Source organism: Anthonomus grandis, chromosome 2 (assembly GCF_022605725.1).
Source record: "Anthonomus grandis grandis chromosome 2, icAntGran1.3, whole genome shotgun sequence".
Taxonomy (NCBI): Eukaryota; Metazoa; Arthropoda; class Insecta; order Coleoptera; family Curculionidae; genus Anthonomus; species Anthonomus grandis.
Genome location: NC_065547.1, coordinates 17,140,155 through 17,280,754, shown reverse-complemented (window position 1 = coordinate 17,280,754; position 140,600 = coordinate 17,140,155). Strand labels below are relative to the sequence as shown.

At 33.6% G+C, this 140,600-nt stretch overlaps 3 protein-coding genes and 1 long non-coding RNA gene across 7 annotated transcripts in view; 2 read left to right on the top strand and 2 right to left on the bottom strand.

The window, feature by feature from the left end:
• Positions 1-19,480: 19,480 nt before the first annotated feature.
• Positions 19,481-110,516, bottom strand: LOC126750100 (uncharacterized). The gene is made up of 18 exons (XM_050459604.1): positions 110,187-110,516; positions 87,344-87,937; positions 81,300-81,591; positions 81,125-81,243; positions 80,589-80,836; positions 80,331-80,531; positions 56,584-57,307; positions 52,069-52,406; positions 28,502-28,721; positions 26,803-26,913; positions 26,597-26,741; positions 24,966-25,107; positions 24,708-24,908; positions 24,403-24,646; positions 24,196-24,345; positions 24,024-24,142; positions 23,004-23,132; positions 19,481-20,073 (listed from the first exon to the last, which is right to left on the bottom strand). The coding sequence occupies exons 1-18, from the start codon at positions 110,371-110,373 to the stop codon at positions 19,816-19,818; spliced, it is 4,422 nt and encodes a 1,473-aa protein (XP_050315561.1). The 5' UTR covers positions 110,374-110,516; the 3' UTR covers positions 19,481-19,815.
• Positions 73,044-75,185, top strand: LOC126733624 (piggyBac transposable element-derived protein 3-like). The gene is made up of 2 exons (XM_050437013.1): positions 73,044-73,224; positions 73,302-75,185. The coding sequence occupies exon 2, from the start codon at positions 73,379-73,381 to the stop codon at positions 74,636-74,638; it is 1,260 nt and encodes a 419-aa protein (XP_050292970.1). The 5' UTR covers positions 73,044-73,224; positions 73,302-73,378; the 3' UTR covers positions 74,639-75,185.
• LOC126733633 (uncharacterized) lies at positions 77,355-78,400 on the top strand. The gene is made up of 2 exons (XR_007659797.1): positions 77,355-77,410; positions 77,470-78,400. It is a non-coding gene; the product is annotated as an uncharacterized LOC126733633 (long non-coding RNA).
• A 16,177-nt stretch (positions 110,517-126,693) lies between the features above and the next one.
• LOC126733619 (scavenger receptor class B member 1) overlaps positions 126,694-140,600 on the bottom strand; it is a 154,179-nt gene continuing 140,272 nt past the window's right edge. For all 4 annotated transcript variants that reach the window (XM_050437002.1, XM_050437001.1, XM_050437000.1 and 1 more), the window contains 7 exons: positions 135,636-135,777; positions 135,341-135,547; positions 132,047-132,273; positions 131,822-131,988; positions 127,832-127,953; positions 127,556-127,681; positions 126,694-127,502 (listed from right to left, as the gene is read on the bottom strand). In XM_050437002.1, the coding sequence (XP_050292959.1) occupies positions 127,260-127,502; positions 127,556-127,681; positions 127,832-127,953; positions 131,822-131,988; positions 132,047-132,273; positions 135,341-135,547; positions 135,636-135,777 (1,234 nt within the window). In that variant the 3' untranslated portion in view covers positions 126,694-127,259. The remainder of the gene's footprint in view (positions 127,503-127,555; positions 127,682-127,831; positions 127,954-131,821; positions 131,989-132,046; positions 132,274-135,340; positions 135,548-135,635; positions 135,778-140,600) is intronic.

The following is a 140,600-nucleotide window of genomic DNA, read 5'->3' as shown; positions in this document are numbered from 1 at the left end:
GAGAGTGAATGTGTCGATCAGGAGACACTAAAGGTGTTAGTACAGAGTGGCTGGTAGATGGTCTTTCGAATGAAGATGAGGAGGATGGATTGAATGTAGGTTGAACATCTTGCGATTTTATTTCATTAACAAGAATCATCAGTTTGATTTTAAATTTCCTTTGTTGTTCTTCTGTCATACTTTCCAGGTCAGGTAGCATGCTTAGTAAGACGTGATGCATGTGGCTGATTTTTTCTTTATTTTCAGAGTTCTCCACATCTTGAACCTTTCTTGTTTTTGCTTTTAAGTAGTTGACAAATGTTTGCTCACCTTCTGTATTGTAACGTTTACGACATCAATCAATCAATCAATTAATGCTTTATTATCATAAAATTTAAAATTTTGTCGACAAAGCTATTATTTAAATAAATCATACAAACAAAATATACACAAAGACAAAACAAAAAATACAAATATATGAAAATAAAAAATACAACAAAACATACAAAAAACTTAACAATTTTATAAATTGTTTGAGGTCACAATTCCTTAAAATCTATAAAATATATATACATTCACTTGTATACAAAGTCGGCAAAAAAAACAGTTGTTTACAAAAACATAGCAAACTACTAATTTGTTTACATAATATACGAATATTATTTATGTACATTATCATAACAACATAAACAAATTTACCAGTGTTTAGGAAGCGTGCTTGAAATTACATAACATTAATTATTAAAAAAAGTCGTTCACTGTGTATAAGGCTCTCTCCAGCAAGTATGATTTCAGAGCTTTCCGAAATTTGGAAAAAGTTGTTATTGATTTGATTTCAAATGGGAGATGATTGTGCATTTTTTTTGCATTGTAAAGAATAGATCGTTTAACTAGTTCTGATCGTGGGGTTGGTAGATAAAGATCGTACTCTGCGTTTCTAAGAGGATAATTGTGAGATGGCCTTTCTGACATAACTGATAAGTGCTTGCGGATTAGGCAGATGGATTCAAATATAAATAAGGAAGGAAGAGTTAGTATTTTAAATTTTTAAAATATTCCTGGCAGTGAGTTCTGTAATTTAGTCTTAATGAATAGCGTATAGCTCTCTTTTGTAGCTTAAATATGCGTTCAAGTTGAGTCGCACCACACGTACCCCAAAACCGAAGGGCATATCGGAGGTGCGACTCAAACAGGGCATAATAAACTGTTATAGTCGTTGCCAAACATAGCTCCGTGGATACTGATCTCAGAGCAAAACATGCAGAACTTAATTTTTTGGATAAGTAATCGATGTGGATATCCCATTTTAAAGAGTTGTCTACCATCAGTCCCAAGAACTTTACGGAATCAACGACCTCCATTCTGTTGTTATTAATTACAAAAGGTTGCAACGCACCGCTAAATGATAATACTCTAGTTTTTGAGACGTTTAGGTACAAGAGATTTGAATCGCACCACGATTTATTGGTGACTAGGTCACGAGATATGGTTCTACGAAGAGCCACCATATTTAAGTTGCTCCAAGAAAAACTAGTATCGTCCGCAAAGAGACTAATTTTACCATTTATGTCCAGATTAGCAATATCATTTATAAATAGAAGAAACAAAATAGGGCCTAGAACTGAGCCCTGAGGTACCCCGCATTCTATTGGCTTGCACGAAGACGTCATCGAATCAACCCCAACAAACTGATTCCTGTTGTTCAATTGGAGAAGTGCAATTGGGCGGTAGTTCGAACATTGATCCTTCTCGCCCCCTTTATGTAAAGGAATAATAATTGCCGTCTTAAGGCAGCTTGGAAAGAAATTTGAAGATTGATTTGTTTTCCAATTTGAAGAGACATATTAATCAAGTTGGTAAGATGGTTTAAACTGATATCCGGGAGACTTGAAAACATTTTGAGCGTTAGACCATCAGCCCCAGATGAAGATTTGTTTTTAATGTCTTTTATTATGCTGCGTAGTTCTTCTAATGCTATGGGTGTAAGAAAGAAATTATGTAAATTCTCATTAGCGAGATATGAGAGAGGATCGTGGGAAGAAGTTACGGTATTCATGAGATTTTTGGCTACATTTATAAAGTAGTTGCTTAAGTTATCCGGTGAAGTGGGGATTGTGATAGATGGAGAAGCCTTATCGAACGGTACTCATTGAGGTAGATGCTGGCGTCGCTGATAAATGTTGTATTGTTTTCTGTTTTGCTAATGATGCAGGTCGATTTGTTTCTTCTGTTAAATTAAAGTCGTCATTCCGAGAATTTTTATTAAAATTTTCATTTGAAGGTGAGTCTTCTGTTGCTAGATTTTCACAACTACGGTCTTCATCAGGAATAGGTTCTGGGACATTGCCATTATTTTCGGAAGTATTTACTGCTTTTACATAAGTATAAATTGCAAATAATCCTTGAGGTAATACGGTTTTTTTGGTTTAGAACCACTTGGAGAGGTCTTCATACTTCGAAGAAATGAAGATCTGATGTTGCGCCATTTTTCCTTACACTCTTGAACTGAAATAAAATAAAAACAAATCAATTTGTAGAAATACAAAAGTTATATGTTTGATTATTTCTTATTAATTCTAGGTATCTTGCCACGGGATGCACTTATTCTGCTCTGGCCTTATATTTTGCAAGAGGAGTTACGACAGTATCGTATATAGTAAACGAAACAACATTAGCTATTTGGAACACTTTTCACAATGTTTATATGAAAATTCCCTCTAACGATAAGTGGAAGGAAATAGCAAATCGCTTTTACGAATTATGGAACTTACCTAACTGCTTAGGAGCAATTGATGGCAAGCACATTAGAATACAAAGAATTCCCAACTCTGGATCAACAAATTACAACTACAAACACTACCATTCAATTGTTTTACTTGCGGTTTGTGATGCAGATGGCTTATTCACAATGATAGAAACCGGCAGCAGGCAGAAATAATGATGGAGGAATTTTTCGTGCATCAAATTTAGGTCAGTGGTTGGAAAGAAATGGTCTAAATCTACCCGCTAGTGCTTGTTTGCCACATGATGAGAGCCAGGAAAAAGTACCATATTTCTTCGTAGGAGATAACGCGTTTCCCTTAAAACGATATTTAATGAGACCATTCCCTATGCAAACACTGGATAATAAGAAACGTATATTTAACTATAGGTTGAGCAGGGGACGAAAAACCATAGAATGTAGTTTTGGCATGGTAACTCAAAAATTTCAAGTGTTGCTAACCTCCATAAGGTGTACAGAAATCTCTAATATTATAAATATAATAAAATGTGTTTGTGTTTTACATAATTTTATACGAATTAAAGACGGGACGTGGTATTCGACACCAACATCCGAACATCGACTAAATATCGCAGTTCAAAACTATAATTTGCTAGAAGAGATTATTCGCATAAACCCTGCATCTTCTGGTGCTACTGTTCGTAATTATTTAGCAAATTATTTTATCAAGCCAAATGGTAGCATCCCATGGCAGTATAACTATTGTGTTTATAAGACTAATATAAAAAATGTTTATTACCTGAGAGGTTTGTTTTTTTTGTCACTCTTTCCCATGCTTTATCCGTAATATTTTTCCGCGAATATTCTGCGATTTTGTAGTTATAGAGGAACTCATATTTGTTATTTCTTGTACTAAATTTATCTCGTTCGACATTTTCAACTTCCAAACACAAACGTAAACAATCAAACATACATGTGGTATAAACCATTTACCGCCTAAAAACTTGCAGATAAGCAGCATGTAGAAAGCATGTCGTGCCGAAATCTTGTTGCGTCGACTCGTGTGAAGTCAAACATTTGGTTATATAGAAGCGACATTTGCTCTGCATACCGAACGTCTACCGCACGGCTGTTGTACCGCTGCCATACCGACCCGTCTGAAAGCGGCCTCAGACTTGCAAAAACACTAGTGATTTTGTGTCAGGAACTAAGCACGAGAGACATTCAAAGCTTCCACATAAAACAATATTAAAATGTTGACAAGGTGAAACAAGACAATTTTGTGAGAGTTCAAAACCCAGAAAATCATTAAATAATCATTATGGACTTTTCATAAAATATTTTGTTGCAACAATAACTAAGGAAAAATGTAGGGTTTGTAAAAAAAATTTTCTCGGAATAACCCAGTTTTACTGGAGATGGGTCGGAAAGAAATAGAAGAAATTATTTGCTTTCTAATGCGTTGTTGTAGAAATTTTAGAACTTATGGATGAAAGAAGACAAAACAAGAACAAACATTGATGAATATACTAAACTAAACTCAAAATTAAAATCAAATATGTAAAAGAAGAGTGGTTCAGAAGAAACTGTAAGTTATATAAAAAGAGGTATGATAGTTTCAACATGCATAAGAAAATCAAAGAAAAGACAGGTCTAAAAAAGCATAAATTGTCCATTGTACTCAAAAATAGACCGGAGTAATGTTAGCAACGGCACTTGCCGGCCCACGAAGACGCGCGCAACGTCGGAGCGATGCTTATGAAAATTGATAGTTTACTCAACACATAGTAAAAATTTAAGTGCATTATAACCTGTATTAGATGCATTTTCTCAACGCAAGAAATTCCTTTTTACTGATTGTTATGTCGGCACAATTAAAAAAATTATGTAAAATTTAATCAGATTTAATTCAGTTTAATCACCCTCGAATTGTCGAATATACCGAATTTGGTCTTTCCTTCTAACATAGTAAAAAAATTATAGTTTTTTGAAATACGTCGGTTTTTTCAAAAGACATATACAGTAAGTATCTACAGACATTGTAGTATCATCCTTTAAAAAATCTTAATTTTTCACCCCTAGCAACGGTGTTTTTTACCCTCCAATTGTCGAATATACCGAATTTGGTCTTTTCTTCTAACACAGTAAAATAATTATAGTTTTTTAAAATTCGTCGGCTTTCTTAGACGGTATATCCAATAAGTTTAGTAGAGATATTGAGTTATCATCAATGAAAAAGATCTTCAAATTTCGACCATAAGAACGGTGTTTTTTTTGCCTTTTAAACATTAAACTTCTTATATCGATTTTAAAGTAATTTTTTTTCCAATTAAATCTTACATAATTTTTTTAATTCTGCCGACATAACAAAATCAGTAAAAAGGAATTTCTTGCGTTGAGAAGATGCATCTACTGCAAGTCATAATGCACTTAAATTTTTGCATGTGTCGAGTAAACTATCAATTTTTCCTAAGCGCCGCTTCGACATCGCGCGCGTCCTCGTGAGCCGCCTGGTTTTTGCTGGTATTCCGTGGCAAACATTACTCCGGTCAAAAATAGAGAAAGGAAGCTCTTAACAGATGTCAACGAACAACCTGAGGAATGAACCTATTACATCATAACCCTTTTTAACGATACTAGAGCAGAATTAAGTCTTGAATTTGTAGAAATCAGAACAGGAATCCTCAAAGAAGACGCGATTTATGCCATTTAACGGACCAAAAGTGGAAAAGCAAGTGGTTCATTGGACAAATGGAAATAAAACAATGTTTTTCTTTAATACATTTATAATTTAATTTTCCTGAAAAAAAATTACTTAAAATGATATACATAATATACAATAATTTATTATAACAGACATTATATAAATTAGAATTAATCTAAAAATGTTTAAAAGTATTTTGTTAGCACTGAACTACCCTAATTTTAAACAGGTTAGAAAAGGTTGTCAAAATTTTTGTGCTATTTTCTCATCATACATCTAAAGGCATTCTTATTAGGTTAATAATTTCCTCATTTTATTAACACATAGATTCAATAGAGGATGAATTATTATTCTTATTTAATATGTACTTGTATCTGTTTCCTAAAAAAAAATTAAACAGATTTTAAAATGATTTAAATTATAATTTAAATATTAATTTTTAAAATTAATAAAAAAATCTATAGCAGAGTATTATGGAAAGAAACAATATATCCATCTATATAACAAAATAAACTCTTTGAACTTTTTAGTATAAACATATTATATCACTTACATAGTATATATTTGTTGGTCTCTTATAACACTAACAACATATCTTGGAACTAATAATATTAATAAAAACTTAATTCAAGGACAGATGTTACATAAAATAAAAAGAAACTCTTAAAAAAACACATGTTGTAAGAAAAACATTAAGGCGTCGTAGTCCTGCTCATTTGCCGCTTTTCCGACATCTAATCCGCTCTCGTGATTGGTCACTTTTAGCATCTTAGAAAAGTACTTAAAAAAAAAACCTCACATCAGAATGAGTTGAAAATTGGTCAAAGTGTTTCTTATTCGATTCCGCACAGATCCACTATTTTGTTTTGTAATATTCGATCTGGTTATCTTAAAATTTAATAAACTGTAAATAAAATACCATCGGTAAAACTGGCAACGACGTGAAAACGCCCGAAAAGATGCAAGCCAAGATGCAAGCCAGCCTGAACAGCTGACGAGGGAAGCCAATAATAGCAAATCACAAAATGTAAATTGTAACGGATCGCCAAACAAAATAGTGAATCTGAGCGGAATCGAATAAGAAACACTTTGACCAATTTTCAACTCATTCTGATGTGAGGTTTTTTTTTTAAGTACTTTTCTAAGATGCTAAAAGTGACCAATCACGAGAGCGGATTAGACGTCGGAAAAGCGGCAAATGAGCAGGACTAGGCCGCTTTAATTCTGATCCATTCCGGGTGCTCAGGTCTCTATACATATGTCTCGTCTCAAGTAGGGTACAGACCAAGCTTGTGTATACGCAACATTTTCCGAGCTTGGTGTATACGCGTGTTCGCGAACAGCTCTAGAGCAGCTCGGCAGTTCGTTCAGAGTTCCGAGTCAAGTCGGTACTTCAAAGGGTTTGTTTGCGAACAGGTGGCGAGCTCAGTATGTGTATGGACGTTTACTGTTCGTCATTTAAGTATATTATTTAGTTTTAAAGAAGTACGCTCCGTTTTTATATATCAGTTTCTTATCATAATATTATGGTAGTTTTTTAAATAAAAATGGACTGGTCAGAGGATGAAATTGTGTGGTTGATAGAAGAATATCGCCGGCATGAGAATTGTGGAACATTGTGGAATCCCAGGCACAAAGACTATAAAAAAAGAAATTTAAAAAAAGACGCATACGAAGACATGGCGTAATTTTGTCGAAATCAAAAGATGAAGTAGAAAGGAAAATTAGTGTTATTTTAGCACAATACCGAAGAGCTCGTCAGAAGGTCGAAAAAATGAAAAAATCAGGAATGGGCACAGAAGAGTTTAATAAAAAAGTGTGGTTTAGATACAAACATATGGTGTTTTTGAGTGACAGATATATGCCAAATGAAACACGCGAAACGGTGAGTATTTTTTATTTTATGTAGAATTGGTAGATTTTTTACAGTGTGAATCAGCCAACTGAAATAAGTTCGATAATAAAAAACGTTCAACAAAAAATGAGCAATTAAAAATACAAATCGATCGTTCTTTCGAATACGTCCCATTTGTTATCGAATTTATTCCATTTGGCTGATCCACACTGTATACAGCTTTTTTCATTCAAAATCACTTTGCCATGGAACTCTTCCAACCGTAGAAAAATATTCTGCGAAGTTATCTCGAATTTGACGTAACTTTACAGTAGATTTTCTTGGAATATTTCTAAAGCTCTGAAAGGAGTTCATTTCATAGATCTCTTCTCCAGGAGCCAGGAATTATTTCCATCGTCTCGTAATCTTCACGATCAAAGGCATCTTCAGGAGCATACACTTTTGTAGATTGTTTGCTTTGAATTAAAAAAATGTGCAGATAGAGGAATGCAAGTACTACAGTGGTAGCCTTTTTCGGTTCCAATAAAAGTGGCTTACGCGAAACACGGATGATACTATCCCAAATGAATTTTCAACTATTCGTCGAGCTCTATATAATCTATAATTAAATGCTCGTTGAGCGCTTCCTTTCAAATGCATTCCTGGGTACGGCTTCATTATGTTTTCCTGGAGAGGAAATGCATCGTCAGCAACAAAAACGAAAGGTGTATGTTGTTCCTGCCCTAACAATACTGTTGCTGCTGGAGAGATAAGGTTCTATTTTGTAGCTTTGTAGCCAGATCAGTGTTTTTAAGAACCCCTCCATCGGAAATTCTTCCCTGACATCCTACATTGGCAAATAAAAATGAGTAATCTGCCTTAACTGCTGCCATAAGAACAATGCTGAAATACCCCTTATGATTAAAATATTCGCTTCCGCTATTAAATGGCGCTTGGAGTATGATATGTTTACCGTCGATAGCACCTAAAAAGTTCTACCTATTATTATGTTCTTCGGCAACCGCGAGCCATTCTTCAGATGAATCCAGAATCTGAAAATAAAACACAAATAAATTTCATTTGCTTAAACCATTGTTAAAATTAAAATCAAATAAAAAATTCTAGAATAAATTTTGTTTTAGGAGGCTCATCAGGATGCATCTGCCAATGTCGAAAATGTTGAAAAAAATGCGGAAACAAATGACGTCGATGTCGATGAAGGGAATAGTTCACGTGACAAAGAATTACATGTAAATGGCTCACCACGAAATGCAACAGAAAATTTGAAGGAAATAGAGAAAAAAAGAAAAAGTGTATTTACAAATGACAAACACGTGTCAAAACTCACAAAAATAATAGAAAATAATAACCAAGCTGCAGAAGCTTTCGGTATGTATATAATTTATAGAACTTAAATTAATGTACATAATATTATTTTGTATGTTAAAATAGATAAATAAAAATGTAGAATAAAATTGCTTTGTATTTTTGCTTTGCTATTTTTATTAGGTTACTCAGAGCTCTAATTAAAGCTTCACATACGTCTGGTACAATTGCAGAAATATTTTGCTTGGAAATTTTGAATAAGTACATGAGACTTGTATAGGAATCTCCTGTTGCCAAAAATCGTAAAGTTAAAGTCAATCTTTCTCTGGATGAGATACACTTTCGATAATTTGTATCTTGTTTTGATATCATTGGTTCTACTAGAACCAAGAGTTTTTCAAAATCTGGTACGGACATACGGCTAAAATTTCGAAATAAAATTTGGTCCTCCATTTGTAAATCTCTAAGCAAAGGAACTCCACCATATTTTAGGCGATTTTTAAATAAACTTCTTTGCCACCAGCGTCTGGTCTTGATTTTCTTTTTTTTTAAATCAATACTTTGTTTTACTAAAAAATAGGCTGCACAAGCAATTATTAGATCACTTTCTTTATCGCTTTCCAGAGATGACATTTTTCTTTTATGTAAATTTCTAATGGGAGGGGGACAAAAAGGGAGATTCTAGATTTAAATATTTTTTTTTATTATTTCGAACACTCAACGAACTCGGCCGAACTGAACACAGGTACACAGATGCGCTCGCGAGCTGCTCGAGTTCAATTCGGGAGCTGCTCTGGAACAGCTCGCGAACTCTTTATTTCGGTCTGTACCCACCGTCAGTAAACACAGGAAGTGGTATGATACGAGCATGAAATAAACTAAAAAAATAGGCACTGCAAACCTCATAAATCAATTTACTAAATGATTCATGTGAAAAAAAGACAAAATAAATGTTTAAATAAATATGTATTGTAGTGTAACGCCAGCAGTATCAGCATTATTAAAATTTGTGGAGAGAACTGATCAGAACAAATTCTATAGCTCAAAGACTTAATAACATTTACATTGCATATCGCTCTCCATGTTTTTCTTGTAATGGGAACTGAAGGAAATTAAAAAAATCTTTTATTACTATGTTTCTCAGAACCATTTAAAATATATATACTCTTACATCAAGGAAATTTTCGGGAAAATTTTAAATAAATTTTTAATTGTTGAATAGAGAACGAGAGGCCAGACATTTTGTCAGACAAATAATATGTATTTATAATAATCAAGTTAAAAATGAAATACTTGAAAAGTAAAGCTTCTTCATTGAAATCAACTAAATTTGACACGAACTTATAAATATACCTGGACTGCCAATTCAATGAAAAGTACATTTACTACCACTATCACATTACCCCTACTAGGGGGCCGCCATTTTGCGTGATTGTGTCCTTTTGATGTTGGTCACTCTGACAAATTTTAGTTGTGCCAACTGCAGGGAAACAAAACAATTTAAGTTTTTGAGAGGTTATGTTTGCAAAAATACAAAATAGAAAGTTACTTATTGGTAAGAATTTAAGATAGTTGATTTAGATTTGTGATTTTGCTGGTACTCTTTTAAGAATTTCGTGAAAATTTATGAAAGAAAGTAGTCCGCCCCTAAAATGAGACAAAGTTTCGATTAACTTGGAATAGATGCATGCACTTTAAAATATTTGTTTTATTATTCTGATAATCTTGAATCTTATAAGTCTAAAATTAAATCTGAATCTTATAAATCCTAATACCATGAAAATGATGATCTTCATTTAACTTTTTGCTTGTATTTACTTAACAAATTCAGTTAAAACACTTTTATTTTCTTTCTATTTTTACTATTACGACTTTTACTTTCCTTCTGTCTACAGTGTTTCCACATTATTAGGTACAACCATCTATAAAAATCAAAATATAGATGATTTTATAAAGGTTTGTAATTAGCAAGGGTTTGTATAGTAAAAATAAACAACTCTAATTAACATTTATTATTCTATCATAAACATAGACAGACAATTAACAATAATTCGGTTTTGAGAAACAGTGAACCAAATACTTTTAAATAAGGATGGTGATACATTATCCATGTATTAAATAAGGAGGAAACTATATCGCCTGTTGCAGACGATATACCCAAACGTCGTTCACAAATCGCCAAAAACTAGGCAATCCGCTATACTCACACGTCAAACGTCAGCGTCGTCAACTTCATTACCGTTATTTAATATATTTTTTGTTGGCAACACTGAAAATGTTCAGAGTGACCAACATCAAAAGGATACAACCACTATAAAAATGGCGGCCACCAGGCAGTGGTCATTTTTGGGTATCGTGGCCATATACATTAGCAGTCCAGGTATATTTATTAAGTTCGTTGTATTTGATGACTAAATATTGACAATAAAAAAACATAATAGTAATAAATAAAATCAGATTTTCTTACCAGAAGCCTGAAATTGCTTGCTGCAAATCAATTAAAATATCAGTCCCAATATTGAAAGAGAACTTTTTAGAAAAAAAGTCATGAATTTAAAATAACATCCTTAAAACAAATAGCAAACTCAACCCACGCTTGCATTCATTGAAATCATAGAGAAATTAAAAGTATTTAATATTCATTTCTCTATGATTGAAATGAAAAACAAACTCAAATGGTATGACAATGACAAATGACGTTCTATTAGTCAATGTCAACAGCAGTCTGAATGGCCGACATACGATTCCGATTTTCACTATACAAGCTTCATACATGTGATCAAACTGCTGAAGTTAATTGATAATGACTCTATCAACATAATTGTTGATCTCTTAAACGCGCCGCTGTATAGGTCGACGAAGTTATCTGAAGCTTAGGGCTATAGGTGAGACGAGAGGTAAATATGGCCGCTGCAAATTTCATAAAGTCTCATAAACACATATAGCACAAAACAAATAATAAATATGCCTACGCCTTTGTTTGTCGTAGAGGACCTTTTCCTAAAAAACTTGACGATGACGTAAGGCCGGCATATTGGCGGTTGCGGCAGCGGTTGCAACCGCGCGGTTATAACCGCGATAGCGTTCACATTTTCCGCAAATTTCGCGACAGTCAGTAGTATGGAGTTGACAGAAACAGTTGCCATAATCGTTTGGGGTTGAGGGAATATCCCGAAAAGTTTTTTAATTATTACAGAATGAGCGTTACGTCTTTTGATGAATTAGTGACGTTGATGAGACCTCATTTGCAAAAGTCAAATAGTTACTTTAGAGATTGCATCACTGTGGAAGAAAGATTAACAGTCACTATAAGGTAAGATAATTATATTTTATTCTTAGTTATGGAACAAAGTTAAACAAAATCTACAATACCGTTTACAAAAAGAAAAGAAGAAATTAAATCAAAGTAAAATTTCACTGTAGTCGGACGATTGGGAATCTGTGGGTGAAAGTATAGGTTGTAATGAACGAAAGGTACACGGGCAGCTGTCATACAAAGCAGAGAGGTTTGATGGTGATGGGTGAACGAAGAATGATGTGGAAGGAATGGTTTGATGAAAAATTTGCTGAGAAATTGGCGGAATGTCGCTGATTGGAACTGATTATGATAAGAGGGCTGAGGATTTAAAACTCTTTGGAGAACTTGCAGTATTTCTACTCTCAAATTGATTTTCTGTTGCGGGTTCAAGGTTTTAACCATTGGTAACGACGATTTAAAGAAATTTAAATCTTCGTCATCTTCCAAAGGCTGTGGAGGCTGCCTGTTTTCTAGAAGTGTCAACAATTTGTCTTCAAACGATGTTTTTTTTCTGGAGATTGTGTTCGGCATTGCTGCACTTTGGTTGAAATGCGGTGCTGGTGTGGCCTCTTCAGAACCATCTTCATTTCCTTCGGTATTTTCTGGGCTATCTACCGCTTCCTCGGGCACGTTAGATTCGGTGCTGGAAAAAGAAAAATACATATCGTTATTTTCTACTGCCATTAAAATCTACCATCGCCCTTGTGTTTGAGGAACCAGAAACTGCAGCATATCAAAGAAAACGTACTTCTTTTTTTTTGATGCTGCTGAGCCGCTTTTCGAATCACTTTTGAGATCCTTAATAAAACGGTCTTTAATGTTCTTCCATTTATTTTGAAGTTCTGTCCCTAAAAAAAATCTCATTAAACTAAGCAACCTATTTTTATACACAGACGTAAAAATAAAATGTTATTTTAGGTATCTCGCGACTGGAATGCATTTTGCTGCTTTGCAGTATTCATTTTTAATGGGAAGAAGTACAATCGCAATGATTATTAATGAATGTTGTCATGCATTATGGACTATATTACAACCACTAGAAATGCCCGAACCTACTGTTGAAAAATGGAAAGAAATAGCAAAGGAATTTGATCAGAAATCTAATTTCCCCCACTGCTTTGGGGCAGTCGATGGGAAACATATTCGTATAATGTCACCAGAACATAGCAGATCGGCATTTTTTAATTACAAGATATATTTTTCGCTCGTGCTTATGGCGATTTTTGATGCAAACTATTGCTTCACAGTAATAGATGTAGGAGCATACGGACGGGAGTCCGATAGCAATGTTTTTAGGCAAAGTACTGTTGGAAGAAAGTTGTATAACAGTGAGCTTATAATACCCAGTCCATCAGTTTTGGCAGATAATTGTGACCAACGTATTTATCCCTATGTATTGTTGGGCGATGAAGCTTTTGCTTTACTTCAAAATTTATTAAGGCCATATCCAAGACGTAATCTGAACGAGAATAAAAGGATTTTCAATTACAGATTAACAAGAGCTAGGAGGTTCGTGGAATGTGCCTTTGGCATTCTGGCCAATTAGTGGCGTGTGTTTCATACTAGCATATTAGTGCAACCAGATTTTGCAGTGCTGGTAATAAAAGCAGCTTGTGTCTTGCATAACTTTGTTTGAAAACGGGACGGATACAAATTTGAAGACACGTTAACTTGCTGCTTAAATGATATAGATGTACATGGGACTGGAGGACAACAACTACGAAGACGACATGTCAGAGATCTTTTTACTGAGTATTTTGTATCGCCTGAAGGCAGTTTGAGTTGGCAAAATGCTATGATATAGATAAGTATTAGTGTATTGTGTTTATTTAATAGATAGGTATATTATTACCTTTGTAAACAATTATTATATTAAAACACTTTCTGTACATATATATGAAGTATTTTTCTTACCTTTTAATCTTATTTCTTCCGGAGTCGAGAAATTTTGATCCGAATACATTTCCTCCAAAACCTCCTGCCAAGCATTAATTTTTTTATCCCGATTTTTGTATTCCTTGTCAGAAACATCCCACAAACATGTCCGATTTTGCACCATAATAATAAATTTTTCTGTGTTGAATATATCCATGGTTCAAAAATGATCTGATCTCGTTCTTGGCCGCGCGGTTAATGTGAACACGTAGTCAAGAAACAACACGTTGAATTTCCGACCGTGAACGCCAATGTGTCGCCGGCATTAATCCATGTATTTTACAGAATAGCGGTTGTAACCGCGCTTGCAACCGCTGCCGCAACCGCCAAGTGTCACCGGCCTAAAACACCTGCGCCTCGAACACATCTGGGTTGGGGAGCCAATAAGTTTAAAAATTGGCTCGGCGCGAAACGGCCATTATTTTGCAGTTGTATTAACCGAGCCAATCAGATCACCTTTCGATTGCGCGGCGTACCTCTATTGTGCTCTATGTTGTCATATTGGTTTTATTTTAATAGATATGCGGAAATAGTTGTCGTAAGCAGCACTGGTTTAATCCAAATCATTGTCAATCCAAAATTATAATTTTTTTATTTAAATTGAATAAGATTGAACCTATAGGTATATTAAATTAAAAAAGAATATTTTGTTTTCATAGGGGATCAATATGACAACTTTGCTTTAAAACTCTTAATATATAAGTCACACCCCATAAATTCCTTTTTGAGACAGATTAAAGTTGTCGAAGAATATATAGGACAGGCATCATTCCTAAAGGGTGACTCCATTCTACATTTATAACGCCAAAAAACCAAAAGCCAAATGTTCTTCTGAGTACCGAACGATCTCACTGATCAGCTTAATTTAAGCACTTAATGTTTGGCCAGGGTATATTTGAAGGGTACAGGGAAAAAACCAGATATGTCATTTCTTTTCACATTAGAGTAAATTGAATTTTAATGTTCAAAACCAATTATTTTTATTTCCAAAACGAATATAAATATGTAGTTTACATAAAACAGAAGTTAATATTATTATAAAGTATTATGATTATGGTTTTTTGGTTTAGAAAAACTAAATACGGCTTTATTTCCAAAAAGTGTGCATCACTGAGGGTTTTGCAGGAACAAAAGCAGCAATGTCACCTGAAACCGACAAAAACCAGGTGCTTTTATTTTTGAAATAAAAAAGAAGATTTAATTTTTTGGCATTTTTAATGTTTATTTATCAACATATTATTATAAAGTAAGTTAGAGATGAGCCAGATTTTGAAAAAATGTTACGGCTTTTGGACTGCAAAACCTCATGAGGCTCATTAGGTCGTTAAACTTAGCCTTTGGAATTGGTAATGAACCTGTAAAAAAATTACAAAAATTAATACATCTCATTTTTATTTAAAACTTATATCTTATATCTTATAACTTACCATCGTATACCGGAACGGGCAGCAAAAATTCTCCGCATCTTAAAGCTGAATTTCGGTCAAAGCGTTTTCGTATTAATTCAGACAAAACTGGTCCATTGTATGTTGAACGGTAGTAGATAAGGCGGCTATGATCAGACGACACTATTTCCTTCAAAATCTGGATTTTAAATGGGCATTTTTGTAAATATATTGTGTCTAAAAATTATTTCCAATCCAGTATCATATTTTGTGACACACTCACTACAACAAACGGCGATGGTTTGAAGCGGGAATGCCTAATGACTTCTTCGAACTCTTCCGGGACCTCAAAGGGGCTCTTCAAATCCCACAATCCTACATTTTTGTCACATTCCAAATAGGAGTGCCTTCTTATAAGGAATGTGATTTTTATTTCATTCAGATTATGAATTTTGTTGTTTACTACAAAATGAATTAATCGAAAAATGTTGAAGTTTTTGTTTTGTCCTCCGGCAGAGTCACAGAAGATTTGCAGTTCTTCAACATCGTCGTCTAAATAATTATTAATAAAATGGAGAAGAAAAGTGCAACTTCGTTTGATCCTTTTTTAGCCTCTCCTTCATGATAGGTATAAAAAATAGATTGACCCGAAGAGAGGACATGTACATTAAAGGCGTACATAGACAATTGGCGTTTATAATACACGTTGTTAGTGGCAATTTTAGGAATTTAAATATTTTTGCAAAATCAATGCAGATGGCTTCCTTTTTGTTGTTTTTTTTGCAGCTCTTTTCGCTTGAGTTTTTCTTGAATAAAACGCCTCAGCCTTTCTTTTATGCAACTCGTTCATAACGGTTAATTCTCTAATTTCATGAGTATCAGTCAAACTTTTAAGCTTAATTTGAAATTCATCACACGTTGCGCATGTGTCACTTCTAGGGTATCCAAAAGCAATATTGAATTCTTTATTAAAGATTGTTCTGTACGTTTCATACGAGACTTTAGCATTTAGATGCTTTTCCTTAAAGAGGTTAAACATCTTTTTGATTGTAAGTTCTTCTGGTAAATAGGTCTTTTTTGTATCTTTTAGACTATAGTGGCTCTGGTGACCCTTAAAACTTTTGATGTGGTCACATACCAAACCTTTTGTTAAGTCGTCCAGCTTCCTATGAATTGTACTATGCTTTCCACGTCTGTCCTTAGGAGCTGCACCACTTCGTTTGAGGCTTTCCTTGATATAATTTATTTTATTTTTAATAATCCCATGAATGGAACAAAAAGCTTTGGCACACACCGGAATATCACCATCGCGAACTCGAACTCGATACGCATAACTTGCATCATGGAAACTGGCAGTATTCTCGTTTTGACAAGGTCTTCTATGCTGGACAGGTAAGACTGTAATTAAACCAGCTAAATAATAATTTTGCTCATCGTGAGAGCTCAGAGCATTAAAATGTTTCAATATTTCTGCTCTTTGCGCCTCATTAAGTACCTCAAAGCACTTTAATCTTGAGCAATTACAAGGCTGTCCAGCTTCATGAGTGGATAACTTCAATATTTTAGAGACCTCTGACATCCGACCGTCTCTTTCTTTTTTTTTTGAAGGCATAATTTTGTTCTCAACGGAGTCCTCCGAATCAGTATTAGCCATAATGGTTTATTATTAATCACACAGACAAACAAGAAGTCACACTTTTGCGGATACAATAATACTGGCACGTTTTTTAAAAATGAATATTGCATTAGCCGGTTTGTTTACATGACATCGCTGGTTTTTATTCGGTACGCTATATTTTAGATACTAATTTACGCAAGACTACGGTGGTTGTTCTCCGGTTTTAGTACTCTAAAATAAGCGTCTTTATTCGAAGAATTCAATGGCGCCTCTACCGAGATTTTCAATGAAAAGTGACATATCTGATTTTTTCCTGTACCCTTCATTTCGTCTCCTCTTTTACCAAACGCTAAAGAAAAAGAAACTTCAATATAATGTACACATTATTAGAAGCTTAAAATACAAATTGCTGCAAAATATATTTTTTATGGAGGTGAAAATTCAAGAAAGGCGTTGTCAGCGTAGAAGAACTTCATGGCTGAGAAACCTTAGAGAATGATTCTCAATGACGTCCGTCCTGTGCATCAGCTGCAAATAAAATGCCTTTAGCTATGTTGATAACCTCCGCTAGAAGATGCTACACGCAGAAGATGTATGGTGGTGATAAGGTAAAAAATAAAAATTACCGTTTTAAGGATTTAATTAAGAAATTTATTGAAAATTTGGAATGCAAAAATAAGTCACAATAACCGAACTACTAGTCTATTTTTTCATTGCGAATTAAATTTTCAAAAATTAGTTTAATTATTAGTTTAGTATTAGGTAAGTTTTTTTATAATCTAAATATCGTTCTTCTAGAAATGATACTTTTATATTGCATTGACTATAAAAAAAAAAGAAAGACGAATTCATTGAAATAGGTATAAGTGAAAACACCCCCAAGATAGATCGCTTATTTATTCAATACATCAGCCGAAGAATTCATTTAAGCGGTGTAGAAAATTTTCCTGAATTGTATGTTTGAAATTTGATACCCTGTGCATGCCCACTGGAAGCATTACTGTAAATCCTCTACTGACTTTACAGCAGAACTTAGAAAATATAGTGTTATCTTATCTAGTTACAAACTGAATATTATAAAAATTCCAATGCTATTGCTTCAGCTATAACATACTACGCTAAAAAATGTAGATTTTAGGCAAACTACAAACAAAATTTTACTTTTTGCCGCTGGATGTGGGGGGAGGGGGGCAAAATAAAAAAAACATAGTCACGGAGATGCTGACATCAGACTTTGTCACGAGTCACCAAAAACCATTGAAACTATGGAGTTTATTTTGCCCCCAATAATAGTTGGCCATTCACTCATGCAGGAATTAAAATAAAAAGCGTGACAATCAATCGCCACGAATATGAGCAGGTTATTTAAAATCTTTCAAAGGTTCTTATAAATTAAATTAAGACTAGATACTTGTTGATTGAATGAAGAGTGTCTCAAGTAATTAAAAAGCCTCCCTAATCGCACTTCAAATTTAATGAAAGTTGATGCTTCATGAAAAGGCAGTAGCACTCTATTAAAAGGAGAAGTGTTCTATAAATCTGATGTGGGCAAGGTCAAGTCAGTTATAAAGAGAGGAAAATCTCTTTCTTGCTTAGAGCGAGCTTAAACAAATTCCTACCGTCGCGTCGTAGTAGCGTGCTTAAAAGGAGACAACTCGATTCTTAATTAATCATTTTAGTTTGACAAAGACCAACAAAATAAAGAAAATGAAAACTATAACTATGTGGTCGTTAAGTATAGGGAGGATTCAGGATCTAGCATTTTAGGGTACTTTCTTGTATTTTTTTCATAGTCAAAGTCAAAATAAGTGTTAAAGTTTTGTTCTTAAAAATTATTTAAAAATTGTGTTTTTTGTTTTTATAAACTATTTTGCAGAAAATATTTTAAATATTATGATCTTTTCATTCTATTGCAAAAATTTATATTTGCAAAAAAATGCAAAACTGTGTATTTTAAAACATTATTTGCTTTTTTTCATATAAATAAGTCTTGATTAACTAAGAATTAATTTAGACCAACAAAACATTTTCCCAATAATAAGATAATATTGAAAACACATTTTTCACAGACTTTTGCGCTTCCAGGAAAATTGCTTTAGTTGGAAATATCGAGTTCTGCATTAACTAAGTATTCGAAATTCAAATACAATATACAGACAAATACGATTTAATCAGCGATTGGTCCATAAGGATTGCACTTTTTTTTCCAGTTGGGTTTGGAATTCTGGAGAATCCTTTGGTAGAGCGGTGTATCGTTATATAAAGAAACTGTTCTGTAAATTTCATGGGTGTAAAAATTTTAGGTAAAACATTGGTTATTGTTGCTCGTTCAGACTAAAATCTTAGACCAAGATTTATTTCCCAATTTTTCGTCACTAAGGTTGGAAAACTGAAAACTCTTTCGTTGCAGCACTGGACCACTGTACTTTTTTGTAGGTTTCATGTCCTAGGTTAACTATTCTAAGAAATACAGCGATTATTGTAGTTTTGAGTCATTAGATTAAACATTGAGCCAACCACAAAAATCAGAGTATTTTCTGGTTTAATTTACCTAGATACATAAAATCTGGAAGAAAGCTTCTTTACGCAGTTAGTGAACATTGAACCAAATAATTTTCGAGAACTTCAGCTCTAAGTGGGAAAACTGAGGAAGCAGGAGGTCATAACAAATGATGCTGATTTTCCTAATCCAACTGACTTTAATTTATACTACAAAACACATTTACTAGACAATCTCACAGAAGTGCCATATAATTAACTAACATTAAGCTATATAGTGAGCAATGAATACTTTGTGACTAACTTAACTAAAATTATATATAACCTATAAACCGCGACATAAACCACCTATCACAATATCTTACTCTCTCTACCCTGGCTGATTCCTACATATGGCAACTCCAAAGTAAAAAAACAAAAAAATAAATAATATCAGTCATTCATCCCTTATTATAAAATCATCACAGCACTTTTTACGGTAGTTCCTCCTTTGGAATTAAAATGCAATGGCGCCTTTACACCTCATCGGTATCGTCCACATGACACTCGTTCAATTCCATCAAAATCTGCCGTTGGCTTCTGAGCGATCGTTTGTTTCTTATCAGGTTCTCTTGTGACCCCAGGTGGGATCTCGATATGTGCACAAAGGCATAGTAGAGACACACCCCACTTATCAGCAGGGAAATTATTGAAAGGGGTGTTTCTAATGTTGGTAGTAATACAGCAGTGAAATATACCAACCATTGTAGGTACCAGGGAATTCCTTCTTGATGCTGAAAAAGTTAATAAGACAGAGAGTTAATAATAGAGAAAATAAGACAAATTAAAAAAAATGGGGACTCACGATGAAAACTTTGCAAGTATGAATTATGAGTTATTAAACTTAGAGACAACTGGAGCTATGGGCATAATATTACTGCGTCTAAATTAGGGGAGGATCCAGAGGAAAATTTAAGGAGCGAAGATAATTCAAAAATTAAACCATTGTATTTTTTGATCATGCTTCAATAGAAATAAGTTTTATTTTTAATGGTAATATAAACATCAAATTTATATATTTAAATTCATACGATATTTGTCCATTTTAGAAAATCTTTCCAATACTTTTTCGGGTAGTACTTCTACTAGAAGAAATGTGCCCAGAATGTGAACTAGTGTGTAAAGTTTGGGTATATGTCCTTGTCACACTTGTTCTCTGTCGTTCAATTTCGGACTCAATGTAAAACTTCCACATTTGTTGCCACAGCTCCAGTTCTGTTCCAAGTTTAATTTTTTACTGTTTTACGTTACTTTTAAAAAAATAATTAAACAGAGCGACTTAATTCAGCTTTCTATTTTTCTGTCAATTTTATGTTTAGTTTAGATAGAAGCAGAACTCATTTTATTGAGTGGTTCCCACCCTTTATTCTTGCAGTTCAAAATATTAAAAGAACCCTTGAAATGAATATTTTTGGCCTTCTTATTTCGACTTCCTAGGAGGGATAGATGTCACCCTTAGAATTTTGAATGATAGTGGAGGTTAAGTAGGGCATATTTGTAATTGGCGTTTTATACTTTTTTCAGTGGTATTCTGCTTTATTGCTTTTTGTTCAGAGGTTTCTGAATAACCGCCTTTCAAAGTTGCAGAAACAACAAAAAACAAGATTTCTTGTATAGAGATTTTGGTCTTCAGGATAGTGTTTACACGAAAATTATTGCATTGGGTCTTCTTGTAATGAAAATGAATAGAAGAGTAGGTAACACCGTTAAGATCGTGGAATAACAGGAAAAAAATCTAGTTTAAAGAATTGATGCTCTATTTATTAATTATTTTTTTACTTTGACAAATATAACTTTTTTATTTGAAAAAGATAATTTCTACATATAGGACCTACTTACGCACTAGTTTATAAGTTGCTCAAAATCTGGTCCATTTTCCTATAAACAATAACAAAGTCTGTTTCCAGACTACTCCCTATTATTTTGGAAAACTTCATTTGGAATTGACTGATATAATTCTGGTGCAAATCGTCTTTTAAGATAAGCAATATTAGCATGTTGTGTTTTATAAATAATGGATTTAAAATGTGCCCTAAGAGAGAAGTCTAAGAGTGTTAAATCCGGTGATCTTGGAAGTCGTTCGATTGGTCCCCTTCTGCTAGTCCGTTTTTCCGGAAATGTCGTTCAACTATTGTCGGACTGGAAGAAAATAATGAGGTGAAGCATTCATCGGCTGGAGTTTTAACAAATCCTCCTGTGAAATTGAATTACCCTGTGTACCAATTTAAATATCTAGCTCATCAGTGATAAAAGAATCAATAGTCTCTTCAAGTATATTAAGGTACAGATCAACTGTCAATAAATAAAGGTCAAGTAATGGCATTTCCAAGAGTACAAGCTCAAACATTAACTTTTTCGGAATATTATGTATGTCCTTCCCGAAAAAATGTACAAATATTTCTACTTAAAAAAAATTAATCATTGAATGCATCGCTAAAACAATTATTCGGCAGAATATTAAGGATGGTGTAGACTGGACGACTGACGAATTCACAAAACTTATTTCTTGAAGAGAATAATTCTCACACTTTATCCAAGTTCATCATCACTGAACAGCCCAACAAGTAAAAGCGAATTAACAATAATATTCTATTAACTAGCCTGAAAATCAAAATTTCAAAAAAAATGCAGACAAGTTTAGCTGTTTCTTTTGAAACGCCATTATTTGGAAATAAAGTAGGATACCACTAAAAAGAATTGAACGCCATTTAAAAGGATGTGCTACGTGACTTCCATTCCCATTTAGGATTGAGAGAGTGACATCTACAACTCTTTCATATTTTTACTGCAAGAAAGATATTAGAGAAGGGAAGCTTTGCAACATTTTTGATGGTTGTTGTGACCACTACACTGCCTTTGGAAGATCAATTCGTTTATTTCTGTAGACTTACACTTAGTCTCTCCTCAGAGAATATCCCTGAGGAGTCTGATGAGTAATCAAAATTGCACCCAACAGTTATATTATATATTTTTAGATTTTAGTAGTACTGTTGATTTTTCCCTATGTTGAAAGTAATTTTTACATTCTTCAAAGCATTTATTTCTCAAATTAATGGATATTCTTGTTTGGATTGGAAATAATTTTCCATATTTGAGGAATTAAATAAAAAAATTGCTTTTTTTCTTCGACCGAGTCGTAGCTTGTCGCATATCAGCTGTTTAGTGAGAGAATGTATTCAAGTCAGTATATTAATTCTATTCCGAGATATATTGCATTGGGAGAAACTAGCGTATGTAAAACAAAGGCAACCCAAAAATTGACGTAAATGAATTTTGCCCCAGAGGAGCATCTATTGAATCAACGAAGATTCATGTGTCAATTCGACCTCCTTCATTTTACTACAAATTCTACCACTTTCTTTCAGGTATTTGATATGAAAGTTACCATAAAATACATGAAAATTTTCACCCCAAATAGTATAAATTGAAAATCTTTATTGTGCAATATTTTCGTCCGTGTGAAGGTGTTTTGCCATAAATTATAGTAACAAATTACCGAATATTTTTCTGCGCGTAAAAATGTCGAAAAGTAAGTCATACGCAAAATTTCCTGAGATTCTTTTCTCCAGTGGATTTGCCAGTATTCTAAGCAAAACTGCTTGAGGGATAATTCGTTCATTTCCAGCACATGGAACTAGGAGTATAGTTATAAAGTAGTACTTACATATTCCAGCCAAGCCAGCGGTATAATAGTGTCAGTAAAGGCCTGGATATTTCTTGGAAACCCTCTCATTGATTTAAGAACCAAATTGATTTGGGATCTTGCTTTGCCTCCCAATGGAATGCCAGTTATCTAGAAAAAAAAATACATTCGACGAACGAAGCATAGAAAATAAAAATTTACAGTTTGAAGATTATAGAAACGTTATGTCCGAGAGCTGCGCATGATAGCCATGAATGCAACTTTGGGTGACATTTGGTTAGTTGACAGCTCTCTTACCGTTTGACACTCTTAACATTGACATATAGAACCACTTGAACGCGTCTTATGTTTTAATTTAATTGTTTTTATAAACTTGATAATTTGCCATATTGAGAAGGCATTTCTCCATGGTAAGGCCACCTCAGACAAACTTGCCTAGTGCATAGCATAGACGCTTGAGAGATGACCAATCACAGGCCAGACAGAGGCGGCCATTTTGCTTTTATGAAAGGATTTTTCATCAAAATGCAAAAGTTATGAAGCCATACATAGGTCACGTGATATTTGAAAACTGTTGTGATTGATGAAGAATCAAAAACAAAAAGTATTGAGGTTATAATATTTCAATTATTTTAAATAATGGTTGAAAACACAAAGGATTACACCTCAAAATCGTCCTTTCTAATTGAACAAATTTCTTATGCTATGTAATTTCTGTGTTTTAGTTTCTTATGTGTTTCTTCTGTCATATAATCCTATGCGTCACACAGAACATCCTCCACAAGGAGGATTTTTTGGGGCTAAGCAATAAGCAAGTTTGTCTGGGATGGGTTGTATTTAGTATGCAACAAATTTGGCATATGTCACTTTAACAACACGGCGACCAATCGTGGCTTTTTACGAATGTCATATAAGATTGCTGCATTAAACTGGACATGCGTCAAAAATCTTAAGCCAAGCTTAATCAAGATTTTGTTTACTTTGTACTGCCATAATGGCATATTCTTTTCTCACAGGTAAAAAAGTCATTTAAATACTTACTGGTTCAATAAGCACATGAGATGCGTGGTCGGCTTCGTTTGGGTTCAGACCTTTCACTGAACTGCCGACCCTTGGATCCGCATATAGGTAGTGCGGAAAACTTGCCGCAATAGGAAAATCTAACACAAAAACAAATTAAAAATATGTTTTGCCAAATAGGTGAATTTCTTACTCCAGTAACAAGCTGATACGTCAGATATTCCATCGGGAAGAGCAGGTTTCCCAGCAAAACAGTCCTTATTCCCTTCCCATTCTGTCCTATTGAAAGCCCATGGTACAAACTGGAACCTGTAGGCATTGATGCCATATTTACGATCATCTCCTAAAAAAATGGAAACTTTAATTTACTCCTTACAAGAGTCATCATATACCAACCCACTTTGATATCTAATATCAGCCAATTTACACAGCGTGCGTCTCCAGTAAGTCAAATTAGTTTCTTTAGTAATCATTTGAGGATATCCAACCCCCTCAGAGGAGTTTCGGAACTTTAGCTGACATCTTGAACTGGAAAAGTGAGGAAGATACTCTGATCCATCGTAAGTGTTAATTGTAAAAAATTTCGAGTTTCCATTCTCTTTTCCTATGTAGACTGTTACGTTATTTTCAAAATCTTTATAAATCTGACAAAAAAAAATTATTAAAACATTAGAATGTAATGAACAAAGACACTTTGAATCATACCACATGTAATAGTCCAACGTTCTGAGTCGGTACCAGGTTAGGTGCCAATTTCTTCGCTGGAACCAGCACCGGATCAGTAGAGTTCCAGAGAAATTCCCTGATGGTCATTTGTTTCAAGGGTTGAACGTTGTAGGATCGAAGCAACACGTTTACTCCGAGTTTGATAAACATTGATGCGTCGTGAAAGTAAGCGGGGATAAGCTGAAAGAAATTGAATGAATCAGAAAAAGTAGTATGGTGGGGTAAGTGGAAACTTACCAGTACACCCAAGTTAATGGCCGTAATGGTGTCATCCAAATTAATGGTGTTCCTTTCTGGAAGGAAGATGGCCGTTCTATTCGCAGTGAAGCTCAATGTGCCATTGGGGTTATGTTTGGTGTTGGTGTGAGTGAGTTTTTCTCTGGAATTTTTAAAATTTATTTTGTGACGATATGTTGCCCTTGAGAAAAATTGTGTAGTTTGGATAACTTTCTGTCTTTTCCTTTTTCTACTAACATATACAGTTTTTAAGAAAATTGCGATTAATGGTCGTCTTAATCGCTAAGTTAGCCCCTTGAATTATCCTTTTTGTGCTATAAATTCGAAGTCGTTTATCTGAGGATTATATTGCACAAAAGAAAAGTTGTAATTTGAGAAATTTTTATTCGAAAAGCTTTTATATCTTTTTCTCTTAAGATTGGTAGTTTTAAGAAAATAGCGATAAAAGCTTAGCACTCATACTTTTCAAGTTAGTCCCTTGAAGATGGCCTTTTATGTAATATTTCAGAAACGGTTTGTCTGAGTATAGTTTTACACTAAAGTAAAGTTGTAGCTTGCAAATTTACTTATCAAAAAGGTCTATGTCTTTTTTATCTAGGATCTACAACTTTTAAAAAATAGCGATAAAGTCTTCACACCCATACTTTTAAATGTTAGCCCCTTGAAAATGATTTTTCATGTAATATCTCAGAAACCATTAATCTGAGGATAATTTTGAATTACAGTTGCAGATTGGAAAATTTCTCATCAAAATTGCTTATGTATATTTCTTCTAGGATCTATAGTTTTCTGGAAAATTCAGATAAAGGCTTAGCACTCGTACTTTTCAATGTTAGTTCCTTGAAAATGGATTTATATTGCAATATCTTTATAACCGTTCGTCTGAGAATAGTTTTGCATTAAAGCAAAGTTGTGGCATGGAAAGTTTCTCATCGAAAGAGTCTATTTCTTTTTTCTCTAGGATGCAGAGTTTTCAGGAAAATTGAGATAAAAGCTAGCACTCATACTGTTCAATGCTAATGCTTAAAAATTACTTTTCATGTAATATCTCAAAAATCGTTCATCTGAGAATAAGTTTGTATTAAGGGAAAATTGCAGATTGGAAAATTTCTTATCAAAAAGATGTATGCCTTTTTTCTCTAGGATCTACAGTTTTTCAGAAAATAGCAATAATAGTCTTAGTACTCGTACTTTTTAATGTATTTCCCTTTCTGAGTTTAACCGTTTATCTGAGGAAAATTTTGCATTAGAGCACGATGAGTACAAGTGACGGTTTAGAACATTTTTCAATAACAAGTGTATGCATTTTTCTTCTAAGATGTACAGTTCTTAAGAGAATTCAGATAAAGGCTTAGCACTCGTCCTTTTCAATGTTAGTCCATAAAAATTGTTTTTTATTTAATATCTCAGAAACCGTTTATCTGAGATTAATTTTACACTAGAGCAAAATTGTAGTTTGGATGCTTCTTCATCAAAAGGTCAATCTTTTTTTGTCTAAGATTTGCAGTTTTTAAGAAAATAACCATCAAAAGTTAGCACTCGTACTTTCTAAAGTTAGATTACGATTATCATAATAAGAACCTTAGAAATATTATATCAAATTTAGAATTGACATTTTCATAAAATCTTACCTAAATACGATGGGCCCAATTTCTTGCAAATGCAATTTCTTATCTTTCCCCTTCATAAAATCGTCTGGGTTTGTCACATTAAAGACGTAAGCTTTAAGCAGAACCTCATCTGGAGGTTTTACCCACCAATCAAATGGAGGCAAACCTAAAAATATCGAATTATATATGAAAAACATATGCCATATGGTAAAACTGATACCACTTACCCGGCGTCATTTGTAGTCGAATATTCAGCAACATCTGTACTGGCGAATATATCAGAGTGAATATCCCATATGCCAAAGTAACCAAGATTATTGATAATAAAGCAATTGTTCCTAAAAATTTAAATAATAATTATTACAAAAATGTTCCAGGCAGTTAGACATGGCATTGTGCATATAAACCGAAAGGGACTGACATTGGGGGTCACCGTTTACTATGAATATTAAACAGTAAAACATAATCAGTATTTATTTAATAATAAGTTTAATTGAATTGAATATTTTTTAATGAAATGAACGCCCGCAATTCAAGATTTCTTGATGCGGAATTGTAAAATATGTTGGTAATGAGGTATGAGATGTTTCAGTTTACCGATCTGTTAATGTGTAAGCCAAGTTTCTGACACAGAAGTCAGTTTCCCAAAAATGCCTAACAATTACTAATTTCTCAGAAAATTTAATGACATAAAAGGTACCGATATTCTTCTCTTATGTAAAAAATTAACACTCTATCTAGAATAGCAACAAAGTTATAATAAATTTGGTACTAAGTGGTTAAGTGTAAGTCAACATTCAGCAAATATGTAAAAGGCAAATATTAGGCAGTAGTTTCCATAGAAAGGGGGAACACTTATGAGATTATTTTATTATGGGTATTTTTTTGCAGTTTAAAGTTTTTTTTTTGAAACATAAACATTGTCATTTTTAATTACTTATATCAAAATATTATTTATAACAAAAACTAGAAGAAAGTGTGTCATGTGGCACATTTCTTCCACAAATTCTTCCAATTTTATGCTGAATCCAAAAATATATCAACAATATTATATACAGGGCGTCTTAAATAAAATACTATTTAAATCATGCAGTCTTCCTACTTTAAGACAATAATATTTTTTCTCTTTTAAAATAGATACACAATTAAAGGTAAATATCGATATAAATATATTACCAATAGCAAGTTACATTATTATTACACAAACGATATTAATGGCCAACTAAAGGTTCTTTATTAACCCACGAATAAAATAAACAAATGCACTCAAGGTGAACTCATGTTAATCTATTCAGCAAAAGGGAAAAACTGTATTCAAATGGCAATTGCTCCAGATTAGTCAACCTTTTTCTTTTTCATTGTAATTTTGCTATTTATTATGAGAAAATGATTGTTTTGGTCACCATTCACCTTCATTAAGTTGAAACGATGTGTGGTTAATCAATTATGCATCTAATTAGTAGATATGTTTTAAAAAAATAATTGCCAAGTACAAAATATTACGAAATATTCCGGGTTATGGGTTATGACCTTATGTTAAACCGCAATAAAATAATAATTATTAAAAGTTTTTGGGTTATTAACACAAATATATAACCATTTCAATGGCACGTGGTCGTCCATTAAACCCATATAATTTAGTATAGGTAATTGATGGCAGAACACCATATAGTATTAATTACAAAGTGCAATAAGAAATTATAGATAATGTTAGATAGAGAGTGTTATTTTTAAAATTTCTTCCGATAGAAGAAATTTTCATTTTCTGAGAAATCAGTCATTTTTATGTTGTTATAGATAGAGTGTTAATTTCAAGTTCTTAACATAATAAAGGAGTGTTGGCACTTTCTATGTATTTATAGATTTTTTGAGAACTCAGTAGTTTTCGAGAAATTAATTTCCTAATTGTTAACTATAGTCACTTACGACATTTTGAAACTGCTCTTTTTTGCTGTCTCTTGTTCGTTCGAAACTCCTTAACTTTGCGTATGCCCAACGTTTCGGACATCCTCCTCAACGTCTTCAGGATCTCTTCGGATTTCTCCAAAGTGACCCCCGATTGCCTCGAGGGGATCATCAGTGAGGAGGACACTATGCCCTTTTTAATTACCATCTTGATTGTGTATTTATTTTTTTCCTCTTGAAACTGAAAAAAAAGCTTTAATGGTATATATAACGTTATATGGCATATTATTTCTAATTGTTTGTACCTGACCTACCAACATATTTATTGTTTATTATTGACCCAAATATATCAATTTATTTCTATTATTCTAAATTCATTTATTTATATTTGCCAGGTCAGTTACATATTTATATGTCAATTGCGCGATATTTTTTTTTAGTTAAATTAATGGAAGTTATTGTTTATTTGGAGCAACGATAACTTTATTCAAATTTGCATTAGGGTTATGCGTATTACATCACCCATGTAAACATTGTTAATGATGAAACTTAATGCAACATTGCCAGATGATTTTTGATCAGAAATCGACCCTCTCCCCCCCTCACTTTAAAATAAGACACGCCTGTTTTTTTAAATGTGGGGATGGCGTGTTGACACTTTGTAAAAATGACAGTTATATCAAAATGTCAGATAGACGCCATCTTAAAAAATAGATTGACAAGGTTCAAATTCAAATTCAAAACAAATTTATTCATCATGAAGGTAAATAAATAATCATATACAAAATTGTAGCATAATAATATACATATGTTGTACAACCTACCAAATACATGATAAATAGGACCATGCCTCGATTATAGAGAACCGTTTACACAGGTTCATCATAAGATAGAACCTGTGTGGCATAGCCCTTCAAAAACCTTAAAAGTAAAAAAAAGATTTTCTTAATTAATTGAGACATGCATGTGTTAAGTATCATATTTAAGTATTTAAGTAAGGCTAAGCAGGTTCTGGATATGCAGGAAAGGTAAATTAATTAATATTTATAACAATAATAAGTAGACAGCAATAGAAGATCGAGCGGCTCAGATCTTTTAATTTTTATTGTAGATTAAGTATTATTTTTTTGAGAATCAAGCAGTTTATTACGAATATATTTTTTATATGCAGTAAACGGAAAACTTTTGCAATTAGCCGGAAGTCTATTCCAAAGTTGAGAGGCGACAAAAACAAAAGATTTTTGAAAATTTGCTGTTCTATGTTGTGGTATTCTAAATAAATTTATAAACCTAGTGTTATGCTCATGAAGAGAATTTGTAAAATTGTTGGCTAAATATAATGGCTCCCTAGTTTTTATAACTTTATACACGAAGGAATACATGTGATATTTTCTACGATTTTTCATATTTAGAATTAAGTTATTGTTTAAATAAGGAGAAATGTGACTTCTAAATGGAATTTTGTAAGAAAAACGCATACAACAATTCTGAAGTTTTGTATTGAGTAAGCGGAGTCTTCAGTCAATGAATCCGAATATACCACATCACAATAATCAAATAAGGATAAAACAAGTGTGTTACATAAAAAATATTTTTAAGCCGTAAAGTTTTCTTAAGCGTATGTATGCAATTTTGAGCTTCTTCTTTATATGTGTTTGAAATGAAATACCGTTATTAATGTATACTCCTAAGTTTTTGACCTCTCGTACTACTGGTAGCTGCTCATTACGAATTTTTGCATTTAAAGTTGTTAGTATAAAAGCTACACTTCTTGCGCATGTATCACGATTGTGGTCGACTGTGGGTTCAAAATGGTCGACGGATGCCAACTTAATAAAATTACGAGATAAAAACTTTCATTTTATTTTTAGTTTTAATTTAAGATGGCGCCGTTTGAAAATTGGAACTGTTTACATTGGAATAGTTTAGCTGCCGCTATAAACCACGCCCAAATTAAAAAAAAAATCGATTCACAGTTCAAACCAGGGCTTCATCAACGTTTACATAAACGCTTATTTTTTCGGTTTATGCAGATATTTCTTGTCACTTTCGGTTTAACAAGAAAATGTCAAATTTCATAAATATGTATATTTTTAAAGGATAAGTATAATTGTCATATTTTCACATATTTTTTCATTCTTAAAAGTGTTTTTAAAGTTCACACCTAATGTGAATATTCACGTAATTTTTTTTCCAAGTATTTTGGTGTAGCCTTTATTAAAATTAGTTAAAAATTAAAATTCCCAGAAAGAATATAACTAAATCGGAGGCGTTTTGTGAGATAAATCCTAAACTAAATAAATGCGTTTTATTTAAAAGTATTTTAAAAAATGGTCTGAAGTTGTGAAATATCGTAAAAATATATCAGCTAAGAGTATATCAAAATCTTAAATGGAATTTTCACATTAAACACGTAGCTCAAAAGCTCAGAGGCCTGGTATTTAAATTTAGGTATCTAAGATATTAAATACCTATTCGTAATCTACTATTTGTTAATAAAAACTCATTTTACTTACGAAATAACTAGATGAGAAATAGTTAGAGATTCTCATATTAAACTGCTAAACATTATACAAAAATGGCTACTTGATGATATTTAATGAAACCAAATTACTTAACTAGGATTATTATATATACAAAAAATACTAATGATTATCTCTAAAAAAAAGTTTTTAATGATCTTAAGCCATTTAACATAATTGCATATGATTATGCCAAAATTTAATTGGAGCCAAACGCGTTAAATCAAAACTACAAAAATGTAATTTAGTGAATAATAAAAAAAAAACTGAATTTAATTTTAAAAAAATTGACTTTTTTTAATAGAATCAAAGTTAGATCGAAATACACTAAACCCAACCTCTATAAACTTTAATATGACATTTTCCCAAATTGTGAAACTACATCCCGAATTTGAACGTTATTATATTATGTTTGTAGTTTAAAATTTTTTTATTAGTAGACCTGACCATAAAGATATCACACCTAACGTCCAAATGTCGTTAAAATTTAATAATAATAATAATAATAATAATAATAATAATAAATCGTGTTTTATTAGATACCACAAAATACATAAGTAAGTAGTATAAAACATTAATTTAATATTTTAATGGTATAGGTGCAAGCAGTGGCGAAGTCTAGCTGCAGTAGCTATTCATACTTAAACACTGAAGCACCATAGATGGCTTATTTACTAATACACTATTAACAAAAGAAAATTAAGATTTACACTTAAGAGAGATAAAACAAAAATACATTGTGTCTGGCTAGCAAAATTAAAGTAATGACCCAAAAGTACCCAAAATAATTTAAAAAAAAACTAATAATGTCTAAATATTACAAGTTTTAGACAAAAGATAATATTATCATTTTTAAACAATAATAATAATAATCATTGTAACACATAAAAAATTTAACAGAAATTTAATAATTTAATAACTGATGCACTCACCTTTCATAATTACTGGTTTATAATAAAAACTTTAAACGCTTTTTTAAACTTGGTATATGTTAAAGATCTTAACCTGTCAGGAATCTTATTATATAATTTAATACTGTTATATACAAAGCTTCGTTTAAATAAGGCCGTCCGATGACGAGGAATAGTAAACGAACTTGAAATACGTAGGGCTCGTGAATGTACGAAAGTTCTTAAAACAAATTTATTTTTTAATGAATAAAAAACATTGGGGCATGTCATTAATTTGTGAAGAAAATTACCCACATGAAGAGCTCTACGATCTTCCATCCTTAACCATCCCAACTCCTCAATTTTAGCACTAATACGATCATACTTTCTTAAGCCAAATATAAGTCTAGCGCAAGTATTTTGAATTTTCTGGAAGGTAGCTATAGTGTAGTACCGTACAATATACAAAACAAACATCACTAACAAGTTGCCATTAAGAGCAACTTTTCGTTTATTTGTTTCGTTAATTATTCCCATTAAAGTGTCATTTAAAAAAATGGTTTAGAGCCCAAAATGCATTTGATACAACTGAATATGTCATATTACATACAGTACCTAATTTCAGTTATTTGGCTTAAGATGCAATAATGTTATAGAGTGTTCTCTTTAACCTAAGCTGTATTGTATATTATTTATTATTTATAACAATTTTTCTAATAATAAAACTTAACATATATAATCTTATAGTGGGTATACACTCATGTATACTGCTACAATTTAGACTATTAATAATAATATTTTGCTTCATTATTGCCTTCATAATAATAATTATATAAAGTAGATTTTGTTGCTTGGATTACATGTTACTAATTAAACTATTAGTAAGAAAAAGCCCCAGTATCTTATTTAGAAACATCAGATTTAAAGCTGGAATATAGAGTTAGAGATTAATAGTTGCAAGACATAATTGGGTGGTATCTGTCTAATTTTATCCCATAATCTTACACAGCAATGCTACTCCGAGTAATGCTCATCCTGTAAATATGAACATAGTCCAAATATACGCTCCCACTGCAGTTAACGAAGAAGTGGAAGTCGCTATCAAAGCATAGAAAACGTAATACAACGACGCCAAAAACTCGAAATAAATGTCGTAATGATGATTTGATTGCCAAATTGGAAGTGGAGTTGAAAATAGTTTTCATTGGACCGTTTGGACGGCTTGAGAAATTTGCAGAAAACAACGAATTAGTAGTATTAAATAGATTCTACGATTTGCCAAAAAGAAGACTATATATCTCCGTAATCAAATTTGTATATGTTAGCTCTAAACTATTTATGAATTTCTCCTAAATATTTCATAAAGATTAATTGAAGTCCTTAAATTAAAGATTATGTTTTATCTCAAGCTTGTAGAACTTAAATTTGATACAAGGGATAATAAAAATAGGTTTTCAATCAATTTTGCAACTAATTAGTTTTGTGATTACAAATATTTAGTTAAAGTTGCTACCTACAACTATATTAATTTACATTTTTTTGCAACTGCTTAGCAGTAATCAATACACCCAACTTTGAGATCGTTGTAATAGTTTCTATTAATAATCATGGATAATTATAAATTATTTTTAAATAAATTTAATTTGAAAATAAATTATTCTTAAATCCAAATATTTGAAAATCTCTCCAGAAAAGAATATTACAAGAATGGAATATAATAAATATTGTCATTTTAACTAGATCACAATATAATGTTTTTTTAATCTAAAGAGGAGCCAATTTAATTGACCTGATCATATCTGATTTAAGAATTAAAAAATTCATTTTCAAATTTAAAAATAAAATTGAATATTTTCGAAATTTCACAGACCTACACAATTATGGAAATTTACTTAAAAAAAAAAACTTTTTTACAATAAAATTTTGTTATTGCCACTTTTTTTAAACTGTATAGTTATTTTTTTTGGGCTTTCCTAATACGAAGGCCAATCTATATAAAATGTTTCAGACCACAATCCGAATTCTGAACTTTCATTCCATGTACATGTTAAAAAAAGGGTTATATCATCTAAGAGAGCTATGGAGCTACTTCATACACTCCTTACTTTGAAAGACAAGATTCTCTGTCTATGGTAATGTTTTTGGCGGATCCCTATTAATAGAATTGGTAAAATCAACTCAAAAGTCGCAAAATGCTGGTTTGCGATTCTAATTTCCCATCGCATATAGAGATCATATTATGCCACATTTGTTCATGACTATCCATTTTGTTCATGACTAATAGACGACAGTGTCTTGTTTCTGCCTGATGATCTAATGCTTTTTAGAAAAACTAGTTCTCTGAGGGAAGAAAGAAAAGAAAAAGAAGCAGCAGAGAGATGCGCAGAAACAGAAATACTGGAACATGACGGTTTTGACGTATACAAAAAATAAAAGAGCTTACTGGCATCTTTAAAAAGGAACAAGTTATGAAGATCATAGACACAAATGGAAAAATTATCATTGAATTTTCGAAAGGCGGACTTTTTAAAGCTGTTGGATGATTAAGGAATGCCAAGATAACCGGCATCTTCAACAGAATTTAAAACCCTGGAAATATTTCCGAAAAATGGCTGTAATTAGAATTTATTGCGTTGCCCAAAAAACCTGAAGCAAAGAAATGCGAAGAGTATAGAACCACCCGTCTAATGACTCATATGCTAATATTGTATCTCAAAATTATCTACAGGAGAATTTACAACAAATGTGAAGAACAGATATCCCAAAACCAATCAAGTTTTATAGATGCTGTCTGAACCAGAGAGGCTAGTGAAAAGTAGTAGGACTTTATAGTTCCTAGTCCAAAACATTTGCAATCAAAAGCATTAGATCGCGTGCAACATAACAAAATGATCAATACCATGAAAGAGGCTGGATGATAAAGATATCAGATTAATTTCAAATCTCTACTGAAATCAGACTGCATGCTGGAAATCGAACAGAACAGATAAAAAATACAACGTGGATCAGGCAGGGGTGTGTCCTCTTGCCGTTAAGTAATATTCGATACGCTGACGATACTACGGTAATAGCAGATAGCTTGGAAGCACTGCAAATGTTCAACAATATGCTCTTAATATCAACGTAAAGAAAACGAAACAAACGATCATTTGCAAAAGAGATATAAATTCAGATCACCTATGTGTGAACGGAAATCGAATTGAACGTGTTACAAATGTATCCTTTCAAAATGGCGGACGGACGCCAACTTGGTAAAATAAGTCGGTAATAAGTGACCTTTTAGATAAATTTTAATTTAATTTTGTCTGACCAAGATGTGCCCTCTCTACCATTTTGTAATTGAAAGAATCGTCACAGTTCACAGGGAGAGAAGGGAATTTTTATCAAAAATCTTATTTTTGATAAAAATTCGGCAACGTTATTAACACATTTTAGAGTGGTGTAAAGGTATATTAGTTAAATTCATTGTGTAAACTGAAGGGGGGTTTTTATTTTATAGATTCCTCTTTTTGTCATTTAAATATATGATATTATGTTACTTTCACTAAGTTATACATTTTTAGGTGCCGTGTAAACTACATAAATGTCTGAAAAAAATATAGAAGAGAAAGTACCTCTTCTGAGTAAAATTTGGCACTTTTACTTACCTACATCATAACTCCTAAAAAAATAACCAAAAAAACACACAACCACACCAGTGCATAGCGCGACTATATCACTCAGCGCACCGCAACTCAGCTACACACGTGGCGCACTAACTTATATTACTATATACTCCATTCACATGAGCAACTAGAATGTCTACTACCAGACTTAACACCCGCTTACTATTACTTAGTATTAGTTCATTTAATGCAACGTAAGTGTATATAGTATTGACCTTCGTCGGCTATACGATTATATTTACCAATAAATGTGTCTTGAGTCATGAAGAAAAAAGTTTTTTTGGTTTTTCTGTCACCTTGGAGCTGTCACTTACAGGTTACATAGAAAAATTGTGCTAGAATAGGGTTTTTTTATATTGGAGCTGTAGAGGTTATTGTGGATCTAAGAAGGGCTTTTGATACTGTATTTATAGGATGGATTTAATAGATGGACTTTAAATGCTTCAACAGTTAGAAATTATTATTATGTTATGCTTCTTATGAGATGTAATTATAATTGATCTTAAAAAAAGTATTTTTTACAATTTAATTGTTTTTGCATACATAACAAATGACAATCAATATCAACTTTCCCCAATAAAACGATCGATAACTGCACTTTGACTATTAGGGTTTAATTAATTATGAAATTATAATTAGGTTTTTATTAATGATGCATTTTGTTAAGAAAAATATTGTTTAAGCCATATTTTCTTTATTTATGGGGAAATTTTAGTTTTTCTCTACTAGCGTCATTGTCTACGGTCGTAAGGCCTAATTAATAATGTTGTTTTTCTTTTCGATTTTTCTTAGGAATTTGCATGTCTATTTTTAAAAACCTTTTCTTTATTTATTTTAAGTTGATCAATATTCGCAAAGGAAACAATTTTTTTTTCTGTTAATTGGAAACAAATTAATTGACTTTTTTATGTAAGCATCCGCTGTAAACAACAATGTATATAATAATTAATTAATATAAAAAATATTATTGTATATATTTAATTCTCGAATTTTTTAGTTTTTTTTATTTTATTCATTAGACCATTTGTGATTTTGCCTTTTGAGGTATTTAATTTTTTTTGTCATAGACTGGTCTAACAATGAAAGTACACGTAAATACATTACAAAATAACTTTTTTGCTATATTTTTGAAAAACGCCAACCAATAGGCAATCAAATCTCGTCTCGAAAGTTCTGGCTACGCATGCGTGATAGATAGTCTCGTGACTTGTAAGTGGCGTCAATTTTTTAATTGGGAAATATGCAGGGTGTACCTAATTATAGTTTCTAGACTTTAGCAGCGTATTTTGTGTTCAGAATAGGCCTACATTCCTTTTATAAACACGAACACTTCGTTTTCGAAATACAGCTTAGTGAACAAGACAGCAATAGAACTTATTCACTGAGTCTTGATTTAACACTTAAGCAATTTCATCATCTTATACGACTTAAATACTATAAGGTTTAAAGAACGAGGAAGTGGTCTTTCTGGTCATAAAGGCAACAATCAACAGTATTCTGCAAAACTAAATCTGAGAATCTGCCCTGGCAAGAGGGATCAACTAAACTAATACATTATCCAGTCATAGATATGACTGGATAAAAGCTGCTGAGAGATAGAAAACTAACTTACTTAAGATAAAATTAATTAACTTTTGCTCTAATAATCTTGTAATCCTTGTAAACAGAGACAATGAAGATATAATGTCTATGGTCCTTAGTTTGAAAACGGAAAAATGTCCATAAACTTGTATAAAATATTAATTGTGCCATTCACGAGAAGGAAAAAGCGAAAAAACTAAGTGGAATCAGACGATCTATAGTCAAAGGTGACACTATTTTGTTTGAGACGAACAAGCTTCTTACACCTATTCCAAGAAGTAAAGCCAGGATGAATCATTAGCAGTGCCAAGTTCTTTGGTCTCTGGTAACTCTTAGTGAGGCTCCAGAAATTCATCAGGCTCCTTACCAAAGCCTTACCGTTGCGATAAAGGCAAAGCCAATAGTATTTATTTGTAGTCATGTTTTCCAATAAATAATTGTAAAGGATGTAGAAAAACGAGGTATACTTATTGATGAGGCAACTGAAAAGTTAGTGAATAAGGTATGTTCTACATATTTTTCAGAGCGAACATTGAGTTTTGTAGATTGACTTCAAGAAATTCGGATATTCTGCAAGGATATTCTTCATTCGATTTAGATAAGGATGACAAAAGCTCAAGCTTTTTACACCTAGTCTACAGACGTGTAACCAAGGTGACTTATTGCCATTTCCAAGTTCTTCTCCTGGATTCTGGGTCTGAAGTCTCCAGAAATTTATCAGGATAGTTATGTCAACTTCTGGCTAGTATTAGTACCTCAGAATCCATTTATACTTGATCAAGGATATAAAATCTATGAGACAATGACACCTCATTAGCTTTTCCTTAACTCCTTTGACCTCTAAGAACTTTCAGTAAAGTTCCAGTGATCTATCATCCAGTCAGATGTAAGATTTTTCACATTTTAGTCCCAAGAGTACTTAACCTTTAATTTTCATACAAATGATTGAAGCCTTTGAATAGAGCTGAAGATTCCAGCATATCCAGAAATTCTTCACAATTCTTGCTTTATGCACTGATGGATAGAATTCATCAATAATTCAATCTTTTTTGAAAGTGGATTATGAATTTCTGCCTCAGGATCATGGTCACGATGCATCTCATCATCTGCAGTGATATTTTTCTTTAGTAGTGTGGATCTTCTGCAAGAAATCTCTTCATTTCGTTGACAGTACTGCTCTATTAAAACCAAGCATTATACAAACGTTTATTGTCTTGTTAGCTGTGTATATAAAAATTTATAAAAGTGTGTTCTGGTGCTCCTAATGCTTTAGCAGGTAAGTGAAAATTTCAAATTTTTAGCTAGAGTCGAATATTTTTGTATTGTTACTTTGTTTTGTGAAGTTATGGTTTCAATGTATCTAGGGTTTTCTTGGGAGCCAAGGAGTTACATATTATGCAAGAGACGGTATAAAATGTCCATAATTTCTCTACGTACCTATGCACTTGTAAATTTAATCTAAAAAGCTACACAAAATTTTATGTAGAACAATCCTATGTCTACTTAATTTCATGATACAAGATATATTTATACTACACAATGAAAATATCTTACGCCTGAGAAGCACAACTGGTAGAGATGTTTCTGCAGAATTTGAACAGCGCGAAAGAATTTTCCAAGAAGCATAAGATAGTAATAATTTGGCAGTATTAAAAGGTTCGAAAATGATTGAAAATTACAAAGAAACCTACAGCGCATTGATTCCAAATCAAAATTACACCGTCACTATTGGTCAGTCTGAGGTTGATGCCATTCCAAAGATTTCTAGTCAAAATGATTTCATTGCCCATAACGTAACCAGTGACTTAGGAGAATAACTTTCTCGATAAGACCCTCATGAGACAAACAGAGGTTCAGATTATATATGTACCACAGCAAGAAGAATATGAAAATTATAAAGAAACAGGCACGGATACCTAAGAAAACAGAACCAAATCAGATATTCAAGATTGCCGCCGTAATTAAACCATAGAGAAGAAGAAAGAAAGAAAAAAAATGTGCTATATTACGTAAGACAACAAAATCTTGTGTACAAGTATCCTAAAAACTAAAAAATTCCAAATTAACTTTAAATTTCAAATTTCAAACAAACATAACATCTAAAACATTTTACCATAAAATTTACACACATTACCAAAATTAATTATAACAAAACAGATTGAAAAAAAAAGCATCTTTTTGATAAATTTGATTAAAAAATAAGTAAAGCTGCCAATAAAACAGAATTTAGAGGAAGTAAATTAAATTATTTATTAGGAAACAAAACTAAAACACTAAAATGATGTCAGAGCACAGGTCAAAAGGTACCATTAAAAAAATCGTCAAGGCTATAATATGCCCTGGATAATAAAAGTGACTTTAATTTCTTTTTGAATTTCTTAACTTCTAAAATTTGTCTGATACATAGAGGAACATGGTTGTAAATTTTTTTGCTAAGGTATATAAGGAAAATCGTTAACCTGGCGAGTCATATGACCAGTGTTAGAGGGAGGTTTAGGACATTTATGAATAAGAGTAGCTGTTTCTAAGATAAAAAGAGCAAAAAGAGTTAGGATTTTTTGAGATATAAAGAGAGGTTTACAAGAATCTCTTAACCCAGCGGAACATAGGTATCTTACTGCCTTTTTTGAATTACAAAAATTTTGTTTAATAATCCCTTGTTGCTTAAACCCCAAAAACGCAAGCCATAACGAAGATGGGACTGAATAAGAGAAAAGTACACTGAACGTGCAACTACCCCTCCCAGCTCATGCCCCGCCATTCTTACTGCAAAGCATCCAGAGGATAATTTTGATGCAAGATTTAGGATATGATCTTCGAAGCGAAGGCGACCATCAATGGTAATACCAAGGAACTTACAGCTTTCTTTGTTTTGCAAGAGGGAGTTTTCACTAAACATAAAGCCCTGAACGTCATACTTAAATTCCATAATAAAGGTTTTGCCCGCATTAAATACAAGCCTGTTTGCAGCACACCACTCCGATAAAATCTTAAGATCCTTAAAAACCTGGGCTCTAACATTATCAGAATCTCTATGATTCCATAAAATGGTGGTATCATCAGCAAACTGAACCACTTTGCCCTGCAGTTTTAATCCAAGAACCTAAGTCATTTACATAGAGCAAAAATAACAGTGGTCCTAATACTGAACCCTGAGATACTCCAGTTTTAAGGGATCTGGAATCGGATAAAGATCCAGATACTGTAACTCTTTGGGTACGATTAAACAGATAGGATTCCAGCCATTGCAATGCCACGAAGAGAAGAACTCGTAAATCGTTAATACTCGTAGGGGAATGGAGAAAAAATAAAATCAAGAGACTCAGCAATAGTGAAAAAATTATCAACATTGGAAAAACAATATTGTGTCTTCTTGAAAAATTAGTAGACATGTACATGCATTTTAAAGTGTTCAACTAAATTTAGCCAATGTTAAATTTCTCCCAAAATCAAGATGTCAACTATACATACATTTATAATTTGCTGCATTTAAACTCCCCAAAAGAGGTGCGGGTATGCAGAACCTTTTTTCTTAATAATCTCTTCAGACAAACGCGGCAAGAGGTGAAAAAATCTGCACGTCACCTTTGTACCCATGGAAAGTCATTACTGCCATGAGAACACCAAACGATTTACAACCACCTACTTTACTCGTAGCAAAAATGTATGAACTTTACAAAGAGTTTTACAAAAGTAACAAAATTTTACACGTTGATAGGGTTATCATCATTTCTGCTATCAAAAAAAAAACTAGTGTGATGTTTGTAGCAGATATGAACATTCTGCAGCATGTCAAAAAACTGATCTACAAGATGAGCTAGGCTTCCATATTAAGACTAAAGATTTAGCCCCAGAAAATAAAAATAAGGCAAGGAAAAGGGAAAAAATGACGTAGTTCTACGTAGCTGTATTTAAACATAAAAAACCTTGCCTGTAACCAAATCAGAAGTGGGACTTGCGTATTACAAATTAAAGTTTTCCACATACAACCATGTATCATTTTTAAGCTGGCTTTAAAAGAATGTAGTTGTTGCATGTTGCATGTTGCAATTTCGTACATGATCGAATGAACCTCTAAAAATATTCTGATATACAGGGTGTAACATAATGATGACATTAATTTTAAGGGGTGATTTCTTGTAATGTTTTAAGTTGAAAAGTTCATATAAATATATGTCCGGAGACGCTTTATTTTCGAGATACAGGATCTTAACTTTTTTTGTATCCTCTTTTTATTATTATCTAAAAAACGTTTTTTAATTTTTAATTGCTTAATTTGATACAAATATCAAGCGCTGAAAAAAATGGTGATATAACCAGAAAAAAGCTACATTTTAATCAGCTATAACCATTTGCCACGCCACACAGAGCATTCTTTTGTGGATAGAAGAGTGAAAGGTGATTTGCAAAAAAAATGTTTTTTCGTTGCCGTATAAGAGATAAATGGTAGTTTAATACCTAAAACCAAACTTGTTTTTTTATTTAAAAATTATCTTTGGCCCCGAAAAATTGTGAAAATATAAAAGAAATATGACCTTGTTATTTCTCGTAAAAAAATATATATTTAGTAAAATGATTTATTAATTAAAAAAAATCGTGGAAAGTAATCAAGATATATATTATTTATTAATAATATAAATCATTAAATATTGCTACTAATTACTAAGTTACAGACCAGATTTACCTGAAAATTTACCTACAAAACTTAAATATATAAAATTTAAAAAACTACTAAACTTAAACTATATTGTCTCAGTCAACTTTAGACTTTTTAGTCAACGATTAGACTTTTATCGAGTTCTATGCCGAACATCCTACAATTCAAGCCTTATCATAAGAATTTTCGAGTGGCAAAAAAGTAAATATTGAAAAGTTCGGCGTTTTACTTCAGGAAACCTTTGGCTTATATTTAAGTCTTTATAGTTGGTACTATTTACCAAGTAGCATACACAAATTTCTTATCCATGGGTGTGAGGTAATAATTTTTTTCGATTTACCAATAGGTCTTCTTTCTGAAGAAGCTTTAGAAGCTATACACAAAATAATTCGACAAAATAGATTATCTCATACCCGTAAAACAAGCCGTAAAGACACAAATGAAGATCTAATGAATTTTCTACTCCTTGGATTTGATGCCTTAATTTCTACAAATCGAAGCCCATCAGTAAAAGCTTCTAAAAATTTAGGTTTAAGCGAAATCGCAAAATATTAATTGACAGTTCTTTAACGGCAGATGTCAAAGAGGCAGAAATCAATTTGGATTTTCAACTAAATAACTTAGAAGCCAAGTCTGAGACAGAGGATGATTTTATTAACCAATAAATAGTATTAGATTATGTATATAGACGAGGTGTTTTAGTTTCTTAGGTCAAGACTCACGCTCACTTGACAGTGAATCTTAGGACTTAGACTAAACTTTAAAACTAGGTTTAAATCAAAACTTTCACAACCTGTAGAGTAGAGACTAAATATTCTTACATTTGTATATGTTTATGAATTGTTTGTTATTATTTTTAGTCCCATCATGTGTCAAAGACATCCAACAAAAAACTGAAGCCTTTTTATGAAGTATGTAACTTTTATTTATTTTTTATGTAATTAATATTTTTTTACTGGTTATGTTACTAACTAAAAAGACTTAGTATATGTATTATCCAAGATTTGGATATGAGTTTGAAGAAAATTCTACACAACTTAACATGAATCATTTAAATACCTATTTAATTTAATTCGGTTTGTGTCCTCTAAAATCAATCTTTACCTACGTATAAGCAAAGAAAATAATAGTAAACTAGTTCGTTAGTATAATTATCTTTGGTATAAGCCACCTTATTTCAAACACTTTGTGTAGTTTACTGTAAAAAAACCATTACATATTCCTGTTTTTATAAATATCTATTACATTTTTAAAAAAGAACGCATGTTTTTACCTTTTATTTAATTTAGTCCGCAATCCCTATCTTTCGAAGCACTGTGCGCCATTGCAAGTATTATTTCAAATTTACGCCACAAGTAACATCTTATTAATTAGTTTCTTAGAGTTTTTTTACGGAGGCCAGCAATATGCTGAAGCTATCAATAAAATGGTACAAAAACGAAGAACAAGATACGCAAAAAAATCAAGGGACAAAAAGTGGAATTTTTAGTCACACTTACAGAAAAATGTTGGGCTATATATGAGAATTGGAAAAAATACCCTATACAATTATTAACAAACTATAAAAATGTCAACAAATTCGGTAAACGCGTTTTTTAGATATTAATGAAAGTCAAAATTATTGATTTAAATTTAAATAAACACGTTTATACAAACTTTATTATTAAGAAAATTACAAGGAGTCACCCCTTAAAATTAAATCATTTATGTTACACCTTTTATTAGCGGTATACCTTGATTAGCACTGCGCCAGAAGAAGTAATCATCAATGATGGGGTTCAAAAAATTTAAAAGGCAAAAGAGTTTATATCCAATTTAAAACACTTGCAACTACAGATTTTTCTAAATTGGGATAAAGATACTAATAACCAAAAAGTAAAATGGCAAATAATTAACATTATAGAGACAAACCCGCAGAATTCGGACACAACCTTGTTCAAGTAAGACCTTAAACATTCACAATACAATACAATAAGTTTGCTACAAAAAGAAAGGAAAACAATGCAGAAAAAAAACGATTAAACTAATGAAACCCTTGTATCAAACTTTACCTCCGATCAAGAAATAAATTATAAACATCTCAATTTTCTTTGCAATAAACTGGTTATTTCTTCTTAATATCATGACTTTTTTGAGGAACTACCTTACAGGGAAAAAACAAGCGATGAAGTAGATTTAGATTCTGAAGAAATATTATTTTTCGCCGTACCAGTTATATTATTATTAGATTTTTTTTGTAAATTTTTGTTTTTTTTGGTTTGTTCATTTTACTTTGTTAACAGTGAACATTTTGTTTCAGGAAAATAAGCTCTTTTCCTAATAAAAAATAGCGTAACATACATTTTATGGTATACATTTAGGTATACTATTATTAGGAGAATATTCAGCACCAATTTACGCAATAAATTAAGGGTTTTCAAAAATTTGGATTTTAAAATTTGACCGGTTATTTAGTTTTTTTCTTTTGCTGTAAAAAGTACTAAATGTGACAAAGAATACTTCTGCAATAACCCAGCAAAATACAAAGTCGGAAAGTAGGATTTAGAACGGGCACCAAAACTACCCTTTGGTAGTTTCAAAGAGAAATGATTTAACTTCCAAAATTTCAATGTAATTTTAAGCCATATAGAGCTCTCGTATGTAGTCTATTTTGTTTCATGGAAAGAATATCATTTTATCTATTTTAATTTTTGCAGATGATTTGTTATTTTCAAATCTCATCTTTTTAAGGTTCAGAACTTCTGCAACGACAAGATAAGAATATGCATTGGAATTGAAAATAGTTCCTGATTCTTCCTTTTAAGAGGCTTCTTTGATTATTCTCAATTGCTCTTAGATAGATTAGATAAGTAATTTATAAACAATTAAATTTAAAGTATTTTTAACGCTTTTACACATGAAATATTTGTGAACATGAAATTGATGACTTTTTGCAAGAAGCTGTATTGTAAAAGTTGTACTAAAAGTGATGCAAATTAGGATGTGCTTCATAATTGCTGTATGGATCTATGTTGGATGAATAAGTTACTCTATAATATTGAATTTTTCCATTTATTTTTCTATAATAATGCACCTATTTTATTATGCAACATTTATGTAAGTGATTTTTGTTATATCAACCTCTATTGATGAGTTCTACAAGCTGTTAAAATTCTGCCAAAAATTTTGAAAAATAAATATCTAATTTCTAATCAAAATCTGTACTTACTGTTATATTTTTGTATTAAATAAATAACTTTTTTTTATAATTTTCCACTAAACACAGTATTTTTTCCAAAAAAATATGCACGCATAAAAGTACTTTCTTAAGAGCGCTAACCTTAAACTTGAAGCGTCACGGACCGTTTGAACGCTATTGCCAACCAGCGGTACTACTTATCATCTCATGGGCTAAATTCATTTTATATTGTAAACCGGTAATCGATATACCTACGTAATAGATTTTTTTTTAAATTGAATAAATGTGAGGTGGCCTTAATTGACATTTTAATGTAAGTCTTTGGGTTGACAGCTTGTCAAAGTCTAAGTACTCTGGTTCCGTAAATACTAAAGGATGTATCTTATCTTCTTAGAATGTCTTGTTGTATCCTATGATTAGCACCTGATGTGGAAAAATAGATTTATTCATTGTAGTTAATGTTTTCTTAGCGAATTCGTCGAAATCAATCGCAAACAAATTTAGCAAAAACCTGATAATGATCTTAAATATTGAAAAATAACTAAGACATTTGAAAAAAATATTTATAATATCCAAGGTCATAATTTTTTTTGCTTAGCCATTAGATTAACTCCAGTCGAAGTAAAAGGTTTTATCCGGCTCTAAGTCCAGTTACCGAACACCCTAAGAAACACCAAAAATATCTCAAGAACTTCTCATGGAAATATGAAACTAATGAAATTATATTAAAGAGTTTTTAACAGATACAGCTTAAGGTGCAAAATAATCCAATAGAAACTTTTCATATTTTCTGACTTCTAGTTCAGGACTAGTTCACGACCAAAGAATTTCTGCCTTCAAGCAATCTACTCTAAACAAAACCCAAATAACTTTAAAGCTATTAAGGTAAAAATGATGAAATAGAGTTTTACAGAGGACAGAGTATTCTATAGTCGTTGTTTAGAGTTATTAGAGTTCAAAGCAATCTAAGCGAAATTTTCCAAGTTATTTGGTTTCTACTTGTCAGTTGACAGCCAAGGAACGTTCTTCTCTAACGAGTCTACTTTGAAAGAAACACAAATATCTCAAGAACTGATGACTGAATTGAGACTGAAAAAATATGAAGTAAATGGCGTTCCAGGTAAAACTTTTCAAGTTAAAAAGCTTCTAGTATAGTTGGCAAGAGCCATATTTTTTGAACCTTCATACTAAGAGCTGAGTTATCTTTATTGGTATCTGGTTCCGAGCTTAAAAAAGTATTTCCATAATACTACAGCAGACCATTATTAATCTGACAACATTTATTTTATGATGTTAGCATTACTAGATTAAAAGTTTTAACCAAAAACTGCGAGATTGATCCAAGAAAGATCTGCTAATGTAAAGAAAAATTCAATTGTCATATCGCATAAACAGAAATTTCAATAATCATAATTTTACCGGAATATTGGATTCTTCCACTTTGATTATTGATATCATGACTGTATATCAAGTACCAAAAAATATATGACATTTTTGTATTGAAGGTTCTTTGAAAAGAGTACCTTAAATCAAAGCTAAGGTACCTTCATTAGTATTGGTTTGGGTTGAGTTGGGTTACATCATTGTTAATATTACAGAGTTTATGGTTTTAGCTTTAGTAGAACCAAAGTTATTAACCAAAAACTGCGACCATTACCCAGTAAAAATCTGATGACGTAAAGCAAAATTAAAATGGGCATATCTCATAAACAGTAGATTCAATAATAATATTTTTACTAGAATCTCGTGGATAATCATCGATTGTTCAGTTTTGAATATTAGGATCTTGACTATAGGTCAACTACCAAGAAATATTTTTGTATCGCAGCTGCTTTGAAAGCTGTACCTTGAGAAACAGCTGAGATAACTTCTGTGGTATTGGGCTTATAACTTTAGTGAATATTACAAATATTTTTGAGCAAATCATTATTATATAGCATGATTACACAAAGTTCCTAGATTTAGTTGATCGAAAGTTATCAATCAGAAATTCGGGTAGATAAGCATGCATTTTTCAACTTTCATTATGAAGATCTTTGCGCTTGTTTGATTGACTTCCGCGCAATCCTTCACTCAGTCAACACGTGGCAGCTCTTTGTCCTTTTCAATTCCTCGTATCCCTTTCCTAGACCCTTTCCTACCTCGTGCCGTTGGTAACTAAATCTGTTCATGCCGGAACCAGGCCAGATGTGGGACATCGTGGGGGAGGCGATAACGTGCAAAAGTTATAAATTTACTACTGTGAAAGTCGTAAATAAGTATTGTGAAATCTTCGATTCGGGGAACAGGGTACATACCATGAGCTGCCTAATTGCACTGATTGGAAGCAGACTGTAGATTAACTACCAAAGAAGATATAAGAGATTTTTGTATCGTAGCTTCTTTGAGGAGTGCCTTGATTCAAAGCTGAGATAATTCCAATAATATTAGGTTTAGAGCTTTAAAGTATTACCAATATTTTAGAGCAGATTATTAATCTAATAGTTTATTTTATGGTTATAATTGTAGTACCTAAATTTAAGGTTTTAATAAAAAAGTGTGATGTGAAGCAAATTGCAAATGGTCATATCTTATAAATAGCAAATTCAATAATATTAATTTTACTGGATTCTTGTAGATAATCATGCATTCTTTAACTTTCATTATTAGAGTCATGACTGTAGCTCCACTATCAAAAAAGTTTTAAGAAATTCTTGTATCGCAGCTTTTTTGAAAGCAATTCCCTGACTAAAAGCTGGGATAATTACTTCAGTAATATTGATTTGGAACTTTAGTGAATATCACCAGTATTTTAGAGCAAAGTATCATTAATCTAACAAATTCTATTTTATGATTCTAGCTTTAGTACATTCAAAGTTATTAGCTAAAAACTGCAAGTTTCACCAAGTAAGAGACTGCAGACGGGAAGAAAAATACAAAATCGTCAAATCTCATAAGCTGCAAATTCAATCATAATGATTTTACTGGAATCGTATAGATATTCTTGCATTCTTTAACTCGGATTATTAGGATCATGACTGTAGATCAACTACCAAAAATGTATAAGAAATGTTTATATCGCAACTTCTTTTAGTCTAGATACACCTTCCTTGACTAAAGGCTGAGATAACTCCAGCGATATTTTGTTTGGAGCTTTAGTAAGTTGTTCCAATGTTTTAGAGTAAATCATTATTAATATAACAAAGTTTCATTTATGATTTTAGCTTTAGTAAATCCAAAGTTATTAAACAAAAACTGCAAGCTTGACCCAATAAGAATCTGATGACGTGAAACAAAATTCAAATGGTCATATCTCATAAACAGTAAATTCAATAATAATTTTACTGGAATCTTGTAGTCAATCATGGATTCTTTAACTTTGATTGCAAGAATCATGATCGTAGACCAACTAACACAGGAGATATAAAATATTTTTGTGTCGAAGCTTCTTTGAAGGGAGTGCCTTGACTAAAAGCTAAGATAACTCCTATGGTATTGGGTTTGAAGGTTTAATGAATATTAACAACATTTTATCGAAAAGGATTATTAATCTAATAAAGATTAATTACAGAAACTTATGAATCAAATACTGCGAGCTTGACCAAGTATGAATTTGATGACGTAAATTAAAATTCAAATCGTCAAATCTCATAAACAGTATTTTAATAATATAATTTGTAATAATAATAATAATTGTACTGGAATCATAAAGACAATCATGTATTCTTCAACATTAATTATTAGTATTAGGACTGTAGGTCAACTACATAGAAATTCTAAGAAGTTTTGAGAGATTTTTGTGTCAGCTTCTTTAAAACGTGCACCTTGAATAAAAGCTAGGTAAGAAATAACTCATGTGGTATTAGTTTTGGAACTTTAGTAAATATTATCAAGATTTTAGAGAAGATCGCCATTATTCCAATAGAGCTCATGTTATCATTCCAGCTTTAGTAAATCGAAAGTTATGAACCAAAAATTGCCAGCGTGATCCAGTGAGGATCTGATGAAGCAAAATTAAAATCCCAATATCTCATAAACAGCAAAATTCATAGAAAATTCAAAAAGATTCATAGAAAATCATATATAACATAACTGTAGATCAGAAACTGTTATTTTTGATCCTTAGGATGTACAACACAATCGGGCGAAACTTCAGAACTTTCTTCTAGTTCAGTTAAATCAGGTAATATTCTAATATAGGTTGTTGCTTCCTTAGCACTTGAACATCATATAATAATAATAAAAATTAAGATAACCACAGCCAGTAATAATTAAATATTTTCATTAGATACTTGTAATGTTTTAAATTAAACTAATTGGTTACCTTAAGCGACAATTAATGCAAATGTATTTAATTAATATATATAAGGTCAGTGACAGGCTTTACTTAATATAATTCATATAATTTCTGTTTATAATGCCGTAAAAACCCCCTTTTTTGTAGTTTATTTATTTTTTCATTAATTATATTGCTCCCATAGGGTATTATTTTGTTACTCTTCAAAATTTATTATTCTTTTGTACGTCGTGACGCAGACACCGGCAAACTTTTTTGGTGGAGCATAAATTTAAAACCTTTTTACGTCAAAAGCCACCTTTCGTACGGCCAAAGACGAATAAATTATAATAAAAGTCGTATACATTCATTGTTTAAAAACAAAAATAAAAAACGTGCTAATAACTGAAAATTAATGGTACTATTTGTCATCAATACTTGCTGACGGCAAGATGCAAGACTGGGAAATAGGATTTGATCACATTATAAAGTAAAATTAATTTTTTATCAGACATAAAGATCAAATGTCGGTAAAGCGTTAAAATGCCTTAATAGTTATAAAAAATAATGCTGATATTTACTATACAGATTTGACTATGATTAACATACTTATTAGCAAAATTGAATTATCAATAAGAGAGAGTGAGAACACTCTTTATACAATAATTCAGAAAAAATTAACTGCTATTAAATAACGACACCCTGAATTTCATAAAAAAACATAAATTCGCTAATGCATTTCTTCGAACTGGAGTCTGATGAGTGAGGAAGTAGCTCAGCCACTTATTTGTTATCGATAAACAAAAGTAAACATTATCATTGGTCTTTTGAATTCTAGCATATACAGATTAGCGAATGGATCACTACACATATAATGTTCCTAACAGGCGAGATGTTGCGACAATGCGACGGTACGCTAGTGTTCGAGGTTCGTCTGACGTCGGTGGCGGTTCTATCCCTTGGGGCAAAAGTTTCAAAAATATTTATTACGCGGCATTGGTATAATGTTTGTCTAATGTACATACAAGTTACATGTGTAAAACCCGCATAAATTCGTAATTACAATTTTTTTGCCGTGCATTGTAATATTATAATATTAAAGCGATGTTCTTATTAGAATAAACAAATAATTCTTTAAATAAAACGCTCAAACTAACCTCCTTCGTTAGCTAAACAAACAGTTAGCCTATTGTAAAGAGTACTTGCAAAAGAGTTTATAATAAAATATGGAATTGCCATCCTATTATGATATTTACAAATAATCTCCCGAAAATAACCGCACAAATAAAAGTCATTTGGTGACCAATCGGAAGATCTTGGAGGCCATTTAATATATGCCAGTCCCACTAATAAGGCGGTTAGACAAAGTATTTGTTAAAAATTCTTTACTCTAACCACATTATGAGCAGGACAGCCATCTTGTTGAAAATTGATCCCAGGTCTATATCAGGGAGGAATGAAATGGAAGGAAGAACTTGCTTTTGTAAAAACTTAAGGTATTTTTCGGCGTTTAATTAATGAAAAATGGCCCAACAATATGGTCGCCCAACATACCAGCCCAAACATTGAATTTGAGTACGGAACTGAAAACTTCTGTGCTCGTTTTCTTGAGACCAATAACGAACAATGGAAGGATTGTGTCTACCTGTGTGGAAAAGAGGACTCATCTGAAAACAAAATATTTTCTAATTAATTTTCATTTTCATTTGCCTTTTCCATTATGGTTCACAGGTTTTCAGAAAACATCACCTACGTTTTGAATATTTAAAACATTTGTATCCATATTTCTTCCAATTCTCATAGTTTTAGGGTGCATACCCAGTTCCTTTCCAATACTCTTGCTCGATCGTGTTGAATCCAAAACTAAAGCACTACAAACGCATGGACTCTTTCAATAGGTGGTTCTTGAGCTTTGATGTCACCATGTGTACATTAATGGAGGCAAAAATATATCTCAAAATTTAACACGACATTTAAAATAGTCTTAGCACAAGGAATCTGTCTATTTTTAAAATTTACTGAGAATAAATCCCTGCATTGTACTGCTGAATTGCCTCCATAAAACCATTCAATTAATTGAACTTGTTCGGAAGGGGTATAGAAGCCAAAATGATAAATATTTAAAAAAAATTCAAAAAGCGCTTTTTAAGACTCAAGAGTACAGTTTTTAATCACACAGCAAAATGAGGTCTGCTGATTGTGTCGTGCCTATAAAATAAGTATATGTATAATAATTATAAAATCGCAAATGAAGCCGACACCCGATCAACCAGAGACTAAGCGAGAGGCGGTGTTGCCATCTATAATGCCTATGTGGGGTCTTCTATTCGGCAACCTGTATATCTTAGAATAAAGGATTGTCGGGTGCGTATTGATGTAAAACTACCCGTCGTACACAATACGCGGTTCGGTCCAATAATAAAAGCCAAAAACTTTAGATAAAAAAAAACACTTATATTATCAAACAAAAATCAGGCAGTTTTAAGATGGTTAAAGACTATGTAATGTATGAAAATTAAATAAAAATCAGAAAAAGCAAAAAACCTATTAACCCGGCCCCGAGAATATAAAACCGACCGAAATAATAAAATAAAAACTGATAGCTCTGACAGACGTCGTTCAGGATGACGTGACATTCTCCCACCTGAGGCATGTTTTTAAAACAAAAGAAACATGACTCACCTAACTAAAACAGAGACAACATGTAAACAATGTAAATAAGTAGGTTCAATAATAACAATGTAATAAGCCTTAAAAATGTCAACTACCTACCTACCCTACACAAACAAAACAATTAGCTCTATGTAAAAGTAATCCTAATCATTGTCCCTATACCTGACCGGTACGCGAACCGTACGACCGCTCCGCGAAACATATGCCGTATTATCTGCGTTCGGTTCGGGTACTCTGCTTTTGGACACTCCCGGATTCGCGGTCTCGATATCGCCCGCAGATTCACTTGAGTCCTCACAGGGTACATTTGTCTCGGCCAACCTCGATTTAGGGCTAGTCAATGCCTTGCTATCCATTAAGCCCTCTTCTGCACATTCCAAGGGGTAGAGACGTACAGGTCTCAAAAGTTGGCCCCTTTCGGTACTGACCCGCACCACTCGAACCTCACCATCTTTGCCAGGTAGCAGCTCAATAACCCGCCCTAACGGCCAATTAACCCGCCTATCTAGGTTATTGCCAATAAAAACCACATCCCCCATCTTAACTTGATAACTGGAACTTCCCTTGGACCATAGCTGCAACTGCCCTAGGTATTCATTACGAAACCTTCGACGAAGATCCTCTGCCAATTTCTGTCTATGCTGTACCTTCCTAGACAGAGAGTGACGGTCAACAGCATCACAATCTGGAACACCACTCACCAACTGATCCCTAAGAAACATTATGGGGGTTAAAGGTACCAACTCATTAGGGTTAGTTGAACAAGTGAGTGGCCGCGAATTGATGATGGCCTCACAATCACAGATTATCGTTAACAAGCTTTCGTAATCCTGTAAAGCTCGTCCCAATACTTTACGCAACAATTGTTTCAACACTCCGACAAGTCTTTCCCAGAATCCTCCCCACCACGCCGCCGTTGGAGGATTAAAACGCCATTGGATCCGCTCGGTACTACTAGTTTCGGCAAATTTTTTAAAGTCTACTCGCGAAAACGCGTTGTCCGTACCCATGAAATTTGTCCCGTTATCACTGTATATAGTCCGAGGGCGACCCCGCCTGGCAATAAACCGACGCAATGCTTGCATGAAACACACAACCGATAAAGATGAACAAAGTTCCAAATGAACGGCCCGATATACCGCACATGTAAAAAGGCATATCCATACCTTTTCTCCCGATTTGACAAATAACGGACCAGCAAAGTCAACACCGGTTATCTCAAATGCTATAGCATCGCGAACCCGATCAATAGGTAAGGGTGGCGATCTTACAGTAACCGGCTTCGATGTGTGTCTCTTGCATACTACGCACTTTGATATCGCATGTCGAATGGCTCGACGACCACCCAAAATCCAAAAATTTTGCCGTAAAATACACATTAAACTTTGTGCGCCAATATGCCCTAACTTTAAGTGTTCTTCAAAAATAAGTCTGTTTACTAAAAAATGTTTACCAGGTAATATCACAGGAAAAAGGAAGTTGTCACAATCACTCCTATTACTTATACGGGATTTTAATCTAATGACGCCATCCGTATCTTCGAAAACTTCCATGCCGCTTAGTCTATTTTTATTGTCTTTAAAGAATTCTTGTTGCACTTGTCTTAATACAAATATCTCGGCTTGATTAATTTCTTCGGTACTTAAGGGCCCTGTGTGCCGCTCCTTATTTCTCGTATTATAAATAAATCGAGATATCCATGCACACATCCGTATAATTTTCAAATACTGAGAAAAGTAGTCCAAGTGCCAATCCATAAGAGACATTTTCTGACGCTCATTATTTATTAAGACAGTAACCAGCTTTTTCCTCCTCTCCCTATTAATTTCTTCCTCATCGTAGCTAAGGCTTTCCAGGGGGGTGTTAAAAGGATTTTGATAAAGCCATTGTGGACCCTCCCACCATCTTGATTGAACCAATTGCTTAATAGAGCAGCCTCGAGATGGTAAGTCGGCAGGATTTAACAACCCAGGTATATGTCTCCAGGTGCCAGAAGCTGAGAGTTTTCTTATTTCTGAAATGCGATTCCAAACAAAAGTAGACCACTCCTCGGGTCTTTCTATCCAGGAAAGGACTGTTGTTGAATCGCTCCAGAAAAAGGCTTCTAGTTTATTGTCAAAATTCTCCACGATGTTACTGTATAACCTTACAGCAATCAGAGCTCCCATTAATTCAAGCCTTGGTATAGATAAAACCTTCTTTGGAGCTACCCTTGACTTAGCTCCCAACAGACGAACAAATACTCTGCCATTCTCGACCCCTCTCAAAAACACTACAGCAGAGAAGGCCTTACTTGCATCACAAAAAATATGCAGGGACCATTGTTCAGCCTCTTGAGGTCCAGCATTTATCCATCTGGCAATTTTAATAGTCGACAAATATGGTACTTCTTTAAGCCAATTCTTAAACAACGACTCAGTTTCCCCATTAACTGGCACATCCCAACCTACTTGCTTTTCCCAGGTTTTTTGTAATAAAAGCTTAGGTATTAAAACTGCCGAGCAACTGAATCCTATGGGATCGAATATCCGTTGTGCTAGTGATAACATCAATCTTTTGGTTACTGGCTGACTAAGAAGTTCTTCAATATTTCCGATGTCCTGATTTAAAAATAAAGTATCATCCACCCTGTTCCACTTGATACCCAGTACAGATGTTGTAGGGTCTCGGGAGTTACCCTGGACTTGACCTGTATACTCCCACCCTCTAAGGTCAAAGCTGCCTTCAGCCATTATCATGATAGATCCTTTGACGAATGATTCCAAATCTTCCTCATTGGCGACACTAGTAACGCAATTGTCAACATAGAAAGCCTTTGACAATTTAACTACAATGTCCTTGGATACTGCCATCGATTCACATTTTTCGGACATCTTTGACAAATGGTACTCCAACGAAGCTCCCAACAAAAAAGGGCTACTATTAATTCCAAACACCACTCTACGATGACGAAATATTATTTCTTGGCCATTTTTATCTCGCCATAGGAACCGAAGAAAATCCCTGTCATCTGGGTGTATGCTAAGCTGTAGAAATTCTTTCCGAATGTCTGATACTACCCCAATTCTTTGCTGCCGAAACCTCAGTAAAATATTTGAAATCATTTCGATCAAATTAACCCCCTTTTCAAGGCACTGGTTTAATGATGGACTGTCCTTTTCTCTGGCCGAAGCGTCGAATACCGGTCTTATCTTTGTGGATGAGTTTAATTTGATTACGGGCCTATGAGGTAGGTAATGAGCCTTTGAACTTGTTTGATCTTCGCAAACCTCCTCAATGATGTTCTCACTTTGCCAGTCCTTAAAAACCTGATCATAGAGTTCGTAATAACCATCCTTCGTGACTTTAGTGATGGTATTATCCAGTCTTTTCTTAGCAATGCCATAATTACTGGGCAATGCTGGATGTCCTTCCAGCCATGGAAGTCTAACCTCGTATCGTCCTTCGGCGTCGGTTTTAACAGTCTCTAGAAACAATGCTTTTGCTGCCAATGCCGTCTCCTCCCGAGTTTTTCTTTCCACTGGATCGCTTATGCCTAGTACGTCAAGTTCCCAGAGGTTTGAAATGGACGCGTTATTAACAAAAAGCGAAACGGCGGACATAGACAAAGTGTCCTTTTGTTCAACTGGTATTTTTCCCATCAAAACCCAACCTAACAGAGTTTCTACAGCTACCAGTCCACATCTCAAAATGTGTCTCTTGCCTGTGTATAATTTACCCGCTATATCAGATCCTATTAACAGTTCAATAGGGCCAGAATTATGTGAATCTGATATCTTGATGTTCAGTGTTCGTAACTCTTCCATCCAAGGACCATTGAATACAGAATCCACTCCACTGCATATGACGGGTTGATCCAGTGCCTCGAAATTACAGCTGTAGTTGTTGTGACTAAGAGTGACGTCATAACAGCAATGGACTTGCGGTAACTCAGTGCCAAAACAAACCATGAATAACGTTAATTTGCCTCTTCGATTGGTAACCCAAAAAATCAGCCGTCGATTTTAAAAGATAAGTTTTTTGGGAACCGGTATCGATCAGCGCACGCACGTACTTTGATTTATTCGCGCCCTTAACTTTTACCTGCAAAGTTTGCAAAAATACGTGTGTATTAGAACTATTTGCCAGAGTCTGATTTACGTTTTGTACTACACTTTCCATAACGTCCTTTTTCTCAGAGCTGTTCCGACCAGAGCTGTACTGACCCGAGCTACAAGATGGAAGTTCAGGACACATTAAAGTGACATGGGATTTGCTGCAAACTATACAATTTAAGCGTGCTCGACACTTTCTAGAAAAATGACCCAGTTTTAGACATCGAAAGCATGCACTATTTTTTGACAAAATATCCTTTTTCTCCTCACGACCTAATTTCTGCGCCTTAAAACAATTGCTGCTCTCATGAGAATTTTGACAAAAAATACATTTTGTGGTTCCATCTGAATTGATTAAGCCCATCGCGGTTTGAAATTTTGGCTCAAAATCCTGGCCTGCTTTATTTGTTTGGTAACCACCCCGTTTAACATCCTTATGAACAGTGCTTCGCAAATTAAAACCTTCTGTTGCTAAAGAAACATGTTGCTCATTATCGACTTCCAATTTTAGAAAATTCATGAGGCTTTTAAGTCGATTTTCGATTGTAGTAAGACCTGTATTATCCAGTGAAACCTGCAAATTTATACCAGTGTCTCCGATATCCGGTGTCCGTTGCCAAATTCTTAACAGCTCTGGCGGTAAGCAAGACTCGACCAACGGAAATAGCATCGCCGCGTATTTATCGGACGTAATACCGAGGGTTTCTAAGGCCCGTAGCTGAGTTTCCAGTTTATCATACAAACGAGTTATGTCTAATCTATTGCCAGACGAGGTATTGTGTATAACTAATTTAAGTAACTCGCGCACATAAACTTCTACCTGAAGGTCTTCCCGACCGAACCGCGCTTGAAGACACTCCACCATTTTACTATAGTTACTTCCGGTAGCGGGAAAACTTTCGACTAGTTGCCTTGCCCAACTGCCTTGAACCGTCGCCTGAATTAAATATTCGACCTTGTCGTTGTCGTCTATTTCCAAATCATTGTGAACCTTTTGAAACTGAGACCAAAAAGGCAACCAGTCTTTGATATTTCCATCAAATTTTTTCAACTCGAGAATAGGTAACTTAAATTTACGCCTACCTTGTCTGATGCTGTGGCTAACACTACGCTCCGAATTTACCTCTTCATCTGGATCTGCCTTTACCCTAGGCTGTAAACATTCCTCACATTGAAGACTCAGATCTGTATACCTTTTAACATATCCATCTGCACCCTCCATTTCTGCTAGTAAGTCTGTCTCTGCCGTGTCATCCTTTTCTAACATAAGAGCATAAATATCCCCGTCAAGTCTCTTTAGATCCTCAATTTTCTGTTTTACCAATTCTAAAGAGACCGTAATCACACGCTCTTTTCCTTCCGGTGATGACAAAAGACCCTCTAACTCACCAGCGGTCTTGGTAAAGCTGGTGCGGAGTACTCTCCGACTTTTCTTTTTCTGATCCATTGCTATGCACTGTATACTCACTGTTAATCAGCTAAACCGCGTTCACCAGTCCAGGGCGACAACGCGTCGGACCGATTGCCCGGTGATCAAGTAGGGTAGCCAAAATATGTCCGTATACACTACAAGATTAAACACAACCCGTAAAACTGCCAGTCTTGTCACGGTCGCCAAAATGTCGGGTGCGTATTGATGTAAAACTACCCGCCGTACACAATACGCGGTTCGGTCCAATAATAAAAGCCAAAAACTTTAGATAAAAAAAAACACTTATATTATCAAACAAAAATCAGGCAGTTTTAAGATGGTTAAAGACTATGTAATGTATGAAAATTAAATAAAAATCAGAAAAAGCAAAAAACCTATTAACCCGGCCCCGAGAATATAAAACCGACCGAAATAATAAAATAAAAACTGATAGCTCTGACAGACGTCGTTCAGGATGACGTGACAAGGATTATTAGCCAAATCTGTAGTTCTCTAGCTCCAAGACATCAAAAGTTAACAACCAAAGACTCCGAGTTTCACCCCTAAAATCATGCCGACGTGGGTGAGATTTCACGTACGTATTCATTTCCATATCTATTTAACAAATCATAATGATTTTACTGAAAGTATTTAGTTAAACATGTATGCTAACACTTTAGTTATTCTGACCATAACTATCGAGCAACTAAGAAAGAAGATATAAGAGATTTTTATGTCATTGCTTCTTTAAAAGGGGTACCTTTACTAAAAGCTGAAATAACGCAAAGGGTATTATAATTAATATATAATTAATATAATATAATATGGGTCATTCTCAAAAAATTCAAAACATTTAGGTCTCTTCAAAATTTTTATGATAAAATTTTTATAAATCACATTTATTAAAAGTAATTTAATACTCTTATATTTAGACTTCTTTTGATCACATAATAAAATCCACATAAAAAAAGATTATACACTAAAAATCTTTTAAAAGCATTCAAAAACTCCCCTCCGTTAGTTGTCTCACTATATGCTTTATAATAAACTTTCATTTTATTCATGCTCTAAATATTTTAGTATTCTTTATCCAATTTGTGAAACATATCATAAAACACTAAGATTTAATTTACACTTTAAGTTTCAAACATCACTAAAAAATTAAGTCGTTTAGATAACGTATTTGGTCTCTTTTTTATATTCTCTCCTCCGTTAGAACATTTTAAAAATCTGTTAACCGGTAGATGGAGTATGCTGCAAATTGTCAATCCGCTTTAGTACAACGCCATTGTGTGTTTGTAAGTAAACAAAGTCGTTCAGTTCGAGTAATTAGTGCAAATTTGAGGATTTTTATCGCAAAAAAGTAAGTAAAAGTGTTTTTGTCATGCATGGAACGCCCCTCCGTTACCCTATGTATTAAATTATTAAATATAATTTTAGAGTATTTAATAATTAGTGAGAATTCCAATCATAAACAACCGTTGTAATGTTATTCTAGAATATACATAACCTCATCCATTTTTGTAGAAATGCCGGGACATTTAAAATTTCTCTCCTCCGTTAGTCTCTCCTCCGTTACTTTTATTAGTAACGGATAAAAGCGATTCGGACATTAAAAAAAAGAGAGAGAAGAGCAAAGAATCAATGCGTCGACTTCGCGAACAGATACAAAGTGATCCAAATAAGTATGAGGAATCAAAAAGGAAAGAAAGAGAAAGATACCATGCTCGAAAAGCAGCAGGAAAAATTAAAAGCATTAACGATCTGAACCCAAGGGATCAACGACGAGTTAGGAAAATATGGCGTAGTAAATTCAAGGCACGATATGAACTAAATAAAGAAAACCAACGTTTAGAGACCTATTTAGATGAAACCACGCCTCCTAGTACTCCAAGACGTAGCCCATTATTAGATGAAAATATTACTCCGAGGGACAATAATTGAGAAGATGTAGATGCAAGTCCTTCTCGATCAGGCAGCAGACAAAGTTTGACTGGACAAAAAATAAGACGCAAGAATAGACAAGGACTAAATATGAAAATTGAACTACTAACTAAAAAACTAGAAGAGTCTGAAAAGCGTGCTAGGAAATATAGAAAGCGTTATTATAGATTAAAGTCTAAAAATAAAAGTGAAAACGGAAGTTCTGAAAAAAACGAGTCATGAAGTTGGTCGATTCATTAAAAGTTGATAAAAAAATTAAAAAAAACTTTTATTTGGAGAAATACTTACTTCCCAGCTTAAAGAAAACTTTAGGCAACAAGGTAAAACAAAAGACAAAAGGAAATTTTTACTTAATATTTCTGGTGATATAATACGTCAATAGGGATACACCAGATACCTTGTAAAATTGCTTCTACCAATATATTGTATAGCAAACAGAAAATAAAAAATAAATCCATTATTGACAAAGTTCTACATGTTAAAAGACTTATGAGTGACTTTTTGACGCAAGATGATAATAGCCGACTTTGTCCCGGAAAACGAGACACAATTACCTTAAAAAAAAAAAAAACAAAAAAGATACCTTAGTGATAACCTGGAAAACCTATATTTGAAGTTCAAGCGAAATTATCCTGGAAATAAAATTCTGCCCTCCTTAGTTAAAACGTCCTAACCACAAAATTCTCTTTTTTTGGCTTATTATAGATTTTATTGACCTATCAAATGGTATCTACCTCCTTGGCTATATTAAAAAGTCCTAACTACATTTTTTATGCCTTAAATTCACCTAAATATATTGTTCGATGTGCAGAAAAGACGATAATCCTAAATTAAATGTCCTATCTATCTTTTTCTAAGTTAAATTGTCCTGAGTAGCATTCCGTTTGTAGAATATTCATTTGTGCCAGTAGGGGCATATTCGAAAAGTGCTAGGTAAGTGGCAATAATATGGCATGAAGGGGTTGTGGGTCGAAATAAGAAAAATTTAATTTCAACTTTTTTTTTATATAACAGAGACTTATGTTACGATCCGGCTTGACGACTGTGCAGCTCAAAACAAAATTGGGCTTTATTTTTTTTCTTTACGTTGTAAACTCTATCGAGACTGAACTGGAGAATTTGGAAATAAAATACTTTCAATCTGGTCACACTTTTATGTCCGCGGACTCGTTCCAGATAGAACAATTATTGAAAAGGTACGGTAAGGTATTCGATTTTAATGATTGTAAATCGGCTGTAGAAAAGGCAAACTCATCTAAGGTGCATGTAAAAGAGATGAACATACAAAACTTTTTTGAATGGAAAGATTGTTCATCCAAGTTTAAGCTTCAAAAAAATGTTCCCAAAACTTACTTGCAGAATATGGTACATTTGGACTTTAAAAGGGGATAAAATGTGTTGTACTACAAAAATGCCTTTTCGGAAGAACCAAAACCTTCTTGCCGAACACAATGTCGAGGTGTAAAATTAAAAAGAAAACAAGATCTGATTTCTAAGCTACGTCCTATTATTCCGGCTAACAGAATGATATTCTGGAGGAATTAGCCGTTTCCCAAAATAATGATACTGACAATAAAGAAAATGTAGATTTCCAGTACGAGTAAAGCACTTTTTGAGTAACTGATTTCCATTCATACTGATTTAATGATTTACTTTCATCCTTTTTTTTAATGTTCTAATGTTTTATTAGTGAGTAATTTAGTTATAATGTTAATTTGAAATATAACTCCTGTGTCTTTAATAAAAATCAGTCCAAATATATATATATTTTTTTATTATAATTACCGTACTAAGTTAAAAAGTCCTATCTAACTTTTTTTCTAAAATTTCACCAAATATTGAATCTAGTCCCTTATTAAACTTTGCCCACAAATGTAAAAAGCAAATTTCTAAGAATATAAAAAAAATCAGGGAATTACTTCAAAACATGAGGACTGCATATTAGTTTTCATAAAATCTCATTTTTCTCAGCTTTATCGATTTGCGAGTTAGGATGTTTTAACTAAGGACGGCAGAATTTCATATGCAACGTTTTGTAAATTTCGACCCTTTTGGGTACTGCAACCCTACGTTAAAGATCGTAACACTTGCACATGTGTGATTCATGCTAATACAAGTTTGATTATTTCAAAATTAACGCATTTGAAAATAATTAATGAGGGCACTCCAGAAGACCTTCTAAAGAATTTATGTTGCACAAGTGAAAAAAAGGGAGTTATGCTTGGAAAGAAAGTGTTTCGTATGCATAGCTAAGAAAGTAAAATTTTTACCATTCAACGAAAATGAATATACGAACTACCAAAAATGGCTAATGAAAAGAGAAACCTTAATAATAAAGGGACAAGAAAAAATCTGTACCAAGACTGTCAAAGAGAGAGTATTATGCACCAAAAAAGAACTATGCTCCATTCTTCAGGACATTATACCAACATTTTTGCTACATGTCAGAAACATAAAGCATCAGTATCAAACAATTGATACCATTAAGAAAAATCTATTCACAGATGAGATACTAATACACGTCGATTTTTCTGAAAATTACGTGTGTAAGTATGGCGAAGAAGTTCAGTCTGCGCACTTCCGGGCTTCGAAACCTCAAATATTACATACTGTAATCGTATATTACCGACCTGTTTTTAATGAAGCTATTATTCCCTTATCATTTTGTACCATGTCGGATGATCTACGACATGATCCAGTTGCTATTTGTGCTCATTTGGATCTAATCATAACAGAAATGAAGAAAATAGTATGGCAAATAACAACAGTGCATTTTTTAAGAGACGGTCCTACAACGCAATATCGGAACAAAAAAATGTTTTACTTAATGGCTCGTTATCTTACAAAACAAATGAACGTAGATATCTTGAGATGGCATTACAGCGAAAGTGGACATGGAAAAGGGGCGCCCGATGGAATTGGGGGTTATATAAAAAGACACGCTGATCGACTAGTTGCCCAAGGGCAAGATATTTTAAATTTCGTGGCAATGGTAGAGGTTTTTAATGGATCTTCAAAAGTAAAAGTGTTGGGACTGGACAAAAATGCTATATTGAAAATCGTAACTCTTCTGCCTATAACTCTTCATATATTTAAAGGAACAATGGAATGTCACGAAATATGTTGGTGTCGATCATCTCCAAACGTCATCTCTGTGAGATTCCTGTCCTGCTTGATATGTAGCCCAGACGAAACCTGCTCACACTACAATCTTGGTCAAATTCTGCTTTCATCTAGCGATGGTAAGGACATGATAATCATATTAAAATTAAGTCATATTATTTATGACTTTAATTTTTAGGAACAGGCAGAGATCGGCTAAGATATGAAGACATCTACCCATCTTCTGATAAGGAAGTTCCTGCAGCAAAAGAAGACCACGATGGTTCAAGCGATGAAGATATTCCTCTGCAACAGTATTATAAAAATAGAATGCTTGTAGAACTCATTAGGCAAGACTCTTTTGTTGTGGTGAAACTTTGTGGAAAAAAAATTATTAGGCATTATGTCGGTAAAATAATTTCAGTGGATCAAGATAACGAATACACAGTCTCGTTTATGAAAAAAGTCGGTAATAATCTTTTTGAATTTCATGATAAACCTGACATTTCTACAATCGATAAAAATGACATTATGAAAATTTTAACTAAGTGGAATATTAATGAATTTAAAGATACTTACTCTTTTGAAAATGATATTATAAAAGGTTTTAATAATTTATATTAAGTTATAGAGGGCTTAATTTCCATTAATTTTTTAAAATGTTTGTTCTTAACATTTTCTTTAGGAACTGAATTTTAAAACTTCTTGTCGGACTTGCATTGTCTTATTTATTTAATGTAACACGACGTTTAGGTTGGTAAGTATCTCCAACCGTTATCAAGTGTAAACTGACAGCAAACTACTATTCTATAGGCTTATATACTAGATGTGTGCAGCGATGTGGAAAGGAAAGTCATCCGTGAAAAGAGTTGGGGGGAGGACACGCCTCTCTCTAGATCCTACACTGTCCTGAGAGTAGAGGCTTCCAGATGTTGGGTATATCGACGCTTGGCTGGCTGAAGATCCCCTGATTCTGTGAAATGAAAGCTGCCTCTACGAACTTCCTCTTCCGCCAGTGCTGTTCCTTGTGCAGAATCTTGGCTTCTGACCAATGGATATTGTGTCTATTATGCCACGCGTGCTCTGCTATTCCGGATTTGGAAACCTCTCCTCTTTGGGTCCAGCTGCGATGTTCCTTCGCTCTGACTTCTAGGGGGCGCTTCGTTTCACCTATGTATGAGTCACCGCACTCACATGGGATTCAGTAGACGCAATTTTTGGTATCCAACAGGCCATCTGGTTTGGTCTTTGATACCACGCTTCTGATAGTGATGCTAGATCTAAAGGCAATTCTAATATTGTACTTGCTGGCAATGCGTCGGATTTGTTCCGATGTACCCCTAATGTAAGGTATGGGTAGAAGTCTGGTTGTCGTGGTGGCCTCGTCTCTGATTTGGACGCGTCCTTTGGATGGTCCTACTTATTAGCTTCTTTGGATATCCATTTTGTTGTAGGTCTTTGTAGATGGTATCCACTTCAGTCTTGAGATCCTCGTCGCTTCTACAGATGGTTCGAGCTCTATTGTAGAGGGATCTTATGATGCCTACTTTGGTGGTTGCAGGATGGTTGGACTCATAGTGAAGATACTGGCCCGTGTGTGTTGGTTTTCTATAAGCTGAAGTTCGTAGATTTCCACCGACCTTTTTAACGAGGACATTTAGGAAAGGTAGAGCTGAGTCCTTCTCTGTCTCCATCGTGAACTTGATTGTTGGTCTGAAGTTGTTGAGGTGAAGCAGAAACTCCTGAAGTGCTTTTTCCTCTTTGTCCCAGATGATGAAGGTGTCGTCCACATATCGAAGCCAGAGCTTGGGTTTGCAATGGGAGGCATCTATTGCATGTTCCTCGAACCATTCCATGAAGATGTTTGCTATTACTGGGGAAAGGGATGAACCCATCGGAAGTCCTTCGTCTTGGGCGTAGAATCTATCCTTGACCTGAAAATAAGAATTACGAAGACAGATCTCCAAAAGTTCCATCACCCCGTCCAGAGGCAGTGTGGTCCGAGTTGAGAAAGCTGCATCCTTGCTTAGTTTGTCTCGGATGATGTTAAGAGACTCTCCTATGGGTGCATTGGTGTAGAGACTTTCGACATCAAAACTCACCAATCTGTCATTGGTCTCGACTTCGATCCCTCCAAGAAGGTCTACAAAGTGGGAAGAGTTTCGCACGAAAGACGCTGCATTTCCCTGGATCGGTCTAATGATCTCCAAAAGGAATTTCAAGAGTTCTGATGTCGGCGAATTTCTAGAGCTCGTGATGGGCCACAGAGGCATTTGCTCCTTATGAATCTTGGGTAGTCCGTATAGGTGTGGAGGTTTGCTATAATGTGGTGTCAGCCTAAAGCGTACCGCATCCGACAATGTTGAGGAGTACTTTTTAAGTGCTCTGTAAATTCGACCTTCTATGGTTGTCGTCGGATCCTTAGATAGTAGCCTATATTCGCCTTTGTTCAAAACTTCCTCAACCTTGTTTTCGTAGGTCAAAGGACGCGTCCAAATCAAATCAGAGACGAGGCCACCACGACAACCAGACTTCTACCCATACCTTACATTAGGGGTACATCGGAACAAATCCGACGCATTGCCAGCAAGTACAATATTAGAACTGCCTTTAGATCTAGCACCACTATCAGAAGCGTGGTATCAAAGACCAAACCAGATGGCCTGTTGGATACCAAAAATTGCGTCTACCGGATCCCATGTGAGTGCGGTGACTCATACATAGGTGAAACGAAGCGCCCCCTAGAAATCAGAGCGAAGGAACATCGCAGCTGGACCCAAAGAGGAGAGGTTTCCAAATCCGGAATAGAAGAGCATGCGTGGCATAATGGACACAATATCCATTGGTCAGAAGCCAAGATTCTGCACAAGGACAGGACTGGCGGAAGAGGAAGTTCGTAGAGGCAGCTTTCATTTCACAGAATCAGAGGATCTTCAGCCAGCCAAGCATCGATATACCCAACATCTGGAAGCCTCTACTCTCAGGACAGTGTAGGATCTAGAGAGAGGCGTGTCCTCCCCCCAACTCTTTTCACGGATAACTTTCCTTTCCACATCGCTGCACACATCTAGTATATAAGCCTATAGAATAGTAGTTTGCTGTCAGTTTACACTTGATAACGGTTGGAGATACTTACCAACCGAAACGTCGTGTTACATTAAATAAATAAGACAATGCAAGTCCGATAAGATGTTTTCACTGTACCATTGTCTACCACCTTCAAAAAACGAACTGAATCTTGTGTTCATGAAAAATAAAGTTTGTTTTGTTTTAATACATTTATAACATACATAAAAAATTGTGTATTTTCTTTCACAGTTTCCTCCGTTACCATCCTTCTCACCTCCGTTACCTTAATTCTCTACTCCGTTACATCGAACCTCCACTCCGTTAAGTCCAAAAATTAAAATTTTCTGTTTTTGTATGAAATTGTTATTTGGAAGCTGGTAAACATATCAAAATTATTAAACGACATATTACTCTATCTAATACTATAAAAATATATGTAAAAAGATACATGTATGTATTATGAAAAAAAAAGTAAAATGTTTTGGTTTTGACAAGCATGACCCATATATATAATTATAATAATTAATTATTATATTATAGGTTCAGATCATCGTGGGTTTTTAATTATTCCTTTATAGTAGAATGTTATTAATCTAATAATCAATAATAAAGTTATCCGCACCAAGAGCTCCAAACCCGATGCAGTAAGACTGACGTGATATTATGGCCATATATTATGAACAATTAAATTAATCATAAAGATTTGACTGAAATCTTGTATGAAAATTAAATTACGAGTCAGTTCTACCACTAATCAAAACTATTTATTTTAATTTCGCACGTGTTTCGCTAACGATGTTATACATTAGCATCTTACAGACAAGATTACAACACAAGTGGCCCTATGTACTAAAGATGTAACTAATAAAGCGGAAAATGCAATGAAGCATGGCCGAACAAATCTGAGCAATTTGAGACATTAAAATGACCTTATGAAAGTTTTTCAGTCAAGAACAGCTAACAGTTTATTTCAAAAGTCAATAATTTAATTCTAAGTGAATATAAAATTCTTGTTTCTTTCGATGTATATTATTCCCAAGCATTCCTATGCACCAGAAACTTTGGAATATCTGATTGAACTTGTGGAAAGTAATGGTTTCGATAATATCCAAGAAATAATTAAATTAACAAATCTTTGCAAGCCACAAAATATTTTTTCAATATAACAACTCAAACTACGAGCTACTGAAAGCTACAGCCATGGGTTGCCTCTCTCTCGTCCTAGTAGGGCTCTTCATCAACTGTTTTGAGTTAAATGCAAAAAATACATTCCACGAGTTTGGTTAAGATATGTTAATGATTTATTTGCCGGGTTTGACAAAAGCAAATGCAATATTGATAATTTTTTAGAACAACTCAATAACTGTTTCCCATCTATAATTTTATATTAATTTACCTTTGAATAAGACACAAATAACCAACTTCATTCTTATACTCAAAAATAATAATTAGTTGGAATTTTATATTTATAGAAAAAAAACAATTATTTCTAGATACATAACTACCCAGGTGACTGGTCACAACAACATAGGTTGTTGACAAAACATAGGGAGATGAATCAAAGAGCACTGTTATATCACAACTATGTGTACATATTACATCACTAATATAGATAATATATTATTTTGGAAATATCTACATTTACTTTTTATATAGTTTTGATTTCTCACAACGAGGTAGCTAACGTTTAATTTTAGTCAAAATAATGAGGTAATAAAAATTAATTCATCCGCGCGACTTTAAATATGTCTGTATAAACCTTATCATCATCCCAACTCTTTTTATTCAATTTTCTAAAAGGCAAAAGGAAAGAGTCACATCAAAAGTAGTTTTTGCGAGTTGATCTATATATACCTTATTTACACAATGCAAATTCATGTTCCGTTCATAGAGTTATTCTAGAGCCTAAGCAATCTAATAATTTAAAAGTTTGTCTAATGATGCCTTTTTTAAATACATCAAATCCAGACAGGTGTGTTGCTTGACCCATTTAATTATTACATCTCTTTTCGGTTACAATAAAAAATAATAAGCGTAACAGGTTTTAATAAAAAATCACAGATTTCGGTTTAGGATAATTTACTGGGTGCGTTAGTTATTTCGTGATTAGTGGGTTATTGATTCCTGCAAGCAGCTGTATAAGAATTGACGTTAAATCAATTTTAAGGATTCTGATTAAGCATGGCCATACAGAACTGCCAACTGATACAAGAACTCCTCTTTATACCCCTAACAAGAAAAACTAACTATGTAAAAAATTATTACATTTTTGTATAAAACGGCTTAAAAATATATGCTTAAATAAATCACAAGTAGAAAGTATTTCAAGCTATATAACTTTACTAGATCCTTCAATTCCAAAGCAGTTTAAGAGAAAACCAAGGCATTTAACTAAGGTAGATAGGTGAAAGGAATCTGAAATTAGATTTTTTCTTTTATATAAGATCCCTGGCTTTAAAAGACAATATGCCATTTGATGTCTATTAATTTTTTAATATATTTTTTTTGTTATATTTTGATAAGAAACTTATCAACTATCATTCCTGTATACCGAGTCCATTAAGAATCAAATAATAAAGTCTATATACAAAGAATCATTTATAAAGAAAATATTGAAAAAGGATAGTTATGCAGGGAGTTTTTTTTTAATATAGCATATAATTGCGTATAGGACATTATACACGAATACAGTTAGTACAGTATACAAAAATAACATATAAAGTGCAAGAGATCTATTAGAATCTTTGATGATGCCGCACTAAATAATCCGTGCGCCTATGTTGTATTTATTGTCGCAGGATATACATGTTTAAATGGCAAAAGTTATCTATGAAATCATTTTAAATATACGTAAAACCCTATGTTTTACGCTATTTTTTATGTTTCTTTCGAAAATGTCCATTTTTAGAAAGAAAATTATATCAAAAAATTGACCGCGGACTAAAATCCAAGCATCTTACAAAACATTTTAAATACTCCCAGCACTCACAGACTTCTCACCTCTTTTTAGCCAGTCTCTTAAACAAAGATAAAACACCTGTTCTGGCGATTCCTACTTTTAGCAAGTGATTGTGTATCTCTCTCTATCCCACTGATTTTGAGGATTACGGGGTCGTAGCCAGATAAATTTTTGGGCTGTTTTTTGTATTACTTTTGTCGTGTTTTTAAAGAGATCCTTAAGGATGGGCCTATCACCTTTAATAATTGGGAGATGGGTCATGTGAGATTATTATTTGATGGGTCTTGCCGGCTTTGCTTTTTACATGTGAAGTATGAAAGTGGAGAATTTAGAATTTGGCCTTTATTCGTTTAAATTTTTTGCAGATTTTACTGTGAGGAAGTGTGTTTCTTTTTGTTATTTGTGTTTATGGATTTATTTTGGTATTATACCTAAAGGCCTTAAAAGGTTTCGACCCTGGGAAAATAGGTAGGAAAATTTTGCAAATGAAGAGGAACAAACACTTTCCTCGGGCCATAAGCCTGCGGGCTTATGGAGACCGTGGGTGCACAAGAAAGACAATAATATTTGTGATGAAAACAATAAGAGTGATCTGGACAATGACTTAGACTCACCTAGTTCTGATACTTCATTTTCTAGTGTTGAGGTAGCAGAGGAACATATATTTGAAGAAAATTGAAGAATTTTGGGAGGAGGAAAGATATATTATTTAGATGAAACATGGTATCATACATTTATGATTTTTATTCACTGGGGAAAAGTCCCTTTTTGCCATAGTAAGAAAAACACATTTTTATTGATTATAGTTTAAAGTTTAGGTTTTTCAGCTTACTGCCCTGTTGTCCTTCAGCGACATAATAAAGACTACTTCTTCCTGCATTTTCTGGGAAAAAGTCCTTTTTTTGCCATAGTAAGAAAATCATATTTTTATTAATTAAACAAGTTTAAAATTTTATTTTTTACAGCTTACTGCCCCTGTTGTCCTTCAGCGACACATTAAGGACTGCTTCTTCCTGCATTCCCTGGGAAAAAGTCCCTTTTTGCCATAGTAAGAAAACTATATTTTTATTAACAAGTTTAAAGTTTTGTTTTTTTTTAGCTTACTGCCCTGTTGTCCTTCAGCGACACAATAAAGACTGCTTCTATCTCCATTCTCTGGGAAAAAAAACCCATTTTTGCTATGGTAAGAAAAATACTGTTTTTCTTAAGAAAACAAGTTTAAAATTTAGGTTTTTACAGTTTTTTGTCCATAATTTCTTAAAATAATTATAATTTCTTAAGTTTTACAGAGACACTATAAAACCAGTTTAATTTTTTTTTTACAGTTACTGCCACACTTGTTTTGTCCCAGAGAGGCAAGACTACTTCTTTCGTAAGTCACTACAAGAAAAAAGGATATTTTACATCTGAGTTGTAGTTATTTAAAAAAAAAATATTGTAAATTTATTATTAATTAAATTTAAAAAATTATTTCTCTTACTCGTTTATAATTTTTAAATCTATTTTAGTATACATATGCTTCAGTGCGAGATGAAGTTGGAATCCATAGCGGCAACAGAGAAACGTTTCCTTCCTTAATGGAAGGAACTCCGAACTGCTAAAGAAAAGAGGCAAAAAAAACAGAGTTTAGAAAATTGTATTAACTCTTTGGGCCAGATTCTAATGAGTGTAAATAGTAAGTAGTAATCCTCACTATAATTTTAGGATCCAGTATACTTAAAATGTAGTGTTTTGTATAAGATTTTTAGTTTTTAGTATCAGCATTTATTTTTGTTAATTTTCATCTAATCTCTCCTATTATGCACAATAATTAAATATGAGGCAAACAATCTAATAAATATTACATTCAGAATGCAAAGTGTGTGTTTTTTTATAAGTAAAACTTGTGTCTTTTACACGCATAAGATATAGACAGCTAAATGGTTTTTAATGTAAAAGTTTATTTAAAAAAATATACTTCCACTTTTCTGACTACATAATTATTTTTTATCAAAATATGTTGGTACTAAATATAGAGATGGGGTTTTCATGAGAAAGTTATTATAATAATATACCATAATATGTATAAATTAAAAAAAAACAATAATAAAGGACATTCAAAGTGGCAGACAAAATCCCCGTTACACCGAATAAAAATAAATCTCAATACCAAAAAAAAGGAAACATAAAATTTGAAGACAAACCAAAACATTTTACCCTTTTTGTGTCAAAAAGTAAATCTTTAATGGGCCTAAGTAATTTGTACCACCTATTCTCTCATCACTTATTATGAACACTCCCCTGGTGGCGCTAAAAACTAAACTTATTGAATTAACATTTTTGGTTAAACTGTTTTTACGTACTAAAATCTTATCTTTAAATTAAATATTATCTTGCTATCACCTATCCTGAATTTCTAGTTTTATAAAACCAACCCAAAAATTCAGAATAATAAAATTTTAAATACAAATAACTATTAAGGCCGAACCTGTGTAACTTTTCACGCTTGAGTGGCTGAGACTGAAGTCAGACGTCTAACAAAATAGTACATGAGCGTCTGTAATCAAATTTTATGAATAAAATGTATAAATTAAAAAAAAATATTTAAAATATTTATTTATTTAATGCAATGATTGAGTATCGCTTAGAATATTACTTTATGACTCTCAACATAAAATTTTGTGATTTAAGCATGCATGCCATGTGACAATACAAGCAACACCGGCACACGGACTATTCGCGGTACATCAAAGATTCTAATAGATCTTTGAACTGGACTTTACCTCTATATATTATGTATAAGACTATTTGCTTTAAATAAGGAAGCGGCTCTTGTCATCTACTTACTACCTGCAGCCATCGGATCTACCGTCATATTATTTTAGATAAATCCATATAATATTAGTACAGGGTCAAATTTTACAATACATCATATTATATATACCATGATATGCTATAAACACGTAAGAATTGTAGTATAAATTCTATTACAATTCCATCGATAAATCGATAAATCGAGGAAAATGCTCCTTATAAATAAAAAAAGTAATAATAATTATTAAAATATAATAAATCGATAAGTTCTCCTTATCTATTGTAGATCTATCATATATATAAAATTTAAAAAATAATATTTTGCCGAAACATATAGTAAATGTATGTATTCTTTAATAAGGAAAAATGTACTCTCGACAGATAGGACATTTTGCAGTCTATAGAACATTGCAGGTCTCCTCAATCCTCACATCAGAAACATACATATAATGCTTAAAAGATTCTATGTTTTATATTTGTTATATTCTCATTACAAAGTTTGGTCACCCGGGTAGTGACTCTAAGCATTGTTTTCAACATAAAATGGCTAGCATGCATTTCTGGGTATATCGTTTGGTCTCATTTCCTCTAAGTATTAACAGATTTAATAAAGAAAAACCAACAATTATCAGGTGTACTTAAGTCTGGTTGGTTAGTCGGGGAGGCCAAAGTTTATATGCACAGGAAGGACCAGTTTTTGGGGTATCATGCTTCAACGAACCATGTGTTATATAGTCGCCTTTTATGTCAATATAGTGTGTTATATGTCAAATCTCTGTCAAAATGTATGAATTCTATCCTAAATAAAGCCCAAACACCAAATTTCAACCCAATCGGATCAATAGCATAAAAGTTACGGTAGTCACGTGACCTAGAACTGAAATGTCAAATGTCTGTGAAAAATTAATATTTGCATCCTAAATAGACCCCAAACACCAAATTTCAACCCAATAGGATCAATAGCAAAAAAGTTATGGTAGTCACGTGACCCATAACTCAAATGTCAAATATCTGTGAAAATCTATTAATTGCATCTTAAATTCAAACCCTAAGTATCAAATTTCAAGTAAATCGGACAAATAGCAAAAAGTTTTGATATTAACGTGAACTTAAAACTCCATATTTTAAAAATTTAAAAAAAATTATTAATTGTATCCAAAATACACCCCAAATCCCAAATACCAATTTTTAATCAAATCAAACCAACAGTTTTGATTATCACGTAAGGTTCAAATTCAATATTTTAAAAATTTGTTTAAAATCAATAATTATATCCTAAAAAAAACCCAAATACCAAATTTCAATCCAATCGGACCAATAGCAAAATCGTTATGATGATGGTGACTCTAAAATCCATAATTTTTAAAATTAATGAAGTGTGTCCTAAACAAATCCAATATTCATAATTGTATATTTTCAAATAATTTTTATAATTTTTTTCCATATCCTATAACTCACTTAATATCAAAATTCTTAATTTTAATTTAAATAGATCAATACGATCCACGGTGTATAAATCCCATTATTTTTAAATGAATAAAAAGTGCGTTTTTGTGCCACCCGAATTGTCTTTTCATTGAATTTTCAAAATAATTATTGTGTGTTTTACGAATATTATATCGTTTATAATAAAAACATAATGTGTACTTATGGAAATACCAAAAATGGGTTGCCACTAAAAATGGGTTTTTATAAAATTCTTGGAATGTATTCAATGGTTCATCAATGCACCAATGGTTTTATTGGTGTAATAAACTATTAAATTTCGCCTACCTAGACCAATTTCAATATCTAAATGAAAAATGTGTTTCATCATTATTCGTTATAGTGTGTAAGAGTTTACATCTTTTGTGATAACTGTGCTAAAAAAATGTCTTTTCGAAAATTTTTAACTCAAAGTGAATTAGAAGACGCCTTGAAGTGGTTCTGAGCTTGGAAAATCAGGAAAATGGTATTTTATTTACTATAATAAAAATATAATAGCTCGATTATTGTTACATCAGCAAAAAATATTATTTTTACTTTTAGACACTATTGATGCTGTTTATATTTCACCTGATGTTGATATATTGACAGACGAAGAGGAGATTGATGATGATAATAACATGGTAGATAGTCAAAGGCCTAATGACATAGTTGGAACTTTTGAGCTACATGTTTCAGAGCAGCCAGAGTTGAATGAGAATGATACTGAAAATGAGGGCAAACGCATGAGAAACGAACAAGAGTGGGATCTCTCGGATGAAGAAACATTGGCTTCAAAAAGAAGAAAGTTTCTCGCTTCTGCAAGTATAAAAGCCATTTTACCGAAGTCGAAAAAAGGTCAGATAACGTTTACCCATGAACCTGTATCTACAGAATTTCAGTTTAGGGAAAATCTACAAAACCTTCTTTTTGGAAAGTCTCCCCTTGAGATGTTTTATTTGTTTTTTGATGACGATGTCGTAGAAATTTTGTTAAATTTTTCTGTAAAGTATGCTCATGATAACAATCGCCATGATTTTTTAATAACAAAACCTGAACTTTTAAATTTCATAGGCATTCTTTTATTTTCGGGATATCATTCTTTACCTAGAATTCAACATTATTGGTCAACGGATGAGGATAAAGGAATTGATCTAATAAAAAAATGCATGAGCAGGAATAGATTTCAACAAATAAAGCAACATTTGCACTTATCAGATAATTCTTTATTGGACAAGAAAGATAAATTTTTCAAAGTTAGGCCTTTTTTAGATTTACTCAATAAGAAAAATTTGCAGTTTGGAATTTTTGCTTTCAATCTTTCAATAGATGAACAAATGGTGCCATATTTTAGCCGACATCCTTGCAAAATGTTTATAAAGGGAAAGCTAGTGCGTTTTGGGTTCAAATTATGGTGCCTTTGTTCATCTAATGGATACCTTTTTTATTCTCTTCCGTATGCTGGAGCTCAAGATAAAAAACACTCAGAGCTAGGTTTGGGTGGTGATGTTGTTATGAGCTTACTGTCTGTAGTAGAAAAACCACAAAATCATCAAATCTTTTTTGACAACTTTTTTTCGTCTTTCAAACTTTTTGGTCACTTAAAACAAAATGGTTTTTTTGCAACAGGCACCATCCGTGACAATCGAACAAGTCGTTGTCCTTTATTGGATAATAAAAAAATGGAAAAAACTGAGCGGGGCGAATTTGATGCCTCTCACGATGCTAATTCAAAAATTTCTTTTATTCGTTGGAAAGACAATTCAGTTGTTACAGTTGGAAGTAATATTTATAATATAGAACCGCTCACCAGAGTAAAGCGTTATAATAAAAAACAACGAATAGAAACATTCAACAGCCTTATGCAATATCTCAATATAATAAGTTTATGGGTGGGGTAGATCTACACGACAATGACATTGCAAACTACCGATCCCAAATTTTGGGAAAGAAATGGTGGTGGCCGATATTTTGCAATGCATTGGATAGTTTGGTAGTAAATGCATGGAAGATATACAACTTGGTAAATGAAAATGAAATATCACAAGTAGATTTCAAGTCATATATAGCCCTACGTCTTCTAAAAACAGACGCTAATAGAGTTGTAAGGAACGTTGGTGCTAATATCGATGAATTGCGCTTCGATAACCAAGGCCACCTTAAGGTCTCTCATGCTCAGAAGCTGCGTCGTAGATGTAGAATATGTCATAGTCATTCAATATATATCTGTCCAAAGTGTAATGTTCATTTGCATACAGGTTGCTTTGTGAAATATCACCAAAAATAACTTAATTGTACCTACCAGTGGTTCGTTTACTCACCAGTAATAAAAGTTGTTTTTTTTTTAAAGTACACAAACAAATTTTGAAAACTAAAAGTATTTTGCAGCTCTCTATAAATATTTGTATTTAAATATAACTTTATTATTTAAAATAGTTAGGCCAAATGTTAAAAAAAATTGTTATTCGTTCCCAGTGGTTCGTTCACGCACCACCTTTTTTTTCCTAAAATTAACAAAAAAAATATTTTTTTTTTTTATAAAAATATGTTCTTTTATTCACATCAATAAATACTTTTTGCAAAAAGTTGTATTTTTTTTCTTATTTCCATCCTTGGTATTAAATGGGTTAACTTGCAACTTAACTTGCTTTTTCTGGCCGCAATACACAATTTCTCCAATTGATATGCACATATTCGGAAAGCCCAGAGTTTTTCTGATTATACGGTACCTTTAATTGACAGCTTACGATAATTTTTATGGAAAATTTAACGAAACTATGACACCCTTCCAAAAGAAAAACATGCCGAGATACTTGGTGTTGGCGGCCATATTGGATTATTTCACTCTTATGGTGACGTTTAACGTAAAAAAACGAACTGAGCATGAACTTGTTTGAGAAAAACGCAATTTTTCGGTACTTACAATAAAGCTGGAATTCTGAAATTTTAGTATGTGTTGTAAAACAAAATTTGGGATCTTATAGATAATATTTTATTTTGTAATAATATACAGGGACGCCGCAAATAAATAAAACACAAAAATCAAATATCTCAAAAACTATTAATGTTGGAAAAATTCTAATTACACGTAAATAATTGGCTCATAATAGTATTTAATACCTGAAAATATAAATGGTCCAGGTGACGCCACTAGAAAGTTATTAAATAAAATATGATTTTTGGGTTGGACCTTAATGAGAAAAGTTAATTATTTCTCGCCCTATATAAATCACAAAAATTTTATTTATATGGCATTTGAAAGAGAAATAATGAAGCTTTTTCTTTATATAAACTTTTTTCTCGAAATAAGTACCGTGAAAAATTCCAAAAAACTGAAAATGCCAGAACTCGTTGAAAAAATTTTTTTCAAAAAAAAGCTTAATGCAAATGTCATTTGTCCTATAGAACTAAGCATTTTCGCCAAACCACTTTTTTATTTAAATTATAGTTTACCCTCTGAAACAGTTTGAATTTTTTTACTCACTTTTATTTGCTTAGAATTACTCACCCTGTGTACGGATCTGGCCCAAAAAGCATAAGGCTCTTAAGTCCTCAAAATTTTAAGAATTTCAAGTCATTAAAAGGCTTTAAATTTGGGTTATGGGGGACAAAAGGAATTTTATCCATTTTTTTTTAGCAATTTTTGAATTTAACATGGTACCGCTTCCTTTGTGGGTACCGGAAAAAAAAACTGTTACAGATCCATAATTCTCAATGTGTTGAGAGATAACATGCCAAATTTCATCGTTTCGCTATCCATACAGCTAAAGATAAGAACTTTTATATATCAAAAAACACAAAAAGTAGCGTCTATATAAACAATTGCTAGGGTCCGTGATTATGACAGTAAGTTTATTGATAAGCTGATTAGAAGAAGAAAAAAAGTTAATTTATAAAGTTAAAAACTCTACCAGGTTTCAAAAAGATGAAAATAAATCAACTTTCGATGCAGTACCATATTATCCTATCTTGACGAGAGGCTTTGAGAGGTTTTTCAAAGACTTGGATCTAAGAAGGGTCTATCAAAGTTCGGCCAAGTTACGAAATCTTTTAAGAGATCCAAAAGGATAAAATAAAGACCAATGAAAAGTCCGGGACCTATGAGATTAATTGCAACGATTGTTATAAAAAATACATAGGACAAACCAGAAGATCAATAAATTTCAGATCTAAAATAGCTATTTATGTACCAAGGGCATTGTAAGGACGATAATGCCCGGAAGGTGGAAATAGTAGGTTTCCGCCTGATGGGCATTAGAGTCTAACAATGCCCGTGGTGCATACAATGCTTTATGTTTTACCTAAAAATTGATTTTTATGAACAAAAATAATTTTAATATTAATTAAAAAATAGGGTCTATCTGTACAGGTAGGTATACGTACATACCTACCTACAGAAATTTATCAAGTGACTTGCAGTGATTATTTAAGTTTGTTTGACTTTGATGTTTCTGTCAGTTAGTCCGTTGGCATTTTTTGTTTAAATATTTGCTTAAAATGGAAGAAATTCCACAAAATATAAGAGAAAAGGCCATAAAAGCGACCGAAAATCTTTTGCCACTTAAATCAAGGCAACAGTATGATCGGGAGTATGGCATATTTGGTATTTGGAAGAATGCCAACGCAATTGTTCAAATAACCGAACCGTTCTAATAGCATATTTTCAGGAACTGGTAAGTTATTGATTTTATTTTAATAGGTACATATGTTTAACAAATTTTAATATTTTTAGTCGGAAAAATACAGTCCGAACTCTCTCTGGACCAAGTATTCTACCTTAAGGTCTACGTTAATGGTCTATAAAAATATAGACATCTCGCAATACCATCGTCTCATATCTTTTTTAAAAGTTAAGTCGAAAGGATATGTCCCGAAGTAGTCTAAAGTTTTGGAAGGAGAACAAATAATAAAATTTATTAAGAAGGCTCCTGATGATATCTACTTGGTACACAAAGTCATATTGCTAATGGGTGTTTTTAGAGGTTTAAGACGAGATGAGTTGGTCAAAATGACCATTGATGATATTGAAGATAGAGGAACGGTCTTGGTTATACAGGTACCAGAAACTAAAACTTTAACTTCAAAACGTTTTACTATCATTGAAGAAGATTTAGGCGCTTTAAATTTAATAAAAAAGTATGCAGCATTAAGACCAGCTGGAATAAAGGAGTGAAAATTCTTTCTTACCTATAGAAAGAGTCGCTGTACAGGACAACCTGTTAGAAAAAATACCATAGGAAGTATCGCAACATTGAACGCAAAATTTTTAAAACTGGATAATGCAGAAGCTTATACCGGCCACTGTTTGCGTCGCACATCGTCAACTTTACTTGTTGAGGCAGGTGCTTCGTTTGAAATGCTTAAACAACATGGGAAATGGAAAAGCTCTTCAGTAGCTGAAGGATATATAGAAGAAAGTATTTCATCCAAAAATAAAGTAGCCAAAATGATTGCCAATTATTGCTAATAATTCCGAGGTTAATTCCGTATCGACTATTGAAAATTCTTTAATGGACAATTTACAAACTATACAAAATAGCGTTAGTGCTGCCACCTCTACCATCACAAAAAACACCGACCATTCTATAGTGGGATCAGCTATATTTTCCGGGACATTTCAGAATTGTAATTTTTATTTTGGAAATGAAGTTTAATTTTTAGTATTTAAAGAAGCATTATTTTTTGTATAAAATGGATGTTTATTCTTTATTATGAGAGAAATAAAATTGGATAAGCAATAAAATTTCCGGGCATTATCATAATGCCCGCTTATAATGCCCTAGGTGTGATAGCAGGTATTATTGCTACCATAATATATTCCGTTTCTAAGGTATTATAAATCAATAATAGATAGGTAGAACATAAAACATATAGCTTATGTGAAATATGGAAAAGTCAAGTTTGACTGAACATGTTTTAAATACTGGTCTCTTTGTAGGGATAGACAACTTAAAATTACTGAAACCAGTTAATAATAATAGAAAATTAGATGCAGAAGAAAGTTTAGCAGTATTCAGAAATCAAAAATAAATTCTTAACAGGGATAAAGGTCCAATCCCTTATAGTCAATTGGATAGTTTAGTTAGTATTTAAGATTTGTTCGGCTATGCTTCATTGCATTTTCCGCTCTATTATAGTTACACCTTTAGTATATATAAGGCCACTTGCAAGTAGTTTTAGTTTAGTTTTATTCTAACATCGTTAGAATCTTTGGGAGAAAGACCTAGAAAAAGTTTTTAGAAACACGTGTCGAGATTAAAATAAAGAGTTTTGGTTAGTGGTGAAACTCTCTCGTAATTTGAGTGTCACACCAAGGGTTCCTATCGATAATCGATCGATATTCCTATAGATAATCATATGTTCATCAACTTTAATTTAGAGTCAAATTAACGACTACAGAAGTTATAGATAATTTCATGTTAAAACCTAACAAAGCTTATTTTATAACTCTAAATTTAGTAGAAAAAAAGTTATCGAAAAAGAACTGTTAGCAGGTCTCTGCTGACGTGAAGCAAATTTTAATTGATGTCGTCAATATAAATAATATTAGAAGATCCTTATAGATAACCAGTTTATTTTCAACCTAAGTTATTAACTAATAATTCTATGTTAAATATTATGATAGATATGAATATTTTCCTGTAGTCACCTTGAAGATTTGACCTCGTCTTTGGAAACCACTGCCTAAAGCAAACGATATTTTTGAAACTGCTGCTTGGACTGCTTTAAGCTTTAAAACGTGTATGAAGAATATTATTCTGAATATTGTATTTTTTTATATTAAAAGTCTTGTAAGTTTATTAAATGTTGGATTTTAAAGATAGCGTCAATCAATGTCTCTTAATGAATAAACCATGTTATTAATCAGCAGTACTTAAAAATGGCGATATTTCTGAAATTATTACTTTGACTGGCTCGAACCCTAAACAAAATTTATAATGAATAATTTTTTGAATATCATGTTTTTTGTTTGATCATAAAAGTATGACCAATTTAGATTTTGGATTTTGAAATTAGTGGTCACTTTGAAGATCAGACGTCGTCAGTCACCATTACTTAAAAAACGCGGATTTTTACGTAATTTAAAGCCTTAAGAATCTTTCTAGAGAATATTCTTCTAAATTTCATACTTTTGGCTTTTTTTTTCTTCCATTAGTTTTTCTTATTTTGAACTTCAAATGCTAACCAAAAATATGCTACTGCCCATCAACGTATTCGATGAGAGGCTGAAATAATAGTAGTAATTTTTCTATTTATGAACCATATAATTATATTGCAAAACCTTATTTTAATATAAAATAACAATACATACGTAAATTTAAACAGCAAAATCCCTTAAAATCATCACCTAAACCTAATTTTGACATTTTTTAACACTTAGATTGATAAACTAAAAAAATAATCAGTCTATGAATAAAAATAGCCACAAATTTTCAAAAACTGATAATTTAATAACAATTTTTGAAAATCCTTTATTTTCTCTGGACGGATTACTGAAACCATTTTCACACAAGCAACCCATTAAGTAGGAACTTGATGTTTTCCATGTACTATAATATCACAGAAAAGAAAATCTCTACATTATTAAAATTCCAGGCTCATCGGCTGCCTTACACTATCCACCCTACACCTTTCTGCCCTCTGTCTCTTTAATACTAGTAAAATACAGGTCAAAGTCACAGTGGTAGCTAGCAGACATCCATACTTCAACCCCAGTTCAATATTTCTGATGGTAAACGTCAACATGTAAATCAGCTGCACCAAATCTGGGGTAAGTTCTTTGTCTTCTACACCCTACAGAGCATCAATGATTATTATTAAATATGGTCATTATTAAAAGAGTCTACTTACAAAATCAAACCACACCCATGGTAACACTTGATTGTTCTCATACTTGTCCAATGCTGATACCCCAAAACTCTTATGGACCTGCACATTGATCTGTAGCATAACCCTTCCACGCATCAGGTTTCCCCATTTGGGATGAATATCTGCAAATGTGTCGTTGATGTTGAAGTTTGATCTTAGTCCTGTCACACCATTCTTGATCTCAGGATCAGCGCCATGTAAGTGGGGCCAGGAAAAGAAGATCGGGACACCTGGAAAATCAGAGAAGGTTAATAGTTTTAGGAGATAAGCTATTTTATCTTACTGGATTCTCCAGAAACAGTCTTTAATAAATTGTTTTTTTTTCAGGAGCCAACTTTATTAAAACATCTCTTGCGAACATGTTGCGTCTATATAATAAATACGGCAACATTTTATTGTATACACAACCCAAAAAGAACACGTGTTTTCGATTGGTAAGCCACGCAAGCCACGACATTTAACGCATGCGCGTGTATTCGAGCAGCGTTGCCACTTTAAAAAGTTAAATAATTGCTTACCAAATGTGCATTGAGACGCATTAAACAACCCTTTAGGTGGGCACTGCCCAGTGGTTTTATCGCAGTAGCATTTGTTCTCTGGTGCTGAGCTGTTAAAGATATTAGGAGAAAGCCTATATCTAAAAGAAAAATTATTACGATTATGTGTCACGGCATATGAACACAATAGGTGTACCTATAAGCAGGAATCTTATTGTCCAATATCCGAGTTTCCTCAACGTATTTCAAAGGCATCTTCCGGCACATCTGTGGCATGAAGAATTCGATGTCCTTTTTCGTCCTGACGAGATCTTTCGGGTATATAATACCATCAGAAGCCTGAATGTTATTGCAGGAATCGCTGCCCCAGAAATCGAACTCGCTACGTCCGTTATATTTCTGAATTTGGCTTATTTTCGAAAAATCAAATGCGCCGGTGTGGATGGTGAATACGTCAGGTTGGACGCCTTGTTTAAGGGCAAGAACTCCTGAAAAAAAATCAGAATGAAATAAAATTATATTTGAAGATCTATATCTTCGGGAAGAGTCATGCCAGCAGAAGAAAGAATTACTTATGCATGGAAATCAAAGAAGATTTTTGTGAATTTCCAGAGCATAATGATAGTAATGGGATTAGACCCTTATCAGTTTTAAATTCCTGACTCACCAAATCACATCCCCAAAACTCTTTATAAAGCCATTATAAAAATGTTCTTGGTGATATACCAGAACAACTTACCAAAGTACATGTAGAAAAATTAATTTAGTAAATTTCCAGTGCATATTAATATTGAGCTTTTGACAATGTTTAAGCTCATCAACTTTATACTGAGAGTTTAGTAAAAAAAATGAATGTCTTAAGAAGGCTAGTAAAAAGTAATCTCTAAGTAAGCTTTCTAAGTAAATACTAGGTAAATTAGCTAGGTAAATTACCTCAGGAAGTTGGTAAAAATGAATTTTTAAAGACGGATTGTCGTAGCAGAAACGGAAGATTTTGAATAAATAATGTTGGATATGTCGTCTCAAATAGTATTTGGTCGATGAGGAGTGAAATGTGAAAAAAAGATTTAATAGCAGGAATCGTATGTAATGGACGATCACCATCTGATTGAGACCTAAAGGGAATTTTTGCATAGGGTAAAAATGATGGTAATGTTACATTTCCCCTAGTTATTTTATTTTGTGGTATTTGTACATATTTAAAACTGCTAAAACCGTTTATCTTTTCCAGGCAATTGAAGAAAAGAGCAAAAAATGCGATCTTAACCGCCTGTAAATTTTGTCTTTCTTCCTTTTCACGTAACTAGGTGCAAAACTTTTTGTTTCTTTTCCATTAAAATGGAGCTTTTCAGGCAATCGAAGAAGAATTTAAGAAATAAATTTCTGGAACATATTTTTTTATTAGTTTTTTAACTTCTTCGGGACCCCTGAGACTTATTGCTTTATTTTTTTCCAGCAGTTTTAGGGTTTTGGTAGGATTTGAGGTCATCTAAGAAGAATTAAATAGTTATATTATAAAGTTACATTTTTGTCACTTTCTTAAAAAACGATTTTAACTGCCTGAAAAATTTCCTGTTATTACTTTTCTTGGCCTTTGATGAATCTTGAAAAAAATACGCCTTATTTTTCCAGGTTTTTTGAAATACCTGAATATTTTTTTGCGTTTACAGATAATCTAGGCGTTTTACAAATATTCTAAGAAAAAAGTGATTTCTGCCTGAGTTTTTTTTCACTTATTTTCAAGATCTTTTTTTACTTTTTTTAGGAAACGACTTGCTTGGATAGTTGCATGCTGTTACTTTTCCAGATTTTTAAGCAATCGAGGAACAGTCTGAAAAAATTATCTTAACTACCTGGAAAATTTATTAATTTTCTTGGAATTCTAAGGTTCTTGAAAATTATTGGTCTTACTTTGAATCTACTGGAATGCTCTTACTTTTCCAGATTTTTGACGCGCTCGTTAAGGACTTAAGAAAAAAAACGATCTTAACCCATTTTTCTTAGGTTTGATATTTGCCTGATTTTTATCTCATTTTCGTAGACTTTTTTAGAAAACTACCTAAACTGACTAAAAATTTTTTATTCTTACATTTTTAAGAGTTTTAAGGTGTTTTCCAAGTAATATAAGATAAGTTTAAAAGCTTTTCGGTCACTTTTTTAGAAAATAATCTTAACCGAATCTCATCTAAACAATAGTTTGTATCAGATTTTTTAAGCGCTTTTTACGCAATTGAGGAAGAATTTAAAAACGATCTTTACTGCCTTGAAAATTTTCCGTTTTTTTTTTAGGCTTTTTGAAATACCTGAATTTACTTCTCTTAAGTTTCCTGAAAATGTCTTTTACTTAAAATTTTTAGCATCTAATGCTCCTGGAATTTTTTGTCTTACTTTTCCTGGCTTTTACAAACATCTGGATTTTCGTTCTCTTCATTTTCCAAGAGGTTCAAGGGGTTTTTCGGATTATCTCAGATAACCTTAATTTTAACCTGTTTTTTAGATAGTTGTAGTAAATTTCTGCATTTTTTGTCACCATTTTAAGCTTCTTAAGGGAAATTATTTCATCTAACTTTTCCAAGCTTCTTAATATATTTTTTGGGTAAAGAAGAATTTAGGAAATCTTCTCAATTCGTTGAAAAATGATTTTTGTTCTTAGTTCTCCAGGCCAATCTGGGCTAATCCAAAAAGCATTTAAATAGTGGTGTTCTCACATTTTTAGAAAATTATTGGCAAATTATTTTTTCTTACTTTTCCAGATTGTTAAGGCGCTCTTTAAAAAATCGAGCAAGAATTTAAAAAATAATCTTACCAATCTAGAAACGTTATCCTTGTTACTTTCTTTGGCCTTCTAAAGCTCCTGGAAATTTGTGGTCTTACCTTTACAGGCTTTTTAAGACGCCTGGAACTTTATCTTAGTTTTTCTGGTAATTTAAGAAACTGAATTTAAACAGTTGCCCTCATTAAATCAGATATATTTGGGAATTTTTTGTGTTATTTTGTTAGGCTTCTTAAGCTATTTTTTAGATAGGCAAAGAACAATTTAAAAATTATTACTTGGAAAAATCGTTGTTAATAGTTTTCTAAGGGTTTTTGATTTTCGAAACATTTTGACATGTTTTTTTTTTCAGAAAAAGAGAATTGAACAAATAGTTTTGCTAAACACCCTGGAATTTTTTTTTCTTAAAATCAACTACAGAAGAATTTACAACAAATGCGAAGAACAGATTATTAAAATTCTTAAGAAACAAATTCCTAATTCAGAAATGCATAGACGTCAACTGTAATGTACGCATGTCTAACCGAGTATGAAAAAGCATTAGATCGTGTTCAACATCATAAAAGGATTAATATTCAGGAAGAGACCGGCTTCCATGCTGAATCCGACAGCATGCTTAAGCCTTGATAGAGATCGAACGGAACAGGTGGAAATACAGGGTGTTTCAGAACTATGGGATCAAACTTCTAGGGGTTGTTCAGTGCAACAGAAGAATCCATTTGAGTATAGGAACCCATATCCGGAAAAGCGTCACTACGCCACTACGGCCCTAAGATGCGTTAAAATTTATAAAAAACATTAATTACCTAAATAGGATCTGGTGCATTTATTTTTACCTTTTGTACATGATACCATAATAACAATTGTTTAAAATCAACGCTTATCAATGTCAATTCTCAACGTCATGTTTAAAAATTTTAAAGCTTACAATTTTTAAACATTTATTGCTAATGAAAAACTTTACCAATCAAGAATTGGCGGATATGCATTTGGCATACGGAGCAACAAACTGCAATGCACGAGCAGCATCGTAGTTGTATCATGAACGTTATCCCGAACGACAGCATCCTGGATACAAAAAGTTTATTGCGGTTCTTCGGCGGCTCGCTGAGACAGGTATGTTTAAGACCAAGATGCATGATACTGGTGTTGCTCGAACCGTAAGAACAGTCGAATTTTTCGAAGTCGAAGAGGTGCTTTAGCGAGTTGCCGATGAACCATTAAATAGTACACGTGACGTCGCTAAGAATACGAATACGAGTAACGCTTCTGTCTGGCGGGTACTACACGAGCAACAACTCCATTCTTAACACAAGGTATTACTGCAGCCGATTATCATCCTAGAGTTCAATTTTGTCGATGGCTTCTGGATCACATCATTGCACAACTAAAGTTTTTACGATATGTTTTGTGAACCAATGAAGCCTCTTTCACAAGAGACGGTAGTTTTAATAGTAGGAATAGCCATATTTGGGACGAAGAAAATCCTTATGTAATTTTTCCAAGAAAACATCAGAATCGTTGATCTGACAACGTGTGGGCAGGCATTGTTGATGATTATTTAATTGGGCCATACCTTCTACCGGAACGGTTAACAGGACCTATTTATCTGCGTTTCTTGGAGGAAGTTCTCCCATAACTCCTTGAAAATGTTCCACTAAACGTTAGACAGCAAATGTGGTTTCAGCATGATGGAGCGCCGGCTCACTTTGCTGTACAAGTACGCAAGTATTTGGCTCAGCGGTTTGGGCACCGTTGGATTGCCAGAGGTGGAGCAGTTTCTTGGCCTCCTAGGTCACCCGATTTAACGTCGCTCGATTTTTTCTTGTGGGGACATGTAAAGTCTTTAGTCTACGAAACTCCAGTAGAATCAGAGCTAGACTTAATTGGACGAATAACAGCAGCATTTGAAATCATTTAAAACGAGGATCAAATTTTTAGTGTAGTCCGCCGAAAGCATGTGCCGCGTTTAAATCGGTGTATTGAGGTTGGAGGAAGACATTTGAAACAATTGTTGTGATGGTATCATATCCAAAAGGTAAAAATAAATGCATCAGATCCTATTTAGGTAATTAATATTTTTTCTAAATTTAAACGCGTCTTAAGGCCGTAGTGGCGTAGTGACACATTTCCGGACGCGAAAAGGGTATACTCAAATGGATTCTACTGTTGCACTGAACAACCCCTAGAAGTTTGATCCCATAGTTCTGAAACACCCCGTACAACGGTAAGACAGAGATCTGTCCTCTCTGCTTTGATATTCAACTTATATTCTCAAATAAATTTCAACAAAGTAGAAGAAGGTTTCTCTCTGAATGGAGTCAGACTGAACAATATTCGATACTGCGATGATACCATGCTGAGAGCAGATATCTTGGAAGCACTGTAAAGTTTAATGGACCATATCTCGCAATACAGTCAACAATTTGATCTTAATATAAAGAAAACGAAACAAATGACCATGACCAAAAGAGATATAAATGGGGATCACCTATATGTCCCTGAAACTCAAATTAAATGTGTTCAACAATATTGGTACCTTGAATCCATGATAAATTAACAATGGCACAAGATGACAGTACACAAGAAGTAAAATCGTATAGAAAAAGTAGGGATGGTATTTCACAAAATGAGTGCCATCTTTAAAAATCATAACATATTTCTTAAAACGAAAGTAAAGTACTTATGATGCTATGTTTTTTTCTGTTTTATTGTATGTCGTAGAATCCTGGACACTCACAGGAGTTAGGAATAAAAATCTGTAAGCATTTGAGATGTGGCTGCAATAAGAGAATGCTCGGAATACCATGGACAGCTCACACGACAAACATAGAAGTGCTAAGAAGAATGAAAAAAGATATGTCATCTATACCATTAAAAAAGAAAACTAGAATATCTAGGGCATGTTATAAGAAATAAAGATCGGTACTCCCTAATTCAAACCGTAATACAAGGAAGAGCGTATTGGGTAAAAGAGGATCCGAAGGAAAAATAATATCATGGTTACAGACTTGGTTAGGGAAAAGCTTAATAGAACTGTTTCGTGTTGTTACAAAAAAGTTATAATTGGCAAAATTTGAAACGGATAGGTACCTGAAGAAGAAAAAGATTTACCTGATTTTCTTCTTATTTTTTGAAGTTTTCTTTCTCAGTATTTTAGAAAACGACCTAAAATGCCTGGAAAACTAATTATTCGTACTTTTCCAGCTTTTTAAGAACTTTTTTAAACCAAAAATTCAAAAAAAGATTATAACTATGTGGATAGGTTCTTTAAAGACCCTGGAAAGATTTTCTCTTACCTTTTTAGGTTTAATAAAAAGAGGTGTTTTTAAAGTGAATTTTAAATATTTCATTGATATTTCTACTTAATCCTACATCCTGTACAAATATACATGCCACATAAATCGGATGTTTCTATCACATTAGGGTTCTACTTGAGAAAATGAGTCAGCAATCCTAAAACTTACCTATTTCCGAAAAAACTTTCTTATTTTCCCACTTTAATATTAACTTGGAAGCCTCATAAAGCGGATCTTCGTAGCCAGTAACCAGCTCATGCGCCCGCACACTCCTAAATGCTTTGGCATCCATAGCATTAAGTGCCGCATTAAACGACAATCTTAGCAGATAATTTCGATTTTGCAGCCTAGAAGCTCCCGCTAACATCGACAAGTTTGGTACCACCAAGGTGTCGTTCTGGGTACCATTCGATAGTTCCGGACTAAATCTGTAGGTGCGTTTTTCCTGGTATGAGACTGTACCAAGAACTTTGCTGAATCTGATATTGACTTTTTCAGTTTTTTCATAGTAAACGTAAGGGCCTACTTCTTCTACGTGTAATTTCTCTGCTTTGCCCCGTTCAAAGTCCTCCACATTGGTATAATTAAAAATGTAAATTTTTAGTTTTACTTCGATAGGTGAGCTCTTCCATAGATTAAATCCCTGAGAGTCTTCCGATAGGATCATCATCGATTGAATTTGGTTTTGGTAAGTATCTGTGAACCACATCACGAGTGTGCCTATAGTGCTCAACGTGAAAAGTAAGATGAGTCCAGTCAAAACTGAAAAAGAATAAAATTATAAAATAAATATTCTTATCTCATTCATGTTTCTTATTAAGACATCGTACGTCAATATTTGATTTCGTTTTGATCTATTTTTAACGTTCGGGCTGCCATTGATTGTGTGGCGTGATGTATTGTTTTCTTTGATTATCTTGCTTATGAGTAGGATAGTAAATAATATATTGTTAGTGTTGCAATTTTAGATTATATCAACAAACGGTTAAGAAAAATTCTTGATTAGTCTTGCCATAAGGTAGCTTATAACATGTTATAGTAAAGAAAAAAAAAAGAAAAGAAGATACAACCATAAATATAGATACATATGCGTACACAAAAAAGGTGTTATTCGCAGGGTGCGTTCTTCCATAAAACCTGATTACAACAAATAAAACATATTACCATATTCTATAACTTATATTACTATACACATATGAAAATACGTGTATCGCGTATTAAAAAAGACAGCATACAATATATAGGATAGATCAACAAAGAAAACTGACAACTTAAAACTATCTATACAGGGTGATTTTTAAGTTTATACTTTTTTTTTAACTGTGTATAGAACTCGCCAAAATAAACATTTTTTTCAAATAACTTTATTCAAAAAACCGAAAAATAAAAAAATTGCATTGCCAAAATGTTATAAAATGAGTCCAATACGGTCCTCTCTAATTTAAATAAGTTGTCACCATTAACTTCAACACGATTTGCTCGGCGTAACCACTGTTCCGTAACGGCACACAATAGAGAAATCGGTTTTTGTCTAACTATTGCCGTAGCTTACTCAATACGTGCTATTAGTTCTTCTTGTGTGTCTATAGGCGTCTTGGAAACTAAACTTTTCATATACCCCCATAAAAAAAGTCACATGGATTTAGGTCTGGCGACCTTGGTGGCCATGCAACTGGTCCATTTCGGCCAATCCACCGATTTGGGTAACTTATATCCAAAAATTCGCTCACTTCTCGTCTAGAATGGGCAGATGCTCCATCTTGCAGGAGCCACATAGCTTGCCTGATATTCAGTGGCACATCTTCTAACAGAACAGGCAGATTATTTTGCAAAAAGTCCAAATAAACATCACCCGTCAAACGGTCTGGTAAGATAAATGGTCCAACAAGTATCCCATTCACAATTCCTGCCCACACATTAGCAGAAAAGCGGTGTTGAAAATTGGTTCTGCGAATTGCATGGGGATTATCAACAGACCAAACATGCGTATTTCGAAAATCGTTAATTCCGTTTCGGGTGAATGTTGCCTTGTCCATGGCTAAAATTTTGTTCGAAAAATGTTGATCATTTTCATGTTGTTGGAGGTACCATTCACAAAACTGAACTCTGCGGGGGAAGTCTTCAGGCAGTAGCGCTTGGACACGTTGAACGTAAAAGGGATTAAATTGATTCTCGCGCAATGTTGTCCATACTTTTGTTTGACTTAATCCGACCTGCCCTGCAACAACTCGAGTACTTGTTGTTGGATCTTCTTTAATGAGATTTAAAATTTGTTCTTCCCTATGAACATTTTCAGGTCTATTTCCTCTTCCTGCATACCCTCCACGATGTGCCCGTAAATCGCCAGTATCCCTAACATGTTGAATAAGATTTATGAAACTTCTGGGTGTAGAATGATTCCGCAAAGGAAAGCGGTCTGCGTATAATACCGAAGCAGCAGCAGCACTTTGAAAACATAAATAAGCAACATATCCATAAGTTCATTGTTTTCATAACGATGTGCCATTTTTGGGATTTGCAAATTTAAAATTAACAACAATAAACCAAAAGTGTCTAAGACTAACTGATCGGTACAATGCGTGATCGATAATACAAAAATTCGAGCAAAAACTAAACATAAACAGACGATGAAAAACAAACGCATATTCACTTTTTTTATTCTGTATGTCCCTTGTTTTTGAGTGTATCGAAAAAAGTTATTTGAAAAAAATTTATATTTTACCGAGTTCTATACACAGTTAAAAAAAAATTTCAACTTAAAAATCACCCTGTATATCTACTCATAAACACATTTGGATAAAAATATATTAATTAGAATAAAAATATTACCCTGTAATCACAATACAAGATAGTCAAGTTTTAAAATATTTAGTCCTAAATATAGACCGACTAGAGCTAGTTAATAATACAAAAAAATCAGAATTTAAAAAGCTTACTGCTCTGCTCACAAAGTTTTTACATTTTTCACTTTTGTGGATAGAAATATGCTATCTAACAAAATTCCTGAGATTCAGGTTATAGAGGTCTCCCCGAGGCACCAGGTAGTTGGGCAAGGTGTACTCACTATGCGATGCATAATTAGAGCAAAGTGAACCCCAATACGTAAATTAAATTTCAGATAGTTATTATTAACATATGTTGAATGTATTGTGAATTATACTTGGCACCTCCAGAGATCACAATATATGAGTCAAAATTAAGAGAACTATCAAAAACGAGGCATACATTTCTCGCATGCTCGCTGGAAGAACAACATTATTGAGACTGATGCAGACTGATAAAATTAAATGAGTAAAATTTTTCCCTAGTACAATCTGATCCAATAATCAAATATGCACTTTTTTGCATTTAACAATAAGCCAGATTTTGCAGACCAAGCAGAAATTCTCTTCAAATCATTATAATAAGGCTGAGAACCAGACATGAGTCGTGAGGTCTAAAGAATGATAGAAGTTGAGTATCAATAGCGTAGATAAGAACAGAGCAAGGAGGAGGTATAAAATAAAAATAAAAGTGGTCCAAGAATACTTTCCTGTGGTAGACTATTTAAATGCTTTACATGAGAAATACGCTTTACATGAGAAACAACTGTAGAAGAATTTGGCAATAAGCATATCTAACTTAAGTATAACCTAGGAGAACAACACAGGAAATTAATGATTGATCCATGTTTCAATTTATGTTAGAACTGACTTTGTTTTCAACGGCTGGAGTACAATGGCCTACCCTAAGGCTAGACTTATTATCTGGATGTTTAGGGTCAATGAACTCTAGAACTCAAATCGAATCTCAAAAACAAGAATCTTGAGCATTTTTTCCAAGAGTTGGCAAAATACCTATAAGCCTAAGTTGATCCAGTGCTGAAATATTAGCTGCCTTAGGGAGAGGTTTTATAATGACAGTTTCCATATAGAGGGATATTCTGCTCTTTCTAGACTACCATTGAATATTTTGGCAATTGTAAGTCATGTCGGAAAAGCCTTTATATTTAGACTTTATTTGCCGAAATGATTTGTAAAGATCAACCTCTGTAATTTTACGAATGGGAAATTTTTCAATATTAATTCTCAACCAATATTTATTAATCGGAATTTTCAATTACTATTAATATTAAATAATGTATTACTGGAATAGAAATCAGTAAAATTTTGGTCAATAGGAACTTTTATTCATAAAATGTTTATTAATATTTTCTGGGTTTTATAGTTCAGGGTATTTCAAAAACTCATTTAGAGTGAACATAACAATCACTGAGTTTTTACTGAAGTTTTCTTAGAGTTGCTTTATACTTTAACTAGTTCAAACAAAGCCTATATGGTCTTTGTTTTCGCTGCGTATTATAATTTAAAATCAAATTATCAATTCCAAATTTCAGTAATTTCGTAAAATAATTAAACATTTTTTGAAAAAAGATTTTTCTAAAGATATATAATATACCTTCATTCATCTTTCATACCGCATCGTTTGAATCACATTTCTAAGTATACTGGTAAAAAAGTTGGAGAAGATTTTATTAAATTATTTTTTATTTATTTATTTATTGATTGATTTATTTATTGATTTTATTTATTTTTTATTAAATTAAAATTGCAACCGTCGGGTCCGAAATTTGTAGATACATATCTCAGAAACAAATATTTGTTTAAAAAAACTGAAAAAACATTAAACGTACCTCTACTGTTATTGTACCTAATATCAATAGCATATACAACTACTATAGAAACAAAGAAGTTTAACATAGGACCTAGTCAAAGCACTTTATTTTGTAGCAACATAACTGTCGAACCCAAATTTCGAGGATTTAAAAAAAATAATCGATTCTCAGGAAAAGTAGAAAAACATAAAATGTAGCAGCATACTATGTCCACGAAGGTTGAATCTCATTCATGTTCATATTCTACTAGTAAGATTGAAATTAGCTCTTCGAAAAGCTTAACTATCTTTATTCTTAATATACAATCCCTAAGAAACAAGATGGATGAGCTTCATCTTTTGCTGGACACATGTAATTTTCGTGATATTGTACTTCTGACTGAGCACTGGTTGAGGCCTAGTGAATGTTTTTTAATATCTGATTATGTTCCTATATCAAATTTTTGTCGTCAACAATCTATACATGGAGGAACATGATCTTGGCTAGGCAAACAATTGAAACGATTTTTTGGTAATATTGATAAGTATGATAATCTTCTGTTAGAGAATGTTTTTGAATTCTCTCTTTCTTTTTGTAAGCGTTTTAATTTATATATTCTTTGTGTTTATAGGCCACCTACAGGAGATATTGCTATGTTTTTGGACAAACTTGATTCTCTTTTATCCCAGTTGTGGCAGTTGTCCCTACACTCTAAGGTTATATTGGCTGGTGACTTTAATATCAACTACACTGATGAAACCTTACCACGTACTTCTCTTTTAAGTATTTTAAATTCTTACGACTTAAAAATGCACGTTCTTTCTCCCACACGAATAACTTCTTCATCTGCAACTACAATTGACTATTTCTGTACAAATTTTGATGACGTTTTATGCACAGTACTTTCATCTGGTATTTCCGATCATGAAGCTATTCTTGCTAAAGTGCCATATAATACTGTCTTATATGGCACATTATTATCTTCATCTCATTATATGGGAAGAATTTTCAGCAGGAGAAATTTCAATGCTTTTTCTGCTGCTACAGCTTCGGTAAATTGGAATGCACTTGAAACGGTTTCTGACCCACTTACTTTATTTTTTCAAGTTCTGTGTGATAAGATCAATCAGTGCTTTCCTAAAATGAGGCTTAAAACTAAGAAACGAAAACCATGGGTCACAAAAGGCCTTAGAATTTCAGGTAAAAACCTCCGTTTTTTGACTAAATTGTGCAAATATACCACAAATGAAAATATCCTTGTATATCATCAGAAATACCGTAGTCTGTACAGAAAGACAATTAAAGCAGCAAAATCTAATTATTATAGGGATCGCTTAAATATGTCATCAAATAGGCAAAGAGAGTGTTGGTCGATTATTAATGATTTTAGACATTGCCATAGAAAAGTATCTGAACCGGAGTTAAGACCTGACATTTTAAACGACTATTATTGTGATATACCTAATATCTTGCTCAAGGGCATTCGTAGTAACATTGATCCCTTACACTATCTTCAACAAGTGTCGGTTGAGCATTCATTTTTCTTTCATCCTGTCAATCTTACCGAAGTAAAAAATGAAATCAAACACCTAAAAAACCACAAATCATCTGGAGCTGATGGGATATCTTCGAGGTTGTTACTCTTTTTGCCTGATTCAGTCTTAAATGCTTTAGTTTCTGCCATAAACAATTCTTTACATATTGGCATTTTTCCTTCATGTTTAAAAGAGGCAGTGGTTATCCCTCTTCATAAGGGTGGAGATTTGGATCAGCCTTGTAATTTCCGTCCCATTTCTATTTTGTCTATCTTCTCTAAGATAGTTGGAAAACTTGCAAAAAGCAGAATTTTGTCCTTTTTACATCATAATGGCATTTAGTCTGCAAATCAGTTTGTATTTCAAGCGGTTAAAGGGACTCATGATGCTGTTTTTAGCTTTTTGGAGAGCGTCTATGTGTCCTTGAATTCTGGGGAGTCATCGGCGGCAGTGTTTTGTGATCTATCCAAAGCATTTGACTGTGTGGATCATGGAATGCTGTTATCTAAGCTCGATAAATATGGTTTTAGGGGCGTAGCGTTGCGATGGCTTGAGTCAAAATTGATGGCAAAATGGCGTTCCCCAGGGTTCAGTATTGGGACCACTGTTATTTTTATTGTATGTGGATGACTTGAGTTCATTGAAACTGCAGGGCAAGGTGGTTCAGTTTGCTGATGATACCACCATACTATGGAGCCATAAAAATTCTGATTATATTAAGACTTGTATGCTTGAAGACCTTCAGATTTTATCAGGGTGGTGTGCTTCCAACAGGCTCGTGTTGAATGTAAGAAAGACGTCTATTATGGGGTTTAAGTGCGATGTTCAGGGTCTGATGTTTGACGAAAATTCCCTCTTGCAGAATAAAGAGTGCTGCAAGTTCCTAGGAATTACCATTGATGGTCGCCTTCGGTTTGAAGATCATATTTTACATTTAGCTGGGAAATTATCTTCTGGATGTTTTGCAGTAAGAATGGCAAAACAAGAGCTGGGAGGGGTGGTTGCACGTTCAGTGTACTTTTCACTTATCGAATCTCATATTCGGTATGGCTTGCCTTTTTGGGGTTTAACCAATAAGGGGCTACTTAACATTGTCTTTGTTATTCAAAAAGCAGTTAGATACCTGTGTTCTGCTAAGTTAAGAGATTCTTGCAAACCCTTCTTCATTTCTGAAAAAATCCTAACTCTTTTTTCACTCTTTATCTTAGAAACAGCTGCTCTTATTCACAAAATTCCCAAACTACCCTCTGACACTGGCCATTTGACTCGTCATGTAAATGATGTTCCCCTACCTATTCCTACGTCTTCCCTCACCAAAAACTCATTAATTTACATAAGTAAAAAAATTTACAATCGTGTTCCTCTATGTGTTAGACATATATCGGATGTTAAGAAATTTAAAAGAGAATTAAAGACGCTTTTATTGGCTAAGGCATATTATAACCTCGATGACTTTTTTAATGATAGGTTTTAACCTTGGACATGTTGGAAAGTTTTTTTTTTCCTTTTTTCTTCTCTAGTTTTGTCAACAAGTTTACCTTTATTTAGTAATTGATTGTTTTATTTAGTTATCTTTAATTCAAGTATGTTCAAAAAGTTTTGTCTTCTTGTGTTTAATTTTGTTCATTGTTTTGTCAATTTTTGAAATTGTATTTTTGTTTTGTTTTTTTAGCTTGTAGGTTGCTTGTACACAAGATTATTCTTACGTAATATAGCACATTTTCTTTCTTTCTTTCTTTCTTTCTTACTATTTTCTGCTACATAATACAAGAATGAGTTTTCTGAATTCCACTACAACAAAAGAGTTACAGAGAGTTTTCTTACAACACATTGGGTCAAAACTTGATACAACTTTTTTTTTGCAATAAAACTTTTGCTACTGACGATTTCGATAGCAAAAGAGTGGCGATGAATTTTGTTAAGAAGCAATCATGTGTGGGGTGGGTCCCAAAATTGGATAATTTTTTAGAAACTAATTAATTTATAAGTGTAAATACATAAAATTAACCTTAAACTATCTGCTACATAATACAAGTTGAATGAGGCTTCCAAAAACCGTGACAGAACAGGTACAGCGAAATTTTTAAAGAAATGTTTAAAAAAACGTATTTAACTGTCGCGTCAAAAATTGAGAGATTTTTGAAAAAACTACTAATTTGAAAAAAAACTGTAAGAATATAAAACGAACCTTTATATTTAAGACCAGTTGAATTATTTCGTTAACTATCATAGCAAAAGAGTTACGATGAATTTTGTTAGGAAACAATCATAAATTCAATTGTCGGGCCCACAATTCGAGGATTTTTTAAAAATTGATTAAATCTATTTCTACCTATTTCTCAGAAACTATCATGACAAAAAAACTACCTACATACAAAATCAGTCCTTAATTTTTTTATATGGATAGATATAGTCAAGAAAATAATACAGTATCAATATAAAACTTACAAATTAGATAAAAAAAGACAATAGGTAAAAATACGTTTAGGATATTAACAAAATAGTTATTTATGTAACAAGTGTGTAAAATAATTCTTTTTTTATGAACAAGAAATTTGTCAATTTTCATGATCAAAAAAAAGGAGATTTTACACACGTTACACACATTACTACCGAAGAGAACATTAAAAAATAAATAATACCCAATTATTTTACGCACTAGAACGTAAAAAAACGTCAAAAAAAATGATGTCGAATAAATGTCAAATAACTTATTACGCAGTAGTGCGTGAAAAGTGAAACTGTACAAACCCTGGGAAGTATGTAAAGTGAGTACTTTACACACGGTAGTAGAAAAACATTTTTTTTTACAATGGAGAATTAAAATGTGTAGGTAAAAAACTCGTCATATCAATAAAATGAATTTTGTTGTAAACTTTCTTCTCTAATTTTGAATTTAAAATTTTTCGGATTGAGTGACTTAATATTGACAGGTAGTCTGTTGTAAAATCCTGGACAATAATAATTGAGAGAAAACCTGCTGCTGTAAATTCTTGTGTCCCAAAGTCCCAAGTCTCTGAATGTAGATCTAACATCAAAAATAACACCATACGCAATATTTGGACAAATCTAAAAAATTAGTATACTACAGAAGTAATTGGTCACTCTCTTTCTGATCATCATAATCTTAGTATACAGGGTGTTTCAGAACTATGGGATCAAACTTCTAGTGGTTGTTCAATGCAACAGTAGAATCCATTTGAGTATAGAGACCCATGTCCGGAAATGTGTCAAACGCCACTACGGCCCTAAGACGCGTTTAAATTTAGAAAAAATATTATTTACCTAAATAGTATCTGATGCATTTATTTTTACCTTTTGTATATGATACCATCATACCAATTGTTCAAAATGTCTTCCTCCAACCTCAATACACCGATTTAAATGACGCACATGATTTCGGCGGACTACACTTAAAATTTGATCCTCGTTTTGAATGATTTCAAATGCTGCTGTTATTCGTCCAATTAAGTCTAGCTCTGATTTTATTGGAGTTTCGTAGACTAAAGACTTTACATGTCCCCACAAGAAGAAATAGTACGACGTTAAATTGGGTGACCTAGGAGGCCAAGAAACTGCTCCACCTCTGGCAATCCAACGGTGCCCAAACCGCTGAGCCAAATACTCGCGTACTTGTACAGCAAAGTGAGCCGGCGCTCCATCATACTGAAACCACATTTGCTGTCTAACATTTAGTGGAACATTTTCAAGGAGTTCTCGGAGAACTTCCTCCAAGAAACGCAGATAAATAGGTCCTGTTAACCGTTCCGGTAGAAGGTATGACCCAATTAAATAATCATCAACAATGCCTGCCCATACGTTGACAGACCAACAATTCTGATGTTTTCGTGGAAAAATTGCATAAGGATTTTCTTCGTCCCAAACATGGCTATTCCTACTATTAAAAATACCGTCTCTTATGAAAGAGGCGTCATCGGTCCACAAAACAAAATGGTAAAAAATTTGGTTGTGCAATGATGTGATCCAGAAGCCATCGACAAAATTGAACTCTAGGATGATAATCGGCTGCAGCCATACCTTGAACTTTCTGAAAGTGGTAAGGATGGAGTTGTTGCTCGTGTAGTACTCGCCAGACAGAAGCGTTACTCGTATTCATATTCTTAGCGACGTCGCGTGTGCTATTTGATGGTTCATCGGCAACTCGCTGAAGCACCTCTTAAGCCATTTACGAGTAAGCTTATTATATTTTATGCTTATGCTCGTGCATTGCAGTTTGTTGCTCCGTATGCCAAATGCATATCCGCCAATTCTTGATTGGTAAAGTTTTCCATTAGCAATAAATGTTTAAAAATCGTAAGCTTTAAAATTTTTAAACATGACATTGAGAATTGACATTGATAAGCGTTGATTTTAAATAATTGTTGTTATGGCATCATGTACAAAAGGTAAAAATAAATGCAGCAGGTCCTATTTAGGTAATTAATGTTTTTTATAAATTTTAACGCGTCTTAGGGCCGTAGTGGCGTAGTGACGCATTTCCGGACATGGGTTTCTATACTCAAATGGATTCTTCTGTTGCACTGAACAACCCCCAGAAGTTTGATCCCATATTTCTGAAACACCCTGTACATATAACATTGGATATTGCACATAAGAAATCAGAAGTAATTATCTACAGACCAATTACAGAATTAGGACTGCAGGACATTTTTTCCTTTATTTAGTAATCAAACTATGAGTTTCTGTATGATAATTCAGATTAATATGATACGAGATAAAATAGAAGCTAAAAAGAGGCCTATAATAAATATATACAATCCAAATCTAATAAACCTAAAGCCATGTGAGATTTAGTAAACAGCTATATGGGGGTGTTCAGAAGTGAATCCTTATCAAATTTAAACCCTACTGATTTCAACACATTTTTTCTCAGTTAGCACACAGCATAATATTAAATTTCCACCGACTAATAAACATTTTTCTTCTTATTTACATAATATAAATATTCTTTTTATTTTTCCACAATGTCAGAGGTTCAAGTTCGTGATGCCATAGTGAGGTTAAAAAACTCAAGAAGTTGTACTATTTATGACATGAATGTTACTATGCTTAAGAAAATTAAGGATTTACTTATCAGATCTTTGACAAAATTATTTAATGACTACATATTGGAAGAGACTTCTCCACAATCATTGAAAATTTCAATGGTTATACCATCGCACAAAGTTGGGGATTTTAACAAAGTGTAAATTTACTGACCTATTTCTATAATGTAAGTTCATATTTTGAGTATAATGATCTTTTCACAAAAAGTCAATTTTGCTATAATTTTCATTGAAGCAAATATAACATTCCTATAAGCAATATATAACATTGGTTGAATCATTTCATTTACTACAATATTAATTTCACAAAAAAAATTATAGGAACACAAAATGAATCTTTAGCCTTTATGTAAATAAAACCAGTTAAGTCAGTTCCTTAACTACCACAGCAAAAGAGTTACAATGAATTTTATTAAAAATGTTATAAAATTTAAACTGTCGCGTCGGGTCCAAAATTCGGAGATTTCGATAATACCAGATAACTAACGGATTTAAAAAAAAAATATACCAATACTTAAAGCATTCTTTGAACCTTTTGTGATATAGTCCCATTTAATTCACTAACCTAATTATTAAATTGAACAAGTTGCAATTCATGTTGCCAACATATGTACATAATTCGAAATGTAGGTCATTATATCCTAAGAATTTTGAAAATATATTGAGTTAATTGAGTGAAACGAATACAAGAAAAAGAAAAATGATGACGATGCTTTTTTCAATATAATTCCTAATAATTATCAACTGGAGGCCAATAAAATGACTCGGTTCAGCACCAGAGGTCAGATAAAACCAAAACTTTTTCAGTCCCAATCTTTTGGCAAAATAAAGTGAACTTATTGCGAAATTTTAAATCCCGATTATTGTGTTAAAATTAACACTCGAAAACATGCAGTACTTAAGGCAAAAAAACATTTTATTGATCACTAATGAATTATCTTAATGGGCGCATTTTATTGGTCGGGTCAGACTCGGATGTTATAACACTGATAAGTTTCTCAACTTCGAAAAGTTAAAAAAACAATTCTTTTATGCATCCAACCAAAAAAAACAAGATAAACATAAATTTTTCCAATCATAAAAACACACCAGCCAATAGGGCGTTTTTCGTCTAGACGAAGGAGGTTATCGGGATTATCTTTAACGAGGTTACTAACAAACACAGTTTTAAGTAGCTTATCAGTTTAATAATTAGTGACAACTGTGCCTTTTGTTGATATTAACAAATTGGTAAACAATTTATAGTCAGATTTCTTATGCAATAGCATCCCTTTCAAGGGCACAATTTCTCACGGCGCGGCGGTTGGCACTGGCATTAAACAAAAGAAGAGAAATAGTTTTGTTACTGTAATGTTTAACAAATCTGGTATTTTAACAATCGATTAACTTGGTGACTACCTAGGAAAAATATAAAAATAATAGTATACCGTCCTCAAAAAAAAAAAAAAGAATTAGTACAACTCCCTGGAAGTAAAAAATAATATGTATAATTTTATAAAACAAAAGAAATAAGGAAAAAAAGTAATGATGTAGTTGATTTATTAAGCAATCTAAAAAAGTAATTATTTTAAATGTCTGAGAGAATAATTTTTCAAAAAAAATATGTTTTACTTGAACTATTTGTTTGTAATTATCTGGAAACTTTATCTTATTTTTAACTTCCAGGGCTAGAAATCATAAAAAAAGTAATCTAGAAACTCTTTATACTTATTATTTGTTACAATTTATTGAAATAGCGATTTCAATCATTCGAAACTTGTACCTATAAATATGACCTATAAATTATATCACACATAGAGAAAAACAATGAGGCATATTTTTTAAATTCAATTAATAATCATATAAATTAAAGCAAAGAGTATCACTAAACCTATAGGATTTTTTTTAATACTAAAATAATAATATTTAAAAAAAAACTAATTCGATACATTTTTTGAAAAAATTAAAAAAGAAAAAATTATTCGAACAAGCGTTTTTTTTAAATTCTGTAACAAAAGGTTCCTAAAATTATTTTATTGAATATATAGGATAATTTAAGATTTAAAAACCAGATTTTTGGGCAAGGTAATTCGTTTTTTTTCCGAATTATTTACAGACTGGTATTATTCAAAAGCCAGGCTAAATTCTATACCATATTTTAAATGGGTAGACAATAATAAAATGTACATTTCCGAGAGTTTTATGGTCATCCATGGGCGTAGGTAAATTTAGTACCTACTTAATGAATAAAGCGAGAAAGAAAGATAAAGATCACATTAAATCAGTGTAATTAATATTTAATATACTAATTTGGCAATCTGGCGGATGTAAATAAATAAATAAACAAAATGCACGGGGTGATGTTATGTTATTTTATTAATGTTTATTTAAATCAGGTCACGAAAAATATGTTTTTTATGGTAAAAAACATAATATGCATAATTATTTATATTTTTTAAAAACTGAGTATAAAGTTATAATACTTGGTTTAATTTCTATTATAGTACCCTGCCTATACGCGCTTTGTCTACCATTTTCAGACCCAGAAGCGGACAAACCCGGGTGGTACTACCTAGATTCCAAAAAAATAAATCATTTTTCAACGCAAAATATGGCAATGGTATCCATTGTTGATGGTTCACTTTGTACCCCTTTTGCATACTTAATAAGATTTTATTACTCTCTATCTATTTGAAATAGACTCTAATATAAAAAAATTCGAAATAATTCAATTTCACCGCCTCTTCATCAGAGACTTCGCAAAGAGAAAAATGAGATTATTTGGAATCGATATAAAACTATAAGGCAAACTATTGTAAGCAGAATTAAACTGGAACAGGAAAAAAATATTATATATATTGCAAAGAAATGTGGAAAAATCTAAAGACCATTTTACTCGTAGAAAATCAAGTACTCAAGTAGTATCTGAGAAAATAGTAATGAAATAGAGACTGAGACAGTCACACGGGAGGTTGATATTTCACATGGATTTAATAATTATTTAGTTAGCAGCATGGGCAAAATCTCAGAATATATACCAAAATAAACAATTGGGCTAATATTTTATACAAGGATTCCTGAAGCTGATAGTATAAGTGTGTCTGTTTATGAAAAGGTATTCGAAGAGTCTGTTATAAAACAGCTTCTACTTGCAGTGAAATTAAAATAATTGTTCCAAAGCAGTCAGGTATTGTGAGAACTATGCGAGCCCATTAACAGGGCCGAGCCTAGGGTATTTGCCGCCCGGGTGCAAGAGCTAATTTTGCCGCCCCTTCTGCTGTGATTTTTATAAAAAGTGTTTTAAAAAATGCTCTTACCAAAGTACAACGTTTAAAAAAAAAGGGTGTAATAAAAAATCATATTGAATTAAATTCCAAACACACATATATTAATCAATATATCAATATTATCTATACAAAAAATATACATAAAAGCATATATTCTTTACTTATATAAGTATTTCTATATTAATATGTAATTACATCGATATAAACACCTAAAGAAAATATATTATACTTACATACTAATTTAAAGAAATTAAAAAAAGTAATTAGAACCCTGGTTTAAATGCTAACATTTACTTTTCTTTCCTTTTTATATGCAAATTCCCTAATTAGGTCGGTAACATCTAAATTAAAAACAATGTCTTCCTCAATACTTATTATTAATAAATTTAATAGTCTTGATTGGCTCATTGTGGATCTTAAGTAGTTTTTTATTAATTTTAGTTTGAAAAATGAGCGTTCCCCATGAGCTACAGTGACTGGCATTGTTAAAAATATTCTTAAAGCTACGAATAAATTTGGAAATATACCTTTCAAATCGTTAGCAACCAGATATATTAATATTTCTTTGGCCGAGAAAATATTTCTATCATTAATGTAAATTGATAATATGTCGATTTCATTATAGAGGTCCAATCCATTTATGTCCATATTTTTTGTTTCAGGGTCAGTTAATTTAGCTTCTAAATTCTTACAATATTAGGTCATTATTTCGGGTTTGGAAAATGCTTTTAAATTGTTTAAAAAAAACAAATAATTTAATATGTTTTTGTAAATCGTGAAATCTCTCATCCAATATTGAGGTTGAAATATCGAGAATATTAAAAAAAAAATTACTTTAAAATTTGTTTCTGGAGATTGGATTGGCTCATCCTTGTGTTTATAATCAAAAATCGTTTTTTTTCCTTGGTCTTATTGAGTGAATGGCTGGAAAGGAAATTTCTGCGTCTACTTCTTCCGCAATTTTCTTAGATTCATTTATCATGTCTAAAAACCCGTTTTCCGATCTCATTTGTGTCAAAAATAATTTGATTTCTTTTAGCATCTGTACAGCTTCTGGTAAAAAACATTAGACTTTTGCAGTGCTTTGCTTAATTTTTGCCAAAATGTTGTACCAAATAACTAACGAACAAATACATTTAAATGATTTTATTTTATTTATTAGAGACATTGCAATATTCTTTGTTTCATTATCTCCGCTTTCATCATTAAAAAGCGTAAACAGAAGAACATCATACACTTTTTCTAACTCAAATCTAAGTTTTTATTGCCTCAATACGGCTTTCCCAGCGGGTATCCGATAAGGGCTTTAGTGTTAGCCTGGGCAGCTCTTTTAAGAGAGCATTCCATCTGTAAGTTGAGGCCGAAAAAAAAACATTTATTTCCTGAATAATGCTAAAAAAATTAGTTACTTCTAGAGAGCTTTTTGCTGCATAATTAACTACTAAATTTAAACTATGGGCGGCACAGGGTACAAAAAAGGCTTTAGGATTAATATTTAAATTTTTTTTTGTAGGCCATTGTGCTTGCCTTTCATGTTTGCTCTGTTGTTATAGCCCTGACCTCTCATATCGGCAATATCAATATCCAGTTCTTTTAAATAATTTAATAAAAAATCTGTTAACCCCTGACCAGTAGTGTTTGTAACTCTACAAAATCCTAAAAAATGTTCTCGAATTTCTATACTTTTAGAACAATCATCAATAAAAACGAAACTTACAATAATGGTAATTTATTCTTGGTGACTAACGTCAGGTGTACAGTCAAGAATGATTGAGAAATATTTGCATAATTTTAAACATTCAACAATACACTTTTTTACTTTTTCTCCTATTAAAAAAATCAATTCATTTTGTATTTTATCTCCCAAATAATGCGGCATTTTTTCCCATCTTTTTGGACTCTATCAATATGTTCGGCCATTACAGAATCAAATTTTGCAATCGTCTCGATTAATTTCAGAAAATCACCGTTACCCTTATCAAATAGTTTTGGACTATTACCCCTAAAAGCTAAATTTTGTCCAGCTAAAAACTGGATAACAGATATTATTCTCTCTAAAATCGAAGTCCATCTTTTTTTTCCATTTGGAATAAATTTTGATTGATAGAGTCCACAGTTAAGTCCACCTTTTTCTATTGATTTTTTTAATTCAAGCCATTTCCTAACACTTTCAAAATGCCCCTTACTGGTTTCGTGTCTTTCTAAAGTCCGAGATAAATGTCGCCAGTCACTATAGCCATTCCCCTCATTAAAACTATTATCAGAAACTTTAAATAATTTACAAGGAAAACAGTACACTGAATCTTTAGATTTTGAGTAAATAAGCCAGGTTCTAGGAACTTTTTCATTGTTAGTTAATTTTTTTTCAAAGTAAGCAGCGCTAAAACATCTATTTAAATTATTAATGGTATAATTAATATTTTTAATTTGAACAGGTCCTATTCCTAAAATCAATAGTCTAATATTATCCGTTGCGTATTTGCTGACGTATTCGTTGAGTGATCATCTTGTTTCAGTTCATCTCCTGATGGTTGTTGAACTCCATCATTTGGTTGTTCTACATCGGCATCGGCTTCAGTTGACGTCAAAGGTTGAACATCCGGCCTTTGGCTTGTTGAAGGTTGAGGTTGTGCCAGTTGTGGGTTCGTTGATGACGCAAAAAACTTTTTTAACGAACCTGCTAGCCACCTGTCATCTTCCTCCTTGTCTAGCTTCCTTTTTCGGTATTGGGAACCAGAAAGCCTCTTTCGACTATCAGCCATCTAAATCAACAAATATTTTTTTTAGAATTGGCACAAAAGTCAGACATTACTTTTTTCAATAAAAAATTGCTTAAGGCAAATAGATGATATAAGATAAAGATATTAATAAAATATTTTAAACTTACCGTTAACAACACAAACACACCTTTTATATAAAATGTATTAAAAATAAACACTAATCGACAAGTCGCTTTAAAACTCGCAAATTAAAATAAATTAAAAACAAAAGGGTGGGAATTTCTAAACATTACACCCCCGCTTATTTGTGCAGGTCCAAAATACATATTATTTATTACCCAAAAGTATTGAAATTCTGCAAGAAATAAATTTCAAGGAAATTGGTGGTACTTTACGCGGCTCTTTTAATTACGCCGCCCTTATAACATCATCAGCACCGGCGGCGGCGCCGCCCTGGCTGAACCCACCATAATCCATATAATAAGTATCCGTGATCATTTTCTTAATGTCATTGATTCTGATAATCTACAACAAGATGTTGCTATTTTCTCGGATTTAACGAGAGCCTTGGAAACATTAGATAGGGATATTTTAATGAAGAAATTGGAGCAGTTGGGTTAAGACCTAATGTTCCATATGTCTACTGACAATATATATAAAATGTTTCAACGTGTTATGTTAAAAAGTTATGTGTCTGAATGTGTTAATATTGAATATGGTGTATCTCAAGGTACAGACTAATTTCGAGAAGAAAAAATTCGTATATTTGGAAAGAATCTTATATACATCAATGGTATGAGGATTGCTGTGAGTACTTATGACACATAACTAAAATTCTTGGGCATAATTTTAGATGCCAATTTAAGTTTTCATTCCCACGCTGATTATGTGATAAGGAAATTTTCAAACAAAGATGATTTTTTTAATAAGAGAGGGAACAATAGTGTCAGTACATATTAACTTAATTCTTTACAATGCGATTGCTCTTCCTTATTCTTCCATATTATTTTACTTTGTTATTAACCTGCCTCAATATAGGATTGATCGATTGGGGCAAGTGCAAAATAAAGCAATGAAACTGATTCTTAATTGTAATCATTATAATCCAGTTGTGCCGATGTTAAGTGTCCTAGATATGTTTTCTGTTAAGAGATTACGTTAAATTTATATGTATTTATTTTCAATTAAAATATCAAATCCTGCTTGATTACATCTTTAGTAGCCTGAGGTTTTTGGAGATGTACATAGGTACAACATTAGGAATCGTGATTATTTCATCCTGACAAATAGGTGTTATATATCCCAATTGCTCAATTCCATCCTTTTTAGAGGCTTATTGAAATTTAACAATTTTTCAGTCAATATCAAAAGCTGTAATAATTTAAATCAAGTCTTGAGAAAGTTTATTTTAAGTAAAAAACAGTAAGTTTGTCAGTTTTTAAAAATTTGTTATTTTTAGCACAGTTTTATTTTTGTTTTACAATTTTTAAAGCAAGAATAAATTTTTTATTTTTGACTTATGTAATATATATTATGTACGTAATACATAAAAGTACTTATTATTTTATATTCATCTGTATTATGTATTATATTTAATACACATTTTTTTCTTTCTTTTGTTTCTTTCTTCAATATTAATAATAATTATTTGTTTTATACTATTATGTGCTTAGTCTTTCAGGTTATTTGTCCTAATCTTAAATTTTTATTTTTTTTTCCTTTGTAAGTAATATTCTTGTAGCACTTATGTGGCAAATAAATACATTAATATTATTCAGCATTTCCAAAAACAATATAGTAAAAAAAAATTATAAAATTAAGCCAATTTTCGGTTAAACCAGAAGTGACAGAAAATAAATGTATACGACTTTATATTAACCTTTATGTAACGTATCAAATTTCATTCGTTTTGACCAAAAAGCAGCGAAACTATTAGAGACACACTCGATCTCTAATGTAATATTTTAACTGACAGTACAGACAAATTTTAATTCTAAATGTTGTATATGTAGAGGTTTTTTAGAGCCTGCTGGAATATACAAAAAATAGACCAACCGTTATAGTCAATAAGAACAACCTGATTGATAGTCCTTGATAGGAATGAAAAAAGCCATGTCTGGCCAAAATATATAGGAGTACTCTGACCGCAGACCTCCAATCGGAAATAATAATTACAATCAACTAATTACAATTACTAGGACCATCGATCACTAAGAATGTGATAGAAAAAGCGATCCGTAACCAAAGAACAATAAAGCGGATGGCCCAATAAGGCGGATGTAATACCTTCAGAAATACTCAAACTTCTGGACAAAAGAGGCGTCAAAGCACAACATAAAGTATTTAACAATATATGTGGTCATAATAAAACACTGGTTACTTCCCCGATTAATTGTTATGCTCTACTTTTTTAACCCTGCTTTTGAAGACCAATGCGAAAGCCATATACTTATTAGTCTGGGACTCATAATTAAACCCAAAAAGGCAGGCATTGGGTACGAGAGAGGCGTTAGTCACAAGTCAAGTACTTGCCCAGAATTGCTATGACCAGAGAAAGAAAGAGGTTGTACTGCGTAATAAATTACGAGAAAGCATTTGATGGAGTGTAATACCACAAATCAATGCAGCTCTTCAAAAAGCTTGCGATATAGATCAGAAAGACATTCGATGTAGTAAAAACTTATATTTGAACCAATACGCACAAATAAAGTTAGACAATAGCCTTCCAACACCATACAAATTAAAAGAGGCTTCGGCAGGAATGTTTGCTATAGTCTAAATAAATCTTCAACTAAATTAATTGGACACCTATTTCAGCATTTGTCTACAAAAAAAATTTACAAGATCTTGGGAAAATTAGGAATTTATATAAAAAAAATATTTTTTTTTAAATTACACAATATCCATAACTCACAAACCAGATGACATAGACAGTTGAAAATTTGCACAAATATTTTTGAATTAATTTCATTGGGCACCAATTTGAGAACTTTTTTCCACAATGTTCAGAATGTCGAAAAAAAAAATTACTTTTTAAAAGTTTTTTTTTTGCAAAACTTATCAACATGTGCATAACTCAAAAATGAAGCAAGCTAGATGTTTGGAAATGTAAGAAAATATTACTCAATTAAATTAATAGACTATTTCAGCCTTTTTTGAAAATTGTTCAATATTTTGGAAGTAATAAGAATTAATTTTTTTTTTGAAAATCAGACAATGTCTATAATCCACAAACCAGATAAGATAGACAGTCGAAAATGTGTATCCAGCATCTTCAATTAAAGTCATTGGAAACATATCTCCACTTCTATTTAATTTACATTCAAAGGCCATTTTTTGAGAAGCTTTAGAAAAAGTGGAGATGAGCATAGATTTAATGGAGTATGGATTAACAATATCCGTTGTGCTGATAATGCAGTCTTCATTACCAACCATAAACATGACCTACAACATTTGCCCAATGTTGTAAAAGAACAGAGTAAATTAATGAATCTAAAGATCAACACTAAAAAGAGAAAATTATTTCCACGAATAAGAATGCATCTGAAAACTATATCATAATCTTTAACGCAATGGCCATAGAAAGAGTGGAGAAATTTAAGTATCTTGGCACTTGGTTTTTTGAAGACTGAACATCGGATAACGAAGTAAAATATCACATTGAATAAGTCCGGCAAGCATTCCTAAAATTTGAGAAGGTACTAAAATTGACCTGCTGCCAAGATTCGTAAAGTATATTTTGTCGGTGCTTCTCTATGATATTGAAGGTTGGACATTTAAGATGAGCGCAATTAAGAAACTGGAGGCCTTTGAGATATGGGTGATAAGGAAGTTCTTAGACGCGTCAACAAGGAACGCGAATATTTTGAATTCATTCAGAAGAGGAATACGGCATATCTGGGGTACATCATGCGGAGTAAAAGATATTGATTCTTGTAGTTCATAATTGAGGGCAAGATTGAGAAAATGTCATGTGACCATCAGACAGTGGACATGATATGCAGTGGCTGATACATACTGCAAGAAACAGAGAAGCTATGGAAAGTGTTATCGCAAATATCATTAATAGAATAAAAAGAGTTTTTTTTAATAGAAAAACAACTATAGGCACTTTTTCCAGTTAATTAAAAAAAGGAACTTTGTTAAATAAGATAAAAAAATGTCCGAAACTACGCCTAAAAATTTAAAGACTTTTTTTTTAAATATACATGCTATTAAATAATTAATGTTTAAAGAATTTTTTTTTCGAAAAAATTGTTTGTTTCGCTTGCCATTTTACAACTTTCAAAAATTCTTATAGAGTCTTATTATAAAAATCTTAAAACTTAATATCTTAAAAGCAATTTTTTTTTATAAATATGAAACAATAGAGATTAAATTAAAGTTAATTTAATAATATGGTCTCTCTAAATGTTTAGTCATGTTGTGGGTATTTTTGGCTTTTGCAATTATTTTTTTTATTTCTTTCATTTCGCAAATTTGTCCAGGATTTTTCTCCTGGAAGTTACAGTTGCTTTTATTTTCTTGGGTCAATCAAAATCATTCCCTGGTTATCCCAAGTTCTTCAATTAATTTCATATGTCTTCCAGGCAGTTGAACTTTAAAAGAATTTTGAGTTTATGCAATTTGATAAATACACATGTTGATGTTTTAGGGAAGCAATTTATAAAAATCGTGTAAAACTTAAAAACTGGCCAACACTTGAACTGACAAACGTTGAATTGAAAGATTGAATACTGCATTTTAAAAAAATATAAAAAATATATTACTAGAAAATAGATTTTTGCATTTTTTTCAAATAAGCCTTTTTGGAGATGATTGTTTTATAAAAAAAAATTACAAAAATTTCGCAAATATTGCAAAAAGGGTTATGAAATTATTTAATACAACTCATATTTCATTTTTGTCATATTAAAAACGAATTTTTGGAAGAAAATGTATCATTTTTCCAAAAAAAAAAATCATAATATTTATTCAATTTAAGGAATTTAGGTATACACTTAATTATATGTTTGAAAAAAAATCGAAATCTAAGATTTAGAAACTCTTGCAAAGTTATTGTATAGATTAAAAAAAAGTTGTAAATCAAAAACCAGACTAAGATAAAAAATTAAAAATGTCTATTTCTAAAAAAGAATTAATTCTTAAAGATTTTTTTAAAATGAAATTTTAACATTGTTATGTATATGTTTTTTTTCATCCAAATCTACAGGTTAATAAAAACCGTTAAATAAATTTTAATTTAATTAATATGGAATCTATAAATTCTTAACCATTTTGTACTCATGTTTTTAAAGTCATGTTTTATTTCTTTCAACTATCTGAACGTTTTGCATGTTCTTTTTCCAATAACTTTAAATGATTTTTCAACTTTGTCGGGGATTTTCGATTAGGCAATCAATTACAGTTTCTTTTAATTTCTTATGGCAATCAAAAACACTTCATGATCATTCCAAGTACTTGAAAGCAACCATATATTCTTCATTCATTCAAAGTCAGTTGAACTTTAAATGAATTCCTAGTTCTGTATTCACATACATGTTGATGTTTTATGAAAATAACTTCTGTTTTATGGAAGGAAAAATTGTCTAAGACTCAAAAACTGGTCAAAATGTAAAGTTGAAAGATCAAATATTGCATTTTAAAAAACATAAATAAGACGTTACCAGAAAATGATTATCTAGACGAGATAACTTTTTCCTTAATAAATTCTGTAGGCTTCTCAAGCCTTTATTCTGACTCTTCTACTTCAACAAAATCAAACAAATCAACGTATCAAAACAAATCTTACCTATGAACCTCCTAGTGTTCATCTGATAACCGAACAGATCCGTCTTCTGCGGCACCACATCCTGATTAATCTTCGCCAAAAATTCCCTGGTGATCGCGGGAGTTTTCAAGAAAACCTCGCCGCAATTCCTCTCGTAATTTGACACATTCGAGTTGCGCCTGTTCGAATTAACATTTTCGAAACTCATTTTTATCAAACACTGTATACGGACGACCGGCTTTTTAACATTTGATAATGAATGAAAACCGTATTCGAATTATATACGAGTTTATTTGTTTGATTATTCTTGGATTTTTATCTTTAGAAAGCGCCGGCTTATCAGTAGTGGTTCTTTGACGGACGGATCGCGTGGTTTCGTATGAAAAACTTTTCTAAAAGGATGATGATGTTTTCTGGAGCATTTAAGTCGGTTTACACCGGTTGTTTTTGATTCTAAGGTGACCTCTAAATTATGCCAAACGGAGAGTTATTTATGTGTTTATTCAATAAAATTTCAATTATTTAATTTTACAGGTTATGAAGGCTTTAGGTCATCAACAGATTGAAACAGTTAGAATTTATTTTCAAGTGTAGGCATTTTAGTGATTCCCATTTGAAATGTGTTCAGATCATTGAAATTATTTGTATTGAATTATCATAAAATTGAAGAAAAAACTGGTAGATATAACAGAAAGGCTGTTCGGAAAAAATCTGTGAATTTTTTGCTTCAAATCTAGGAAAATTTACTTTTTAAGGTAAAACTTCATTATGCACGTTTGAAAAGGGGAATAAGCTGGTCAATGCGTTACGAAAGTGTTACGAAAAGTGTGATCGGGCGAGGTGAACGGTAAAGAAGGAGATGTGAGTTAGTTAGTGGAGAAAGAAAGTGAAAGCCGTGTGGTCTCAATTGCACTATTTTTTTGTTGGCAACACTGTTCTTGTTCTTCTTCTCCTTCTTCTTCTTGAGCTCGCTCTACTTGAGACGTCCGCCCAGGTTTAATGCTTCATGCTTCATAGGGTATTTTAGTTATCAGTAGGGGGTAAGGATTAGCTTCTAGAATAGAGGTTGTTATAAGCAGCATATATAAGCATATTAAACAGCATATACCATTTCTACTAAGCATAAGCAATCATGATGTGCTAGGCTATATAAATGAGTTATGCCAGCGGTGCTAATGTGCTATGCATATAGGGAGTCAATGAATCTATGTGCGATGCTAAATTTTAATTTCTTTATTTTTTATATTAATTTTTAGTAAAATAGGAAAATTATTAACCTAATGGTAATGTCTTTACATGTATGATAAGAAAATAACACAGAAATCTTCACAATATTTTATATATCTGTTTGGGTTGGTATAGTTCAGTGCTAACAAAATAATTTTATACATATTTAGATTAATTCTAATTTATATAATACCTGTTATAATAAATAAAATTATTGTATTTTATGTATATAATATTTTAAGTAATTATTTTTTAGGAAAATTAAATAATAAATGTATTAAACAAAAACATTGTTTTATTTCGATTTTGAAATTGGTGATATGTTGTACACTATTGCTAACTAACTATTGGAGTACAGTAACTCATTTAGATATGTAAAATATAGCTGAAGAATTTTATTTTATTCTGATCAATATCTGATGCACTCCTAATCCAAAATTAACCTTTATGATTATTACATTCTGTCACTGAGAAAGGACAGATTTGTGTCTTCCAAGGATTCCATTAGGTTTATTGGTTGATCCTGGAATTTCCTCAAGCTGGGGTTGTGTATAGAAGTCTCCCATCATAATTGTTCGTCCATCAAAATGTTCTAAGATATTTGTAAATTCTTAGATTGTTGATATTACATTTGGTGAGTAATATCTCTCATATTCGGAAATAACCAACTTAAAAAGTAAGCAAGGAAGGGAATATTTGTACAGGGTGGTGCGATTTCGACTGTTTTAACTGAAAACTCGTATTTTTTCGAACAGATAGAAAAAAATTTACTTAAATGTCATGAGCTCAAATTTTGTAAAAAAAATTTAAAGTTATCAAAATTTCACTATGTCAAACTGTTTGGCCGCTAGGGAGCGTTTCTTGAATTTGGTCGATTTCGGTAATTAGCCATAACTTTTTTGCTATTAAAGATAATTGACTTCTGAAAACACTTTCTCGAAGTACTTTTTAATGATAAATATTTTTATGTTATATATTTTTATACAGGGTGTAATTAATTAAGTTAAATAATTTCTTGGCATATTTACAGAGTTTAATAATAATTATAAACTAATATTACAAACTAGCACCATTTTTTTCAAAGTAGGTGTTCAAACTGAACACCTCCTTCTCGAATACTTGCTGATTTACAAGCGTTTATAAGCTCAAGAGGTCTAATAGCACGAAAAGCTTGCCTAGTCGCTATTTGCAACTCTTCCCGTGTTTCGATAGTTCTTCCTTTAAAAACTAAATCCTTCAATCTACCCAATAAAAAAATCTAACGGCATGAGGTCGCAACACCTAGCAGGTTATAGGTCCCCTAGTACCAATCCAATGATCTCGAAATTCCTGATTCAAAAAATCAGTCGTAATTCGTGCGTTGTGTTGGTTGTGTGTTGGTTACACCTTTCCTTAGCACAAACTCTACAACATGTGGGTTTTCTGTAGTCCAGTAATAGGAATTAGACCTATTATATATTCATGAAGTGTCTATTCGGATTTCATCTGTCCAAATAATGTTATTATGGAAGTTCTCGTCCAATCTGCACTTATTGACATATCAATCACAAAATGCAATTCTTCTCTGAAAGTCGCCATCCTGAAGGCGATGAACTTTCCTAACCCTGTAGGGTTTAAATTTGTGCTTTTTAAGCGTTTTTAAAACTCTGGTTTTCTCAACACCTATTCCTCTGCTACTGCTCGATAAGACTTGTTAGGATGATCTAAAACCTTACCTATTATATTAAGTGCCTGGATTTCAGCTTCAACATCAACAGCATAAGTTTTGGGCCTTGCCTTTTTAAAACTTCCGTGCTTTACAAGATTTAATTTTAACATTGGAAATATTCTTTTATCTGGTTGACGACGTTCAGAAAAGGTATTTAAATATAATTCACTGGCTGCCTCGGAATTTTCATTAGACAGAAAATAGCACTTTAACATGTCAACTTTTTCGTAATTTTCATAATTTTTTTTAAAATTCTCTAAATATTTGAGCACTATATAGCTCTAAATACAGCAAATTCAAATATGTTACTGACAGGAGAAATAAACAATTTTCTATCTGGCTGTCACATATGACATGTGATGTTTTTTACCAAAGCCTACTTCTATAAAAATTAAAAGACTTAGAAAATGGAAAAATGACAATTTAATATCGGAAACATCTAAAATGAGATATATGGTGTTATATATTTTTGAAAAGAGGATTTCAAGGGCTTTAAAAATTTATAAAAAAATAATAAATTTTTTTTTTGGAATATCAACTTTATGAAACACCATGTATAAAAATATATAACATAAAAATATTTATCATTAAAAAGTACTTTGAGAAAGTGTTTTCAGAAGTCAATTATCTTTAATAGCAAAAAAGTTATTGCTAATTACCCAAATCGACCAAATTCAAGAAACGCCCCCTAGCGGCCAAACAGTTTGACATAGTAAAATTTTGATAACTTTAAATTTTTTTTTACAAAATTTTAGCTCATGACATATAAGTCAATTTTTTTCTATCTGTGCGGAAAATACGAGTTTTCTTTAAAACAGTCGAAATCGCACCACCCTGTACATTGAGGAGAGACTATTTAATAATATGGCGCTCTTTCTATTTTATTCCTATTATGTAAATGAGAATTCGACTTTTGAACCTGTTTTCTATATCATCGTTTCATTTTTGTAATAGTGACTTGATCGCCTAGAAATAGTCTTTTTCTCCCATATTGTATTTAATTATACAATACATTTCGTTCCTATCCTCTTCTAATTTTTAGACTGAAATAGGGATATATAAATGAGAATTCGATTTTTCCACCTTTTTCTATATCATCGTTTCATGTTCTAATGATATTAACAAGTGTCATAGACAAAATTGTCTATTTCAGAAGTTTTACAAAGATGGCGTTTATTCGGCATTTTGACCACTAGAATTGTACTTTTTCTTTTTTCCTTAGGCAACGAGAAATCGACATTAAACATAGATTGTTATAAATGTATTTTCATGTTAAACGAACTCCTGGACCAGTATTGCCAGATCTTGAGAAATATCCCCAGATTTTTTCTGTTTGTGCAAAACTCTTACAACTTTTTTGAAAACTTAAAACCTTACCATTCATAAAAATAATCTTTATACTTCTTATAGATAATAAGCCCTGTTTAGTATATTTAACTGTTCAAATTGCTTGTATCGATTGTTGTGCGGTGCTTAAACGTAAGATGGCATCCATTTATCATTCTGACTTGCGCTAGCTAGTATTGAAAATGTTTATTCAGGTCTAAAACAACCTAATTTTATTGAATATTTATTTCCATAGAAACATATCATCAAGTTCAAAATGCCATGTTTTATTTTTTTTCAAAATATCGTAAATCCAAATAAATTGATTTTTTTTAAAGAATAATAAAGTTTTATTGATTCTCCGGATTCGTTGCTTGGGATCAATCTTGGTGGAGTCTTTTGTGTGTGTTTTGTTGAAATAATTTTGACAGTTTTTTTGCTTTTTACTCTTTTCCTAACCTATATAACCCGCTTAAAATGTAAAATTGATGAAGAAAACACAAACACTCTTACAAACTGTGATAGCTGCTAGAGAGAAGTCCATAATCTTAATTGCTCAGGTCTAAATTCTTTTGAAATTCGAGTAATTCAGCTTAAAGGTAAAGTTGTTTTGAAATTTCTCTGGGAAAACTGCCAGTTAGGTTTACTAGAAATTCCTTCATTCCTAAAATCTATTGACTGGGAGAGGAGATTTTTTAAGTGCATGCAAGATTAAGTTTAAAAGCGTGCTAGTAATAATAATTATGTAATATTGTAACGAAGTTACTAAATTTTCTGTAATTCTCTTATTTATCTATAGAATTACTCGGTTCTTTTTTCAACTTAAATTAATAATTTTCAAGATTCATATTGACAACTAAGCTTAGTTAGTTTTAGTTAGACAACTAAACTAAGTTAGGAAAGTTTCTATTTTGTAATAAACGCGCGACCGCGGTAATTATTAAGTTAATATCGCGTTTAATACCTCAGCACCGTTCGTGTCCGTACCGCCACTACTGTTACCGCATTTACTAAGTACCGCGCATCTCCATGCTCTATATAACGCGATGCACTGACCGGGAGTCCGGTCCCCTTCCCCCCCCCCCCCGCAACCACTCCTACAGAAAATCCTTCCCCCCTCACAGCTCCATACGGAGACTTTCAATTTAAAAAAAAAAAGACAGAAAGTACAAATCACACTAGCTGAAGACCTTTTAGCAATCAAAAAATAGGCAAGAGCCAAAAAGGCTAGCCGAAGTAAAAGACAGTACTATAAAGAAAGGAGTCCGGGCAGTCCGTTGAGAACAGTCCGACCGAGAAGACCGACCGAGGTAAGGCCCACAGTACCGTACATCGCTCCTCCGCTGCCAGCTCCTTCACTCCGCCGCTGTTGCAAGCATGTAAGTATAGTAGGTAAGAGAAGGTAGGCAAATCCCTTTTTTCTATTCCTAGTATCCACAAAATACACGAGGTTGCGTGCCGGACCGTTACGGGGTAACACTGTGTATTCCATAAAAAGTGCTAGGGGGCTACGTGTCGGACCGTTTCGAGGTAGCACCCTGCATTGGACATTATCCCATTATTCTTAGTATCCACAGGATACACGGGGTTGTGTGCCGGACCGTTACGGGGTGACACTGTGTAGTCCTTAAAAAGTGCTAGGGGGCTTCGTGTCGGACCGTTACGAGGTAGCAGTCTGCATTGCACATTATCCCATTATTCCTAGTGTCCACAGGATATACGGGGTTGCATGCCGGACCGTTACGGGGTAACACTGTGTATTCCTTAAAAAGTGCTAGGGAGCTACGTGTCGGACCGTTACGAGGTAGCACGCTGCCTGCATTCGACATAATCCCATTATTCCTAATATCCACAAGATACACGGGGTTGCGTGCCGGCCCGTTACGGGGTAACACTGTGTATTCCTTAATAAAGTGCAGAAGGCTACGCGTCGGACCGTTACGAGATAGCACCCTGAATTGGATATTATCCCATTATCCCCAACCTGACAACATTGCCAACATTGACATTTTAAAGAGAGTTGGCCAAGGTTACGAGCGACTGCATTTATTTTCCATATCTGTGGGTGACTTACCGCTTACCATTCCGATTAATACCGACCGTTTCATGCTTTATTTTCTCTAAGCTCTATCTGATCCGTTTATTCACTTCCATAAATTACCGTACCGCTTTTACATTTTGCTTACCGACATGGGTTCTCTTCATTGCACTCCTCTTCCCCCACTGTACCGTATTGAATTTGGTCGTATGTAAGGCTTATTGAGAAGTGTTAGAGATGACATGTTGGGTTTGAAGAAAAATAAATGTTTTTTTTGTTACAATGTTGCCTATTTTTTTACTCAAACAGAAGACCTGGATTACTTTCTCCACTGTTTAAAGGCTACCCGATAGGCCGTTGTCCCTCTTTCACATTAAACTTGAGGGTGGCGCCTGAGATAATGATTGGACAACCAACGACAAACTTTATAAATAACCCAGAAGATTGAGAGGGGATTCAAAAAATTAGTAAGCGCCAGTAATACCATAACAATATATAATCTATTAGAATAGAACCATGACTTGAATAATGTAAAAATTCTTTGCGAGTTAATCAACGTCCCAAATCTTGAACTAATAAAGACTCGTAGGCTGGATAAACTTAACAAAAATGGTCATGGCATAAATGGTTAGGGCTATGTTCCAGGGTCAAGATTAGGCGTTGTCAATACTTTGTTATCCAACTAAACTAAGACTTAATTTAACTAACATTTACTTTGCTAATCTGACTAAAATGCAGTTTGATACTAAAACTAGGGTGGAAGCTCAATACCGGCAAAGGATTTTAAATAGGGAGAAGAACATGAAAATAAAATACTATTAGGAGGTCCCTAGGATTATTCCATAAACTAAAACGCACTATCTTTAGCCTTGGTCTCTCAGTTTACTACCAAAACAGTCAAAACACCAAAGAATTACGAACGATGATATTACATATCATCAGACATTGTTGTCTTTGAAGAGACATGGCTCCATAGTGGCATTTATGATACAGAACTTGATTTTTCAGAATAAGATATTTATCGTAATGATGGCTCAATTAATACCAGCAATTTTAAAAGAGGAGGGAGGAGGTTTGATGGCAGTGCTCAAAGCGTTACCGAGCAAATACCTTCAGCTTCCTGATAATAGTGTTAAACAGCATTTTGTTTCTATTGGATTGGCTGATAAGAACTTTATAATAGTCTATATCCCGCCTATAATTCCTCCGATTTTACTACTTAACTTTCTTTTACGTCTAGGGTAATCTGGGTCTCATCTGGTGTTCCTCAGGGCTCGCACCTTGGACCACTCCTTTTCATTGTCTTCATATAAATGATATTAATGAATGTTTTACTTGCTGCAATTACCTTTTTGCAAATAATCTGAAACTAAACAGTTTTGTCAAATCATTCCAAAACTATCAAAAATTACAATTTATTATGGATAACCTATTCACTAAATCCCTCTAAATGTAAAATTATAACCCTTTTTTCGTTGCTATATAGAATACAATTGATGTTGCACTAGATAAGAACCTTCAGTTAAATTTTCATTTAGATATTGTTGTTGCTAGGGCCTTTTAGATGCTTGGATTTATTAGAAGGTGCACCCAAGAATTTATGAATATAAAGTTTATTTTTTACCTTAATCTTTCTAATTCTAAAATCCTCTACTGTGCCCGTGTACGTCCTCACCTTGAGTACGGATTTAGTATCTGGTCCCCATACTACAGAATTCATATTAACAGTATCAAATTGGTTGACCACCATTTCTTAAAACTGGTAGCATTTAAGCTTAATATATAATTATCAAGACTACCAAATACTGAAATTGTCAAATATAGCTCCTATTACAGTACGTCATTAAAGAAGAGGTCTCTTCTTTATAAAATACTTTATAATAAGGTGTCAGCACCTGAATTATTGAAAAGAATGGATTTGCATGCTCCATCAAGACCGACAAAAGGCAATATTAGTTTTTTTACAATGCAATTCACCGTACTAATTACTATGACTTGAATACATTTATATCTAGAACCACTAGACTGGTTAATCAACATTCTGAAATTGACTTTTTTGGCTCTATACATACATTGCTCAGGAAGGTACAGTACGCCAACCGGTTAATTTTGCTGATTATTTAATATTAAAGTTATTAATATTGCATCATATTTAAACATTAAATTTATGTGCTGGTGCCGACCGCTAATAAATAAATAGTTAATGCTAATGTTAATTTAAAAAAATAGTTTTTGCAAAAGCTGTTTTATTTTTTACAAAATTTACGTAATAATATGTTAAAAGCTTAAAAAGCTCGCACACTTGCTCTCTTTAAAAGTTGAAAAACAAATTTGAAAACTAGTATTCTACGGTTTTCAAAAAATATATGAAATTCAATTTAACCTACATGAGGCAAAGTTACAGATAATTTTTGCTATCAAAATGTTTTTAATACAAAACAAACGTAGCCATCATTTAATAAAAAACAAACAAACATTTTTCATCAAACAAGCGCACATTAACGCTCCAAACACGCTCTAATCAGAAAATGTTAACCGGGTAATCGACGCGATTTTTCACGAAAGGATCCCGTTAAATATTAATAATAAATCAATTGTTTTTAACCGTTAAATTAAATAATAAAATGTACGTAATAACCGTCTGCAAAAATACCGATAATTGCAAAATGTAGTTCTACGAACGTTATTGAGATACTTCAAGAAAAATACATTTATGATGCAGTTAAATTTGTTATTAACGTTACTTTAGTGTGATGTCTTTGATAAGTGATTATTTACTAATAATAATTACGAATTTTTAATTTAAAGTCATTTAATTTTCTTCAGTATATTATAATTCTTGATGTTGCTGTGGGCCTATAAATAATTTATTTTACTAATATTCTAGAACATTTTCGAATTGACATATTTTTTAAATTAAAAACATTTATCAAAAATCTTTTATTTTTTGTCGGTAAGGTAAAAATAATCGCTATTTTTTAACGTTTTTTGAAAAAAAATTACATTAAATGCTCATTTTTTTTTCTCAACTTGAAAAATCACTTTCAATTTTATTTTTAACAGCTTAAATAAAAAAAAACGGAAATAAGAGATTTAGTCGAAATATTTGTATAAGTAGTAGTAGTAATGGTGGAGAGATAAATGGTATATAGACAATGTCCGGCGGGTAGGCCTAAAAGTCCGTCGTCTAAAGTCTTAACTTTCCGCCTACACCTGAAACCCCGTCATCACCGCTGACCACCCTCTCCAGTCTTCCTAAGCAGGGAACCCGTCCGCATAATAAAGGAGAGCAGTCCTTCCAAGTTAAGGTCCTCTAGTTCCTCTTGTGGCAAAAGCGGAGCACTTATGGTTTCTCTCCTGATCCTAGCCTATCCTTCGCATTCTTCTATAAAATGTTAAGCCGTTGCCTCCACCAGGCCACACCTGGGGCATAGCGGGCTGGGCACCACGCCTAAGTAATGCAGATGTCGTTTGAGTCTGCAGTGACCTGTTAAGACTCCACTCAGCAGGTCTGCTATAATCCCTCTGTGCCGGGACAGCAGCCACGCTATCCTAGCTTTAGTGGGATTTGATAGCAGTTCTTTGGCCTGTTCACAACCGCTGTTTCTATTCTAGTTTTTCAAGCCCTTTTTCCATGCCTACTTGTCTAGGATATGGGAAATGTATCTCTTACTAAGTCCAAGTTAGGGTTCGGGGCTAATTAGTGGGAGAGCTGATCCGAGTCTCGCGAACTCGTCCGCTCGTTCATTGCCCTCCACTCCGCTGTGTCCGCGAACCCAACACACTCGAACCGTCTTACTTAATGCATCTAGCACATCCCTGCACTTGGACCAGTTTCGAGCTGGTCTTGGGTGCTTCGATTGCTTTTAACGCGGCCTGGCTGTCAAAGTAAATGATTATTTCAGTCTACTGGCTCTCTTTGACTTCCCTAGTACACACTTCGAGTATGGCGAACACTTCGACTTGAAAGACTGTCGAATGTCTTCCATGCGAGAAAGCTTGCCCTCGAACGGTATCTCTATGATACCTGATGTGTGGGTCATTCTTGAACCGTCTGTGTACTACCTCTAATCGATGCTGCCATGTGGCGCTCTCTTTCATCCTTACAAAGGTTGCTAGCGCCTCCCTCTGAATCCACAGCGGGAGTTTCGGCAAGCCCAGGAGGATAGTGATCGTTGGTGTGGTTCTTATTGCACCTGTAATGCCGAGACCGGCCTTTGAATTCTAGCTAGTATTTGAGCATTTGAAGACCTGTTTATTGCCGTCCACCAGACTGCCGAACCGTACACCATTCTAGGTCTGATCACAGCAGGGTACAACCAGTGCAGGATGTTGGGCTTCATACCTCACTTTCTGCCAACTTGAAGTTGTTACAGGGTGGGGATTCCTTTGTTGACTGCCGCGGTGACATGTTTACTTTACGTTAGCTTGCTGTCCAGATACACACCAAGGTACTTGACCTCTTGCCTGATCTGCAGAGGTTTCTGGTACATAAATATCGGTTCTGCAACATTTCTCCTTTTCGTGAAAAGTATGAGCTCTTTTTTGTCAGGATTGACAAAAGAGGCCCGTTTTCACGCACCACCTTTGGATGATATTGCATGCGCTTTGCATGCGATCTCACATTACCTCAATGAATTTGCCTGTGACTATAACCAGTGTGTCATCACCATAGACCTGCGCATAGAACCCTTCCTGCTCAAGCTGCCTTAGGAGACCATCCAGGACCAAACACCAGAGCTTTGGCGCCACACATCACTCACCCTGATCTCTGCCCGCTGATCTCCTAGAGCTGAGCTGGCCGTCCTCTCTCGCAGCGCTGATCTGACCCAACGGACCATTAAAGCTGGTGTACTCCTGGTCTGTAGAGCCTCGCAGATCTGACTGGTCTTCGAGCCTTAGCGAAGGCTCCTTCAACGTTAAAGAAGAGTGCTAATTTAACCTCCTTGTTGTTGGTGGCTCTCTCGGCTTTTTCAACTACGGCGTGTAGAGCAGTTTCAGTAGACTGCCCTTTTGTGTACGCGTGTTGATTTTTATGCAGTGGATTTGCCTTCAGAATCACCTCAGTAAAGTGTCCATAGATCATCCTTTCTAAGGTTTTTATTAGAAAAAACGGTAAACTGATGGGTCTATAAGACTTGGTCGCGCTGTAGGCCTCTTTGCCGGCTTTGGGGATAAAGACCACATTCGCTGCCCGCCATGCCTTCGGTACATATCCCATTGCTACGCTATTTCGAAAAATATCCTTCAGTTAAAGAAATATTAAATCCAGGTCCGACTGCAGCATCTTTGGGATTATTCCATCTGGCCTAGCTGCCTTGTATGGATAGAATTCACTCACTGCCCATTTGATAGCGCTATCAGTCACTATTTCTCCAGCCAATCCCCAATCAGATTGTTTTCGACCAGGTCTGTAACCGTATTGCCCTCTCCTGGAAAGTAAATCTCGAGGAGATGTTTTAGTGCCTCCTCTTTAGTGCTTGTCCAGCGGTCTCCTACCTTTAGAGAGCGTATTTTACATCTCCTATCTGAGCTTGCCTTATTTGTAGGTAGCTTAGTCCATGGTTCTTGGATTTCTCCTAAGAGATCCAATCACCTCGTTCGACTTTAATTCGAATCGAACCATTATGTGATCTGACGTGGTTATGTCATTTGATACTCACCTCTCTTCGGCTGCAATTCATAAAAGTAGGTTCCGCACCCTTGTTCACGACATCAAGGTATTCCGATATAAGTGAGACATTCGAGAAGCGCAACACCTCGCGCATTTTCGTTGGTACTACCCATACCGTATTATGTGCGTTCGCATCGCACCCGATAATTGCCGTGATGTAATCTCTTAATTTTCCTAATTAAAGAAACTAATCTATCCGTAGCTGTGTAACGTCGTACGGAAGATATAAACTTGCAACAATTAACTTGTGATTACTCTTACTGGCCAGAAACACCAGAACTTGACGGCGCCGCAACTAGCCAGGCCGGCTCCCTTCTACCTAGCTCGTAGAAGAGTTGCCATCCAGCCTGTTGCAGCTTCTCCATCTCGGACCGGCGGATCCGGAAGTTCATAGCCCAGCCTCCCGGTTCTCCTAGCTTCTGAAAGGGTTGCCACCTCCTGACGTTAAGGCTATGTATGATGTGTTGACCCTAGAGAAATTCTACACCCAAGAGACCGGGTGTCTGGTTTTCCCTGGCTCTCGAGGACCAAGGCTACCTTCACCGGCCAGGGAAGGCGGGCTTTGCCGCCCGGGTCGCACCGAACCTTTAACCCTCCCCTACCAACGGGCGGCAACCATCTCGGCTGTTACCAGGAAAAACCCCGCCTCTGTTCTACCGGAGTTCCTAAAGCGAAGAGACATCTCCGGCTTTCCGGCTGGCCTACAAATGACCATTCTCATTTCTGAGATGAGATGCCTTCTTATCTACCCCGCCTTCTCCACAGTGACAGTCCCATCCCCCTCTGTGGCTGTGTGACCACGTCCGTCCTTGATGATGCGGAATTGTAGTTGCTGGATGTTCCCGTTGCGGGCTTTTCCGTGGCTAGCAAACCCGTTTTCTCCCGTTTTCAGGGGCGACTTGTTAGAGCCATCCTTCAGTTGACCCACCGGTTTTGGCCGCTTGTTAATCCTTTTCGGTGGTGTTTCTTTGTCCTTCTGACGGCTTACTGGTGACTGCCGAAAAGGTGGGCTCGGTTGGCGCTGCTGCAGTTCCTTGCTGGTCAACTCTTCTAGCTCTCCTGGCCTCCGGCCCGTGGACCTTCTTCCACTCCTCTCTTTTGCTAGAAGCAGACGAGCCAGAAGCAGATGAGTGGCTGAAAGGGCCTTTCTCTGACTGGGCTTGAGGCCCGGCCCGGGTGGCCTCCTTCTTAGCCTCTCGCTGCTCCTGCCTCTTCCTTCTCCTATATTCCCTTTTTTGCCGCCTTTTTCTTTCGGCGCGGGCTTTTTCCCTGATTCCCTTGGATTCAAGGTACGGCTCTCCCTCCACTGGGTTGGTCATTGAAAACCGTCTCTATCTCGGAGCTGGAACCTAGCAACTCCAACTCGTTTCCTAATGGTATTTCTCCATCAGTTTCGTCGTGGGTGGGAACAGGAATACCCAAGTTCATTGGCTCTTCTTTCTCCTATTTACTTTAAGGTGATGATGCCATAATAAGGATTATATCCCCCGAATTACGCAGCAGGGTCCTGCCCAGGTGCCACCTAGCAATACTACGTAACCTGGGATTTTTCGAAGGATGATGTGCTCCATTACCCTTCGAACACCCTACACCGGCTAAGGTATCTAAGGCTGTACTATCCAACGGCCTGGGGAAAGTGCCTTAAGACCCTAGTTGTTACATCGCTACCGGGGCAAACTTTCCTAGGGCCCGGCCTCAGTCAACACAAAAGTGTGGAAGGGGAGATATATGAACTCCCTCTGATGCATGCGTGTCACCTCCTCCTTAGAGCTTGGGACCCTCAGTTGCACTACAAGTGTCCGATCATCAAATGACAGTATGCGCATTCTACGTTCATTTGAGGGTTTTTATTTTTTATTTTTTTTTTCTTTGGAAAAAATACATAAAACAATATTTGTTTTTGTAGATTTTTCATAATTAATATTTTTTATAATATTCTTATGTTTTCAACGAAAAATTTTTACGTGTCTTGTGGTCCAAAATTGCTCCTTATATGAAAAAACAATTGGTGATAATATACCATTTGCCACAGTTTTATTAAAAATTTCCAAATAAATATACACTGGGCGGGAGATTCCACTTTTGTTTAGACGAGACGAGATTTTTACAGAATTACCGGCACCGGGCTCTAATAAATAATTAATCTTACTGCTGTTTTTATCAAATAATAATTGCAACAAACTTAATTACCACAAATATAAACAATAAAGTTTGTATATTGATAAGGCTGTCTATTGATTTCCTAATTTAAATTATTTCTCCATTTAAAAAAAAATTAACAATATTTTGATAAGTAACGAAAAAAAAGACGAATTATTTGGTTTGAACACAATTTATTTTAATGAATATAAATTGCAGGCATTGTACTTCTTTCATTCCCTTTCACTTATTACCTCACTTCCAGACCCCCAATTAGTTGAGCTTGAGGACACTAGACAGTTAAGGAGTTGATTCTCCTAGATAAATTAATGAAATTCTCTTCTGATTCTTTCAGTTTTTCAACTGCCAAGAAGTAACAAGTCAGGATATAAGATCAACTGCCTGCAAGAATTAAATTATGACTATGAGTAGTTAAAAGTAGGGTTTATGTCTTTTAGGAAGTCACAGTTTTACATCTTGAAGCATTTATTCTTTTTTCTAGGCAGTTAAAGATGTGATTCTCTTAGGCACTTTATTGATATTCTTTTCTGATTCTTTTAGTCCTCGAAGAAAGAAACCAGGACATGAAATTATCCATCTGGAATAAGAAGTAGATTATGGCAATTGGTAGTTCAAAGCATCGTTCATGCTTTCCAGGAAGTTCCATCACCTAATTCCGGAAAAAAAACCTTAGATTGAGCGAATAAACTGCAATTCACTTGCTTTACCATAAATTCTTATGGTTAAGCTGATAAATCATAAATACTGTACTTTAATCTTTGAATGATAAATGTTTATCACAAAGTAAGAGAAAGTTGAGCAACTGATTCTTCTAGAGAATTTATTGAAATTCTCTTCTGTTTTTCAGTTTTCAACTGCAAAGAAAAAGCAAACTAGGACATGAAGTCAGATGCCTAGAAGAACTAAATTATGGTCATGAGCAGTTGAAAGCATGCTATATGTCTTCTACAAAGTTAGTATTTTGGCTGACATTCTTCCATTAAAAGAACTTATTGTTGAGGATAAGAAGAAAAACAAGAAAGAAGTGGATATTGATAGATATGGACAGCAAATTGTTGGCAGAACGACTTGCAGATTTATTCCTGATTTACAAGGAAGGATTTCGATATGAAGTTCAACAAGAAAGTTACGGAAATGTTATCTGGTTATTCGCATTCCATCTCATTACAAACGTATCGGTGTCATAGACTCGAGTATTGTACAAGTGTCGAAGAGGCTATTGTCATTAAATATGCTCGAGCACTTTGTTGAAAACCGATTCCGTCCTACAGGACTCATTTGCCTTATCAGAATTATATTTTTGAGAGATGGTTTTTTCTTCTAGGCAGTTAAGGGAATGATTCTCTTAGACAAATTATTGAAATTCTCTCTTGATTCTTTGAGTCTTTCACTGCCAAGAAGAAACAAAGCAGGGAGAAGTAAATTATGACCATGGGCAGTTGAATGCATGGTTTATGTCTTCCAGGATGTTGCAGTCATTGTTTACTTTTTCGAGAAAAAAAATGTTTCACGTTCTTTCTCATATTTCTTCACTTCACTGCAGGGGGTTTCTCCCTGCATTGGGCTAAACATTTTTAATCGGATTTCTTTACCAACAATCCCTATGCTTTAGCTGATAATGAATATCTGCTCTGGTTTGATGGATCAATCTTTATCATAATGTTGTTTAGAGGCATCGATTCTCCCTTATAGGCAATTAAGGACTTCATTTGCTTGGGCATTGACTTTATTCCCTTTATTGATTAAAATTCTTTTCTCATTCTCTGAGTTTACAACTGCCATGAAGAAGAAAACAAGGACAAGAAGTCAACTGGAAGTGGTAAATTACGGTCCTATGCAGTTGAAATAGTTTATCTTCCAGGAAGTTGCAGTAAATGTACTATTGTATAAATTTTTTCCAGGAAGTAAGATACACTTCAAGAGAGAAACATTCTTAAGTTAGGTAAAGGAACCTTAATCATTCACCTGCTTTACTAGCAACTCCTGTGCTTCAGCTGATCAATCATTATTACTATCCTTTGATAAATCAATCTTTTTACAAAGTTTTCTTGAGACTTTACTTTTTTCTGCCAGGCACTTAATAATATGATTTTATTCCTTTTTTTAGATAGTTTTCTCCTTTATGCCTTTCAATATTTACTGCCTGGAAGATGCAAGAGATCTAATGAATTTCGTTCATTTTATTGCATTGCAAAAATATATATAATAGATATTTCAATGTTTTGGTCCTTTAAACAGAATTTTATTTAATCCTTGGAGCCGGATCCATAAGTCTCCTTAATTAAAATATTAGATTTTATACCTTTTTAGTGCGTTTTCTAATAAGGTTTTTTGATTATTTTAGTAAATCAAACCACAACCATTTGGTTAAGGAATTATGAAAAAAACGCCAAAATTAACTAACCTGAAAAATCTATTTCTTATACAAAACTATATCGTACAAATAACCGTCAAATTACTAACAACTAAATTAACAATACTTAACTAACAATAACAGTTTTCATATTCTAAAAATATACACAAAATATCGGATAAAGGATTAAAATGGCCTTGTTAGACGTGGTACTGGTACCAACACGACCGTTCCAAGTAAATAAAAGAACAAATATTAAAAGAGATATTTATTTACAATAAATTGTCATTAAAAAAAAGTATAAAATTACTTTGTTCATAGATTATCGTCAATTCGTTGTCTCCTTATTTGACGCAGACGCCATCACCTTAAAAGTAATAATTTATTTTAAGTACAAAAGACCCTAAACCCCTATTTTCCAACCAACAAACAGGTGATAATTATTGCACTAAGACTGATAAAAAGGGTCCTATATTATGTACATGTATCCATCTCTTGTTAAGATTTATCACAGAAACCATGGACGCGCTTTGAATTTCCCGAAAATTTTTACATTGAGCAACAAATCTTTTAGTTATTTACGTCTGTTTGATTTAAATTTTAAAAAATTAGTATTTAGGTACATTTGACATGGGCACGTCTTTGCCTTTGGCCGGGGTTCCCACGTGACCAGGGGCCAACTGGAGGGAGTTCAGTCTGTTGGCCCCACGTAAAAGTCTCCAAATCGCAATGATCAACAGTAAAACTCCCACTGCGAAGAGGGTGGCATAGAGGGCGGTGTGGGCAATAGGGGCAACTGCGGTCGCCAGTTTCATTAGGGCGGTCATTTCTTCTGGAAGACTGTCCAGACCCTGTGGAAAAATTTTTTGATTTCTTTTTTTTTATGAGATAATTTCAATCTTACCTCTTCGAACCACATAATGGGGAAGATGATGTCTGGAAAGGTGGCCACTTGTTTGATATCAACTACTTGGGAGACTGCCAAGTTGATTTGGACTCTGGCTTTCGCCCTCATCGCTGTGCCCATTTGCTGGAATAAATTATAGGTTTCATAATATTTTTCTCGCTCCCTCTATCTTTGATATAGAGCAAAGAGCATGCACAATACATCAAATACGCATAATTTTTTCCCAGATTTTAAACAATTAAAACAACTTTATATAATAAAAGAAGGACTTACTGGCTGTACGTCAACGAAGAACTTGTGTTTTTCCTCATCAGGAGGGCTGATTCCTTCCACGGCTGTTCTGTAGCTGTCGTTGGCAAGATAGAAGTGCGGGAAGGATAGTAAAACCGGCGAGTCTAGTAAAAGAAGTACATAATTTATTAATTAAGGATTGTTGTGTCAACATACGTATTCTTGCAGTTTTATTTTTACACCTTTTGGTCCTTCCAGCCGGACTTATATATTTTAATATTTTTTATTTTCATAACTATCATTATACTGTAACGATATTGGAAACACCGAGAAAATTATCGGTATTACGGAATTATTCTCTGTATTCCGGAATGACACAAGGGTCACACCGCACGACGTCGCTGCAGACGTGTGAAAGGTCAGCAAATCTTCCGGAATCATGGTCAGCTGGAATACGTATAAGGAGCCGCACCGTCGCTGAGAGTCAGTTGACAGTTCAGTGCAGTGAAGATCAAAATATTGGTGCGATATTTAAATCTGACATAAATAGCAGAGAGATCGATGTTTTTGATATTTCCAGTGTTGATAGTGTAAGTGTGTAAATAAATCAATTGACTATTTTCGAGCCTCGATTGTTTCAACTCACACCTAACGAATGGCGAAAACGCTACATTGCTGTTGGATGCGAATTGGACGTCAGTCAACTGGACATGTCGGAAAAATATATTGAACTAAAGTGTGTGAAAATGCTAAAGCTAGTGGATTTAATAGTGACTAAACTAAAAAGAGTGTTAGAGGAAAGGAAATGCGATACGACGGGAAATAAGGCAAACCTGCGGGAGCGGCTTCATAAGAGTTTTGCTAGGGGAAGGCGCTGACCCAGACAACTTTGTTTTAGCTGGTGCCATCGACATCGGCGGTCAAATATTGCAAGGCTTGAAAACTAAACTGCTGGTAAATTCGAAAAAGCTGCAAGAAAATTCTGCTAACCAGGAACCTAAATTGCTGGAAAGTTTTGCAAAATTAGAAGAACACTCTGCCACACTCGCCGATCTAAAATTTGAGCTTCGTGAAAATCTAACAATGAATTCTGCCAGCTCGGAAAAAAATAATTTTGGAAAACAATGCCAATTTTAAAAAAGAATAATGAGAAATTCTGGAAAAACCTTCTACACTGTAAAAACGGATTCTTCCTTCCCAAGTTCACAACAAAATTGGAACATTGGACGTCAATACTATCGATTAACTGCCCTGTAGACCTTCAGTAATGGACAACAAGAACGAAGTTTACGGCAATACGGAATCTGTTGGGCTGATGCATCTCAAACAAAATCTGCCCTTACATTGGCCTTGAGAGGAGAGGCTGCTGCCATTTTTCAAAGAATATCCCCGAAGAGTAAGAAGTCTATAATCATTTGGTGAGGCATTTGTAAATGCGTTATGGCCAATCACAGTTGAAACCACATGCAGTTGAAAGATCGGTGCCAGAAGTCAGAAGAGTCCTCGCAACAATTTCAAGCTGACATTTCACATTCGACTGGTATATCCAAATTTCCTGAAAAAATCATGGAACGGGGTCCAAGAATTTCTGGATGAACTCCGTGATTCTGATATGGGGTAGAATTTACTACTAGCACATCCACGTGATAAAGCATGTCACGTAAAAAGACACCCTACAGAAGGCGCTATTTCCACTTCCGCAAACTAAGGAAGGTCGATACGAAGAGACACGTCTACAGTGAACTATCAACACTTCTTCAGTGAACCGCAAAAAGACTCCATCCGAAGGACTTCAAGTATTGTCAGCAGGCAGAGAAGAAAGATGCTAAGTTGTTAAGAACCACTCAGCATCATTGCTGATACTTGACAAAATGGCAATCTTATAAACGAACAAGAGGAGTCTGCCGATATCGTCGATATCGACATTCACTATTTTTGGATTCATTTCAGGACCAAATGGGCTTAGGGAGGGGGCAGAATAACGATATTAGAAACGTCGAAAATATTAGCTGTTCTCCGTCATTCTAGAGTGACATAAGTGACATACCTCAAGACGTCTCTGGAGACACGTGGAAGGTCAGCGAATCTTCAGCGGAGTGTGTAAGAAGCCGCATCGCCGCTGAGAGTCAGCTGGCAGTGCAATGTAGTAAAGTTCAGAATCTTAGCGCAATATTTAAATTGGACATAAATAGTAGTAAATAAATACGGTTAAAATAAATATTTGTAGTCTTAAGTAATCGTGCTTAGTAGTGTAAGTGTAAAAATCAATCAGTTGACTATTTTTATGCATCGATTGTTTTAATTCACACTTAACGAACGGTAAAAACTCTACAATACTATTAAAAATACAATACCTGCATGTCAAAAGGGAACATGTCAGTAAATACACCAATGGGGGTTGTGACAACATTTGCGGAATATTTTGGAATAGACAATATTAAAAAAAATAGCACCATCACTCTCCTGATATTTAGAAAGAAACAAGCCATTAGGGTCACTAAAAGTCTAAAATCTAACAAGGGTCCTGATGAAATACCCAGTTTTTGTATCGAAGATACTATCTTCGTCTTAGATGAACTTGTGGCTAAAATATTCAATCTTTTAGCAGGGAAATTTATGCCGAACAATGTAACCTCAGCAAAATTTGTTCTATTTTTGAAAAGGGGATTAAGGGAGATATTAAAAAATATAAGTTATTATCTCTGATATGTGGTTTTTCGAAAAATTGTTGAAATGCTACTGTATGACTATTTAATTACAAGGATTGAACATCTGCTTACGTCAAATCAGCACGGCTTCTGAGAGATCGGTCAATAGCAACTAACCTGGCTGGTTTTGTGCAATTTCTTGCTGATGTTTTGAATAAAAAGAGTCAGATGAATGTGGTGTTTACCAACATCTCTAAGGCCTTTGATAAGATTAACCATGACATGCTACTTAAAAAACTTAAGCTTTTATTTTATTTGCTTGGTCGTAGACAGTTTATTTAGTACAATGGATATAAATCCGCACAATTTGTAGCAATATCAGGCATGTCACAGGGTAGCAATTTTGGCCCCCTACTCCTGGCTACTTTCGGTCTTTATAAATAACATCGGCGATGATCTAGTTCTCCATTTTCAATTATTTGCAGACGACTTAAAATTGTACTTGATCGGGGCGACTTACGACGATTGCCAGAGGCTGCAATATACATCTCACGCTGCTCAGGACTGATGTGTTCAGAAGAGGCTGTTATTGAATATCGATAAGTGTTAAGTGATGTTTGTGAGTAAGAATACGATTATCATGTTGGTTCAATTTTGGTCAGAACAGTGCACAATATTTGGGGTGTTCATTGGTGTTCAACATTCTTTCGCTGAGCACATGGAGACGATAGTTTATGGTGCGAGGCAGATGCTAGGTTTTATTATGCGAAACTGTAAATCTTTTAATAATGTAAATACCCTTACACCTTTGTTTAACTCTTTATAGTCAGGAGTAGACTAGAATTTAACTCTGTTATTTGGTCACCTATATATTAGATATATATGTGAATGAATTGGTGAATGTGCAGAGCAAATTTTTCAAACGTCACCAGAGTATGGAGTCTGCTCAGTACTCAATTGATCTGAATATGCCTTACTCAAGATTTATTCAACTAGTTAATTCAATTGTCATAATGGTTTTTGATTTATGGAATGTTAATTGCTTACCCTTGGACTGATTTCTAAATAAATAAATGATTGTGCATTCTTTTTGGTCCTTTGGTCTGTGCTTCCAAGCAGAATTTAATTTGATATTTTCTTGGTCCTTCGAGCCGGATCTATGACTTTTTGTATTAAAAAATCCCACTTAAAATTTTCAATTTAATTTTTAGATTTCCTGGTTGCTCGATCATTTTCTTTTTTTCACTATATCGTGTTTAATTTAATTTAACTTAATTAGAGTTTCAAATAGATGTTTTAAATTTTTTGGTCTTTCCCTCGAGTCGACTCAAAAGTTTACTAACTCCTGTACTTTTAGCATAACATTTTTTTAGAAGTGACTTACCATATTGACACAGGGACACATTAAAGAACCCAGATGGAGCACACGGAGGTCCCTGAGGACAAAAACACATATTATCAGGGTTCTCTTCGGCGCTTGCAAATACGTTTTTGGGCGGGGTGAACCTGTAGGCCGGCACGTCGTTTGAACCCAAAACTTCTTTCTCAAATCTAAAAAAAAAACAATTTTTTATTTCTACGTTTCAGAGTTTAAGTAAGTATTACTTACATCAGCGGCAGTTTTCTGCATAAATCTTTGTCAAAGATGTGAATGGTGCTATTCTTGGTTAAGTGTGGTGGGAAAATGGAACCATCCGAAGCTTTGATGTCATTACACCTATCTTCGGTATAGTGCGGTAGCTTGGGCATTCCGTTAAATTTGTCTATTAAGCCATAGTTGGTTATGTCATCTGCGCCAGTGTAGACTGTCACTATGTCTTTTGAAGTACCGTTTTTCTATGGGGAGCATATTAAATTAGTCATAGAAGTTGTGATCAATATTTAAGAAGGAATTATGTGAGAACCTAATGGAATACTACAAGGTGATATTTCTGAAGTATGTTCAGACTAGACAAACCACAGGATATACGGAAAGTGGGTGCTAAGTTCGTTATTTTAAATAGAACACCTCATATATTATATTTTTGGATTCTAATTTTGGGGTCATATGTATCTACTTGGTAAAGTGATTTTTGATATATAAGCTGTTAATAATCTCACGTTTTGTGTTTTGACTCACTGAAATCATTATGGATTTCATTATTCTCAGTGAACTCCGCCTAGTGAAGCGTTGGAAGAAGACCTACTAAGCATAAACTAATGGGGCCCAAAGCGATTGCCTAGATGGTCCCAAGCCCATAGAAGGCAAAGGGAATACTCGCTGGAGGGGTTGCAGCACTGCTCGGCATAGCCTATGAGGAAACAAGATCAAGCCCTACATGGAGCCAGCCGGAGAGGTAGCAACGTAACAACCAAGATTTCAGGCCCTTCCTTCGACCGTCAGTTAGTATAAGGGACCACCCTTGCCTAGCCAGCCTAGGGGTCTGCCCTTTGAACTGGCGAAAAATCTCAATGGCTGTAATAGTGTCAGGTGGTACCTGTGGTAGGACTTTGCTGCATCTATCAGGGGGATACAGTTACGGCTGCCGGAACCTCTTAAAAGGAAAAGTCTTGACCAAGTTAACTTATGGGGGAGCCGACTGGCGGTGCGGCATTTCTTCAATTCCTCACATACATCACCCTAACACAACACTTACATACATAAGCACACGCCCTAGGTGCAAAACACGACAACACACGTCACCAACCCAAAAAAAAATCATGAATTTACAGGAAAGGGACATCGGTGAAAAAGAGACCACAGACAAGACAGGGGATCCTACCCCCAAATCCTCCGAAGCCAGGATGGATTTTTTATCTATCGGGGAGGATGAGCTATGAGCAGGTAGGTCCAAACAGGGCTGGAAGACCGGAAGATCAGTACTATACTAGGAAACCGGATGACGACACCGTTGGTGTCTGGTGATGGACAGTCTCAGGAAGCTAGAACTTGAAGGATTCCATGCACAGGCACACGCGGACGACGGACGGGGACACGGATGGTGATGGCTAAATTCGTGAACACAGTCTGGGAGTAGATGCAAGGCGCGTGCGGGATAGTGGAACAGTGATGTCAGGAAATAGGGCTGTCGGTCAGCCCAGCAAAGACTGAGCTTATTCTCTTTACTAAGAGGCGGAATTTGACAGGCTTTAAACCTCCCACTATGTATCAGACTCGCCTAACTTTGAGGCAGCAGGTCAAATACTTGGAATTTATTATATACAGCAAGCTTACGTTCAAAACTCACTGTTCTTTTTTATTAATTTGGATGTATTTATTTTTAAATTTAATTGGCTAACTATTTTTTATTAATTTTTCTATTTATAAAATAACGTTTTTAAACAAGTACACACTCTGTAGATCGTTTTCGACAGAGGCATTTCACATCAATTCGACGGAATGTTTTTGTTCTTTTGACATTTTTAAATATTAACTTCACTTAATCTTAAAACGCGGTCACGTATAGTTTATCCTTTGTACAACTAAAATTTAATTTGATCAGTGTCAACCTCCATTTCTTCTCCTTAAACCCACCTTTCTTTCACCTGATACAAGAAGTGCAGACGGCCGGTCAAAGAGTGTTGATCCAGAGAATTGTAAGTATCTTTTATTCCAATTAACAACTAAAAAATACAGTCCACTTTTCCCTCCTGACATACATATCGAAGCTTATCAAAACGATTTACTCACGTAGAGCAGGCAGTTAATAAAGCAACAGCCCTAATATGGTAGTTACGGCGAACAATAGGTGCAAGATGGTGTCTAAAACCTTATGTTCTTCAGTGGCTTTATACTGCAGTTATACGATCGAGGATCTCATACGGATCTGTGGTATGGTGGCCAGCCGCATTAAAGGTCATCAACGCCCAAAAGCTGACTAGACTGCAAAGACTGGTCTGTTTAAGAATTACTGAAGCCATAAGAACAATACCTGCGACACCACTAAATATTCTGCTTGTGCTACCGAACCTCCCAGTTTGGATTGATAGGGAGGCCATGGCGGCGCATAAAAGGATGAAGGATAGAGGAGAGTGGCGCAATGTTCACTTAGAACAAGGCCTTATAACAATTGCTCTCAGGATGTGTAAGAACATACCAATTCTAACATCCAGATACACTAGCGAGTAGCAAACTAAAGGTAAAGAAGGGGATTTAAGTCGAAATCCCGACAAGGGAAGAATGGTCGGCGAACCCAATTAAAGAGCCAAGTGGTTTCCAGGCTTGGTACACAGTAGGATCATGGATGAAAAGCACCAATTCGGCCGGCGCCGGAGTGTACAGGATTGAAACGAACACAGGGGAATCCTTTCAGCTAGGGAAACACGCCACAGTTTTCCAAGAGAAACTGTTTGCTATACTTGAAGTAGCAAACAAACGAGAAGGTTTGGAGGGTAACGGGGGGATTTGCATCTACTCTGATAGTCAAGCTGCCCTCAAGGCGATCCAGAAACCCAGCGTCAGCTCAGCGCTAGTTCAGAAATGCATAGACGCATCGGAAAAACTTGCAGCACACAGGAAAGTGAGACTGAGGTGGGTCTCAGAACACCCGGGTGTCGAGGGCAACGAGCGGGCCGACGAACTGGAAAGGCAAGATTTCCCCTTCATAATCCCCGAACCATGTCTCGGCCTCAGTAAAAGACAAATCTCTGAGGCACTTAATAATTTGGCCTGGGAAAAAGACAAGGGAGAAGGACAGAAGGACAAGGTCGGTGATTCTGGGGTACTTCTTAGTGAAAATATCAAGGTCATCTATCTTAGGGGTTGGAATCATCTCGAAAACTCTTCAACCGAATTATGGCATGATATGCATCAAATTTCACATAGAATCCAAATGAATAATATTAAATAGAGCATTTTATAGAAAATAACAAAGCTGGCAACTTGTAATCTAATATTTCACATTAAAAAATCTTCTTCACTTACATTATACATAAGCCCGAACTCCTCATAAGGTAGCTTCTGTTCTTTAGGAACAACGTCTTTGGCCAACTTCAACAGCGGATCCTCGTATCCCCATAGAAGTTGCCCGACGGATACTTCAACGAAAGGTTTGATCTTTAAAATGTCCATGATGCTGGCCATCGCCAACCTTAAAAATCTTGCTGCGTGTTTGGACTGTGAGGTGGCACTCTGCAATAAAAGTAAAAATTAAGTCACAGTAACAACTCTAGTACAATTATATCTTCTAATATTATGAGAAGTTTCTAGTAGTACTCACCAGCATAGGAATGTTTGGTACCACGACGACGTCATCTTCGGACCCTGAAGATAAGGCTTCGTCAAATTGATAGATTTTCTCTTGATGGAAAGTCACGGTTCCATTGTTGTTGAATGTTACGTTCTTCTTTTCCCATTTTTCTCTGAAAGAAAAGAGCATTGAGTATATTATCACAGCACCAGTTTAAAAAATGGAAGTCACAACACTACTTATAGCCCAAGAAAGGGCGCATAATCTATTTTCTTTAAAGTGAAGTTGCAATAGTCCGAGCGCATATGATTTATTAATGTAATGTAGTAAGCACAGATACGTGGCAATTTACTCATAAGCTTTGGACTAAATAAGAAGCAAATCGAGACATTTCGATTGTTTACGCAGCTAGCTATTTGTTTTACGCTTCATTTTAGAAGACAGAGATAAAGAATGTACATGTGACAGTTCCTCCCATCACACACTTAAAGTTTTGTATCCTCATCTCTCTCGTACGCATATGCATATTTACATCTTTCTAGGCAATATTCAGGCCCGTACTGTCACGAATTTTTTTCTAATTTGAGTTTAAATCCTTTTTCCTTAGTTGCAAAAAAGGGAACACAAAATAGCCCTAGCAACTTAAACCAGTGGCTCATTAATCGCTCAGAAGAAATAAAAACTTGCAAATAACCGTTGATACTCTGAATAATAGTCCGATAAGGATTTTCATAGGAGAATTATTATTTATTTATTGTAAAAAATCTATATCTTTTAAGCCATATAATTTATACAGTTCAAAGTTGGTTTTATAGATACACTTGATAATATTTTATAGAAAATATTGATACTTATAAATATTATAAGGTATATTCGAGGTATACGGCCTAAAGAATTCTTAAAAAAGAACTATGGCTACGCTGTTCAGATAAAGAAAGCATATTAATTATTCATTTTTTATCATATTAAAAAATTATTAATCATTTAAGCTTTTTGCTTGGGAAGTAAAACAATTGATTTCTTAAAGGCTTTTAATTGAATCAATTATAGATAGTTAATGAAAAATGTTAGTTCTAGGATTTTTTTGTGTTGCGAGGGCTGCAAGCAGTATGATTTCTTAGAAAGTATAAATCAAAAAGTTATCAACTTTCGATTGAACTTTAAACGACAGTTTATAAACTTAGACCTTGTAAAAGTAGAAATTATTTATCATCAAACGAAATTTTCATCTAAAGATCTTAAAACCCTTCTAAAACTACCGGATACGGTCTTAAGTAACAACAATTTATAGTCCTATCACGTAACGTACTTTATCTGAAAAAATTTATTATAAAATTTAAAATACGTTCACGTGCGGTAAGGAAAAGTGACGCAAGCGCCATTAAAAATTGCCAAAACTGTATTCTATGTCTTTTTATGTGTAAGACACTAAGACTCTTGTGAGAAAACGTATTATTTCATTGTGGGATTCACATGCTCGACTGATACTAATTAAAAACTAATGAAAAAATAAATTAATAATTTCCACGACTTTTGTTAAACTTTCACATTGTGTAACCCGCCCTGGGTCGATCTCAAGCTTTCTTTTGGTGTGGGTTAAGTAATTACTTACGTCACTAGTATGTATTAAACGGGACTTGTTGTCGGCATTTGCTTTTTATTATATTACGGTATTTACATTGATTGGAGATGTTAAGTAAGAATTAATTACCAATTGCAGAAGGTTTTGGCATATTTTAAAATCTTTTTTGGTACTGTACAACCTAACAGAAGAGTCCAGTTATGGCCCAGATCCGGTTTGAAGGACCAATTATAACAGGGAGTATGATTTGATTTAGTTATAGAAGAAAAATGATGAGGATATTCATATAGCAAGAAGTTAGAAAGAAGGTTAATGTATTAAAAAGTGCCAGATTCAGTAGACCAACTACAATCTTATTATCTTCATCTTCTTTTTTTAGGCCTTTGTTCCGAAATTTGGCTATCATCAAAGCTAAACGTATTTATGATACTGCAGATCTAAACAGTTGGCAGTTGTTGTAATTGTACCATTCTTTTAAGTTCTTCAACCATTCCTTCTTCTTTCTATGGGTCGTTAGCCCATTATTTTTTCTTGGATAAGAGTTTGCAGTAAATGGTACTTATCTTCGCTCATAACATGTCCCAAGTATTGCAGTTTCGCTTTTTAATAGTAAATATCTCTTGGTATCGACCTTTTTCAATGTCCACGCTTCAATTCCTTGGGAAAGAACCGACAACACGTAACATCTCACAAAGAGAATTTTAAGCTTCAGGCTAACATCTCATTCGCACAACACCTTCTTCATTTTCGTAAATGTGGCATTAGCTTTTTCCACTCTGATCCTGACTTCTTCCGAGCCATCATTATTTTCCTTGATTTTTTTTACCATATCAGAGAAGTTTTGTGGTAATTTAGATACCATTATTTTTGTTTTGCTGATGTTAAGTGATAATCCGTATTCTTCGCTGCATTGTACTATTAAATTAATTAGTATCTGAAGATCTTTTGGAGTTTCTGTTTACTTGGATGCCATTTATTTTAGCACCTATATCTTGCTCTGAAAATGCTCTGGTTATGACAGCTTCTGAGTACCTATAAGTTGAATAGGATTGGTGAGAGTATACATCCTTGTCTTTCTTAATCTGGATTTCTTGCGTTGTCGCTTGCTCTATTCGAATATTCGATTTTGGTTCATGTCTATATATAGATTTATACACTTATTTATCTCTATGTATAGATTTATGTATGTCGAGACACCACTTATAATAGTTACAAAATACAAACTGGGTGTTACTTTTCAAAATTTTCCAGGCAGTTAAGGTAATTTTTATGGTTTCACGCTCCTGGAATCAATTGTATTTTCTGTTAAGTAAATAGCATCATTTTTCCAACTATTCCAAAAGATTTTTTCATGCATATCCAGCTCCTAAAATATTTCAAATTAAGGTCATTTTGTAAAGCTTTTCTGCAAGCTAACGTGATTTTTCATGTTTGTTCAAGCCCTAGAATAATCTATAATTTTTTCCAAATAGTCAGGATCACTTTTGACTTTTTTCCAGGAAGTTAATGCAATATTTTATGTATTTGAAGTTTTTATAATAATTTTTATTTTCTTATAAATAAGTAGCATCGCTTTTTAAACTTTTCCAATTACTTCCTGTTGAGGTGATTTTTTATGCGTTTCATGCTCATAGAATCATTATTGCTTTTTTCCAGGATATTAGGGTTAATTTTGAAAGTTGTCCTGGAGGTTAATGTGATTTTTCATCTGTTTCAACCACCTGGAATATTTTCTCTGAATAAAACATTGAAACAGCACCAGTTTCAAAATGTGATAGCAACGCTTTCCGCCCAAGAGAGAGATCATCAATTTTCTTTAATCTAAAGCATATGGTATTTTAACGTAATGTAAAAATTTATTTGGCTGTTGTGCACTTGTGGCTTATACGTGTCTTTGTTAAGGCTTGCAGGATTTTTCTTTTATTTACAGTGTCAAATGTCTTTTTATAGTCGACAAATATTAGAACAATGGCGATGTGGATGATCATTTCTGCGAAGCCCTCTTCGGATAATTATCACGGCTTTAACCCGCTACTGTACCTTTTACTAGACAGGTTTTGAACTAATAAATCTTATGCAAAGTACTTATTCCATCATCTCCTGAAACTTTATTATTTTTTATATTTCAGAGTGCTCCTGCAAATTAGCCTAAAGTAATTTCTGGGATGTCCTCTGAGCATTGATTTTGAATCCTAGGAATGTCTGCATTATGTTCCCTCATATCTTTGTCGCTATATAGTTTGGCGTAAAACGCTTTAGCTATTTTGAGAAATTCCTGTTTGTTCGTTGTTATTGTTTCATTTCAAGTTCCTGGAACATTTTTTACTTTTTCCAGGAAGTTAAGGTTCTCCTAGAGGTTAATGTGATTTCTCATTCGTTTCAAGTACATGGAATAATTTTTCATTTTTTCTACGTTGTGAGAAGTTAACACTTTTCTAGGTAGTTCAGGCAATTTTTCAGGTATTTCAAAGCATCTGGAATAACTTTTAATCCAATGTTGAATGTTAAGTTCTTCTTTTCGCCATTTTCTCTGAATAAAACATTAAAACGGCACCAGTTTCCAAATGTGGCAACAAGGCTTTCAGCCCAAAAGTGAGATCATCTGTTTTCTTTAATCTAAAGCCGCATTAGGCCGGGCGCATATGGGATTTTAATATGATGGAAAAATTTGTTTGACTGTTGTGCATCTGGTGTCCATACGTGTCTTTGTCATGATTTGCAGGATTTACACTGTCAAATGCTTACTTATATCGAAAAAAATTAGAACAATGAGTTTGTTGTATTCCGTAGATGATTATTGTGCAAAACCCTCTTCAAAAACCTGCCTGCTCTCTTGGCTGGTAGAGGTCGAACTTGTTTGTTATTATTTTTGTGACATTTCTTTGAACAGTTTTAAAACTTGCAAGAGGAGGCTTATTGGGTAAAAATTACTAAGATCGGTGATGTTCCCTTGTCATCGAGGATAATTTTTTATCAAGTCCTAGAATCATTTTTAATTTTATCCAGATAGTCAGCGTCATTTTTGATATTTGTCCAGACAATCGAGGTAAAATTTTAGCTCCTGGAATGATTTTAATTATCTTTTTCTACACATTTTTTATTAAAATCATATATGATAAAGCTACTTTGTAGTTGCTTGTCCTGCAATGCAACTACAAAGTTGCATTGCAGGACTAGAATAGGACTAGAGGCAAACAAGAATAAACTTGGCAGAGGAATCAGGCAGAGCGAATCCATCTCACCAAAATTGTTTACACTTGCGTTAAATGATATGTTTAAGAGATAAAAGTAAACGAACTAAATAGAACGAACAAATTGAGAACAAATTCGCCGTAGATCTAAAGTGATGGATGTCATAAAGCTAGGATGGAGGACTCTCGTTAAACACATAGAGGAAGAGAATAAAGATCATG

Excerpts from the sequence above, each read along its gene's own strand:
- LOC126750100 (XM_050459604.1), bottom strand. The coding sequence starts at position 110,373 with ATGAGTTTCGAAAATGTTAATTCGAACAGGCGCAACTCGAATGTGTCA. Across the intron at positions 57,308-80,330 it reads TAAGGCAGCCGATGAGCCTG|AAAATTGAGGATCTAAAGAG; the intron begins GAATTTTAATAA and ends TTGGTAAAACAG. Across the intron at positions 24,647-24,707 it reads ACGTTGGACTATTACATGTG|ATTTATAAAGATTTTGAAAA; the intron begins GTATGATTCAAA and ends TTTTTTTGTCAG.
- LOC126733624 (XM_050437013.1), top strand. The coding sequence starts at position 73,379 with ATGGTAGATAGTCAAAGGCCTAATGACATAGTTGGAACTTTTGAGCTA.